The 131,904-nt window shown below is 38.7% G+C and overlaps 11 protein-coding genes across 16 annotated transcripts; 5 read left to right on the top strand and 6 right to left on the bottom strand.

Annotated features, from left to right (window-relative positions):
• Positions 1-21,872: 21,872 nt before the first annotated feature.
• LOC114136630 (uncharacterized) lies at positions 21,873-26,973 on the bottom strand. The gene is made up of 5 exons (XM_028004749.1): positions 26,856-26,973; positions 26,549-26,788; positions 23,087-25,084; positions 22,778-22,888; positions 21,873-22,056 (listed from the first exon to the last, which is right to left on the bottom strand). Exons 2-5 carry the CDS (start codon positions 26,784-26,786, stop codon positions 22,028-22,030), a joined length of 2,376 nt encoding a protein of 791 aa, XP_027860550.1. The 5' UTR covers positions 26,787-26,788; positions 26,856-26,973; the 3' UTR covers positions 21,873-22,027.
• A 2,428-nt stretch (positions 26,974-29,401) lies between these two features.
• Positions 29,402-32,363, bottom strand: LOC114136633 (uncharacterized). Its single transcript, XM_028004753.1, has 7 exons — positions 32,157-32,363; positions 31,926-32,078; positions 30,430-31,848; positions 30,246-30,347; positions 29,824-29,916; positions 29,682-29,753; positions 29,402-29,607 (listed from the first exon to the last, which is right to left on the bottom strand). Exons 1-6 carry the CDS (start codon positions 32,161-32,163, stop codon positions 29,722-29,724), a joined length of 1,806 nt encoding a protein of 601 aa, XP_027860554.1. The 5' UTR covers positions 32,164-32,363; the 3' UTR covers positions 29,402-29,607; positions 29,682-29,721.
• Positions 32,364-32,978: 615 nt separating this feature from the next.
• On the top strand, positions 32,979-44,492 carry kbtbd2 (kelch repeat and BTB (POZ) domain containing 2). Its single transcript, XM_028004750.1, has 4 exons — positions 32,979-33,199; positions 35,237-35,733; positions 39,461-39,626; positions 40,359-44,492. The coding sequence occupies exons 2-4, from the start codon at positions 35,561-35,563 to the stop codon at positions 41,916-41,918; spliced, it is 1,899 nt and encodes a 632-aa protein (XP_027860551.1). The 5' UTR covers positions 32,979-33,199; positions 35,237-35,560; the 3' UTR covers positions 41,919-44,492.
• A 3,902-nt stretch (positions 44,493-48,394) lies between these two features.
• avl9 (AVL9 homolog (S. cerevisiase)) lies at positions 48,395-65,937 on the bottom strand. Its single transcript, XM_028004751.1, has 16 exons — positions 65,691-65,937; positions 61,075-61,195; positions 57,806-57,891; positions 57,582-57,653; positions 56,609-56,698; positions 56,472-56,538; positions 56,353-56,393; positions 56,246-56,284; positions 56,092-56,161; positions 55,120-55,586; positions 54,114-54,248; positions 53,816-54,035; positions 53,628-53,745; positions 52,719-52,772; positions 48,923-49,011; positions 48,395-48,843 (listed from the first exon to the last, which is right to left on the bottom strand). The coding sequence occupies exons 1-16, from the start codon at positions 65,772-65,774 to the stop codon at positions 48,716-48,718; spliced, it is 1,881 nt and encodes a 626-aa protein (XP_027860552.1). The 5' UTR covers positions 65,775-65,937; the 3' UTR covers positions 48,395-48,715.
• A 1,036-nt stretch (positions 65,938-66,973) lies between these two features.
• lsm5 (LSM5 homolog, U6 small nuclear RNA and mRNA degradation associated) lies at positions 66,974-68,892 on the top strand. Its single transcript, XM_028004773.1, has 5 exons — positions 66,974-67,111; positions 67,701-67,796; positions 67,952-67,979; positions 68,551-68,623; positions 68,706-68,892. The coding sequence occupies exons 1-5, from the start codon at positions 67,066-67,068 to the stop codon at positions 68,736-68,738; spliced, it is 276 nt and encodes a 91-aa protein (XP_027860574.1). The 5' UTR covers positions 66,974-67,065; the 3' UTR covers positions 68,739-68,892.
• Positions 68,893-68,894: 2 nt separating this feature from the next.
• psme2 (proteasome activator subunit 2) lies at positions 68,895-74,603 on the bottom strand. The gene is made up of 11 exons (XM_028004768.1): positions 74,339-74,603; positions 74,061-74,093; positions 73,922-73,984; positions 73,748-73,834; positions 72,868-72,916; positions 72,686-72,783; positions 71,740-71,808; positions 71,579-71,646; positions 71,440-71,494; positions 71,261-71,347; positions 68,895-69,172 (listed from the first exon to the last, which is right to left on the bottom strand). Exons 1-11 carry the CDS (start codon positions 74,384-74,386, stop codon positions 69,092-69,094), a joined length of 738 nt encoding a protein of 245 aa, XP_027860569.1. The 5' UTR covers positions 74,387-74,603; the 3' UTR covers positions 68,895-69,091.
• A 397-nt stretch (positions 74,604-75,000) lies between these two features.
• rnf31 (ring finger protein 31) lies at positions 75,001-91,410 on the top strand. Its single transcript, XM_028004745.1, has 24 exons — positions 75,001-75,187; positions 76,126-76,331; positions 76,924-77,070; positions 78,226-78,381; positions 78,476-78,532; positions 78,605-78,725; positions 79,318-79,479; positions 79,561-79,714; positions 79,786-79,931; positions 81,074-81,195; positions 81,442-81,708; positions 81,827-82,153; positions 82,685-82,870; positions 82,965-83,171; positions 83,898-84,071; positions 84,763-84,861; positions 87,488-87,577; positions 87,684-87,798; positions 88,500-88,612; positions 89,328-89,441; positions 89,842-89,890; positions 89,974-90,070; positions 90,461-90,626; positions 90,710-91,410. Exons 2-24 carry the CDS (start codon positions 76,128-76,130, stop codon positions 90,755-90,757), a joined length of 3,321 nt encoding a protein of 1,106 aa, XP_027860546.1. The 5' UTR covers positions 75,001-75,187; positions 76,126-76,127; the 3' UTR covers positions 90,758-91,410.
• Positions 91,411-92,332: 922 nt separating this feature from the next.
• irf9 (interferon regulatory factor 9) lies at positions 92,333-102,998 on the top strand. Its single transcript, XM_028004761.1, has 10 exons — positions 92,333-92,434; positions 92,758-92,832; positions 94,393-94,515; positions 95,029-95,206; positions 97,374-97,492; positions 97,577-97,640; positions 97,960-98,019; positions 98,122-98,508; positions 99,886-100,001; positions 100,672-102,998. Exons 2-10 carry the CDS (start codon positions 92,776-92,778, stop codon positions 100,837-100,839), a joined length of 1,272 nt encoding a protein of 423 aa, XP_027860562.1. The 5' UTR covers positions 92,333-92,434; positions 92,758-92,775; the 3' UTR covers positions 100,840-102,998.
• On the bottom strand, positions 102,781-106,157 carry emc9 (ER membrane protein complex subunit 9). Its single transcript, XM_028004771.1, has 6 exons — positions 105,885-106,157; positions 105,593-105,795; positions 104,775-104,851; positions 104,624-104,693; positions 104,415-104,509; positions 102,781-103,437 (listed from the first exon to the last, which is right to left on the bottom strand). The coding sequence occupies exons 2-6, from the start codon at positions 105,785-105,787 to the stop codon at positions 103,257-103,259; spliced, it is 618 nt and encodes a 205-aa protein (XP_027860572.1). The 5' UTR covers positions 105,788-105,795; positions 105,885-106,157; the 3' UTR covers positions 102,781-103,256.
• A 2,122-nt stretch (positions 106,158-108,279) lies between these two features.
• On the bottom strand, positions 108,280-110,193 carry LOC114136636 (proline-rich extensin-like protein EPR1). 5 transcript variants are annotated; one of them, XM_028004759.1, is made up of 6 exons: positions 110,061-110,193; positions 109,940-109,986; positions 109,093-109,869; positions 108,973-109,032; positions 108,406-108,912; positions 108,280-108,337 (listed from the first exon to the last, which is right to left on the bottom strand). In XM_028004759.1, exons 1-5 carry the CDS (start codon positions 110,075-110,077, stop codon positions 108,419-108,421), a joined length of 1,395 nt encoding a protein of 464 aa, XP_027860560.1. In that variant the 5' UTR covers positions 110,078-110,193; the 3' UTR covers positions 108,280-108,337; positions 108,406-108,418. The 5 variants fall into 5 exon arrangements, with proteins under 5 accessions (XP_027860560.1, XP_027860559.1, XP_027860561.1 ...); XM_028004758.1 differs by having other exon boundaries at positions 108,406-109,032; positions 110,061-110,192; XM_028004760.1 differs by lacking the exon at positions 108,973-109,032 and having other exon boundaries at positions 110,061-110,191.
• A 1,328-nt stretch (positions 110,194-111,521) lies between these two features.
• On the top strand, positions 111,522-120,238 carry LOC114136638 (neutral cholesterol ester hydrolase 1-like). 2 transcript variants are annotated; one of them, XM_028004762.1, is made up of 5 exons: positions 111,522-112,018; positions 113,954-114,176; positions 115,152-115,221; positions 115,503-115,674; positions 116,975-120,238. In XM_028004762.1, exons 1-5 carry the CDS (start codon positions 111,884-111,886, stop codon positions 117,593-117,595), a joined length of 1,221 nt encoding a protein of 406 aa, XP_027860563.1. In that variant the 5' UTR covers positions 111,522-111,883; the 3' UTR covers positions 117,596-120,238. The 2 variants fall into 2 exon arrangements, with proteins under 2 accessions (XP_027860563.1, XP_027860564.1); XM_028004763.1 differs by having other exon boundaries at positions 111,959-112,066.
• The last annotated feature ends 11,666 nt before the right edge of the window (positions 120,239-131,904 follow it).

The following is a 131,904-nucleotide window of genomic DNA, read 5'->3' as shown; positions in this document are numbered from 1 at the left end:
GCTCCATTTCACCATCATCACATTAAACAATAGAATTACATGTTGTGATTGAAAAGTAATTAAAAACAGAAGCAATTCTGTTTAATAGCAACAACACATGCAGGAACTAGTGAGTACAAATCGATGCGCTTTAATGTTTTAGAGGCTACCTGAGTTCACCGACTATATCGTAGCAACGAAAGCACTCTTTGAAATATTAGCTTTAATTAAGGAGGATAATGGATTTAAATTTCTCATGCATCAAGCTTCAAATATGGCAACCCTTCCCAGGAGTCGACAAATGTCTGATATTGCTTCAGGCTGCAGGACACTTTGGGAAATCTTCTCCAAGAGTGAGTTAATGAAAATAGATAAGCCTCTGAAATGCTAATGTTGACTTTTGGTGCCTAAATGTGGCGGCAGCTCCTGGGAACCTGCTTCAGAGAACGTCACGCTGTTTGTTAGAAAGATTTATCGCCTCTACCTTACAGACGATTTTTCTGAATCATTCAGAGACAAATTGATTTACAGGAGCCAACAAGTTGCATCTAGAGGTCATTTTCAAGTTTCTCTCTGTCCTTCATCGATTTTTTTTGTGTTTAAGCTGAGCGTGATCAAACCCTACATGTTCGAAAACAGATTAGTGCTACTTAAAAAAATCTGATATTTCTTCTCAAAATTCTGACATTTTATACAAATTATTGCTTTTTTCAGAATTCTGACTTTTCTCAATTTTTTTTAAAAATTTTTCCAGAATTATGATGCTTTTCTTGAGAATTCTGACATTAATCTCAAAATTCTGACATTTTATTTCAGAAATCTGTTTTTGTTCTAAGAATTCTGCCATTTTTTCAGAAATCTGGTTAACCTTAATTTTTGACTTCTTTCAGATTTTTTTCTCAGAATTTTGTTTCTGACTTTTGACGTCATCACCGCCTTCTGAATTTTTTTCCTCCTGAAATCTGAATTTTTCTTTCAGAATTAGGAGTTTAATCTCAGAATTTGATTTCTTTTTTCTGAATTTGTTTTCCTGACATTTTTGCAGAATTCCGATTAAACTCAATTTTGACTTTTTTTTTTTCAGAATTCTGACTTTTTTCCTAAATTCTGATTCTAAATTCTAACTTTTTTCTCAGAATTCTGACATTTTTCGGAATGCAGATTCTAATCTCAGAATTTTGATTTCAATCTCAGAACTTAGTTTTTTTTTTTTTAGAAACAGAATTGTTTACATTGTGTATTCCCCATCAAGCAGATCTAGCCTTAAGACGTTAAATTCACTAAATAAATTTGGGACAAGCTAAATGCAGGTTTACAAATCATACAACAAGGAAAAAAACTTGATTATTTTCATACTAACAACATAATTGGCGTACACCTCCGAATGTTTGGTTATTGATTAGAATTTTGACATAGATTCACACAGAATTAGAATTCAGAGTTTAAAGTCGGAATTTATTGTAATCTTTTTTTCTTGTTGGCCCTAATCCTCCTCCGTATCCACGTGTGGCCGCGCCGCTGGCAATTAATTAAGGAGAAAACATGCAGAGCCTGTCAGTCATCAGCACAGCATGTCAATGATCTGACCATCAACGACTTAATTGGCGTTTGGAGGACAGACTGCTTCTCCCTGATCACTGAATCAGCAGACAGAATGCAAACTTCTGACTTCATCTGTCTCAGTCAATAACTCTGTTAAAGTTCATCTGATGATTATTTGTCTCTAATCTGTGTTGTTGAGGCGACAGGACGTTTTAGCTTAAATAACTGAAATAAATGGCTTAACTAATGCAGACGTTGTCAGGGGATAAAGGAGGTCATTCTTGAGTGCAGGTTTTTTTTAGCGTTATTGTAGATTTTAGATCATTTTTTATAACACCACCAATCAGAGGGCGACACCGGTCACAGCTTGTTTAATTTAAATGAATCCACGGTTAGCTGTACCAATAGACTTAGACACATAGTAAAAAAATACTGTTGGCTGTTTAGTTTTTCTAAATTTAAATAAAATATTGTGCCAAGGACATTACAATGTTGTTGACGATGCAATGCATTCTGGGTAACTCTGTCCAGCCAGAACAGTAATTTTTGTGCAATCAGTAATATTTAGCCCTTTCAAAGAGTTGGTGAGATTTGGGGACCAAAATTGCAACATTGGTTACATGTTTAGCTGCTGCGGTTCTCTTTCACACTGCACTCTGTCAAATGATCCAAACAAATTTGAGAAACCTGCTCCCCTCCTCACCTGTGGGGGCGCTGCACCAAGAACCACCGAAGGAAACAACATGAAAGTTTCTGAAGAAGACACTGAGCTCAATTTCCTGAACAAAATGGAGTGGCGCCAGATTTTTAGTGGTTGTAGGATTACTCTTTTGTCTTTGGTAAAAGATCACAAGTTATTTCTCCCGCTAGTGCTAGCTTAGCACGTTTGTTTTGGGTGTATTTACCCAGAATGCCCTGCTTTTTGGTGCAATTCCTGCTTTTGAGAGGTCTCTGGTCCACTTGGCGTTCACATATGTATTTGAACTGCACCAGAGTTCACCTTAATCAAACTGAGACCGAGGTTTGTAGGCTTCATTCCGACCAGCCCGGTTCTCTCCAACTCAGGTCCGTTTGTTTAGAAAGTCCAGTTCGTTTGGGGAGGTGTGAACTCTGGTCTGCCTACAAGCCTCAGTCTTGGTTCAGTTGAAGCAAACTCTGGTGCAATTCAAATGCATATGTGAATGCCAACCATACAGAAGAATGCTTCAAAAGCAGGAAGTGCACCCAGAAAGAATTCTGGGTAAATACAATCAAAACAAACTCACAAGCCTAGCGCCAGTGGGAGAAATGGCTCACGGTTTTTTGCTAAAGAGAAATCCTACAGCCACTAAAATCTGATGCCACTCCACTTTTTTAACATTTGTGAAGAAGGAAGTTGAGCTCAGTGTCTTCTTCAGAGTTTTTGTGTCGTTTCCTTCAGTGGTTCTTGGTGCAGCGCCCCCACAGGCCAGGAGAGGAACAGATTTCTCAAAAGTAAAATGTGACCAATGTTTCAATTCTGTCCTGATTCAAATAGAATCCATCGGACTATCAGGAGGGAAAACAGCCTTAGATGCTCATTCACATTCTCCAAACAAACCAAACTTTGAACTAGAGTTTAATTAAAGCAAATCAAAGATGGCTGGTGTTAATGCACCTTAAATCTAGTCAGTTTCCTCTCTTTCTTTGCTCGTTTAACTGAGTGATCACAACACCTTTTCTTTGCACAGATCCCAGAAATCAGGTCAGCCTCAGTGGAAATGGGACGAGGGCTGAGATCAAAGCTGGCACACTTCTGCAGCTCTCCTCTTTCCAGATTTTTACATCATGAAGCGTCAGCCACCTGCCACCATTTCAGGTGAAACAAAGCGACTGAATGAGGGTGAAGTGGGAGTTTCTCCTCGACACAGTTTGAGTTATCAGAGTCGGAGCGTGCCTGATAATTACATTCACAAGTCGGCTTCAGTAGCTTCAAAGGCTGCTCCTCTTCCTCCATAAACTTCAAATTGCCTATTGTGCTTTCAGCTCGATGATCCGAGTGATTTGTTGTGACAATTTCCAGAATAGTGAGCTTTGGGTTGGTTTTGCTCCCACTCAGACCCACCCACCGCCACCTTCCTTATTCCTTCTTGTTATGTAAAGTGCGTGTCAAGTGTTAGTCTCATGTACGTCAAGTGGGAAGTGTGTGTGCACGTCTCGTTCCCAAGACAACTTCAGGAGCAAGAAAAGTTGCTGTTCTGCCATTCAGGGAAGTTTGTTTAAAGCTTTTTTTCCCCCTTTTCAGAGACGGTGAGTCATCCTCTCGTTTCCTTGGGAAGGAAAAATCAGGTGGGAGGCGCCGTTTTATTCTCGGAGAAACGATTCAGCAATAATTCAGACCGACTGTAAAATAGATAATAGGAGCTGCAGTTTCTTGATTCACTAATCTTTGAATGTGATTATTTTCTGTTTGAGGCTACAACGCAAGTTATTTCTGCAGGCTGGATGGTTTAATAAATCGCTTGTATCCAAGCATTTATCACTCAAAGTTGGATTTTTTGTGGTATTTCTCTAACCCAGAGGTTTAAAATTACACACAGCATAAATTATACACAAGTTAGGCTTGTGTATAATTTATGCACAAGCTGTACTTGTGCATAAAGTACAAAAGTGATTTGTGCACAAAAAGTACTTGCATACTTTATGCACAAGCTCAATGTTATGCATAAAATGTAATCTTTTTTAAATTCATGTTGAGTAAATAAAGATGAGAATATTTAAATTTAGACGGTGAGAAAGAAATGTGTTTGTCTTTTTATTAAGTGTAAGAAAATATCTGGTTTCAACTGTAAATAAAGTTTTCCAAATGATTTTTATGACGGCATATAACGGCCATTTTAGACAGCAAAAATTATACATATATTTCCACCAAAAAATATCAGATTTTTTTCTTGGAAAAAAGAAAAAAGAAAATTTCTGAGTTTGAAAAGTTGAAAATTTGCTGGGGAAAAAATAAAATTTTCAAACTCAGACATTTTTTTTATATTCCCATGTTTTTTCTAAAAAGGATATCAGAGGGTTTTTTTTCTAAATTTCAGAAAGTTTGAGATTTATCTCAGACATTTTCTAGAAAAAACTTGTAAATTTCCAAGTCTGAAAATAAACTTTTCAAACTCGGAAATTCCCAAGATTTTTCTAATAAACTTCTGAGATCAATTTCAGAGTTTGTTTTCTAGCAAATGTTTTAACTTTTCAAGTTCAGAAATTTTCTTGTTTTTTTATTTTGAGATTAATCTAAAAATAGTTTTTTCTAGCAAATTGTTGACGTTTCAAACAATTTGTTTTCTTGTTTTTACTTGAAAATTTCTTAGATTAATCTCAAAATGTATGTTTTTGGCAGACTTTTACTTTATTTGTTTTTTTTTATCTGCAAAATCCCTAATAGGTAGTTGTAGATTTTATGGGATGTCATTAAATCTCCTCTGGTTCTCTGCCGCTCTTCGTCTTCCAAATGGTGCGCGGCTTTATTAAGTAGTCTCATTATATTCAGGTCCGAAGCGCAGCAGAAATGAAATGGCACAGAGGAATCAGGCCGTGTTTATAAACCGGGTCGAGCTTTTCCTTCACAGTCCATGTGGATAATTTCCTGGCCACTGGTTTCACATGATGACCTCTTGTTTGGTGACCTTATCATGTTTTCTCGCAGAGTCTTAAAGAAACAAGGGATCATTGCTGCTGCTACCTGGAAATTACATGGCATGAACTCACATAATGCACCATGCAAAAGTATTCACACTCTTTGACCCTTTTTCACATTTTGTTCAGGTAAAATCGCAAACTTCAACACATTTCATTAGGATTTTATGTTATATCTGAACATAATCTAGTAATAAATTGTGAAAATTAACATTAATTTTGATATTTTTGAATAAATATCGTAATATTCTTAAATAAAATCCACTTATTTAGCAAACGGAGTCTGGCTTGGTAAATTTAATTCAAAAACAAGTATTTCTGGCAGCAGTCAATCTTGCAACCAATCTGAAAATCCCTCTGACTGAAGACGGTCATGATTTGCTAGCATCTCAAAATCAAGCCAACAGAAAGAATATTTCACATCAACATGTCCTGGATGACACAATCAGTTGCTAGCTAGCGCTGCTAATCCAGGTCCTTTGCTTTTGCCGCAACTCTTTAAATCTCTGTCTGACTGTAAGGTTAGAAAGATGTTGGAGTAGGGGATACAAGCCTTTATGATGGATGGAACAGATGCTTCTCTCTTCTTCTCAACTCCTCTGGGATTTGAGGGTCAAAGTTCAGGTATTACCTGAGCTTTTGAGGCGATAATTAGCTGCTCCTGGTCGTAAACTCAACGCCTCGTTATAATTATAATAACTGTCCAGATGTAAACTCTGCAAAAACACAAACTCTCACCAACTACTTTTGATCTAGCTTCTAGTTTCTAGACTTCAAATAAGACAAAACTAACTTTCAAGATACAGAAGATTATTTTAAATCAATAATTTCTTAAAATTGATGGAGAAACTATTTGTTCTACTGGCAGATTATTTCACATATAACAAAACATTTTTCCCATGTTAGAAGTGAAATAATCTGTCAGTAGAATTAAAACTTTTTCCATCAATTTTAAGGATTTAATAACTTCAAAAAAAAGTTCTGATATTTTCCCAAAAAGTTACTTGAAAGTTAATTTTGTCCTATTTCAAGTATAATATAACATTTGCATGAGAAACATTGGTTATTTTTTGTGTTTTTGCAGTGAATGAAGTGAAAGCAAAAATCTTTCCAGCTGCACAAACTACCAAAAATTATGATTAAATGTCAAATCAAAACTAAAGTAACAGAGCTGCTCCAACATGTTGCTACTATGAGCATGTGTTGTTTCAATGCAGCTGATAAAAAGTTAACTCAACTAAATGTTTAATTTTATTTTTCATTTTTAAAAAGAAGCCGTTTTTACTGTGGCTCTGATGAGAAGTTCAGCGGTAAAAACCTAAATATAAAAAACTCAAGACTGATTTATTTCACTCTGGAAGCTCAGCTTTCCCGCTAAGCTAATAGAAAACTCATCTGTTATATTTGTGTAACCAGTAAAACTCTGTGAGTGTCTCATCCGCGGGATCCGTTTCGTCCCTGCAGACCTGCCGCCATAATGACGACGCTTGATTGCAAACATTTGTCTGGCACTTTCAGTGATTTATGGTTAGCAGGGCAGCGTGTGGAGGCCGACCTTGTCCTCTTTGTTTCACCGTTCCTTCTGGGAACATTCATGCTGTGTTCTCTTATCAGGAACCAGGAGAGGCAAACAGGGGTTTTTTTGTTGCAACATGCATTTCCTACAGTTTGCATCAGCCCTGGAGCAAAGTGCTAACACAATGGAATATGTTGCTGAGTCTACTGAACACACTAACTAGCTTATTGTTCAAAGTGATGCTGTTATCATCAGATTTATGGAAGATTAGAGATAAAAAAGTGGCTTCCTTCTGCAAATTTAAGATGTATTTTAACACAATGCCAATCTGGAAAAACATCAGAAAATAACCTTAAAGAAACAAAATATCTAAACTCTTTCAATAGACAGAAAGATGATTTACTGATAAATATTTAAGATGGCTGCCCAGAAAATTCATTAATTCATTCAGGTGATAGAAGGCCGACTTTGTAACTGTCTTTATGTGTCTCTGAAGGTTCAGGTCTGAGTCTGTTATTACCCAGATTTCAGCCTGATCTCTAGTTTCCAGCTGAAATAATCTCTCGTTAGCACACAGCTCATTCCTCTTTAGGTTCTGTGAGACCATCTTAATTTTTCATCAATATTAAAGTATTATTCACTTAAAACAAGCTGGAAAGTTACTTTTACATATCACATATTTTGCTTTGTTTCTAGAACAAATATTTTATTACACTTAAAATAAGACAAAACTAACTTACAAATAACTTTTCAGCAAGATACAGGAACTTGTTTTAGGGCAATAATTCCTTAAAATAATTTTCTTTAAAAAAGAAGTCTGGAAGATTATTTAACTTAAAACATGGGGAAATGTGTTGTTATGTGTAAAATAACAACCAGTGGAACTAGTCCCTTTTATAAAATCAGTATTAAGAAATTATTTACTGTAAACAAACTCATATTTCTTACTAAAAGTTTCTTGTAAACTAGTTTAGTTTTTGTATTTGTACTAGAAACTAAACCAAAGATTCTTGGTAAGATTTTGTGAAGTGTTGGAAAGTAGAGTTGGACTTTTTGGCTTCAGGTTCAATTTAAATAATGTATTTTTCTTCATCTGAAGAAAAACGTTAACAATTTTACAACCTAATGAAGACTAAATTATCTTAGTTTGAAAGAGGGCGTGCACAGGGATACAAATAAACCAGTTTTATGTTTTGCATAATATGAAAAATGCTTGCAAATATTGTCCCAAAGTGAGTGAAAAGTGGCAGAACATCTGCTGCCTTTGACTTCACCTTGTGACTGGGGTTTCTCCTCCGGCCTTTTCCTCCTCCACCCACCTTAAAACGAAATCTTCCAATCAAATTCCCCTTTCAGTCGCCCCTCGATGAGGAGGAGATAGGAGTTAAGGTGACCTGGTTCTGAATGAGCCTGCCAGGGCTGTATAATTGGATACACTCGGATGCGAGATTGAGTTTATCCCAGGTTAGAAAAAAAGAGAAAAAGCATCGGAGAGATCCGTTCTGCTCGGAGACGGATGGTTGTGAATGAGGGTAATCACTTTACAGAGGCAGAGACGGGCCCGCTGCTCCTCTTGCCTCTAAAATAACAATCAGTTTAACCTGCAGCTGCGGTGGCTAACCCACTGAGGGGTAAACACGCAGCAGAGGTCCACTTCATCTAACCTTCGCCCCTGTGAACAAATTGTTTACAGGTAAAACTGCTCTGTTTCAGCGTGAAACACCAAAATAATGGCAGTAAGACATTTTTGGAAGATTCTACGGAATGCCAAAACGCTCGAAATTAATTGAATACAAAAATAATAAGTATGTACACAAATAAACCACAGGTAAATACATAATTGTGAAATAACTGAATGAATAGCTACAAGAGTTTGGAAATAAAAACAGCTGGAATTATATAAAAATGGATATAATATTTGATATTATTGCATGGGGAAAAAATTCACAATAAAATTATGTTTTATTTTTTAAAAGAGAATGAAAAATATTTCACAATAATGAGATGATTCATTCAGTCATTAGATAAAGACCACAGTAGAGTAGGACGTTTTATGCAAAATTCATATTGTGCATAATTTTGTACTTTCATTTAAGTTTCAACTACTTCTAAAATCATCTTAGAAACAAAAACAAAACACCCTGCCGGTTTTTGACAATAACTTGATTTTTCTGGTGTCTGCAAAATGAGTCGTTTCAATAACTTCCTGATTGTTAAATCACAGAGGGCAGCGCGGTGTTACCTAGCAACCCAAGCAGAACTCCAGCATGTTTGATCAGCTGCATGCGCTGCAAAATGGCTACTGGAAAAAACAAGTGCTTTGTTGCTAACTTGCTATTCAGAGACCACTTCCTGCATTCTTGTTGAATGTGCAGGAAGCTCCACTTCTGCTTTTCAAAGATGTACAGTTGTATAATTGCGCATCTATTTGCAGCCATTTTCATGTGAAAATGTAAACGTTGAATTGGGGGGGGGGCAGCAGCAGCTTATTTGGATTTAAAGCAGTTTGTTCTCAAACTTATTCAGGCTGGAGACTATTTAACCCATTTAACAAACATCTAACATAACACAAAATCTTAATATGTACAACCTGAAATTAAAATATTAGTCTCTTGCTATCATAATAGAAACAAAGCTCCGCAATTCACTCTGAGAAAATGAAAAATATTCCTACAGACACGAATTTCTCCGATCATATTCAGTTTTTCTTTTGGTAAGCATGAACTTTGACCTCATATTACCACAAATAAATAGTTGTTTACATGCAGTATCTTGTGAACCACCAGTCTGATAAATCATCTAAGAATGGTTTTGTGTAAAAAAACATTAACAAACATGCTTTGCATTGAATATAGACATAACCTAATGAAGCACAAGGTCACCGTTCATAAAATCCACATTCTGCCCTTTACATGTTACACAACTTTAAATAAAAGACAAGTTCTGATTAAACTCTCCAGACAGCAGATCACCAGTGGCTGATCTCAGTCGGCTCCTCTGGCAGCAGGAGCGACGCGACGAAGAGCCCGACTGTTGGCGTCTTTTAAAAAGCTGCGGGTCCTCAGCCAAAATATTTCTCGCATTTTTCTTTCCTCACTCTCTGATCGGTCCAATTAATTCTCTCCTCTTTCTCAGGCTGTGGGTGATCAATGATCTCTCACTAATTTACTTGGAGGATCGTACAGCTCCCCTTGGACGCGGCGTGTGACCCTGGGCGGCGGTTACATGTCAGCGGTCGCGGTGTGTAAAACGAACAGACTCTATTAACATCTGTGTTGCGGCCTGGAAATGAGGCATAAATTAAATTTTGAGCTCGACCGCTTCGTATTTCAGAGCGCTGACCTTCACTTCCAATCCTAAGTGGAGATGGATGAATGCGCAGAAGGCAGGAAGCTAAACTGCGTCCAGTCCTGCAGGGGACTTTAGAGGTTACTGCACCAACTCCATAAGTCGTTAGGAAAGACTCAACACTTTACAGCTCAGAGTTAATGAAATAAGAAAAACCAACAAAAATGTTAAGAACAAAAGCACAAATAAAAAATAGTTTTCAGGAAGCTAAAGCTGTTATTTTTCTTCCTTTTCCATTTTAGGTCAAATGAAAATCATGTTCTTAAAGGGCCGGTTGTGCCAGAATGTATCACTAAAACCCATTAACACACTGCTAATAAAATATTAATAAGCATCTGTCTCTGCATACAATACGTTCTTGCTAACAATAAACAATATTGATCACTCCATCTAGAATGTCATGGCTGTTTTTGCGATTGTTTTTTGTGCACAGATTTAGAGCAATATTTATGCTCATGTGTGACGTTAAACATGACTTTTTGTTAATAGCCACATCCATCATGGACTGTACTTTGAAATCAAGTAAAGCTGAGGCAGAAGTGTCGTAAAAGTACAAAATAATACCAGTTAGCATCACTTAAACCCGACGTTTTTGACTGGAAAATATCCAATAAACTCATAATCAAGTATTACAACAAATAAATGCGGGTATCTGTAGATTTTATGTGAATTTTCACAATAGTGAAAAACTGGAGGGTCTGATTGATGTAATTTGGAGTCTGGAGTTTAAAGGGCCACAGAAAGAGCCACAGCGGGCCACATTTTGCCTCCGAGCCTTGAATTTGACACCAGTGATTTACACTGGATTTTAACAGGGTTTTGATATATTCAGTTGTGATTTGTAATTGTCGGCGTTTTGATCACCAATATACGCTGTACAATGGCTGCTGGAAAAGACAATTGCTTTGTTGTTAACTTGCTATTCAGAAACCACTTCCTGCATTCTTGTTGATTGTGCAGGAAGCTCCACGTCTGCTTTTCAAAGATGTACGGTTGTATAATCACATAAAAATGTGAAAATGGCTCCAATAACTTCACTTTGCCAAAATTGTGCTGCTAATCTTGGCAAAGTGAAATGAGAATGAGTCAAAAAATATGAATAATTCTTCAAAATGAACAAAACGAAGCGTTAGTTTCGTTTTGTTCATGTTAAGTTTCATGAACACATATGAAACTAAGACTTGCAAAACAACGAGAGTCAGAATGACTTTGTCCACAAAGACGCTGAAAAAGCCTTTAAAAACGTTGCTACGGTCTTTATTGGTTCCACATCAGGGGCTGCTGGTGTGCAGAATAAATCGGAGGCTGTATTAATGTCTGTGACGCAGCCTGGAAATGAAGCAGAAATTGAATTTTGAGGCCGAGTGCTTCTTATTTCAGAAAGCTGACCTTCAGGTCTGATTCTAAGAGCAGATGGGTGGATATATTATTTATATTTTAGATTTTGTGTACAGAAGCGGTCACTTTTTCTGCGCCAGCTGCATCCGCGGATCTAAGGACCTCATTAGGACGAAATACCTGGGGATGACATTTCATGCATTTTGAGATGAACCAAACCATTAAAGGAGACGTGCTTGGCTTCACACCTGGTCGGTTCCTCCACACATCGGCTGCATCTTTTCTCCCCACCTTTGATTTCAATTCAGCGCCTCTAATTCATGATGGAGGCACAGCAGGGTCTCCGGAAATCATTGGCTGGGTCAGATATTTCCCTCTACAAGAGGGATTATCCCAGCCTGCCTCCAGAAAGTTAAACATTCAAATAAAAATTCTGTATCTTGTCTTCACAGGCCCAGAGAAGCAGGCGGGGGATCAAATCTCAAGGTTTATTCATCACAGTTAAAGGGATAAACTAGTTTGTGTGCTTCGTAAATCATTCAGGATTTCTGTATCACAGATTTAATTAGGTCAAGAAAAGCGACTATGTTGTTCTGCTCCGATTGTTTCCAGTTTTTAGCTGTCAGTTCACAGAAGAAACTTCAGCTCGGTTAGCAAACCGCGTGGTCCTCGCTTTCATCCCGTCTGTGCCTCAGTTTCTGGAGGAAAAAGCAACACGGCTTATCGCTGGAGACACACAAACGCAGCGCAGCTAGAAGAGGCGTTTGGGTGTCTGTCAGAACTCTGTGATTTAAGCTGCTGTTTGGGTCGGAACAGATTCCAGAGTCTTTGCTCATTTTCTGTCTGACGGGCTCCAATTCAGTTCAAAGATACTCATTAATGATTATCAGTTAATCTGAATACCGATAAGGATGTTATAGATAGTTGTTGGTGGGCAGGAAGGAAGTCTGGTAGCAGTCAGTGCTGCAACAAGTCTGAAGATCCCTCTGACTGAAGGCTGTCACTGTCTCATCTTTGTCTTGACATGCTAACAACTCAATATCAAGGCAGCAGAGATGATATTTCATAAAAACATGCTCTAAACTAAATATTTAGCTTGCAAGCAATATTTAGTTTGGTGCAAAAATATTTAGCTTACAAACAAAATATGAAATGAAATGTTCAGCTCTAGATACTTATTTAGTTAGCAACTTAAATATTTAGCCTTCAAACTAAATATTTAGTAAACAAGGTGAATGTTTAGTTTGAAAACTAAATGTGTAGTTAGCAAGCAAAATACCTAGCTTGCAAACTAAATATTTAATTAGCAAGTTAAACACTTATCTCCAACCAAATATTTTGGGGTTAACTAAATATTTAATCTTTAAAGTAAATAGTTGGTTTACAAACTAAACATTTAGTTACCAAACTAAATATTTCTCCCCACATAAATATTTAGTTATCAAGCTAAATACTTAGTATGAGGCTAAATATTTAGCTAGAGATCAATTTAGCTTGCTAACTAAATATTTAATTGGACAAAAATAGTTAGCTTGTAAGCTAAATATTTAGCACTACCCAAATATTTACTTATAGTATATATACTTACTTATAGTTAATAAGCTAAATATTTAGCTTACAAGTTAATATTTAGCTCTAATATTTGTTTGCTAAGCTAAATATTACTAAGTATTTAGTTAGCTTGCTAACCCAGCTAGCTGATTGTGCTGCTGAGTTTCTGACAGCAGTTTCTGCTTCGTCTCTGGTGGATTCTGTATCTACTAAGAGTAAAGCTGCGGCGGTTCCTCTTTGGGCCCCATTCAGTTACATAACGAGAATTAGCTCATTCCTCCATCCTGCCCGTTTTTGTTTACTTCCTGCAATCATCTCTTGCAAACACTCTCTGGTCGCCACATCTGCTACGTGTTTCTGTGAATTAGATTGTTCTGGAAGAGGAACAAGTCATTGCTCTGAGGTCTCTGCAGACTGCTTGCTACACATGTTTGCAATCTCCCTCTTCCTGAATTGGCATTCCCCCCTGCTGAGTTTGTTTGGGTAAAACGTTCGCCCAGAACGCGGCGCTGATTACCTCTGGGTGTGGCAGCAGCAACCGCCAGGAACTGAGCGCGCTTATTTGCAGCGTTTGAATCTGATCTGATGTGTTGAACGAGTAAATATTATGATGGTAATCATGTGGATAATTATTCCCACGGCAAAGCCAGGCTGAATCTGCTGAGCACCTTTTCAGCAGCTGAACTGTCACTTCATCCAATTACTGCTGCTGAATATTCATGTCTGGAGGCAGGTACAGTTCGCACTGCAGCTCCTACTACACGCAAAACGAGCCCAAGGCTTCAAGAAGAAGAGTAATGTTTGGAAAACATGCACAGTATCGACACACACAAAAAAAAATAATATTTTTTTAGGCCGCCCCAAAACTCACGGCCCTGGGCTACTGCCAATGTCCAATGTTCATGTCATTTTAGCAGTTAGCTAAAACTGAAAATAGAGAAAACATTTTTGTTAACTGAAATACATAATTAATTGGGAAAAACTACAACTCTTTCTAAAACTGAAACATAATGAAATTAAAGATGTAGTAGTTTTTGTTTTTGTGTTTATGAATCTATTCATTAGCTAATGAATAATTTGAAAAGTTATTCAAGTTATTTACTTGAATAACTTTTTGGAAAAAGTTACTTTCAGGCATATTTTTACTTTTACTTGAGATTTGTTGTATGAAGTTAATATCTCGTTTGTGATATCTGAAATTTTACTTATTTTTGACTTTAGGATCAAATGCACCACAAACCTGTGTGAAAAGGAAAACAGGTCAAAAATCAGCTTCCCATCTCTTTCCATCCCTCCTAATAATCAAACACTTTTTGTAAAAAGAAACAAAACTATTTGGATTATTTTAGAGTTCTTTTCCTGGTGTAATAAACTCATCTGATTGTGTCTTTTTCAGTAGTGTGAATGGTTAATAAAGGGCCGTTTTCAAGCGCAGTCCCATAACCTAACATAAACATAAACACGCAGTTATAGATCGATTTTCAGTCAGTTTTCTTCCAGAATGTAGAAACACGTTTTCACTGAGACTCTTTAAATGTGTATAAATATGCAAATTTAAATTGATCTGCTCTATGCTTACAAAAAAAGACCATTTATTGTGATTTAATGCAAAAGAACATTTTCCCCTCATATCCTCTAGGGGGCTCCGTAGAGCTCAAATTAGCTGATTGGTTAAAATATTTGGAGCCAATTGATGCTTCTCATTGCAGTCTGACCTTCTCGTTTGCCAAAAAAAAACCTGAACCCAGTCCGACGAGGCGCACTTCATAAGCACAGGTCATTTTTCAGCTGAGGGGCGTTAAAGTGCACCAGCCCCAGATGTTAACATGGCGGCTGATCTATCTGCCGTCAGCTCAGAAATCTGAGGCGCCGCGGCGGCGTGATGAACCTGTTCCTCCGTGCAGAAAACAAGCGGAATCCGCTGAAATCTGCTGCTCCCCTCCGGCCTTATGACCTTACAGCATGTCCATTTTCACTCTGCGCTGACTCAGTACGCAGCCAGGCAGCACTTTATCGCTCTTGTTGTCTGCAACTAGCGATTAATCGATTAATCAGTTTTTAAAAAACGAGCAGATTCTGCAGATTTTTTTATACAATAGTAGAAATACATTAAAAGATGCAAATATTTCTTATTCTTACACTGAATTATTTTTCCTTTTAAGATATACTCCTTCTTATTGGTTAAATAAACTGTCACACAACAAAACAAACTCACATTTAATCATGTTTGCCTTCCGTAAATGTTGTGTGGAAGCAATAAGCCAGTCGGTGTTTTGTTTCACTGCTACATTTCCTCTCTGCTGCCAACATCAACGACCTTCACGGCGTTCCTGCTCAACCGAGCAGAATGTCGGAAACCCCGGCGGAAATCAAACCCTCAAACAAGGAGGCGATGATGGAGCCACGGCTACACTGTAAAAAATACCCAGCACACACACAAAAACAACACACTCATACAGAAGCCACTGCAAGTAGAAAAGGAAATGTCTTCCAAAAAACTCAGAGAAAATTTCTAGAAAAACGTGGAAATGTCTGAGTTGAAAATTTGTTTAAAAATATATTAACTTTGAGATAAATCTCAGAGGGTTAGGGTTAGGTAAAAAATGTTTTACTTTTTAAACTCAGAAATGTCCAGAAAACTGAAATTTTCTAGAATCTTCATCACACACACATTTTTTTTTAATTTTTCTGGAAAATTCAAATCATTTTTCAAACTTTGGACATTTGCTAGAAAAAAAATCAGAATATTTTAGATCAATCTAAAAATAAAACAATATCTCTGATCTCCAAAAGCCAAACATTTGCACAAAAAACTCTGAGAATAATCTCAGAGGTTTTTTTGGAAAAAAGTTTAAGAAAATTTCCATGTTTTTTTCTAAAACCATTTTTAGATTACTCTCAAAGTTTCTGAGTTTGTTCTGTGTGTGCAAATGTTTGACCCTGAGCTCAGAAACGTCCTTGTTTTTATGCTGAGAAAATTCCTTATAACATCTGCGGTGTTGGCGTCATTACAGTACTCATTTTTTCACTATAATGGCCATAATATGCGGTCTCACACTCAGGGTTCAGTTGGGTGGGAGTGTTTAACTTCCAGCTCTCCAAAAAGCTCAGAGAAGAGGAAATGTTTCAGTCTGTCTCGGCGCGTCTCACCTGAGAGGTCGGCATCCTGCACCAGCCGCGTCAGATGACTGATGGATCAAACCACCAGAAAAGTCACAGCGGTCTGCCGAGTGACTGATGCCGGCCTCCTGCCTCTGGGTGTGGACCGGCCAGCCGTAGCAAGGCGCCCTAATTGGGAGTCTGGATGACAGAAGGGATCTTTCAACGAGGGATCCATCATGTCGGTTAGGGACCAGAAGGCTTTGTCTTCAGTGGAGGAGGCAGCCAGGATGGACTCCAGTGTTTCTCTTCATTTAAAAGAAAAATTCAGCTTTTTATTTAGTTTGATTAATTAAGTTTTTGTTTCATTGTTTTTTAAAAATTAAATTAGTATTTGCACTTTAACTTGTTAATTTTGATTACTTATTTACATATATTTCAACTCCTTAAACGTTTTAACGCAATTAATTGCGACCGGAACCTTTGTATTCGCGCGTTTCCGGTACGCACGTAAATCTGACGCACATCCACAAACAACAGCGATGGTCGACAAAAGCTGCTTCTCTCGGCCCACTGGGAATTAATTTCTGCTTTAAAAAACGATCTGGATGCTGGAAAATACTGTTATTGTTTGGTGCTAAAAGGAGTTAGTTTTATTTCAAGATATCGGCTCTAGAAATCAGACAATAGCCTACCTGATGGTGTTTTCCATTTTTGCAGTGCAGAGCCAATCATTGTTGCCCAAAAGTTTTAATTTTACTGTCTTTCTACACTACGGGAAGTTTTTCCAGTTTTGTGATGTTATGTTAAACTTTAAATAAAATATCTTGATTCTATAAGTGACCAGGAAGGAATCAGGGAAATTAAAACGTTCAGCAAATATTTCATGGTTTATTTTTTCACATTAAATGTACATGAAGCTTTCAGCAGCCAGTGGTCAGGCTGCGTTTACCAAAGTGATAATAATCCCTCAGGGTTACATCGTTTTCTATTTAACTGTAAAAGACGGCAGAGCCCTTGAAGTGAAACTGTCCTCGGAGTAAGCGCGTGTTCTGTGCAGCATTAGTGATGAGGATTTCAAAACGCCTGAACCGTGGAACCGACTTGACAGCTTGACAGAATCCTGCAAACAGTTAAGGAGAAACGATGGATGCTCTTAACCTCCCGCAGCTCCGACAGGCATCTGAGGCACGACCTTACGCCGAGCTGAACACCGGCGTCGTGTTCGCCTGATGCCTACACCAAGCAGTAGCTGCGTTTCCTCAGTACAGTTTAACTTTCAGCTTATAGAGCTTGACGTGGTAGAACAAGATTTGGATTTTCAGATTCAATAAATGCAATTCTCTGCAGAGGATATCAGTTTTGAGGTATTTTTTAATGTTAAAAACATTAAATGATGTTGGATATTCATTGATTTAAGCACCTCAAGTGATTTTGTTCAGTTGTAAGCTGAACATAATTAGACACCTCGAGTTCCAGCTCTGCTAATCCACCTCATTTGCTGCTGCTGCATTCACATCAGCCTTGATTAGTGCTCTTTAAAGCTGCAGTACGTAACTTCTATAAAAACATGTTTTTATATATTTGTTAACCCTCACCATGTCATGACAGTTTATTATGAGACAGATAACCTGTAAAAAGATCGATTTCCTCCACCTTCTCCCTGAGCTACTGTTGCCGTCTGAAGAAATGCACCAAAAATAACCAATCAGAGCCAGGAGGCGGGTCTTAGCGCTGTCAATCAGCACAAGACCCGCTGATTGACAGCGGGTCTTGTGCTGAATGTGCTGCAAAATGTGCTAATCGAGAAGAAACACAGAAATCCGTTTTTCCATCATCATTGGTGGCCATGCTAAGTAGCTTTAGCATTCAAGACAGGCTATGCTGACAGGGAGAAGCTAAACTCCGCTTCCTGGCTCTAGCTGGTCGTCACAAAATAAAAACAATTTGAACAAATATGTTAAAAAATATATATTTTTATAATAGTTACATACTGCAGCTCTAATCAAACGAGTCTGTTGACCCAGAAAGTCGGGTTTGTTTGAGGAGGTGTGAACGCTAACTGAACCAAAAAACGTGAACTCTGGGCCTCCTACAAACCTCTGACTGGATTAAAATCAACTCTGGTGTTTGAATGAATATGTGAATGCCAAGTGGACCGCATAACACTCCAAATACAGGAAGTGGACTACAGGACAGGGCATTCTGGGTAAATACAAACAAAACAAACACAAAAGTCTAGCGCTAACGGGAGAAATGATTCTTCAGGCTCACAGAATTGAGCTAAACTAATCAGTCTGATCAATTTCAACGTTCGGGTTGATGGTGCTGCAGAAATATTTGAAAGCATTTTAACTGGATTTTAAATTGAGATGTGTAAAGAATAAACATTAGAAGCAAAGTTTTTTAGATGCGCTTGAGATATTTATTTTGCTAACTTAGGTTGTTAGCCATTTTGTAATTATCCATCCATCCATCTTCTAACACCTTGTCCCCAGTGGGGTCAGGAGGAGCTGCTGCCTCTCCAGCTAACGTTCTGGGCGAGAGGCGGGGTCACCTGGACAGGTCACCTGGACAGGTCGCCAGTCTGTCGCAGGGCAACACAGAGACAGACAAGACACACAACCATGCACACACACACCTAGGGAGAATTTAGAGAGACCAATTAACCTAACAGTCATGTTTTTGGACCAGAGAACCCGGATGGATCCCACCATGCACAGGGCGAACATGCAGAAAGACCCCGGGCCGGGAATCGAACCCAGAACCTTCTTGCTGCAAGGCAACAGTGCTACCAACTGCGCCACTGTGAATTAATTACGTATGTTTTGAATGAATCAAATATTTTGGAGTATTTGCGTTTTTAATCTGCATTTTTATAGTACAAAATGTGAATCCTGGGCCTTTTTAAGCTTTATAACACAACCTCACCAGCCGCCATCACATCCTACTGTAAATCCCCTGAGAGCCAATCAGTCCGTCACATTTACCCATAATGCAGACGTCATAAAGATGGAGCAGCGGAATGAAACAAGTCTGAGATATGAGCTGTGAGACCAACCACTCTGGGCTTTAGATCCGATCCCTGAAACGGGCAGATCTGGTGGGAAATCATGCGATGCGCTCCACCGATCCAGCTTTTCTAATCCCGTCTGGCTTCCAAGAACCATTCCTCGCTGATAACCGCAAACCACTAAAGAGCAGCTTTCTGTAAAATCCAAAACCTCTCCACTGTCTCTGCTTCAAACAAAGCACACCGAGAAGAAAGTAAAGTAGAGATGGGCGAAGTAGCCAAAGATTGTACTCAAGTAAGTGTAGCACTACTTCAAGGTACTTTTACTCAAGTAGAAATAAAAAGACATCTAAGAAATTACTCAAGAATAAAGAAGTGTTTGATAAAAAGTCTACTCAAGTTCAGAGTGACTGATTAAATAACCAACCATTTAATATTAAAAAAATACATCATAAGATATCAAATTAAGTGGAAATTTTAGTATTTTAAGGACAAAAATGACAATAATTCAAATAACAAAATAGGAAAAGAAAAGATTTTTTTTAAAATTTTCAATAAAAATAACATCTGAAACTTTAACAGAAACTGCAGGTGTGTGTGTCTGGTGAATTTTTGGTTAAAACATTTTTGTTTTTCTTTCAGTGGGCAGAAAATCCCCAAATTTCTACTCAAGAGTAGAAATACTTCATAATAAAATTACTCAAGTAAAAGTAACAAGTACAGCGCAGTAAAAATACTCCTAAACGTACGTTTTCTCAAAAAAAGATACTCAAGTAAATGTAACTAGTTACTACTGAACTCTGGAGGTTAAATACAGAAAATGCCAACTAGAAATAATTTTTTCTGCCATCAAAATTTTATGATAAAATTACTCAAATATTAGATATCCAAGAAATTACTCCTGAGTGAAAGAGTATTTGTCTCAAGTTCTGAGTGACTGAACAATATTTAAAAATTAGATAATTGCAAGGACATTTTGATATTTTAAGGATGAAAATGATCATAATATAAAAAATAAATAAAATCAGGCAAAAGAAAAATGTTTCCAAATCAGATTCTTTCAGGAATGTTTGGTTAAAACATGTTTGTTTTTCATTCAGTGGGTAGAGAATCCAGAAATGTTACTCAAAAGTAGAAATACTTCATAATAAAATTACTGAACAGTAAAAAGAGCAAATACTTGTAAAAATCAAATAAAAAAAGTTACTCAGGTAAACGTAACTAGTTACTACCCACTCTGGATGTATTGAGTGAGCCGAGTAAGTGGTGGCCTAGTCCAAGGCCCTGAAAGTCACATCAACTCCCAACACAAGCCAACAGACAGAAACATGCTTCTGGTTTCACCTCCCCTGCAGAAGGAAGCCATTATAACACATTACATGCTTCATCCAGAACAACGTCTCGCAGCGTTGTGCAGCGCTGCACGACCTCCAATGTTCTGCTCCGGAGAGATTTACTGTTTATTTAATAAATGTGTATTTAAGCTCACGGGGAGAAGCGCTTTGTGCTTTATCAATAACATGCACCACAGCCACTTTAGCAGCTTCATAAGAAAAATTGCTGGTATAATTATTTCTTTAACTGATTCAGCCCAGAGGCAAAAAGACTTTGCCCCAAACATTAAAAACTTGTGTTCTCGTCATTTTTGCTGATCTAATCATTAAAAGGGCAACAATATGTTTATTTTAGCAACTTGTCATTTGTTAAGGTCTGAGTAAAGGTGGGACCACATCTGTCTAATATTAGTCTCATTTTAGGTAAGAGGTTTGAAAAGGTTATAGTACTGTAAAATCAAATTAGAAAGCTGATTGAGTAAAAAATGTGGTGATAAAGATGGACCAACAACCAGTGGGAGTATCGGAAGTACAGACTTTTACCCAAATTTACTCTAAAACAGAAAAACAAAACTGGTTTCTAAACTTTTACTTTGGACAGAATTTGTAAGACATCTCCAAAATCAAGATGGACGATTCGATCAGTCACAACGGCATTTCTTCTGAACAAATTGTCCCAGAAGTTACTGCGATAAATATAAACTGTTATATTGCATTGAGACCATTTTCAAGTAAGTTGCATAATAATGAAAAATCAATAAACTTAAAACAATTTCAAAAAATTTTCCTTTTAATTTGGCACTTAATGTGAACAATTAAATTAAAAAATGAAAATCCACAAGAAAAACAAGCAGGCCCAACCAACATCTGGGTGTGATCGACTCAAACCTGAACCTTCACAGCCACATAGAGATAGTTCTAAAGTCGGCCTTGCATCGCCTGCAGGATTAAAAGGACTAATGCTTTAGTAAGATCTAGAGAAACTCATCCATGCTTTTATATTTAGTTGCATTGAACACTGCAACTGTCTTCACAGCTTCTGCCTTTAGGGCAAAACAGAAAAACCATTGCAGTTGATCCAGAATGCTAAAGTTGTCAAAATGTTGTAGGTTTGACCACAAGAGAACATCAGGAATTCACAGAATGGCATCGACAGAAGACCTTTCATTTAAACATCTGGAGTAAATGCGTCAGAGGTGGGTAGTAATTACTTACTTAACTATTTAAGTAATATGCTTGTACTTTCACTACACCAAACTTTGTTTAAAGCACTTCTCTTCCTCAAATGCAATTTCTGTCAACTCTGCCCACTTCTGCAGAGGTTTAAACTAAAAAGAAATTCACAGCTGACAAATTATGCTTTCTAGTTTTAGTTTTCCTAGTTCTTCTAAAAATCAGTGAAATAGAGACGTTTATTCATCCGATTAAGGGATTCGTGGTTTTCTGAACGGGAACAGCTCCCTCTGGTGGACAAATTCAGGAACAAAAACTCAAGATGTTTGCAAAAACTATTAAATTTGTGTTTATTTCAATATGAATAAATAGTGAACATTGTGATCATTTACATATCCAAATAAAGTGTAAAAGACTTAATTTAAGTGCTGATCATTAAAACAAACAGTGGCTGTACTTTAAGTTGTGCTCTGGTGCAAATCAGCATCTCGTTTCTTTGGTGCAGATTCCTGAAGAAAAGACGGGAGAAAATGTTAAAATTGAGACAATAAAACTTAGACCATATGCTTCTCACAAATAAGGAAATAAATTAGCTGGACTACATTACTTGAACAAGTGTCCTTTTTCAAAGTAAATGCTTTAAATAGAGTAAAATATACTTTATGGAAGTTGAAAAGCTACCACAACCATTAATGTGTAGACATTAATACAAATATAACATGTATTATATATATGCATAAGAACGTTATTGCAAATAATTTAAATATGACTAGATATAAAATACATATATAAAAGAATAATCTATAAATGAGTCTGGAGATGCATCTAATCCAAGTTAAATCCATTTTTAGCTGCTTTTTCCCTCCTATTCTTAGATGAAAAGTAATGCAACAGCTCATTTTTCTTTTATGCCAAGTTTACAAAGATATACAACTAAAAGAACATGGCTTCAAGTTTTGACAATCAGCTTTTAAATCTTGACCTGATCAAGAAGCTTTTTGTTGCCAGTTCAGATTTTTACCAATTAGCTTCATATAGATATTGATCAAACTAGACAGTGGAAAAACCAATTGTGACAACTGCTTGATTTTAGCCTTTACACCTTTTCCATTAACATCTGTGTTTGTTTTAGTTCGGTACAGCTTTCCAAGTCTAATACGCCTGACTTTAAGGGTATAGAGACTATGGTTTGTTTTTTTTAAACGGTAAAGTGAAACATCAAAAGCAAACCTTGTGATTGTGGTTGTGTTTTCTTGTGATTAATAAAGTGTTGTGAGGTGGCTTCCTTCAAGACGCGGCCATTGTAAGTGTTGAGCGTTGCATCTCTCCACGACCCCTTTTCTGGAAAACAGTGAGGTCAGACGTTAGCCGCTGCTGTTCTTCTTAAAACTGCTTTAAACACTGAACTGAAACAAATGGCTCCATGAAAGGAGATAGCAAAATCTTCAACTGATGCTAGTTTAAGACTCTTTGAGTCTCCATGACCAATGACACTCATGAAATAAATGTAGCCCTATGATTTGTTAGTTGTTGGCTTACCAGTTTGCCGTCTGTGCATCAGGTACATCTGGTCCAGGTTACTCCATTTTTCCTTGTGGGAAACTGGTGCGTCACAGTTCTCGTCAATCTCTTGGATCGTGTTCCCATGCGGACATCGGTGGAGTCTTTCCCAGCCGACCGACTGATCCTGCAGATCGTCATGCAAGCAGTTGCTCTGTCTCAGCCTTGTGTGGATTGTCATAGGACTTTCAGTTGCCATCTGCCTCGGTGCCAGCGGCCTCTTGAAGTCCTGTCCCGTCCGACATGAACTGTTCCCAGAAGAGTCACACTCTGTGTCGTGACCATAATGGGGAGAACAAAGATCCGGACTGGAATCTTTTCTCATGAGTTGCCTCTTTGTGTGAGATTTGCAGGCTTCACATGTCGGTAAAAGGACATCGTTCCATTGCTGGAAAGGAACCGCTTTCCTTTTCAAGCTTCGGCCTTCACACACTGAACTTGGAGATGTTGTGATCCTACGTTTTGCCGTACATCTGGTACAGAGTCGCTCATTGTTGGACCAGCGAGAGCTCAACATGTTCTCGTTGAAATTTCTGCCGAGGCAACATTCATGGTCAGAAAGACTTTGTCGATCCACCTTGCCTTTGGGTTTGTACCTCTCTTTTGGTTTCCGAACATTAGGTTGTTCTTTGTAATCCATGTTAAGCTTTCTTCTCCTTTTAGACACATCCAGACTATGGAGATTCCTTGGTTTGTTCTGCTTCATAGGAGCTAGTGGGATATTATTGCAGTGATGGCTATGATTAAAGTCTGAAATCCAGCTGGTAGAGGGAAGGTACGCAGGCAAAGATTCAAAGGAGGTGTCCTGATGATCCTGGTCAATTGTAGTTTCAAGCTGGTGATGTTCTCTGTCCGATTCCAGAGGGGAATTATCTGGTAGAAGGATATTGGTTGAAAGAGGTTCCTCTGCTGTGTTTGTTAGCTCAGGCAGTGGAGAAGCATCTGTAACAGGGTGGATATTTGCTTCAGACATCTCTACAGTGGGGACAGTTTCCTCTAGTTCAACCTTTGCTAGTACAGGCATCTCTGTTTCAGGGATTTCCTCAGTAGGAACCTCCTGTGTCGACATTACCAACTCCTCAGTTGAAGCATTCAGTGTTTTATTGGAAGCCTTCATGAAGGCGTTTTGGACAGGGGAAGTCATGAACGATTCCTCAGCTGACCAGACTGTGGACTCAATCTTCCTCAGTTCATCCAAATACGTTGAATCAAATGGCACCTGAACAACTTTGAGGTGAAAGCTTTTTGAGGTCACACTCAAGTCTTCATCAGTTGAAGTCTCTTCAGATTCGTTTACAGACACAGGATCTATTTGGTTCATGGGATCCCCTAGAGAAAGGCTCTTGTCCCCAGTGTTTGGCTTTCCAACTAACAGGCTGTCTGGACAAACATTGAGCTCCTGCTCAGACTGGTCTGCTTGAAGGTCGAGACCCTCATCCTGCAGGATAGCACTCTGGGTAGGAGAGCTACACTGAACCAGATCCTGGGGAAAGCTGTGGGACATTTCCGCAGCCTCTTGAGCGTGGAGCAGTTGGAGTCCCACTGGTGTGGCGCAACATTCAATAGTCACCTCCTCAGTCTGAATCACAAAGGTGCTGTTTGATGGTATCCCCGTGGTGGAAGAGGGCGCCTTCTCTTGGTGCTCTGAAGGGGATTCCTCTGTTTGTACGGTGAAAGACGGTGACTGGAGCTGATCAGTAGTGGCGTTGTCAGTGGAGTCGCCGCTGGACCTTGGGGTGCTGGTCCTATGAACTGAGAGAAGCGGCTCAGTTTGAACCTCAGAGCTGGTCATTTGTTTCGACGCAGAGTTGTGTTGGTAGCGAAACCTGCGGGCGTGATAGGCCATGGTGTGGTAGTACTGGGGGTTCAGCATGCGTCTGTAGTCCATCAGATGGAGGTGGGTGTGGGGAACAACAAAGCCAGGCGGCTCCATGTAGGGGTTTGGCTGATAGTGGGGCATCATTGGCAGGCCAAGCCCTTGACCACAACAAAACAGAGATATTCAACTTAGGTAAAAAGGAAAATATATCATCCTGCTAGTCACATTTGTAGAGAATAATGACAGATTATAATACATGTGGTACTCTGGGCATCTAAACACAAGACCAAGGCTGGGGAGGGAAGACTAGAAAGCTATAGTACCAACAGTAGTACAACTGTACATTTGAAACGACGCAATGGTGCAAAACCTAAGTTTTACAGCTTTATCTGAGATTTTTTATTCACATTTTCAACCATGAAGTCTTTAATTTGACATCTCTGAAGATGGAAAAGAAAACTTTTGAAGAGAACAATTTCCAAGTAACGCCAGTACCTGCCCAGCACCTCAAACCAGACACCAGTATTTCCTGACCTGCACTACATATTTTGGCCACCAGAGGGTAGTGACATGGTGACAAACATGGAAAATTTCCATAGAAGTTGAGAAAATCTTGCAATACTGGACTAAAGTTAACATTTTGAGCTAGTTTTATCCCAAGTCTCTCAAAATGTCAATTCATTTATGCATTGTTTGTTATTTAAATTAAACTATTTAATTTGATACATTTGTTTTTACCTACCTTTCCTTGTTTTCTATTAAGGTAAATGGACCTCGAACAAACAATCAGCGAAAGCAGGTCGACATATGAAAACTGGGTAGCGACTAGTTACTTTCTGAGGTGAATACGGACAAATTATGGGCACAGGTGTTGACAGAGGTGGGCAGAGGGCTCAAAAATTGCACTACTTCAACATATTTTTACTCAAGTGAAAGTAAAATGTAGCCATCCAAGAAGTTACTCAAGTACGAGTAAAAATGTTAAAAGTCTACTCGGGTACTGACTAACTGATCAAATGATCAATTATTTAATATTTAACAATTACACCAGACTAACCAAAATATAAAGTCAAGTGGAAATTTTGGTATTTTAAAGGACAAAAATGACAATTCACATTTGTAACAAAAATAAAATCAGGGGAAAGCATTTTTTCCAAATCAGTTTATTTATTTCTTTTTTTTTTTTAACTTAGCAAACTTTAACAAAAGCTGTTTTTGTTAACACTTGCAGGTGTTTAACTCCAGAAACTCACCGTTTCTGCCGAGTTTTTGGTTAAAACACGTTTTTTTTTTTCATTCAGTGGGTAGAAAAATCTGTAAATTTTACTCAAGTGAAGAAATATTTCATAATAAAATTAGTCTCAAGTAAAAATAAAAAGTAAATCATAGTAAAGATACACCTAAAAGTACTTTCTCAAAAAGGTTACTCAAGAAAACGTAACTAGTTACTACCCAACTCTGAATGCTGAATACAGAAAACGCCGACTAGAATTTATTTTTTCTGCCATCTCTTTGGCGCCCCCTTTACCGGAGCGCCCCTAGGTGTCTCTGAAAGTACAAACCCACTTTTTGCGACAAAAATGTTAATAATCCATTAGCCCGAGTCAGAGAATCTCACTCACCTAAGCCAGGGTAGCCGTAGTACGGGTTGTAGGGCATAGGCATGGCTACCGGCCACTGCAGACTCTGCATCGGCAGGTACTGCTGCGAAGGCTGGATGTAGAAGAACGGCTTATGGTGCTGCTCCTCCGGACGAGGCGGAACAGGAGCGGCCGGGTCTGGGCCCAGCTTCGGGTTCAAGTTTGGACCTCTAGGGCCCAGCCCGAAGGAATGCTGCAAGTTAGGCGTGGCTGCTTCCATATCTGAACAAAGAGAGACACGTATCACTTAGGAGTTAAGATTATTTCCTGGGGATAAAGTTGCACCTACATGCAAAGGAGAAGAAAACATCCACAGAGAAACCGGGTGAGCTTTCCTTTATGCTATCAAGTGGAAACCAAACACACAAGCTGCAAAGAAGCTTCCGCTCCAGGTGATGTTCGTCCAATTAGAGCTTAATGAGCTGCTGTGTGAACCAATCACAGAGCCTTATTCCGAACAGGTGGGTGTGGAACCGGAAAACAGCTGTGATCCAAATTAAGAATCCGATTGAGTCTAATGACACACAAAGGCTTACAAAGTGAAATCCTTTTGATTTTTAAACATCTCTGATAGAATCTGTTTCTCTTTGGACAATCAGAGGTGAGTAAAATACCCAAAAAATGTACACAAATAAAAGTAGCACTACTTAACATTATTCAGGTAAAAGTTAAAAGCAGCCATACAATAAATTACTCATGTAAGTGATGAAATTATCAATTATTTAATATTTTAAAATTACATCATCAGACAGACTAAAATATAAAGTTAAGTGGAAATGTTGGTATTTTGAGGAGCAAAATGACAATATATATTAGTAACAGAAATAAATAAAATGAGGCAAGACAAATTTTGTTCCTAAACAGTTTCTTTCAATAAAAAAAACGTATAAAACTTTAACAAAAACTGCAGGTGTGTCTGTGTCTGGTGAGTTTTTTAGTTAAAACGTGATTATTTGTCATTCAGTGGGAAGAAAATCCCAAAATTTTACTTAAGATTAGCAATGCAACATAACAAAAATACTCCAAAAAGTAAATAAAAAAGGTAACTAGTTACTACCCAACTCTGCATATAATTATTTTTAAAAAACAGTTTGTAATGTTATATGGAATCTTTCTGTTTAATCCTAAACTTTGTAGAATAAAACAACTTGTTCTAAAACTCAACTGCAGATTAGAAACCTTTTTCCAAAAACTTGAATTGTTCTTTAAGAATCAACATATTCAATTCTTTAATTTTCTGTGAAAACTCTTGGTTACTCTTCTAGATGATGAAAATCCTCCTAATGATGCTATTCTTCTTCTGTGGTATGACTAAAAACTTGTCAAATCAATCAAAATGGGATCTGTATCATTATGACAACCTTTTCCTCTGCCTCTGTTAGCTCAAAGATTCAGATTTAAACAGGGGAAGATGTTCAAACTGTTGGTTTTAGTAATACAACTTTCAAAACTCAGATATTTTCTCTGACTAGAAGATCTAAAATAACACATTTAACCACAAATATACTCAGCATCTCAAATGTTGGAAGATGTAAATAAATCGTGTTCTATATTTAGAATATGTTGGCGAGTGTCCAGTTAAAGAATTTTTAATTACTTCAGAAAGAGAAACCCATATATTGTATAGATTTCCTGTACTTTTGGTTATGACTTACAGATAATGAAAACCTCAAATTCAGGATTTCTCTGAAGCGTAACATATTGTAGACGTCCTGAAGAAGTTGGATGTTCACAGGCATAGTCATAGAAAGTTGATTGGAAGGAAAACGTATGCTAGAAAATGGTGCAACAACAACAGAGAATCACTTCAGAGTAGACGGAGGCATAAGAGCCACTGTGCTACAGGAGAACCAGAACTGGACTATTACTCTATGGTCCAAAGTTTTCAGCTAAAGGTAAAATTAGTGTTTTATTTGGAAGTAAAGGTCTCAGAGTCTAGTGGAAGAGTGGAGAAATACAGAATCCATGTTGCTTGAAGTCCAGAGTGTAGTCTCCAATGATTGGTTTCTCCATGTCATCTGCTGGTTCTGGTCCACTGGGTTTTCTGAAGTCCAGTCAATGCAAACATCTACCAGGACATTTAGAGTATTTCTGTGTTACTTCTGCCCACAAGCTTTATGGAAATGCCGATTCATTTGCCAGGAGAACTTGGTACCAACCCACAGAGCCAAAGGTACCAAAAGCTGGTCCAGTTACCACCGTGGTACTGTGGGTGATTCACCAGCATGCTGGTCTGACCAGAACCAGAGAATCAATGGAGTATTGTCAAGAGGAAGATGACACCACAACCAATAAGGTGACCTGAAGGCAGCTATCAAAGCAACCTGGATTTCCTCAAGCCCTCAACAGAACCACAGGTTGATAAACCCCCTGCTGTGCTGATGCCCAAACTAAGAACCGGGTACATAAAAATTACTGTTTTCAGGAGCAGAACTTCAAATAGTCAAAACTGTCTTAGCTTGAAGAACAAATATTTTCATCTATATATTTGCAAAGATGAGTTTTGGAGTTGCTGCTAGCATAGCATAGCTGCTAGCATAGACACTGTCAGGATAGCTAGTAATAGAAAAATCCCACTTGATCAAATTATACTAAAAAATAGCCTGTTTATTAGAAGTTTTCCTTACTGCATCCATTGGGCAACTGAGTACTTTTGGAAATGAGGTAATCAGTTCACACCAATAACACTTTTTCACATTATAACTACAAAATTCAAGCTACCCATGTGGAGAAACAAATCCATTTCAGGCCATTAATAGTTCTACTCCTTCAGGATTTCACATTTAAAAAGAGCAAGCCATGGTGGCTGGTTTAGAACAAAAGCCCCACAACAAGTTTAAATATTTATATTTTATTGGACTGACCCCAAACAGTGGCATCTTCAACAACCTTTTAGCCCATTTGTGAGATCATGTTATCTTTGGTGAAAGGCAGCATCACTGCAGATTTTTTTTTTGTCCTTTTTTACAACTATGCTTGTTGTGCAGTGCATTACACCTGGTGCTCCATTATCCCTCAACCTTTACACCTTTAGGGGGGACCTGTAAAAACAAAAAGTGGTAAACATGTAAATAGATGTTAAGACTATTGTTCATTTGGAATGATTGCCACCTACAGTTCAATGCGTTTTGTTCAAAACTCAGTCAAGGAAAACGTCAACATCTTGGTTCTCCTCTCACTGTGGAGTCTGAAAGACAAATTAACATTTTACATTCACATAATGACCAAAAGATAAACCCCTGCTCAAATAAAAATACCTCTTTGCCAACTTAATGGAAGCACCTCTTCTTCACCTTCATGATCATCATCTCTAGGCCTGTGATACATCACTTTCCACTGAGGGCTCATTTCTACATAGTTCGGTTAAGAGAAAATTCAACAGAGAATTAAGAAGGTCCTTATTACCGCTAAAAAAACACTGACTAGAATACCTACAAAATACAAAGTAAAACAGCACATCCTATCAAACTGAGTAAATCAGTCCCTCAGGAATGTGTGCTCAGTCCCATGCATCTTACTTTTAAACATCTTTCAGATTCAACATAAACCTCAAGTTCTCTAATGAAACCAGCATGAAGGACGTCAACATGAAAAAGGAAATTAAACCATTGGTCAGGCAAAGATTGTTTAGTTGAAAAAAAACTAAAGAAACTGTCAACTTGGATGAGCTAAACGTTACCTTGTCGTTGCAGAGGGGTGGCATGTCTTCTACGAGGAATTGCTTCTCCAGCTGGCCATCGGCCTTGGCCTGCTGTGGTCACATCTGCTCTGCAGAGTCCATCTGTGAACAGATTTATGGGTCACAGCCGTTTCTCCTGAATGTTTAAAAAAAAAAAAAAAAAAACACACAATTCAGGACTTACCCAGACATGTTCTACACTGCAGTTCCCTGCTGTCCAACTCCTCGGTTTCTGCTTCAGCAACCTCCTGCTGACAGGCCTCATGACTCTCCACCTGTTTCATGGCATCTGGCAGCTCTTTGTACTGGCCTTTGTTATACCAAGGTTTAGCTGAATGTCTCTGGACAGTTTGGGTTTTCCTTGGTGCAGAATGCTTCCTCACAACCACTCTAATTGGCTGCTCGCACCCTCTCCTGTATGCACCCTCCTCTTCAGAGTCTCCAGCTTCATCATGATAACCTTTGGAGCTATGGATTTTGCTCCTGCTTGTTCCCTTTTCCAAGTTTTTCCCACAACAAGCACACACAACCCTCTTCGACTTTGGCGACCATGAGTCCTCTTCATCGTCTGCCGCTGGAGGAGATCCTCCAATGACTGCCGAAAGTCTCCTCCCGGTGTACATGTGCTTTGGGAAGAGATCCGTGTCATCCAGATCTGTAGAGAACATTTCATCTCTGGAAGACAGTTCATCCAAAGATGGACTGAGGACACTCATGCGCTCGTGTGTAGTCTGCATGGGGAGGTAGTTGTAATAGTAAGGCGCAGCTGGGGATGAGAGCTGCACAGCTCCAGGAGCAAAAACACCATCAAACGGTAGCTTGATGATCTGGTAGCCTTCATCGGGTTTGGTTTGATCGCAGGAAGTCATTGAATCTTCTACCTTTGAGACTTTAGCCTCTGTTAAGACCAGCGAACTGGAGGGAAGTGAAGATTTGTGGTCCTTCTCAGCATCACAAATTGGAACACTTGAGTCAGTCACCGAGATATTTGATTGAATATCTGGGACCTCCATCTCATGTGAGACAAAATGTTTGTCTGGTGCCAACTGATGGAGACATTCTTCATGAACTGAAGAGCTGTCAATAGGCAACTCTTCCTCCAGTCTTCCTGTCCAGCCTCCCTCCGGGCTCAAATGGTCCAAAATAACTTGACTGGACTCGCCATCATAAACAGTGGAATCACTTGAAGTCACACCGGGAGACTCCAAAGAGCCATGATTTGGCTCTGACAGCAGTGGGTGACCCTGCTTTTCAGCTTTTTCTTCTACAGGAGAAAAGATACCTGAGGATTGAGAACCAACGCCAGAGTCCAGCTCTCGGTTGGTGCTCTGAAGCTCTGTGGCTCGGAGTTTATCCAAGCACTCGATTATCTTGTTTATGGCATCGCTAGGGTCGGTTTGAGCCCCAGAACAAGCGGTCTCACGACGCCCCGGAGGTTGTGGATGGTACTGTTGACGAGGTATATCTCCCCAAGCTGGTGCTTGGAATCTAGGTTCAAACATCCGCTTGTAATCTACAGGATATAATGGGGCATGTGGTAAAACAAAGCCAGGGTAAGGCATATAGGGGTAAGGATGCAGGCTGGGGCGGCCATAGTTAAAACCTATAAACAGATTTAGAGAAAATGCTCTGAGATTTACCATGTAAATGCATGAGCTACATGTGTGAATGGCTGAATACCTGCAGGCAGTCCGAAGTGACTGTATGGGTTGGTAAGCTGCCAGGGAGGGTAGAGATAATACTGCTGAGAAGGTGGCTGGACGAAGAAGTAAGGTCTGGGATGGGAACTTCTCTGAGCTCCACTGCCAAAGGGGGGAGGCTGTTTGCTTGGATCTACAGGACGGAGTCAAATAGCTTCAAACCACACATTAGTTGAACTTAATTTTAAAGTTGAAAATAAAAACGACTTACCTTCCATTTTCGTTCACGATCTCGCTGACTGTCGGAAATAAAACACCCAGGGATGAAAAATAAACATCCCCAAGTTTCAGAAAAATAAATAAGTTACTTTAACGATTTCTGTTTGAACAGAAGTAGAAAAGTGTCGCTCTATGAAGCCCAAACGTCATTTCTACTGAGTAAAAGCCGAACTGCTGCAGCCAATTAGTTATATAGCAAACAGCTTGCGACCCGTCAGGAACGTTGCCTTCGGGGTCAACCGGGAGCCTTATGTTAAAATAAGTAAGTTAAAATATGAAATTGTTGCGTAAATATATAATAAAAACACTAAATTTAAATTCGTTTAATGTAGATACTTGGTTTGTTTAACTTTGGAAGGCTATTCAAGATATTTTAATGTATCTTCTTCTATTTTTCTATTTTTTCTTTAAAATTTCCACCACCTTAAAACATTATGTTACTTTTTAATTGTCAATAATAATACTTTTTTGTGTGTACTTGATCTACCTTAAATTTGATGAATTTTTAATAGATGTTAATGCTTCGTTTTTTGAGTCAATTTTAACACAGGCAAATAGATTTTCAATATTTATCTACTTAAATTATTTTCTATGCGTATAATTATGACGCATTGTGTATTTTTGTACACTTAAGATTTATTTTTAAAATTCAAATTGTTTGTTGTAGAAGAAGTCCAGCTTAAAAAAACTATTTCTTATCATGAAGAGCTTTTGACTCTTTCACTACTGTGGTATCACAATCTATCCAGCAGAGGGCGCTATGTCTCCTTCTACCGTTGTTATGTTATTGTCTGTCCAGCAGAGGGCGCTATTTCTCCTTCCAACAGGGCAGGTCACTGGGTTTGAGTGCAGTATCCTCAGTTGGCCTCTGCTCTGTAGAGGCGCCTTTGATGCACTAAGAGGTTTGTCCGCTGCTCGGCGCCGACTCATAACAGTCTTTATCGTCTCCTTTCGGCCTCAGGGTTCCAGTTTACTCTTCATACTGACGGAAAAACATCAGGACGGTTCAGTGAGTGGCGCTCGCCGACGATCAAAGTAAGGCATGCAGTATTCTTTTCCTTGTCGGAGATGTATTACGGAAGAGGCGATGTGTAGCTCTGGCCGTTATTAGCTTAGCTGATGCGGTCTGATTTCCCTTTCGTGTTTTTTGACACCAGAATCTTCTGTCACAACAGCAGAGCTGAATGGTGGCATCTGACTCCTTCCTCGCTAACAGCGTGCCCCAGCGGGTGCCCCGTTAGTTAAACTGGGCCGGAACTGTGCAGAGTGGGGAAAGCTAAAGCTACCATGCTAAAGCTAACATGCTGTGAATCAGGCTAGAGCCGCTGGTTCAGTTCTGATTGTTTTATTTTCCTCTCAGACAACCAGAAACTCCGCTATAAAGCGAGGGCCAATCTGATCACGTCTCTTTGTTTTGTTCAGGCCAGAATGAAGCCTCTCAAACGGGTTGTTCCTATGGCGATAACGTGCTAATGTAACTAATTAGCTTTGGGCTAACAGAACATGTTAACGAGACAGATTCGCAAAATGTCAGCCTCTAGATCAAAATAAACCGGCTAGTTAGCTGGGAGTGACGCTGACCTTGGCAGCTGCATCATTTCGAACAATTTTAATGAAGATTATAATATGAAATCTTGATTTTGCTTAGGAATGGTATTAGAGCATGATGTTTTGTTTGAAATAAACTTGGATAGGATTGCTTAAAAACCTGTAATAATTAGATGAGCAAAACCTGCACTAAGTTGTGTAATATTAAAGCCAGATTCTTGAAAACACTCTTTGTAATTTGTGAGAACAATATCCTTTATGTGATTCCATATTAGAGATTAGGATGAAAACCAGAATAGTTAGAAATTTGTTCAAATTTGGGCAGAATTCATTTGTATTAAATATAAAATGTTTATGCTGCTTTTGACATCATTTTATGTTTGATTTATGAACTGCAATTTTCAAACTGAAGCCCAACAATAGTTTTTAAAACCGCAAAAAAGAATATAAACTATGGAAAACACATGGAGTTGCACCATCATGCTTTTTCTGGCCAATACCAATTTCACAGTTTTCTGGGATTTATTAACTTATTTTCTTTATTAGGTCATTTTATGAGAACTCAACACAAAAAATACTTATCCAAGACTTTTCCCTCATAATTTTAAGACATTTTTTCTGGTAAAATTGTTTTTATTTTGCTATTATTGTGACTATATTCTTGTAATTAAACAAATAATTTTGTAGCCTGGCTCTAATACTCACAAAAGGGATGATTGAGATAAGTCACGTTTAGAAACTATTTTCTGTCATTTGTAATTTCTGTCTAGAAAAGAAAGTGGAGGAGAAATAGGATCTGGTATGAATTTATTTTATTTTTTTAAACCAAGAAATCAAAGGAATAAAATAATGTCAGAGATTTTATTTAGAAGCAATATCGCCAGGACAAAATGTTTGGTATTGGACGACTCCATCTTCCCACCTGGTGTAAAAAAACCTGCTAACTTCCTCTTTAAGAACTTTGAATTGCCTTTACTGAAAATGTGCTACATAAATAAAATTACCTTACCTTTTATTTCAGTGTACAAGCGGAAGTTGTATATTTTTGCTTGCATGCCTCCTTTTTATTCATTTTTTTTATTGTGATATAAATAAATCAAATGCAAGTGTTAGGATTAGGTGAACATAAACAAAACAAAATGTGGAAAGGAAGAAAAGAGTCCAGTGTAGTCCAAGACAAAGGAGCTGGTTTTAAGTCAGTAGGTCCTTAAAATTGTACTTGTTCCATTGGCAGATTATTTTAATTTATAATCAGTCATTTTTCCCATGTTATGAATGAAATGTAAATGAAACCAGTGGAACAAGCAGTTTTTCATAAATTTTAAGAAATTATTGACTTGCAATGAGCTTCTATATCTTGCTGAAAAGTTACTTATAAGTTACTTTGTCTTATTTTAAATGTAGTGGGATATTTGCACTAGAAAATAGACCAAGCGTACTTGGTAAGATTTTGTGTTTTTACACTGTATTAATTTTAATAATAAAAATTCCTGATCAAAATTAAAAAACACTGTTGTTTTCCAGTTGCCCTTGATGTGACAGCGCCACGGCGGAGTTGCCCTCTCTACCTCCGATCGCCCTCCGTGCCTCTCCGCATGACGTCCGATGACCGCTGACCCTCAGAGGGGAAACCCCATCCTCACCCTGCATCCCCCACTTCCTGTGGACTCCTGATACCGCCCCACCCCGCACCGCCGCCACCGTCTGACACCTCCACCTGTTCCCAGTGGAGGTGTGGAGGACCAGAGAATAAATTTCCCCTTTTCAAATTTCTCCTGGTTGGTTTGAGTCCGGTTCTGCCGGCCACGCGAGTTTTCAAAGCTGGGGCGCGATTCCTGGGATGCAACCATGTCGGGTCTGAGTGAGCGCAGGCCGGTCAACACGGACTACGCCATCTCGCTGCTGGAGCAGCTCAAGTTCTTCTATGAGCAGAAGCTTCTGACGGATGTGGTGTTGCTGGTGGAGGACGCGGAGTTCCCGTGTCACAAGATGGTTCTGGCCACGTGTAGCTCCTATTTCAGGTGAGCAGGCTGCTTTGTTTAGCTGTTACCAGGGTTTCCTCCAGAGTATTATCAGCCTGGTGGGCCACCAGGCTTTACTTGCTCCTGCCAGGCTAAGCGTTTTGAAACTGTCTTTTTTTTCCTGTTGTTTTCTTTATTTATTTTTAATATTTAAAATGTCTTCCAGATCCAGTGTTACATATTCTTTGTAATTTAAAGTCTGTTGATCTTTCAGAATGCGATTTTGTGTTATTATGCCATTACCATATTACTTGAAAAGAAAAATATTTATCATTTATCGCAATAAGTTCTGGGACAATTTATCATGCAGAAAAGTTTGTTTCTGTGACAGGCCTACAGAAACAGTAGTTTTATTTTGTCCACTTCTGTATTTTCCTTGTTGTTGATGTTTTATTTACAAAATTTTCTGTCAACTTAACATTTTTTAACACTAAAACACAGTGGGGCAAATGATGAACTTCCCCACTGCCCTACCACAGCGCTTAGCCAGATTTCTGGGGGAAATCACAATATTTTTATGGAGATTATCCACTTTGAAAATCAATCTGAAAAAGTTTATTCGTAATTTTTACATGACTGTAACATAAAACTATAAGCTCAGTTTAGGGGCTACAACTGTTCAAAGTTGGAGAAATGAAAAACAAACAAAAGAGTTGAATAAACCAAAATAACAACAAAAAACAGTTTCTCAAAACAACAGAGGTGATTGAGCATTATCATACAGATTGGATACTTTAATACAGGAATGTCACAATATGGCATCCATGCAGCTGTGCAAAACACCTGGGTGGACCTAGCTCCACCTTCCAGCCGCAGCTCCTCCTCTAAGCTGGAGTTTCCAAGCTGACAAATTTCCACCTCACACAGCAGCCCTCCCCCACTCAGCTCCTTCAGACTAGCCAGCTGCAATTAGCAAACACCTGGTAGAACTGCTGAGCTCATTGTAAAAGCTTTGTTAAAAGGTTAATAATGGATCCATGTTGTGATGACTTGCTGAAGCGTGAGTTTTAGAAAGAGCAAGAGTTTTTAAAGAGACAGATGCCCAATTTCAAGGCGCTAAATCAGCTGAACAACTGAATGTCACAGTTACTTTATGCAATAAAATGGCGCTTTGTGCCTGGAAAACACAAAATACTGGCACTTTAATGGAAAGACGGCAGTTTCTAAATTGTGGGGCGGTTTTCAACTTTATATGAATATCAACAAAGTTCTGGGTAAATTGGAAACACAGCTACTGTCGACTTGAGCTCCTGGGCCGAACAAAATCATGTCAAGGTCCACCAATGAGCCCCCAGGCCGCGCTTTGGCTGCAGAACCAGAGTTCCAGCTCTTGTTCTCCAACCAGTTCCTGGTAGATTCAGGGAAAAAAATTAAGTAATTGCTACCAGACGTTTCCCTCTTTCATGCGCTTAGCGTTGCATAATGCAATGCTGCTGCATAATGAGATGCAGCAGTCTGTACGTTTCGTCTGGAAATCTGCTGCATCATGTCCCCTCCACCACGCGTTGCCTGTCTGGTGCGAACAGAGTGTTTCCCCCTCGGGGTGCGGAGGTGTCGCTGCGTTTCCGCCGAACTCCTCCTGCTTCCTCTCCATCCTCCACGCCTGGCTTCAGGGGGAGCAGCCGGACCGCAGAGCGGAGGCGGAGGGAGGGAGAGTCTGGTCACGTAGCTCTTGTTAAGAGATGGAGGGAGTAAAAGGGGTAATTCCGCAGGGTTGCGTAATACAGCCTGGCAGGTTTAGCCCCTGCTGAGGCCAACACGCCCAAAAAAAAACTCCACTGTATTGTTCAAAAAGCACATTTCTTCTTCTTCTTTTTACATTTTGGTAACAAAAAGCGATGACATCCCTGATAATTTGAGTTGTGTGTTGATGTTTTTCTGGATTATTATTTAATCTGTTGGTAAAGGTGAACCTTAAATGTTCAGTTTGGAGGCAGAAATGTTTTCCAGATGAGTCTGTTCTCTGAATGAAATGAACAATCATTCAGCAGCTGGTTGACATCATGCTTCCCACCAGAAAGCGGATGGTTTTAACCCAACAGCAGGTCTATCTGCTCTTCATCCTGAGGAGGACGAGGAGCAGCGGGAGCCTTTTGATTGGCTGCTGGGGTTTCAATATGGCGGCATTCTGGTCAGGAAGTCTGGAAAATGATTTTTGATTCAGGATCTACAGCTGGATTCACTTTCAACATGGAGGAAATGCTTCATCCTGCTGTTCATCCATTCATTCATCATTTTATCCAACTGTCCGTCCATCCATCCGTTGAAGTTCAACCATCAATCCATCTGTCCATCCGTCCATTTGTCATCCAGTCTGTTCGTCCTTCCATCTGTCCCTCAGTCTGTCCATTCTTTTGTCCTTTAATCTCTCACATCGTCAGCTGTCTCTATGGCAACCAGTCCATCCCTCATTCTGGGTTTTAATCTGGCTTCTGACGGATTCCTTTGGTAAAAGCAACTTGTGAAATCAACAAAAAATAAAAATGAAGAAGCTAACTTGCTAATTTATAGGTTTCAGACATGCTAAAGTTGCCAGATTACATCACAGCTGAGGTAAAAATAGCTGATCAGGAATAGATTTTCTTCTTTGACCTGATCACAGATGCTTTGGTTAGTGCACCAGTTGCATCAGGAATCCCCTAAAATCAGAAAATGCTTCTGTTTTCTGAGAAATGTTAAAGGAGATGGTGAATCCCGACATTTCTTTATAATTCTAAATAATTATTTCAGTGGTTATAGAGCTGAATCTTTCGCTTCAAAAACATCCCAGTAGTTGGGAAAGGTGCTGTTTTTCTTTAAACTGTCGAGGCTCAGTAGTTTCCTGGTTGTTAGGGTTACGTAACTCGCCGTGTGGACGCTGGTGTAGAATAACACGGGCAGCGCGGCGGTGTTTGGACTCCAGCAGCGGCCACTTCCAGGTACCCAGGCTCCGGCTGGGAGCGTTGGCGAGCTTCCAGACGTCATTAAGAGGCTCTGTGTGTTTTTAAAAGAACAACGCTGGGTTGTGAAACAGCCAAATGACCCAGTTTGTAGACCCAAACAGAAACATCTGTTCTGACTTGGTCCAGTCTCTCATTTTCTTGCACTTTATTGTGACTTAATTTGACATGTATGAGAAAAATGACCAAGAGAGGGCAGTAAAGATTAGAAAAATCTTCAGGTAAAATTTGATGCAGTTATGTAGAAATGTGGCTGATTCTAGTCCTTCTATTATTAAAATTCCTAGAGGTGAATTACCTGCCTTGAAGCTTTGTTAAATTGTGCTGCACTATTTAGCGCACTAGGTACCAGACGGATAATTATTTGAGTTGCGCTACACTCTCAATTCCACCAATGAGTCTCGACGAATGCTAAGTGCTATTAGCACAACTTATTGTTTCATCGAAAGAGGTGCATCCTCAACCACCTGTCTACCCAGGTCTTATGTTTTTTGTTCTTTTGGACAGGCTGTATTTTTTTTCCTGGGTTTTTAGTGATTTTGTGCAGTTCAGTAAAACAAATCACACTTTTTCGGTGACTTGTGTCCTGAAGAAATGTATTGCAAATGAGAATGTTTTTCAAGAGCAGCATTTGTGTGCCTTGCACTCAGTTACACAGTTACCTGAAAAAGAAGAAAGAAATGGTTCTTACTGTCACTTTTATTGTTATTTTATCACAATATTTTGTGATGCTATTATAATAAGTCCATGTTGCCCACCACTGCTCACTGCTGGTGTTTCCACTGCAGAGCGATGTTCATGAGCGGCCTCAGCGAGAGCAAGCAGACCCACGTCCACCTGAGGAACGTGGACCCCGCCACGCTGAAGATCATCATCGCCTACGCCTACACGGGCCACCTGGCCATCAGCGACAGCACGGTGGAGCCGCTCTACGAGACCGCCTGCTTCCTACAGGTACGTCTCACAGTCCCTCGTTGAAGTATCTTAGTATTTTGTTGAGGTACAAACACAAACTTGAACACTCCATAATTTGGCTGTCATGTAACAAAATAATCAACGAAGGACTGATTACTCAACCTTGAGGAACCCCAGAGGGAATTATTCATAAATGTTACCAATAAAGAGAAAATCCAGAGCTAAATCCAGTTTAGTTCTGGATGTTAATGTTCATCAATGTTCTACATTAAGTCTTATGGCGCTTGAGGAAGACGAATTAAGAAGAAACTGTCCAGATTTCGAGCTATAAAAAGTCTTGTGTCGTTTTACTTTTACCTGGTTTGTAGACTGAACGATATGGCTGAAAAAAAACTTACCACGTTTCAGTGTTTCATATAGTGATAATTATTGTTTTTTGTATTAAATATCTTGCACTGCAAAAAACAGTATCTTACCAATATTAATGAAGTACTAGTTCCATTGGCAAATGATTTCACTTTAACAAGACATTTTCCCATGTTTTAAGTGAAATAATCTGTCAATGGTACTAGTTCTTTCTCATCAATGTTAAGGAATTACTGACATAAAACAAGCTCCTGCTGAAAGGTTATCTGTATGTTAGTTTTATCTTATTTCAAAATATTTACACAAGAAACTAAACCAACAATACTCAGTAAGATTTTGTGTTTTTGCAGTGGGTGTGTAATGTAATCTTATTGAACGGATTTGTGATGCGTTTGTCTCGTTCAGGTGGAAGACGTCTTGCTGCAGTGCAGAGACTACCTGGTGAAGAAGATCAACGCTGAGAACTGCGTCCGCATGCTGAGCATCGGCGACCTCTTCAGCTGCAGCGAGCTAAAGCAGAGCGCCAAGCGCATGGTGGAGCACAAGTTCCCCAGAGTTTACCGACAGGAGGCCTTCCTGCAGCTCTCCCATGAGCTGCTCATCGACATCCTGAGCAGTGACAACCTCAACGTGGAGAAAGAGGAGACGGTGCGTGAGGCGGCCATGTTGTGGTTAGAGTTCAACATGGAGGCACGCTCGCAACACCTGTCCTCCGTGCTGAGCCAGATCCGCATCGACGCGCTGTCGGAGGTGACCCAGCGCGCCTGGTTCCAGGGTCTGCCGCCCAACGATAAGTCGGTGGTGGTGCAGGGCCTCTACAAGTCCATGCCCAAGTTCTTCAAGCCTCGTCTGGGCATGACCAAGGAGGAGATGCTGATCTTCATGGAGGCCATGTCGGAGACGCAAGGCGAGAGCTACGTCACGTCGACGTCCGCGCCTACGACGATAGTGTGTTACAGCCCGCAGGCGGAGAAGGTGTACAAGCTGTGTAACCCGCCGGGAGACCTGCAGAAAGTCGGGACCCTTGTTACCCCCGACAATGACGTCTACATCGCCGGCGGTCAGATCCCCCTCAAAAACTCAATAGCCAACCATGGCAGGAGCGGGAAGCTACAGGCCGTGTTCCGCTCGGTCGACAGCTTCTTCTGGTTGGATGCGCAGCAGAACGCCTGGGTGCCAAAGACCCCCATGCTGTGCGCCCGCATCAAGCCGTCGCTGGTCTACTGTGACGGCTACATTTATGCAATCGGCGGCGACAACGTGGGCGGGGAGCTGAACAAGCGCACGGTGGAGCGCTACGACTGCGAGAAGGACGAGTGGACTATGATGAGCCCGCTGCCCTTCGCCTGGAACTGGAGCACCTCGGTGGTGGCTCACGACTGCATCTATGTGATGACGCACGACCTGATGTACTGCTACTTCCCCCGCGCCGACGCCTGGGTGGAGATGGCCATGCGCAAAACCAGCCGCTGCTTCGCCTCTGCCGCTGCCTTCGGCGACCTCATCTTTTACATCGGCGGCCTCCACGTGGTCAGCAACTCCGGCATCCGCATGCCGACCAGCACCATCGACGGCTCCTCGGTCACCGTGGAGATCTACGACGTCAACAAGAACGAGTGGCGCCTGGCCGCCAACATCCCGGCCAAGCGCTACTCGGACCCGTGCGTGCGCGCCGTGGTGCTGCTTAACTCGCTCTGCATCTTCATGAGGGAGACCCACATGAACGAGCGCGCCAAGTACGCCATCTACCAGTACGACACGGAGCTGGACCGCTGGTACCTGCGGCAGCCTGTGTCTGAACGCGTCCTCTGGGATCTGGGGAAGGACTTCCGCTGCGCCGTAGGGAAACTTTACCCTTCCTGTTTGGAGGAGTCTCCATGGAAACCGCCGACGTACCTCTTCTCCCCCGACGGCGGTGAGGAGTTCGAGGTGGACGGAGAGCTGGTGACCCTCCCCCACGTATAGCTTTTACCTCCCCCCCCTCCATGACATAGTGGAGGAACATTGAGGAAGGGGGGGCTCTGTAGCGTTAGCGTGAAAAGTGCGAAGGGTCCACCGGACTCGATTCCCCTCGAATATAAACCCATTCTCCTTTTGGTTCTGTTTTATTTTGTCAGTGGTGACATCTGTTAGATATTATGTCGGTCATACTGTTTCTACAATGTGATAATCTCAAACTAATTTTGTGATGATGATGATGATGATGCACTTAACTGGTAAACCTTCTGGTTAACGAAAACTGTACCAAAATCTCTTCTTTCTGCTAAAGAAATACTCCACAGAAAATCAAAGATCACTGCAAATGGACGTTGAATTTGAAGATATTTCAGCGCCTTCTTGTTGGAAGACTTGAGTTTTGATAAATATTTATGCAGCTGTAATAAAATAAAGTTCGGAAAGCGATAAAAGTGAAGCATCTGGGCTCAAAGTGAATAAACTGGGTGGTATTTCAGCTCTGGGCCGGATCGTGTCCTCGTGTTGCCTTCTCATTTGTTTAATTTTTTCCCCCCTAAGAACTGGAACACATAAAGGAGGAAAATGTGCTGCAGGGTTTTCTATAAACATAGTTTATGATCCATCTTTAAAGGAAGGAATTAACAGATATTCCCCATTTATGCATCAAACCTCCGGCTTTCATTTCGTGCTCATAAAGAAACAATTTCACACGTCTACCTTTTCATTTCAGTTATTCCCTTTTTTGCAATTCATGTTTTAAACATTATATAAAGATGGAAACTTTATTCATCCCCAGAAGGAAGCCGAAATATACCGAATTGCAAAAAACTGCTTTCATGCAATATTGGATAGACTTTCACTGCCGTTTGTTTCCACATTTGATGATTATTTTGTATTATAAAAGTAGCTGGTGCTAATAAAAGGTGATATCATCAACGCAGTTTTCACCAACCGGGCTGCAATTTCAGTTTTTCTAACCTCTAAACACGTAAAATCTAAAATATCCCAACAAAATGCGGTTTGAAATGTGAAGAAAAGTCAGCAGAATACTCAAATCTGATGTAAAATTTAATTTAGTTTATGTTTTGCAGACTGTATTTAATTTGTTTCATTTTGGTGACGTCAGTTTGAACCCTTTGGCTAATATTAGCTTAAGTTAACCAGTAAACCGTCGTTGTTGGGTTATTTGACAACAGGTCAAAGCAAAAATAGAGCAAACTAGGATTTAAAAGAAATACTTTAAACCGTCAGCTTTCATATAGCGGCGAACTGAACCGAAGTCGAAACAAAACCCCTGAAAAATGAACAACCGCCACCATTTTGTCCATTCATGCTTCTGTTTTCAACTATTTCATACCCACTTAATCTTAAACCATTGCATATTAGTTTATATATGAGGGTTTGTTTTTTATTAATTATATTCATAAACATGCTCAGATCCCAAAATTTCATTTATTCATAGATGCATTTTTCACTTATTTTGGTTTGGTGTCATGAATAAACCCCGATTAAACCATATTGACTACATACTGTATGTAAACATGCCTGAATTCGCTAAAATAAGCTAATTCAGTAACCAATACTTTGGTAGTATTGGTTACTGGAGTCATAAAACCACATTTCCCTACAGTAGACTAACATTAAAATCGTAGACTAAAACTCATGGATAGTCATAAATCATCCTCCTTTTTTTATTATTTATTTGGCCGGAAACAGCGCAGAATAACAAAAATTAGTAAAGAAAATGTATGTAGAAAACTCACTTTTTTGGAAGCTTCCCTCAATGTTTGAACTTTGATTTTTAGCGGAGTATTCCTTTAAAAATAAATGGGATCATGCATTTTCTTAAAAGGCCTCGCAGACGCAGCGGGTCGTTTCCGGAGGACCGAGCGGGAAAACCGAGCGGCAGGTGGAAGAAGTTTGATTAAAGGCGGGGTGGCTGCAGGTCCAGCCACTCGTAGCCCCGCCTCCGCCGCTTGAGGCTCCGCCCTCTCCCTCCAACTGACCCCGCCCCCTTATTGCGTCACGTCTGCTGCACACAGGTCTTCCACACAACCAGCAGTTCACACCTCAGTCTCTGTTTCTTTCTCTGCAACAAACAAAACTCCACTCGCAGTAAAAAAACAAACAGGTTCTGGGCTCATGCATTTTTTTATTTCTAAGTTGCTGAATTATATAAATGTATAAAAACTATATTTTTCATATGTTTAAAACGGCTGTTTTAGTGTGAAAGGGACGGGTGGGCATAACCAGGTCTATTTTGTATTAGTGTCTTTCTTTTTTATTATTATTATTTAATACCCGACATTACTGTAGTGTGATTGTCTGTAGATCTTCATCTTCTTATCAGATTACATTTTTTCTGGATGAGTACTGAGAAATCTTGCTGCTGATTGGCTGAGAGAGGAGAGAGCTCGGTAAAATGGTGGGTGGGGGTCTTCCTTCTAAAACATCTTTACAACATGAGCACAGGTGCTTCATGACAAACCTTACTAGCATGTTTGGCTGCATCATTTTTCCTTTGGCACTGTATTTTGGATGAACGTTAATTTATTAAAAAATATACCAAAAACGTTCTGCAAATGGCCTCTGGTGTTTGGTTTGTTCATGCTTCAATTTTTAACATTTTAACCATTTCAGACCCACATATTTAAACTCGTATACCTTACATACATATTTTCATAAATTATAGTGATTAAAATGCTCACATTTGAATTTAATTATAGATTATTTTTAAAAAATGAATCTACAAATAGATTAATTTAAAAAATAAATTAAAAAAATAATTTAATTAATAAAAATAATTTTCTAAAAAATATCTGCCAGCAGGATTATATAGTGCTGTAATTTGCTGATAGCTGACAAACTGCTTGTGTGTGAAAACAAAATAAAACGAGATCAGTTCAAAAGGCTAAAAAATAGATTTATAAACACAAAAACAAAGGATATTAAATCTAGAATTTCAGTATGTTTTAGTTTTATAAACTCACCTTGCAGTTCCAGTTAATTATAGTTTTTTCCCATTAATTACAGATTTTAATCATGTTTTCTCAATTTAAGTTTTAATTATTTTGTTGGGTTTAGTTAACTATATGAACCAGGTTATTGACTAATATTTAAGACCAAAAGGCCAGGGAAATAAAAATGCAACTTTTATTTATTTTTAATACAGCAACATGGTTCGTCACTTCCTTCTCTTCCAGAAAAATATTTCAGCTTACAATACATTCATTCAGTTTAAATACAAAATGAAAAGATATCAGATTAAAAAAAGAAAAACAGCACAAATAATCGAAAACATTTAAAATCAAACAACTATGTGGAAAAACAACGTACTGGTCGATCATGCTCACTGGACGACAGTTTGCAGCATGGAGGGAAACGATCCTGAACGCACCTCAAAACCTACAGTTACAAGGTAAAGATCCACAGACAGAATAATGGCTGCTTTGTGCAAATAAACACAGTGGTCCACTTGTTCCAGTGTTATAATGACACAAAATGGATATATTTCTTTTTGATATAACACGCTACACATCAATAAATAAGTCTTCAGGCTATTTTAGGTCTTAGTAAATATAGTTCTCCAAATGTATATTCATTTAAAAGTAGAAAAAGGTCTGGGAAATGTTACCAACAGAGGATGTTTTGTTCTCAATGATTTCTGTAGCAGCACTGCGGTTGTTTCAGCATCAATGTTCACTGTAAATAAGTCTATTTAACTTATTAACGCAGCTTAATTTATAAAAATAATCCCTTTAATCCGCTTGTGATGCCAAGAAACACTCAAAAAATGCTGAGGTTTAATTTTAGCATGGTTTTAAACTATGTTTTTGTTTTATTGAGTGTTAATATGGTTTAAATTATTGACCTGCTGACTGGTTAAACTTTGTAAACTGCAAAATATTTTAGTTTCAAAAATACATAAATGCAACTTTAAATACAAGAGTCTGGCAAAATATATATATATAAAGGAATTGTAGGTAAAAAATAACAACAAAAAAACAGAAAATATAAAAATCTACAAAATAATAATTAGCAAATTTATCATAAGGCTTCCCTAAAACATAAATGGTAGCTATTTTCAACCACTTCCTTATTAGTAGTGCTGGTAACAGTGTAGTGTGTATAAAGTCTACCAAAAGCCAAACAAATCGTCATCAACACAAACTTTGTGTTTAAAATAAAATAAAATAAGATCCTCTGGCTGTAGGACCAGTTTCTGAGTTAGACTGACTGTAATTAAAGTTTTTAGGCTCTAATTATGTGGAAAGTTTGAAAGTTACTTACCACATGTTTCAAATGTTTTGTTAAGGTAGCTAAGACATTTAGCATTTTAGCTGGCAGACTAATACTAACTGAATTAGCTTAAATTGCTAAAAAGTATCAACTTTTACATTTTTGCATATTTTTTATACTTTGAGATAATTTTTGTTTTGAATCAAATGTTTGTTCAGTTAGAATCTATAAAGCTACTTATCCTACCAAAACTGTTAGCTCTGCTGCCAGCTTTTACTACCTACAAACAAATGTGTAGCTAATAATTTTATTAATGAAACAAATACACTTATAAATGTATTTGATGTGCAATTTTTTTCATAATTGATTTCAAAGTTTAAAAAATAAAGAGCTGAAATTTGGTAGAAATTTACCGCAAGTTAGCAAAAAAAGACCCTTTTAAGAAGTTTATAATGAGAATCTATTACATAAAAAATATATAATAAAATACTAAAGCAGTTAGCAGTTTAGCTAGCATCTAATGCTAACAAAATCTACGACCTAATGATTTTAGGAACATCAACATCATTGAATTTATCAGTTAAGTTCTGATTAGAACTGGTTTCGGAGTAAATTGAGGTAATTCTTTTGTAAATATGTGCATTTATGTATAAATCTAAACACACCATATCAGCTAAAAATAGTTTAATCCCTTCGTTAATTATGATATACAAACGATCAAACAAAAAAAATAAACCCTGATCTTAGTGTTCAAATAAGCATTTTATTTTTCGAATTTACTGACATACCATTGATAAACCTGAATTTTTGTCCTTTTTCTTCCAATTCAGTAAAAATAATCAATTTATTGTAAACACACAAGTTTCTGTTGCACTTCAATGACTGAAAGTTGATTAAATTTCACATAATTAAAACAACCACAGTGTCACAACAAAGTCATTGATGAAACAAAAATAAATTTCAAATTGAATTTTTCCAATTTTGTAAGAGTTGCTCAAGCTACTGAGTAAAATCCCAAGACCAAGGCATTTTAAATAACTTTTCCAGCAAAATGTTGACAAACTGTGAAGTACGAAGAGTGAACACAGCAACACGGACTGCAGCACTGAGACTGTTAAACTCCAAAAAGCCTCTTAGATGATCAGGTTTTTATGAAAGCAGGTTCCACCTCACAGTGATTTTGGGCTGCAGAGTAAATTTACCGCCTGCAGGCGCATCCAAGTGACGCCTGGGCTGCAGGAAGCCCAGAATCCAGGTTTATCCTTTAGATTCCCATTCGAATTTGAGGAAAAGTGATTGTTTTTATGCTCACATCCGTAATCCGTCCACTGATGCCAAGTCTTCACAGACGGCGCATCAGGGCCATTGCAGGAAGAAAAAAGGAGTGAATTTTCACCCAAAAAAACCCTGAAATTCTTTTGATTAATCTCAGAAAATTTCTAGAAAAAACGATTAATTTCCTGAGCTCCAAAAGTTAAACATTTTTTACTTTTGAAATTTTCAAGAAACCTTTGTGATTAATCTAAAAATTGTGATTTTCTCTTGGAAATTTTAGATTTTCCAAACTCATAAATATCAAAGTTTTTCCCCCCAAAATTTCTAATAATGTGAAAATGTAAATTTTTTCTAGAACATTTTTAACTTTTGAAATGCAGAAATGTAATTCTTTTTCTACAGAATTTCTCAGAAGTAGCTAAAAATTGGATCTTTCCTAGCAATTTTTTTACTTTTGAAGCTCAGAAATTTTCAAGACTAATCTCAAAATTTTAATTTTTTCTTGAAAATGTTTTTCTTTTGAAAGCCAGAAATTTGAAACGTTTCTCTAGGAAATTTGTGAAACTAATGTCAATTTTTTTAGAAGATTTTTGACTTTATAAACAAAGAAATATCCTGGGTTTTTTTTAGGAAAAGATAGTAGAAAGGAAAACAATTTCCTTGTTTTTGAACATTTCTGGGATTAGTATCAAAATGTCATATTTTTCTTGGAAATTTTCTACTTTTTAAACTCAAACTTCCAAGTTTTTTCTAGGACATTTCTGAAATTAATCTCAAAATTTGAGTTTTCTCTAGGAAATGCTTTTCTTTTCAAACCCATAAATTTTTCTAGAAAATTTCTGAAAGTTGTGAATTTTTTTTCTAAAAGATTTTTGACTTTTTAAACAAAGACATTTTCAAGTTCTTTCCAGAAAAATTCTGAGATTAATCTCAAAATTTGTGATTTTTTCCCCCCAGCAATTTCCTTTTGCTTTTGGAGCTCAGAAATATTCTTGTTTTTTTCTAGAACTTTTCAGAAATTAATTTCAAATTTTAAGTTTTCTAAAAAAGCTTAAACTTTTCAAACTTTTTACTAGATATTTCTGATATCAATCTAAAAATTTCACATTTATTTCTAGTAAATTTCTGACCATTGAAAGTCACTTCTCTTTCTACAGAATTTCTGAGATTAATCTCAAAATTTCTGAAAAATTTGGCGGAGATTTACTCGTTTTTTCTATCTATGGCGGCCTTGTCCGCTGTCGTTGCTAGGAGACGGAAAGAGTCGCTGCGGGACGTTTGGATGCTAACTGTCATGGCTTCACCTCGGAGGCCGGTTCTGGACCTGAGGATGGGGTCAAAGGTGAAGGCTGAGCCAGCGTGGAGAACCAGGACGACATCGCAGACTTGGCGCTCGTTAAGGCTCCGCCCACCGACTGACCTGATAAAAAATAATAATTCCATCAGAAACGCTTTTCTTTCAATGGAGCTTCTTGTGGGACGTTTGGAGGTTTTCCTACCCACTGCCTTCCCGGTTTGGACGACGCTGCGGCTGGTCGTCATCATGGCGTTTCCGATTTTTTTCCCTCGCTCGCTGTTCTGCACCGAACTGCAGAAAGAAAAACACAGAAGCAGAAATTAGAAAACAAAAAACTTTGTCGTCTTCAGGATGACGAAATGTTTACATGTTTCCCAACCAAACTAGACAGAAATGCAGCTACTGAATACTGCTTTATTCTGTTGAAGATTTGGAACAGCGCGTACTTTTTCCTTCCGCTTAACTTTACATTAGTAAATAAAAGAATTTATGGTTTTGTGGAATATTCAGAGTTTCTGAATAACAAAATCTTCTGCTGTCATTAGCTGTAAGCCATAATTAAAATGAACCAAAGCAAATACATCAAACACACTTTTTCCTTCCACTAAGCTTTTATTGGTGTTGTGAAATATTCTAATTTTCTGAAAAACAGAATTGTGTGCTTTTATTAGCTATAACCTACCAGCACACTTTTTCCTTCCACTCAACTTTATATTAATATGCTTATTTTACAAAAAAAAATTTTTTTTGCTTTTCTCATTTTCAGAGAAGTAGAATTTTGACTTTTCATTAACCGTAAGCATCATTAAAATTAACAAGTGCAATGCATCTGCCATACTTTTTCCTTCCACTAAACCTTCCATTAAAATGCTTATTCTAAAAAAAAAAAAAGTTTTTTTATCTTGATTATTACAATTGTTATGAGTAATTGAATTTTGTGCTTTTGTTAACAGTACGTGAATTAAAATGAACAGGAACACGCTTCTTCCTTCCACTCAACTTTCCATTAATATGCTTGAACTCGGAAAAGGCAGCATTGACATTTTCTGCTTAACCTTTCACTCTGACTGAAATAATGTCTCATCAGTTTGACTTTTTGAATTAAATCAATGAAACAGATTCACTTTTGAAAATGTGAGCTGACCTCAGCCAAACCTTCGGCTAAACGCGGCACCTCAACTCCTTTACTGCAGGATGATGTCATAATTCCGACCTTTAGCCCTAAAGTGTGTTTCTGGAGAAAAATAGGTTGCTTCTGTGTCCACTTTCTGTCTCCTGGGCTGACCCAGACAAACATCCTATGTGCTGCAATAAAGAAAGATGCGATTGGCCGGCAGCACTTTGGCTCGTCACGTGACTCGCCTCCTAAAACGTCTCTGCCACCAGCTGCTCTTTGTCCAGGAACAAGCTTTGTTTTTGCCCCCAGGGCTTCCACACCATCATCAAGTCAACCGTAGCTTCCCACTGTCTGCCTCCTTTTTATTTTTTATTTTTTAGATCCAGCGACGAGCCGGGCGTTTTTTACTTTCCTGACAGTGGGATTCATCACCCCGACCCCGATACCCCCCTTTGTCTGTCATCCAGGTCCAGGTATCAGGAAAATAACTCTGCGTTTACTGAGGCAGGGAAAAAGGACGAGTGTGGAAAATAATAAACAGGAACTGGAAATTAATAATGTTTGATGGAAGCAGAGAATGAAATATTCATTTAGATACAAAAAGAACAAATGAATCACTTTACATCATGGAGTATTACCATATTGCATATAAACCATGCTGTGGCGTCCCTCAGGGATGTGTTCTCCAGCCCTTTTTCGTTTCAGTGCAACGTCTTGCAAATGTATTCACACTTTAAATTAGTTTTTTCCCATAAATGAAATCATGCAACAACATCAAACTTCGGTCTACTTTATCAGGATTTTGATCGACCGACACAAAGCAGAAGGAAGTGGAAATGTGTTTGTTTTTTTTAAAATAGAAAATCTGAAAAGTGTCACCATTTATTTTCAGATAATAAAATCTACTGATCCCACTACTTTGGTCTATCACATTAAACTCAAGTGAAACACACTACAGTGCAAAAACACAAAGTCTCACCAAGTATTTTTATATAGTTTCTAGTGAAAATATCTTAGGACACTTGAAATAAGACAAAATAAATTAGCAATATGTTAGTAATATTGTAAGTATACATGTAAGTAAATATTTACTTATTTATTTTAAGTAAATAATTTTAACTTGTTTTAAGTAAATAACTTCTTAATATAAAAAAAACATTAATTAAACTAAAGCTCCACTAATAGGTGAAATATTCTGCAAGTGAAATCAGTAATTTTTCTTCAATATTAAGGAATTATTGACTTAAAACAAGCTCCTACATTTGAGGACTTTTTATTACTTCAAGTGAACTAAGATGTTTGCACTAGAAACCAGACAGTTGGTAAGATTTTGTGTTTTTGTATTTCTGACTGTATGCACCTAAACATGGTTTTATTTTACTTGATGCTTTAACTGGACGCTGTGAGCCGAGCCGACCCTCTGCAGCTTGTTTGTTTACTGAAGCTTTACGAGAGATTTCACAGCCGCTGTGACACCGAACACCTGCAGGTAAGGCGAGAGCCGCGGTCAGCGAGTCGAGTCCGACTTGCTCCTCCTCGTTTGGAGGGTAACTCTACCTGCGGCGTGCCACGCTTCCTGGAATGAAAGCAGAGCCGAGGGCCGAAGGAGTCGGAGGCTCCGGCTCGTTTTTTCAGAATGAAGCTGGCTCATTATTAATGACTCCGGCCCTCGACCTGCACAGACATTAGGCTGCATGAAGTATTCATCAGGCGTTCACAGTGTCAGGCTCACTGTTTCTGATTTATTCTGTTTTTAACTCCTTATACGATCACATAAAACTAAAAGAGCTTCACAGAGTTGGATCTCCATTTCCAAATGGGCAGAAATGGTTGAAGGAAAATCAAACTGGGAGGTGGGAGAGACTGGAGACTTTTGGTTTTGTTTTGCTTTTATCTACTGACATGCTTTACACATTTTAAGTTTAATAATTGTTGTAGCCAACAATTATTTTAGTACTGGATTATTCTGTCGATTAATTGATTAGTCAAATAAAAAAAGTGTTACATTCTGCAGATTTTTTGTTTAACCACTTAAGCCTTAATTATGCTATATTGAAAACAACAACTGAAATGTTGCAATAATAAATTGTTTGCAGGCCTATCTATACAGCATAGAGATGATAACAATCAAAAATTATTATATTTGATTGAGCGATTAATAATTGTACAGGAAAAAGTGCTAAATGTTTTTTATTACAGAATTTGAACCAGATGAAGCTAAAACTGCCAGATGAGGAGTTCTGGGTGGAATATTTTTACAGAAATATTTCTGTATATATATTTTAAACACTTTGAGTCTGTGTGCTCCAGTTAATGATTAATCAATTACTAAATTAATCTAATTGATCATTTCAGACCTAATTTGGAGATATCTTAGCTACTAAGAAAGTTGGTCAAAAGCGATCGCAAAGTGAATGCAGCAAGTTATCAGAAAATACAGAAAATAAAATCCAATCATCCGTCTTCTGATCTCGTCATTACTGAGCCTCTTTGGGGAAATGTTAAATGTACAGTTCATGCAGGATGGACCAAGAATTAACAGAAACTAAAGGCTTTCTGTCAATAAAAATGATAGTGCTTCCCTCTCAGATGAAATAAAGAGCCTCATCCACCAAAGATATCACCTCAAGTTGTCACTGATGTTAAAAGAAGCAGCAAAAGTTACAGAGAAACTTCTGAAAATGATCCGTGATGTAAAACTTCCTCTTGATGTGAGGGATCAGTGAATTGTTTCTACTTTTGGCCACTAGAGGGCAGCAGATTCCTAGTTTTGAGTTAATGTTTGAAGATTAGAGACAGATCTACAGCTGGGTTTGTAAACGTCTAATTTAAAGATTTGCCACATCAGACGCTGAAAGCAGGAGAATAAAATTAAACTCACTGTGAGAGCCGCAGTTTCACGTCTCCTACGCTGTACTGGCCCTGGAACGGGTGGCTGCAACAGAACGACATCCAGTTAACTTCACCCTGCCTCATCCTTACCGCAACACATTGAGAGTAACTTTAGAAATACTATATTTATCTGATATACGTACTTTATTTAAGTTCCCGTATCCTAGATTTCCTACAAAGTTGTTCCTTGTTTTTTGTTGCTGCTACTGCAGGTGAACTGAATTTACCAGAGAAACGTTCCTGAGGGATTAATAATCTAATCTAATAAAAATCATTTTAATGCAAGAAGCAATATTCTAAATATTCTAAAAATTTACATTTTAAAATTTTTAATCAAACTAGTATTAAAAATAACAGCAAGTCAATGTTTTTTTCCTAATAATTCTAATAAAAACACCAAAAGATTTTTCTTGTTTTCCAGGATTCCAGTTCAGTTTCTTTGAATGTCTCTAGTAGTGGACACACTACTGCTAATTGGCTAATAGCATATCCAACTTTTCATTTAGTGCTTTTGCTAACACTGATGTTAGCGCACTTAGCTTCCATTGAGGTTTTTTGTTTCGTTTGGATAAATAAAGGCTGAGTTTTAAACTTTTAGTTTAATAAAATTCAGCATCTGTGCTGAAGTTTCAATATTGATAAAGTAGTTAGATGTTTATATTCATGCTCTTATTTTGAAATGATTGTTTACACAACACTTCCTTTAGTATTAGCTTCTGCTAAATATTCATTCTGCTAACTTTAGTGTTAGCCAAACAAATATTTACCGATAGTGCTATAGCATTAGCAGAAACTATGTATGTTATTAGCACTTTAGCATTAGCAGAACTAGTGTTTATTGCACATGCTTTAGGGTTAGCACAAATAACATCTTAGTTAGCAATTCGGGTCCACCTACCCTGGAGTGATCGCCGTCATGCTGGGATGTTTGTTACTGAACCAAACCCGGAAGTTGTGGGTGTTTTTCCACGCTCCAATGAACGGCACCCCATAATCGGCCAGCAGCCTCTCATTATCTGACAGAAAGAGGAGGAGTCAGGCTGGGACGAAATCATGACATCACAGGATGTTCTGCAGATTTCCCACCTTGCTGTAGCGCAGAGGAGAGTAAGGAGTGCAGGTAGAGGGTGAACTGGGCTCTGATCCACTCGTCTCCTCCCTCCCAGCCCGTCCCGTCCAGGAACACGTCGTCTCTGTTCTCCGTCACGTGTTTCACCAGGTAATCTGCGAAGCGCAGGTCAGCTGTCGTCAGGCTCAGGATCTTTCGTAGTTCTGGGTCCTGGATCTGGATCCGAGCTTCCTCCACCTGCAGAAGCAAAGACGTTCAGATTAATGCGCCTGCTTTTCTGATTAAACAGAGGCAGCGTAAATGAGCAGGATTCACTTCAACGATGGCGTCACTGAGGTGCCTCTGCTGGCGGAAAAGGATGTTGGTCGCCCCGGCAACGAAGCCTCGAACTGTGACGTCCGACAAGAGGTGATGCTGCTGCAGAGCCATATAAGGCAGGCACAGGTAACCCTGGCAACGACACAAGCAAAAAGAAAATAAACCGCAAAGCAAGGAACCTATTATTAAAAATTCCCATTTTGTTTGTTTTTGAACTTCCATTTTGCTCTCAACTGCTTCTATAACCCACCCAAGGGTGTTTTGGCAACAAGTTAATGTTTTTTCGTGTCTGAAAAGTCGCATTCGGTTACCTAGCAACCCAAGCAGAGCCCCACCCCGTTCGGTCAGCTGGTTTTACCGCCGTAAAAAGTGTTTTGTTGTTGAATTACCCTCCAGAAACCACACGCTGCATTCTTGTTGGTTGTGCGGGAGGCTCCACTTCTGCTTATCAGAGATAAACGGTTGTATAACTGCGCATCTGTTTGCAGCCATTTTTACGTGTGAGTGTAAACGTTGAGTTTGGTGGGCTTATTTGGATTTAAAGTGACAAAAAACAGCTCATTCTGAAATGAACCGACCCAACTGAAATCTCATTATCTATGAATAATTTTATGCAAAAAGCTGTAATTGACATGTTTTGTAGCCCGTAAACCAGGGCTCATCAAAATGTGGCCCGAGGGATTATGTTGTTCAGCCCCAAATCACGAGTCAAGAACGCTAGAAAGTTGGACAACAAAATAGAAAAAATTGGAAATTATCTGTTTTTCTGTAATGAGGCTGAAGTCTGAACCAACTTTTATGTTTTGGATCTATAAAGACATTGAATAAAAATGCTTTTTTTTGTTTAGCAGGTTAATCTCAAACCAAAAATATTTTATTTTTTAATTTTTAATTGAATAAATTTTGTGGCCTGCCATTGGCTTAAATTTGCTGGTTTTTGATACTCCTGCCATACGGAACCACAATATGTCCCTCTAGAACCAGGACAGGTGGTTTTATTTACCTTAGTGAAGATGGGGAGCGGCAGGCCGTACTGATCCTCCTCCAGACCCGACACCAAACCCTGGATGACCCCTCCCTGACCGCTGACCCCCAGCGGCTGCACCGTGATCGGAGTTCCTGGTTTGGAGTCGAAGGCGTCCAGCATATCCGACCCGCTGCTGCCAGCTGCAGGTTCTTTGGGTTCCCCCAACACGCTGGGGTCCAGCGTCTCCCAGTCGCTCTCTGAAGACTCTGGAGAGGTGCGTGACGGCGGTTTGAGGTGGTTGCTTTCGCCCTCCGCTCTGTTCCCCGACGACAGGGACTCTGCAGCCGGCTGGGTGGCCTCCATGTTGGCGTGGGCGATGTCGGTGACGGACACGGAGACGAACTCCTCGGCTCCCAAGCCGCACTCTACCAGACTCAGGTCGTCTGACACGCTGCTCTTTGGTTTGTAGTGCGACGAATCCACCAGGCCGTGTTCGATCATACCTGCAGAAACATCGACGGAGAGACAGTAAGCTCACATCGTGGGAGGGATCAGCTGCCACACCTGCCAGGAACTGCTACAGCTTAGTAGCAGCAGCTTCCGGCTTCGGTGGGAACTGGCTTTTGCGACAAATGCTGCACCTTTTGTTAAAGACGCAGCAGCTTTTCTGGCAGGTGCCACAACTTCTGAGACATCTGACACAGGTCTCGCGGCATACGCCATGACTTTTGTGACTGATGCTCTTTCATAAAAATAAAGTAGATTTTTATGAAAATGTATAATTTTTGTTTTTTAAGGTTCCATAAAAGAAAACGTGTTTTCTTCTGTTTTACATCCTATAAATAGGAATAAAATGATGGCTCTTTAAACATTAGAACAAATTTCCTTCAGTAGATATTCACCAATATGAATAATTTGTGTTTTTTAACATTAATAGTTCTAAACGAGTTTTATTTATCTGGACTGAAGGAGTGAAAATGGCTTGGATGTCCTCTGGGAGTTACTGACCCGGAAAAAGTGACAGAACCGTCATCAGCGCTCCAACCAGCCTGTTTACAGGAGAAACATAGAATAGGACCTGCAGACAGACAGACAGACAGACAGTTCTGTTTGATCACAAGTGGAGAACCAAAACAACAGAATAAGATTTTACTTTTCTCACCTTCTTCTCCAACAGAACGAGTTTGAAGAGGATGAGAACCTGCAAAATGATGAAAAATGTTAGAAAAAGTTTAGATTTTAGCATCTTGTGAATGTTTTTGTTACAACCTTGTGTTGAAAGTGCAGGATGAGATCTCTTGGTGATAAACCTGAGGAGAAAAAAAACAAATGAATGAGGAGTTTTCCAGGATAATCTGAAGCGTTTCTGGAGGTCGGAGTCTGCGTACCGAGATAAACCTGTGACCCCTCCAGAGCGGAGCCCCTCAGGGAGCCGTTCATGTGCTCATACAGATCCTAAACAGGAAGCCAGGGGTGGTTACAACAGGAAACAGGAAGTGAATCTCATATAGTATCTTAAATTCACCTTCAGGATGGAGATCTGGGAGAAATCTTTCTCCTCAAAGTAGGCGTGTGTGATGAGCTGCAGCTTAGCTTGGAGCAAACCGTAGAGAGGCTGGAGAGAGAGAGGCAGCAGTGATTCAGAAACATCATGACCCAAACATGGAGGAGGATTTTCCCCCGACCCGGACAAAGATCCATAAATCACTGAGGTTCCTGCTGACTAATGAGATCTACTGATTGTAATCAGCTGATCAGCAGCAGCTGCCAGTAAACCGTCGCTAAACTGTGAATAACCAGAGAGAAAAAAAATGACTTTATTCAAACCAGATTTATTGCTGAACAGCAAAGGAGTTAAAATAAACGCAATAAAATTCCCACAGGTTCAGGGTAAAACTAAAAAGTCTGACAAAGGATTGTTGCTTTTTTTGTTTTATTTTAAAAAATTAATTAAAGGTCCACAAAAAATAACTAAGGAATAAATGAATGAATGAATGAATGAATGAATGAATGGATGAGGAGGATAGATGTTTAAATGAAAGGTTGGATGTTTAAATGAACGGTTGGATGTTTAAATGGATGGATGTATGTTTAAATGAACAGTTGGATGTTTAAATGAAAGGTTGGATGTTTAAATGGATGGATGGATGTTTAAATGAACGGTTGGATGCTTAAATGGATGGATGTTTAAATGAACAGCTGGATGTTTAAATGGATGGATGTATCTTTAAAGTAAAACTCTTCCTAGTTGGTCCAACTTGTTGTTTTAGAAATGCAGTTTTTAACTCATTTATTAATTTAGACAAGTCGGAAAAATAAATCCCGTTAATCTTATTAATTTATCTTTTTCTGTTCCAAACCTGGTATGACCTCTGACCCCTGTTTTCCTCTGTCCATTCCCCCAGATCAGGTTTGCTGAACAGATTGATTTAAGTTCAGTCTGATTCGATGCGAAGTCGCGGTTTGTTGAGCTGAACCTGAAGCTGACGGCGACTCACCACTCGACTGAGGACACAGACGCTCTTCTGGACCGTCTCCCTGGTAACGTCCGCCTGTCGGACCTTCAGGGCCTGAAATCACATCCACATCGAAGAACGGCATGAAGAAGAAAACAAGCAGGTAACCCAACAGTTTCCATCAACATGCAACATTTAGATAAATGAGGTCAAAGTTCAGCCTGAAGAATCCTCTACAGTATTTTATTTAAATGAGTTTCACTAACCTTTGCTTCTATTTGGCGATAACAGGACACTCCATAGACGCACTTCATGTCTCCACTGAGAGGCGGCAGGTGAAAATACACAGTGTCTGCAAAACAGGAAGAAAATAAATCAAGCTGTGTTTTCACACCTGATGGTCAGGTAAACACGGTTCGATTGGGGACAAAAACTAAAACAGAGTTGCATTTTCAGCTCCCGCACTAAGTCAAACAAACCAAAAGCTTTGAAAAACCTGTTCCCCTCCTTGCCTGTGGGGGCGCTGCACCAAGAACCACTGAAGGAAAAGACACAAAAACCTCTGAAGAAAGCACTGAGCAGAACTTTCTATTTCACAAAGTGTAGACAAAAATGAGGCAGTGTCAAATTTTAGAGGTTGTAGGATTTGTATTTTGACGATTAGCCATTTCTCCCACTAGTGCTAAACTAGCGCGTTTGTTTGGCTTGTATTTACCCAGAATTCTTTAGTCCACTTCCTGCTTTTAGGAAACCAATAACATAAGTAAAGACTGACTTTAGTCTTTTTTTAACTATATCAGCTCAATAAGCAAAACTGGTTCGATATTAATAACCACAGTTTATTTTCATCTTGTTGTATTTTATGAGGGAAGTGGGTTGGTAATGTGGTATTTATTTGGTCACATGACAGTCAAAGCGACACAGCGCAGTCTTGAATAGCATCAGTAAATATTGCTTATCGACCATAACAGCAATATTCACTTTTTTTTAAACCACTTAACCTAGTTTTAAAAAAAAAGTTAAAAATTTGACAACCAATAATAGTAAGAAGATATAAAATCATGTTTGAGAGTAAAAGCAGCAAACAGCAGCTAAGGTGGACTCCTTCAAACGATGAACACAGCTCAGTCTGCCAAAAAAAAAAAAGTAATTTACTAAATATTTTGATATTTTTCATATTTGGTCTTTTTTTTTGACGAGACAAGATGAGTAAATGGACGTTTAAATTAACACTGGAGAATCATTCACTCCCCATTCATTGGACATGCAAACAAGTAATAGAGAAATTATTCATGGTGAAAACAAAACTGTATATTTCCCCCGACCTCAAACGCCTGTGCTGCCCCAAGACCATACTGTCCTGGTGTAGAGCCATAATAGGACTGGACAATAAATCAATAACAGTATATATCACGATAGACACAAGATCATAATCAATAAATACAACATTTAATAAAATGTTCAATACACAGATTATTCAGTGAACTGCACAGCATTCTGGGAGATGTAGGCTAGGTTGGTGGAATCAACACTAACTCACTCACTCACTCACTCTTTGGTTACCTAGCAACAAACTGCTGGAAGGAGTTTGAAAGTTCCGCCCAACTTTGGTTACCTAGCAACGACCTGCCGAGTAACTGACACAGCAGCAGTTTAAGGTTTCGCCACTGTGCTTCATAACTGATTAAAAATAATAATAACAAAACAATACAGTTTGATACTATTTCAGATATTTAAAACAAAAAACTAATCAACAATTACTAATATCGACTGATATGAAACTCTTATGTTGTGGTATGTTTTTCAGCCATATAGTCTTTATTCAACCTTGAATCTAATAAAATTACACAGTTTATGTTTTTTATAACATTTTCTCCTTATAAACTAAGAACAAATCTGGTTTTTACTGTAAATCAATAATGAGTAAACATTAATTAAACTGGTTTTGGAGTCCTGTTCTGCCTGAAGACATTTTCATTAGATCTTCTCTGGTAAACAAAACGTCACAAAGTTCAGCCTCATTTCCATCTGAGCGTTTCTGAACTCTGTGGAGATTTTCTGTGGCTCAGAGCGACAGCAGAGCGTCTTAAAGGTTGATCAACACAGATTAAAGATTTCAGAGAAGAGGCGCCAGCGGCAACATCGCTGCTCTTACAGAAAACAGGATTCTGCAAAATGACGAATAATCCTCAGGAGAAGAAGAAGAAAAACTCAGAAACACAAGATTTAACCAACAGGAAGATCTGCAGCAAAAGGAGAGAAAAAATCTCTGAATTTCTTATAAAATGTACATTTTCACCTGTCCGTCCAGACGGACGGATGGATGGATAAACTGGATCACCTGGGATCTTGAAGCAGGAACTAAACTTTCAGACCTTAAAACCTTTGGAAAACAAGATGGAGGATTCCAATGTTGCCATGGCGATCACTGGTTGACCAGCGTCAGTTTTCTGTCTCTTCACAGCAGCCATTGTCCTGTGTAACCAAAAACCAGCAGCCTCCCTGAGACGCGGCTGGTTTATGAGCGGCTCAAGCATAAAAGATTTATTATGCTGTGAAAAACCAGCTGATAAGAATCCAGAAAGATGTCAAGATAAGAGTTAAATATTAGACAGGAAGTTTGGTTTCGGGTAGATGAAGCCATGACGTTTTCCAGCCTGAATATTAACTTTGGCTCAGATCCTGCTGTTTGCCTTCACAGGCAGGAAAAGCTGGAAGTGACAGCCACTCTGACAGCTTTGACAAAGCTTTAAAAATAAAAGGTTTTCAAGAAAAATTAATATTTTCCCAGACATTATTGCTATAAACGATAATATTGTTGCTTGACGCCATTTTCAAGTAATATAATGACGTAATAATACAAGAACACATTCTCAAAAATCAATAAACTTGGTTTTTGTCACATCTAGTTGTAAAGTAATCAAATTAATTTTGACTGCTCTTTTTATTAAGCAGAGAAGCCAAACCTTTTCTAGCTCAGTCCCACCCAATCTCCCAGTTAAGAACCATTCCAGAGAATCTCTTAAAAAAAGCAGTCAGCAGGATAAAATACATTCCTAAAAATGCTAAGTGTTTATGTTGATCGGTGTGAAGTTTTTGCACAAAACTCCACTTTAAAGTGTAAATAAAAGCAATTTAAACTCATCGAAAATGAGCACACACGCCTCCAAATCGCACCCTGCCTTTGTTGTGGCCCATCACAATAAATTTTGCTGGATGATAAATTGTCCCAGAAATTATTGCGATAAATGATAATATTGTTGTTTTGATACCATTTTCAAGTAATATAATGGCAATAATGGCACAATGATGCAGTATTCTCAAAGATCAATAAACTTTAAATTCAGATGAAGATTTAACACAAACAAAAAACAAAACAACACAAATAACATCAAATAAAATTAATTATGAAGTATCCGTAAACTAAATTCTCCACTAAAAACAACCATAAATACTGAGAATGATTCAGAAAGCCAATATTAGAATGCTTTTTCACTGCCTGAGTGAGATCTCTGTGGATCTGGCGGCGCCGTACCTTCCTGGTAGTTGTGGGCTCCATCTGGCAGAGCCAGGAAAGGGAGGTACTTCCACTCCTCTGGCAGCAAGCTGCTGTCATGACCCTCGTTTGGCATCAGCGGGGGGTACGAGAACTCAACCTGGGGACGCACAGGAAGCAAAAGCTTGGTTACTTCCAGTCATTCAAGAAGAAAGTTTTAATTTCTTCAGTTTTCAGATCATTTTGTTGAATCCAGCCAGATGATATTGGTTTGTACGAGAGCAAATATGGACATCATCTTTCTGACCTTTTAACCCTTCCCAGATTGATGGGCAGCAACAATTGCTCCGCTCTCTGCTGATTACTTACGACTATTCTGACAATTAATCGATTATTTTGACGATTAGTCAATTATTTTGATGATTAATTGGTTTTTTAAATCACCATTTGACATTCTACAGATTTTCTATTTAACCAAATATATTAAGAGATACAAATAAATTCATTATTTAAATAAGAAAACAAACATTTTATTACCTAAAATGCAATAATACAACATTCCTTTAGTAAACTAAAACTTTCAAAGTTTGGCTCAAACATATTTGGATAAAGCATGAGTGCAAAATGTATATAATTTTTGTATAGTCTTGGCTTAATTACAACTGTGAGCAGTTTTTTTTTTCCAGCAAATGCCCTTTTTGAGTCTGCATACTTCAGTTAACGATTAATCAACTACCAAGTTAGTTAACGATTATTTAAATAATCGATTAATCGTTTCAGTCCTACCAGTATGCTAAAGTCCTGCTACAGAGATGATTTAGCTGCTTAAACCTCTTCTTTAAAACGTCTCGTGTTTCACAAAACTTGTTTGGTTTCCATTGAGCTCAAAGAAAACTCTCATTCTGCAGCTGCAGTGCTGAATTAAAACCTGTTGCTCCTGAACACAGCACACACCCACAAACAATGACTCAGTTCTGCAGGAAAAACAGGGAGCGACTCTTCCAGGCCGAGGTGTCACGAGCCTGACCGATACGCAATAAATCAATTAATCACTTGATAATAAATTAAAAAGAGCTGGGCAATTTTCATTTGGACAACAATCTGTAAAGAAATGCTTTCCTATAATATTGTTGAAAAGCCGCCATTTTGAAAAATGCTGCAAACATTTGACTCCCAGTAAGAAGTAGTTAGTTTCTGCATTTAATGTTTTTTTTTACTCAAGTCTTTCCTGCCCCTTTCGCATGTTTTTCCTGTCTAAAGAAGAATGATTAATCATTTTTTAAATTCTGTTTCCAGAGATTTCATAATCCATTATAATTATTGTTGTTCTGTTCATTTATTTTAGCTTTTTAAAATATTTTCCAGTTACAGTGTTAAATGTCTTTTTTGAGCCTTGAGAGGCTATTCTTGCATTAATGCCATTATTCAAATGTTGGTTGAAAATGGTCTCAAAATGACAAAATTATCATTCATCGCAATAATTTCAGAGACAATGTATCAAGTAAATTGCAAATAAATTAATTTGATCGATTAATCAAATTAATTGTGATTAATCATCAACTAATTTAGTAGTTGATTAATCGTTAACTGAGTATACCGGCTCTAAAAATTAATATTTGCTGGAAGAACCAAGAAATTCAGAGCAGCAATTAAGCCAAAACTGTACAAAGTATACACAAATTTTGCATTTAAAAGGAAAAATCTTATTTATCTGTAAATCTGTTATATTCTGAACTCATCAAGTGGCATTGTTAGCTTCACCTGGTTGACATTCTGTAAAAGAAATTTCCTTTAAGCACCTTTAGCTGTCAAATTATTAATTTTTTTAAAAAATCAACAAATGTTTATTGCAGATAAATCCTTTGCTACAAATAATCAAGTGTTCACTAAATTAATGCTATGTTATTGCATTTTAGGCAAAAAAAAGAAAAGTAACTATATTATTTGTTCATTTATATTTTTTTATGTTTTAAAAAAATATTGTAAAAATGCGTATGTAGTAAAATTAAAAATATGCATAACGTGCCTGTTTTTTTCTATCCAATTAATTGATTAATCACCAGACTAATCGATTACTAAAATAATCACTAGCTGCAAACCCAGTGAGAGAGAAGGCCACAAACCCAAATGTCTGGTGCCCAGCAGGAGGCCGCTGACCCTGATCAGATAACCCCAGAGCAGTTTGTCCTCGCTCTCAACTTTACGTGAGAAATAAAAACTCTCTCTCTCTCTTTTTTTTAATCTTTCAAGGTGAAGAGCAGCTGCTTCTGAGGCTGCAGAGCGACATGATGCAGACAGATGGAGAGCGGCGACAACACAGAGGCAAACTGTTTGGTTTATGGCCGTCCGTTCACCATGTCATGCATTTTAAATAGGGAACTAGAGGACGGATACCTCATGTTCAGCATGTCCACTTTCACTGATTAGCAGACGGAGGAGACACAACATGTCTCTACACACAACGTCTGGGCTGAGAAATTAATTTAATCTGAAAATGTGGCTCAAAAACATGATGTTAGTTGTTTCATTCATTGAATTTATTTTTAAAAGGCTGGTTGTGTTGCACTTTATGCTAAAAACCATCCAGGAAGTAGTTTTTGTCATGTTTAGTTTCAGAAATATTTGACTTTTTGATTGCTCTTTTTTGGATTACTAAGAAATATGTTAAGCAGAGAAGCCAAAAGTTTTCTAGCTCATTCCCAAACCAATCTCCCAGTTGAGAAACATTCAAGAAAATACTCTTAATTCTCTATAAAAGTAGCCAACATGATCAAATCAATCCCATTCCTGTCGTTTAGAACCATGAAAAGTGTTGCCTTACGTCACAGAATTTGGCACAAAACTACAATTTAACGGGTAGATAAAAGCAACGTAAACCCATCTAAAAATGGGTGCACACACCTCCAAATTGCACCCCGCCTTGACCTGTCACAATGACAAATTTTCTGGTTGATAAATTTTCCCAGACGTTATTGTGATAAATGATAGTATTGTTGTTTTGACACAATTTTTCAAGTAATATAATGGTAATGGCCTTAGAACACAAACTCTAAATTTTAATGAACATTTAGCTCTGGAACTGGAAGAGATTTTAAATATCCAAAACAAACAAACAAAAACAACAGAAACAAAAAATAAGATGAATTATGAAAACTGTCCTAGTTGAGACCAATGAGCCAGACTGAAGACTTTGTCATCCAGTTTTTGGTAGAAAGAGAAAAACAATAAACTATGCAAATAGACATTATTGACCTTGTTTTAATTTCCACCCATGTGCAAACTCTGTGCAGCTTGTGCTGCTAAAGTTGGCAACAACTAATGCAACATGGTGGTTGACCTACAGAGACTTCACCAGCACAAGGAAGAAAGTCAGGTAGGAAATACCGTAACTTCCACCATCAGAAAGCGCTCTGGAGCAGCGCTTTCCGAAGTTTTCAGCTTCTGACCCACAAAATTAAAAAGCAAGAGGACATTTATATAATACACATGCTTTATAACTGTGAATTTGGTAATTTGGTTAGTTTCTGATCTCAACTTTGCAAACTGTGCATACGCCTCCAAATTGCACCTAATCTCACATGGGGTGCTTACTAAAGGGAGTTAGGTGTTTTTAGAAAGAGCTATAAACACACTGTGTAACAACAACATTAACGCAGTAGCTATAAGGATATTATATTTCTGGTCCCAAACATTCAAACTTCTTGAATCCATAATAAAACATTAGTCGCAGTGTCTTTCAGTGACTTTTACCTGATAAAGATCTTAGTCACAAAGGTGATAATGCTCAAGGAGAATGACCATGATGAGAGTAAAGAAGTGAGAAATGTGGCTTTTTTGCGGTTTATATTGTTTTCTCAAAATTAAATAATAAAATGTTTATTTGTCCTATAATCCTGGAACTCTACAACATATATTATTTGCATGCAATGCAATAGTTTGTGACTCCTGGAATTTAACAATTAATATTGCACGCACACACTGATATTTCAGTTACAAAATATCTGCAATTTATTACTGTTTCTTAAATGCAGTGAATAAATTGCATCAAATTATGCATTTATCTTTGTTAAAAACATTGATAATGAGGTGTTTTTATTCAGTTATTATGCTGTGGAAGTCCAAGTCTGAACACAACAAAGCAACAAACCATTAGGAGAATTTCATTAAGATTGTGTGATTGCTACAATGTTCTTAAATTAAACGTGCAGATATGTGTGTTTCAGTAGACATAAAATCAAAAAGGAACTAATCTTGTTTTTCAGGAAGTATTTCACAGTCACAGTTTTGATAAACATGCAACTTAAACCACTGCAACAAAAACAGACTGGGCAGCCAATCACCTTGCTAACCAATCAATTAATCTTAAAATGATTAAAGTAAAGCGGATGGGGGAATCAGGTGGAGACACTGAACTGTAAAAATATTTCAGTTGGAAATAGAAAGTAAGTGTATCCAAGAGCAAACAGCTGATTATTCATCTCCATACCAATGAAAGACTCCAAAATCATGCTTATTATTTACAATATATTATCTAGATGTATCCACAGCGAGAGTATTATTCCTACACACGTCGGGGGTAATCTTAGTAGGAGAGCGACTTTAAATGACAGATAGTTAGCCGGAGTTAGCATGAAGCAGGAGGTTTGAGTAGCTACCTGACAGCCCTTCTTATGGTGAAATCCAACCACCACGATGTGCAGCACTGGCCCCTTCATTTCGTCTCTGCCCTGAGACTCCATTTCTACCGTTAGTGTTCAGTTCTGGCAGTCCAGGTTCGGTTTCCCCTCGGGAGTCCGGTGTAAACAGCAGACAGAGCCGAGTTTTAGCCCCGAATCTATCACACACAAGCCGCAACAACAGCCACAAACCTGAGCTGGCTCGGGAATCAACGAGAGGGTTCCCTGCAGCGTACTTCCGCCCTCGCTTTGCCGCTAAAAGCCTTTTAAGAGCGTTAGCACGAAGTTAGCTTTAGCTTTTAAGACACATTTATTTGAAATTGTTTTTAAAATATATCGATTAATGTAACTATATCTTGATAAACTTTAAGATTGTTTTCATTTGAAGTCTTGTAGCTAAATAAAAATGTATAATAATGATAAATACTTCTAAATTGTTTTAAGATTCCCATATGCTAATTGGGGCTACCAAGCTACATAGGTTTATTTCAAGTCAATTCATTTGTTATTATTATTGCTTGATGAACGTTCTAGAGAAATTAGAGAAAATCTCAAGCGACAAAGTTTTAAATCTCTCAACTGGACTGAAAGTATCCAACTGGAATTTCTCTCAGTTCAAAAATGTTCTTTGAACTTTGTTAAAGTGTGATATTGTTTGTGTGTAGATGTCGATGAACTTAACTCGGGTTAAGTTTTTTTGTTTGTTTGTTCTTTAAATTAGGGGTGAACAAATTTATCTGCCAGAAATCAGTGCATCCCTAGAGTAAATATACCCTTTGTTATTGTTGTTTATAATAGTGTAGCATTGCAGGTGTAGGATATCTAATCTATTTTACTTTTGTTTATGTTTTATTTTTGCAAAGAGTAAAATGCAGGGATTCAAACCACTTGTTCACCAATATATTCGTGTAAATGCAAATGAAGTTCATTCTCTTCGACTCTATTTGAATTGAGACATTTTATTTTTTCTACATGGGCCTTTCTCCTCAAACTAAATAAATGCTAGAAACTAAATAAACGCAAATGCTACGAAGATAAAATGCTACATTTTGTTTTCCTGACTCGGTAGAGAACTATCTTGACTTTCTGATACATTCTCTTTGAAAATGTCGTCATACATAAACTGTGTCAACCAGCGCCATCATGTGGAGTCTGGTATCATCTCCCAATGAAAATGTTTTTATATATTAAAAAACTATACGAGTTTTGTTTCCCTTTTTTTAATTAAGCGCACAATATTTGATAGACAAAAATATATAAGCCACTATACAATTGATTGTGGCATGTCCGATTGCTTTTGCCTGATTCAAATTTAAATCTTCGGTCGATTGTTTTTGACTGCTTTCGATTCAAGATGGCGGCTACACCAGCAACGAATCCTTCACAGTTGCTCCCACTCGGTTCGTAATAATCTTAATTTCTGTATTTTTCTGATTCAGGTAGCAGAACCTCCGGATGTAGGTCAGAAACAGTGAAATAGTAAAGTCTGCGATGTGTTTATTTTAAATTTAATGTGGCGCAGCCACGACCAGCTTCATGTTGGAGGGACAAATGTGATGAAACAGAGCAAAGCTGCCATTTATCAAACACACGTTTTGAAAATAAGACGAAATTAGACAATACAAGGTTTTGGGCTGCATTACATTTCTAAAAGTACATTCATAGAAGTAGAAATTTTCTAAGATGAACGTCGCTTTAACTAATTAGACACCTGTGTTTCTGTCAAAATGGTTGCTCCAGTAGCAGTCAGTCCTACAACGAATCAGAAGAGGCCTCTGACTAAAGACTGTTGCTAAATGACTTTCATGATATGCTAGCAGCTCAGTATCCAGGCAGTTGAGATAATATTTCACAGTAATATGGTGCTGGATGACACTATCAGGTGTTAGCTAGCACTGCTAATCCACTTCCTGCACTTTTGCTGCTCCTCCTTAAATTTGGTTTAAAAAAATGCAAATGGCATTCCAACAGATGTAACGTGTTTTACAGAGCTTGTGGATAAATGTATCGGCTCCAGGATACACATAGTGATGAAAACAGACAAAGAAATCGTCGGCACGCTGCTCGGCTTCGACGATTTCGTCAGTATCCTTTCTGAGACTTGCGCATGGGTTCTGGTCGTCTGAAACCACCAGGTGTTTGGTAGGTGAGGGCTGGATGACAGGACTGTGCAGCTACACCTGTAGCTATGCCCCTTACCTGGGAACCCTCAGTTCTGCTCCTTAACTCTTGACTTTCAGACATGGTGCTGGAGGATGTCACAGAATTGTAAGTTATGTTTACACATCCATCCATCCATCTGTTCATCCATCCTATTTATCCGTTTGTACATCCATTTAATTATCATCCATCCTCTATTGACATCTAACCATTTATCCATTGATATTCATCATCCATCTATTCAACCATCCATCCATTTATTCATTCATGTATCCATATATATGGATAGATTCATTCAATCATCCACCCATCCATTTATCCATTCATCCAACCACCCAGCTCCATATAAATGGATTCACTCATCCATCCATCCATTTATCCATCATGCATCCAAAAATAAGGATGAATATGAATGGATGATGGATTAATTCATCCATCCATTTTTCCATCCTTCCATTCATCCAACCACCCAAATCCGTATGAATGTATTTATTCATACATTCATCATTCATCCATCCATAAAATGCATGGATTCATTCAACTATTTATCCATTCATCCATCCAATCTGTATTCATCCATCCATCCATTTATCCATAATCCATCCACCCAGATTCCTATTCATCCATTCTTCACTTTATATGGATGTTCTGCTCATGGTTTGGTTCTGGTCCGTTGCAGTGAGATTACTCCAGAGGGAAGGAGGATAACCAAACTGGATCAGATCCTCCTGAATGGGAACAACATCACCATGGTAACAAACATGGCCGCTGCTTGCCTTCCGTCGGGCTGCGTTCCATTTCTCTGAGTGATTCACTCTGTTTCCCCCTCTGCAGCTCATCCCCGGAGGAGAAGGACCCGAGGTGTGACCGCCCAGCTGCCTGCGTTCGCTCCTCACTTTCTAATACTCTGATTTTGTAAAAGGAAAATGCTTTTTGCTAAGAGTCTTTTTTTTGTGTTTGGTAAATAAAAGATGCATCATGTCAGATTGTTTTCGTTTCAAATAAAAGAGAATTTCCAACAGCTTGGAATAAAAAAAAGTTCTTTATTTATTGACAAGTTCAATTTAGTGCAAATGTTGGATCAGAAATGAAGTGTTGCAGCAAAGTAATGAAGTAATGAAACCAACATCCAGGTAATTATTTTAGGACTGTAGAGGGAAAATTAGGAAACTCCGGTCAGACTGGATTCAGTCGCACAGCATGGATTGATTTGTTGACAATCAGTACATCGACGACTTCTCCTCTCCCTTCGGATTGGTCACCTTCTCCAGGTTCTTGGTGATGATGTCATAGAGCTCAGCCTGAGGAAAACGGATGAGAGAAATCATGATTCACTTTTTAGGCTTTTCAATGGATTTAAGCTGCTTTTTTACTCTTATTTAGAGGAATATTTAAGCTGGATGATAAATTTATTTTCAGTTAATAAAATGTTTGGATTTTGAAGGTTTAAATTTAGGAGAATCTGGATCGTTTTCCCCATAAATCAGTGATGTCAGCATGCCCAGGGCGGCCATCTTGTTTTACAACTTCTCTGTATTTGGACTTTGAATTCAGGTCAACTCCACGACAGAATATTAATATTAAGTCACAATATTACAATAAAAAAGTTAATAAAAGTCATTACTTGAAAAATTTAAAATTAGGAAAATAAAGTCATTAACAGAATTAATTTGTAATATTAGGAAAGTAAAGTCATAATATAGCCAGAATAATAAAGTTGTAATATCAGAATAAATTTATATTACCACAAAGTTATAATGTTAGGTGAAAAAAGTCCTAATATTACCAGATTGAGTTAGTAAAATTAGGAAAATAAAGTGGCAAAATTAATAAAACAAAGTTGTAGTATTAAAAAAATATAAGTATTAATAGTTTAAGGAATGTTGAGCATCTTAAGTTATACTTTGGTATAAATTTTACGGATTATATTTAGTAGAAATACTTTATCTTTTAAAACATCAACATCAATTTATTATCCGTATCAGGACTTTGAAACAATTGTATATTTTGAAAAAACACTCTATACACTCACATCAGATCTTGATGAATTAGCTGTTTTTTAATTAAAATATATATATTTTCTGGTAATATTCTGGTAAAATTGCATCTTCATTCTGATAACTAAACAAAAATCCTAGTAGCTTGGCCTTACTCCGGTATGCAACTCTCAGAAGGTTTGACTGAAATAAAAGCCCCTTTTTCAAAATATTAAAATCAGAAATTCAATTTGGTGTAATTTAATATGAGGTCCAACAAACCGTTTCTCTCTAAACCAGGATCAGCAGTGAAGGAAAAACTGCTGTGAATTGGTTTTGTGAGTTTCCTGACAGGCAGCATAAACAGGGAGAACAGGTTAGGCTGGGAGGGTTTCTGTATCATTTTAAACACGTCTGCTATATTTTGTGTTATTAATGTAGCATGGAGCTTCCATACATTTTTTAATCATCATGTTTTGTGGGATTTGTTGCCATGATGACAGAAATAAGGGTAAGAAAAAAGTATAAACAAATCCTTTGTATAATTTTGCCAAGTAAACCCAAACACTGCTGTTAAAATTTAAATACATTATGAAACCGACGACTTCAGGACATCATTTGCATTTAAGAAATACAATCTTTACTGCTAAACAGCATAAAACAACATATTTATAATAATAGTTTTAGATGTGTCAATATAACAGTAACAATTGCAACAATATTCTAAGTTTTTGGGAATTCTTAAACATTGTTATTGTTGATGCAATAAATCACAAATAAATCCACAATTAAATAAGAATTTTTGACATTATGCTTCATGCTGTAAGTGTTTTTTGTATATATTTTTAAAAATTAACATAATTTGGACACCAGCTTAGCCAGGTTGCCACAGATTTTCTGGACACGTTGCAAAATTCTGCCATATCGACCTTCTATTTAGAGTCAAAACTCAGAAAGTCCGACTTCCAAGTTGAAAAAAAAAAATAAACTCAACTGGAACACCCACCCACACGTTTTATTTATTGCCATAATAGTGTTGGCCATCTGTAGCAGGGAAGAGTTGGAAGCATAACTGGAACGCGGAAAAGTGGGAAATTACGTCCCTCCAACTTCCCAGTTACGATTTCCCATGTAAATGGAATGCATCATGTGGGTACTGCTGCTTTATATTTGACGCAACTGCGCCCAAGTGTCAAAGCAATGATGCAACAACAACATTTAATCTCAAGCTACTTCATGCCTTTGCGCTGAAAAGAATTCACTCACATCGGCATGCTGGATGCTTGAAACAATCATTAGGACATTTAGATGTTTAGTTCTCATGTGTGTTTCACAGCTAAGCAAAGAAACTACAACATTACAACTTATTTATGAGTTTCCTTATATTCTAATAAGTTTTTTCTATTTACTTACGTAAAATCCACGGATGTCCAGGACGATCACTCTGATCTCGGAGAAGATTGCTTCGTCCTTCTCATGAACAAGTGAGCGGTAGTCCATCTGACGGCAGAAAGAAGCTAATATTTTAGCACACTGACGAAAACATTTTACATAAATTCCCATATGTTTATCCAAATTAAACAGTTTCGTACCACATGAGTATCTTTGGAGGCTTTAGCAATGGCGTCCCCCCTCTCTGAAAAGTACCTGTTCAAACCGAAACAACCACAGCTGAGCGCTAATACATAAGCTACCAGCATGCTTTACAGAAAAACCTCATCCTCGTCTTACTTGTTGATGTTGGTCTGAAAACCATCAACTTTGGTCTTAACTGCAGCGATTCTCTCCAAGATCTTTTCCTGTGGTTCAATTAGAGATTTCAAGTTAAGATGGAAGATTGCAGGAACAGCCCAACCTCGTAAAATCAACGCGACGCAGAAGAACTGACTTACCTGGATGGCGACGCCAAAGTCATTTCCATCCTCTATTTTTGGAATGAGGTGCTGGATCCAGCAGGAAACCTGCAGACATCAAATGGAAACATCAATGGGTTTTCATCCATTCATCTATCAGAGGACTTTTCTTTTTCTTTTTACATTTTAGGAAACATTTTAATAATCTTCTTTGTTGTTTTTTATTTTAACTATTGATATTAAATACAAATTTATTCAAGTATGGTAGAAATACTTTTAAACTTTACTGAGATAAAATTTAGGTTTGCAGAGACGAAGCCGACTTTTTCATCATCCAGGTCAAGGGTCAGGAAAAGGGCAGCTAACATCTATGCAGACCACACATATGCTGGACATGAACTGTTCAGACTTGTTGCTGCTGCCAGTAGATGTACGTACTGTTCCTTTATTTTTCTTTTTTAAGTATGATTTATTTCTGATTTTTTAACAAGAAACACAATATAGAGACATTCAAGTAAAGACTTGAAACAGTAATTAGAAAAATAAACCAAAAAACTGCAAATGACAAAAAACAAAACAAAGATAAATCAAAGCAACTACTATTGCAATAAAATGGATAAAAAGTAAATAAATAAACAGAAAAGGACAAACAGAGGTTACAGAAAATAAAACATAAATTAGTTTAACAGAAAGCAAATAAAACAGGGCATCTAAAGGGCTTAATGTATTCTGTACTATTATAATTGTTATAAGAGTTAGATATTATTATAAATTTATATGCTGTTAGAACTAGATATTTTGATTATTTATTCTAAACCTTATATGTTTATGCCTAAAGTAAAAAACTAAAAAGAAATTCCTTGGTTTTGCCCACAATTTTGAGCAATAATTTCTTTGCAGAAGTAAGACAGATAGATAAATATTAGCGTTAACAGTAATTACAGTAAAATCCAAACCACTGATAATCTTTTGGCTATTTATTTACCGCCAGGATGGTTTCTCTGAGATCCATGATCTCCGGCTTCACTCTGTCCAGAAGCAACATGATTTTCTCGTTTCCTTTGATGAAGCCACATTTTGGAGCTGAGGGACACAGAAACAACAGCTGAGGGGATTTTTCTTACAGAAATATTACCTTCACAAACAGAATCATCCAGGACGCTTTACCTTTCTTCTTCTTCTTCTCTTCCTCCTCGTTCTTGTCTGTTTCCATTTCCTGGAAGATAAACGTCAGAAATTTCAGACTTTTGGGTTTATGTGAAACCGGGTCGTCCTTTTGCACAGCTGTTGCTTGGGAATGTATCACTAATAAAACACAGATCAGCTTATGAAGAAAAGCAGAACATCTAGTACATATTTATTGCACAGTAATTATAGAGGGTGCCAATAATTCAGGCACCTGTTCTTTTGGAATAAAGTATTTCTCACCACTGGATTATTAGTTCCTACCGAATAAATATACAAATTACAGGTTAAATGTTTTTATAATGATGCCAATGAACGAAGCTTGGAAGGAAAAATAGAAACTAAACAAACCAGTTGGAAAATATGCAATAATAGAGAAGTGAGGAAGTTGTTATTAACTCTTTATGTCAGCAATTTTTCTACGCCCTTTTTGCACAATATCACAGTTCTGTCCACATTGGACATAAAGTAGCTTATATTTTAATTTGGACATGAATTTAAAGACGCTGTTGGGTTGGAATCAACATTTTTTTCTTTAGCTAAAATGCTTGAAATTGTGTTTTCAACCAGCATACCAATTCATGCCATAACTGCAAGAATCAAAATATACTTAGTTTTTACTAAAGAAGCAAAGAACATGTGACAATTATTGATTTAATTGCCATTTATACCTCAGTAATTCATGATTAGAGCTGGATGAAGTTTAATTTTGCTGTAAAGAAACAAATTAGACTACTAGAAAACTACAAATATGAAGGCTGAAGCACATGAATGTGTGACTGCTGTCCACAAGGAAGCATGCATAAATAACAGAAATTAATTCAAAGTGTTTATGACTAGAACAAAGGAATGAAGGGATCACCTCGTCTTCTGGAGCAGGAGGATCTGGGACGGGGATATCCAGAGGAGCCTGGAGTGAGGACATGTCTGTGATGCTGAGAGCATCATCCTGGGAAAACAAAAAGACACATTTTATTAAAATAGTCACCACGGGGGGGATGGATTAAAAAAATAAGAAATAGTTTGTATACTGAACCCTGAGGAGAGCATCCAGCTTAATTATCTTCACAGGAATAAAACTGGAAAACAGATTTTCAGCCTAGAATCACAAAACAAACCCAGGAGGATTAAAATGGGAATTATTTCAATTTTCTGGACAATCGAGGGACACAAACCTCATGATAGATGGACTGGCGGAAGTTTTCCACCTGTGTTAAGAGAGAAAAGGGAAAATAGACCTGCTGAGTCACGTTTGCAGAAAGCTTTTTGGGTTTACTTTCGCTTTCCTCTGAGCAACGGGAATTTCCGCTGCTTTTACGCTCAAAAACAACTTCCTTGTACATTTAATTACAGCCGACATTTACAAAACCTGCACAAAAACCGAGTTTCATTTAAAAAATAAGTTTCAGTCCAACTCTTTAAGTCCTGCCCCGATCGGAGCAGATCGACTCACCTTGACTGCGTAGTCTCTGCTAATTTTCAGGGTTGCTGCCTTTGACATGATGAAACTTTACCGCTCTTAAAACAATAAGATGTAAAATAAATAAACCCACAGAATGGATTTTAAATATATATTTTCTACGCGGCAGCAGCTCAGGACTTCTTGTCTCGTCCGTGTGTGAGGTATTTTATTTCCTCATTCAGTTTACTTTCGATTAAACCTCGCACCTCCCACCGACTGTGTCCCTCCTCTGCTGAAAGTAGTCCCCAAAAGACCTGCACTGAGAAGGCTATTATTGAGCATGCGCAGTAGAAACAGGAAGTCAATATGCCTCCATTAGCGTAACAAAAATGATCTGAAACTAAACTACAAGCATATGAGATGCGTTTATTTCGTGTTGGAAATATTTCACATTTCCAACACGAAGGCAATTCAAAGTGCTTAAACGCAGTGCCTAAAGGTGATTTAAAGGAAAGAAAATCAACAAACACTACGTAGCAAACTAAAGGGAAACGTATTTATGCCATTTTAAATGTAGTTGTCGTGAATAGAAACACAACATTTTCCCGTTTTTACTTTAAAACCGACTTAAATTGGCTTTTGGGAGGTGGAAACAAGGCAAGACGGATAATCCGCTTTTACTTTGAAAAACAAAATAAAACCCAAACCGGAAGTATATTTTAGTCTGCAGTCCTCAAATTTGTATTTCCGCATGAACAGTTGGTCACACACGGACAGACGTGTCCGAGTAAGATGGGGTGTGTTAAAGACATTTTTGGGACAAAATAAAGAATTAAAAACTCTACATTTAAGCGGAAGCGGGAAAAAAACCTGTCAGAATCAGTAGAAAGAGCGACAGCGGTGAGTAAACGAGCAAAACAGCTAGCTTGTTGTTGACTTTGATTTCAGGTTTCACTTTCAGCTGAACTGACATTGCTTTCTTAACTTGTAATCTGTCTAACAGCGTTATAACACAGTTACAGAATGTCTCATTTAGTTTAAATAAGCATAACTGAAACTGATCCTTTCGCTTTTCTCAGCTGTTTATTTCTGTAACTAATGTTAGCCCGGGTTGGAGTTTCCCATTATGTCATGTACAGAGTTAAACAAAAATTAATTTAAATTAAAGGTTGTAGTAGAATTGTAATCACTAATAATGCTTGAGTAATTCAGGACGGAAAGTTTGTAAAAATGACCATAATTCATGTCAGTATGAATTAATATGAAGACAAAGAACAAACTTTCATTTTTTTAGCAAATAAAACTGCAGCTATAGTTTCTGCAAACATGGAGTTAGAGGAAAGCAGCAACATTAGCTGCGTTTCCATCACAGATGTGTGCAAAACTTTGTTGATATTATGCGAAAAATGTAATAAATAAAAATTTGCAATTAGTGTTTCCTTTAAATAAGAAAAAATTTAAATCATACGTCAATAAGTTTGTTTACGCAATAAGTCAGTAAAAAACATGCTGCGCCATGATTCTCCAGCTACTTCTTCATCGTCTTCTTTGTAGTTTTTGCCAGTGGCTAACATCCGTTGTTGATCATGTGACTAGTCAGATGTGAGAAAAGTGTTTACTTTTGATTTTTGTGAAATAAACCAAATTCGATACGGCTAAATCATCCTAGCAGCGAAACATTTAATCAAAAAACAAGTTTTTTTAAATTGGAATGTTTCCAGTAGGACATTTTTTTTCGAAATGTGAAATCGTGCAATTATGTTCAGCAAAAAACAGCTTATCTGTGCCTTTAGAAAGCTGTAACAGTTTATCAAACTGGTATCTTTTTTCCCCGGCAGCGATGAGCAGCAGCGCCGAGTCGGTCCAGATGGAGGAGGTCCGGCAGAGAGCCCAGTCCCTGCTGTCGTCGTCGGGTTTAGCCCAGGATGTGAAGGCCGAAGTCCTGACGCTGGCCAGCATCTCTCTGCCTGTTTCAGAAAAGTACCGCCATCTGACAGCAGAGGAGATGCTGAAGGAAAACACGGCCGGTCGCAACAACCTCGAGGTTTCTCTTCTGTTCCTACTTCTTCCTGCAACGCGGCTGATGATTTCTGTTGTTCCTTATGCAGCAGTGCATTTGTCTTGTTAATTTTTAGCTTTGTGATCCACAATATTAGGAAAAATGTGTGTCATTTAAGTAGTTCTTATCAGTTTACAGCACAGGTGGGTGGAGAACCCAGAAATTATACTCAAGTAAGAATAGCACTACATCAGCATAGTTTTACTGAAGTAAAACCTCAAGTAAGAGAAAAAAACTTATGAAACTTTAACAGAAACTACAGTTGTGTTTCTGAGTCTGGTGGAGTTTTGGTTAAAACATGTTTGTTTTTCATTCAGTGGGTAGAAAATTCAGTAATTTTACTCAAGTAAGAGTAGAAATACGTCATAATAAAATTACTCAAGTAAAAGTACAAAATACAACATTGTAAAAATACTCGTAAAAGTAAATTTAAAAAAAAAAGTTTCCCAAGTAAATGTAATTGAGTAAATGTAACTAGTTACTACCCACCTCTGGTTTGCAGTTGAACGTCAACAGAATGAATGTAAACGGATTGTCATGTTAATATTTTTTCCTTTGGTTCTTTTCTCCTCGCCAGGCGTCGGAGTCGTTGAGTCGACTCGTCAAAGCTTTGAGCATCCTGGAGAAATACGGCTGCAACCTGACGAGTCCCACCAGGCCCAGATACTGGAGGAGCGTCAAACACAACAACCCCGTCTTCAGGACCACCGTGGACGCCATCAAGGTGAGAAAAATCCACAGACGTTTCCCCCAGACTAACACAATGATGCTGCGCTGCCAGGCGTTTGTTTATTTATTCTAAATAGTTTTTTTATAGTAACAGTGATGGCGAGTTCGGGTTGATCTAATAGTTGATACTCTGAACTCTATAAAGGCTGAATTATAGTTTCACTTTTAGAGGTTTGCAGTGAGACTTGTGTGTGTGTGCATATATATTTGTGCGTTTATATGTCACATTCACTCATTACGTGTTCTGGCAGTGCTGCAACTCAATAAAGTAGAAGAGAAATATATTTTGATGTCTGAGATAAAAATATAATACATATAAAAACTGAATTAAGAGCAACAAACTGTACAGTAAGGGCAAAATTACAACATAAAATACTGTACAATTATTAAAAATTGTGTCCTTTAATCCAAAATAATATGTAACTGAGTAGAATAATTAAAAACATTTACATGTGCATCAAAAACACCAGACTACTTGCAACAAGTGTGTGTAAATAATCTATGAAAAATAATAAAGACCTGAGGAGGGTTGTATTGATTAATTGTAATAAATCGATGATTGAAATAATCGTAAACTACTTTAGTAATCCATTAATAATTAACTGGAGTCATGAAAGGCAATTTGCTGAAAGAAGAACATATTCAGAGCAGTAATTAAGCAAAAACTTTACAAAAATAAAAACATTTTGCATTCAAGATGGGGAAAAAAACCTTATTACTCTTTAAATATGTTGTACCCAGAACTCCTCAAGTTGCTGGTTTAGCTTCACCCAGTTCAAATTCTGCAAAAATGAAATCTCCTATTAAGAACCTTTTTTATATCAAATTATTAATTGGTGAATCCAATAACTAATCAGCAGATTAACCCGACACTGTATTGATGCTAAGTCAAGCAGAAAGGACTAAGTGCAGATGCACCTGTTTTTGCATTTTATGAAGGAATAGGACCATTTATTTGCATTTTAATCTATTTCTAACATTTTATAAAATAAGCTTAAGTTGTCACATGAAAATTCTGCAGAATGCGCCTGTTTTTTTGTTTTTTTAAAATCAGATTAATTATTAAAATAATTGTTAGTTGCCTGGACTTTAGTTTCTACCAACATCAGAGAAATGTTTCCTCTGCGTCGTATTTGGTTTTGCTCAACAGGGCGGCCGGAGAGTCCTGTTTCTGTACGGATACACCAACCAGCAGATCGACGGCCTCAGCTTCCCCGACGAAGTCACCGAGCCGGACTGTGACGTCGTTGCCGCGGTGACGCTGGAGGTGATGACGCTGCGCACCGAAGTGGACATGCTTCTGAAAGTCAGTGCCGGCTCCTGGGGAAACCCGCTCTTTGTTTCTCTTTCTGTTCTGGATGAGAAACCCAACAACTTTGTTTTGTTGTTTGAACCTGCAGGGCGTCCATCCTCACCCAGAATGCTTCAAAGACATCATCCCGGGTCTCACCCTGCAGGTCAGGAGAAAAACACAACCCAGTCAGCTAGACTTCAGGAAACATCCTAAATGTTCTGCATTTCCTCTGCAGAAGGAGCAGACTGACGACTCAAGGAGAGACGACGGACAAGGAGAAAAACCTCAAGCTCCGCCCCTTTTAGTTAAACCGACTCCTTTACCCAGGCAGACTCAAGTTCCAAAACCACCAGCAGGTGAGTCTGTGTTGCACAATGAATAAAATGAAAGGAGGCTTCTTCTGGAGAGTATCAACAACTATAATAGAAAATATTCACGTCTCAGTTGAAGTTTTGCAGCTTCAAAAGCCTGAAATGAGCTTTTATCATCTGCAAAGTCAAAAATAAGCGTGAAAAAACATTTGTTTACAGGTTTTAATTCCCTGGAATTCTCATTTTTCATTATCTTCTGATAAAACTGTCGTTATGTGTTTTTATCTGCCTGCAGTTACTGCAACAACACCAGGAGATACTGACAGCTGTTAACAACACAGATTCAGCTTAAAATTTAGATCATTTTTAACATTATTTTCAAATGATACACGCTTAGAATAACATAAAATAGTGACAATTAACATTATTGTAGCAAAATAAACTCAAGAAATTGAGATTTAAAAAAAAGCTATTGCAATTTAAAAGCCTTATATCTTGGTGTCTTGGTCAAATTAAATTTAGAAGAGTAAAACAACCTTAATCTCTTTACAAAAAAGTTTGGTACAATAAAAAGTTTCTCATTCATTGTCCAGGTTTTTGTCCTGCTCTATTCTTATTCTGTCTCTGCTGTCTTCAGCGCCCCCTGCAGTCGGTCAGTGTAATCTCTGCGGCGGAGCGTCCACACTCGTCTGTCCGTCCTGTGAAGACAAGCCTTTCTGCGACGCATGTGACGACCTGTATCACCGCCACCCCTCCAGAGCCAATCACAAGCGAGACAAAATACAGAAAACCCAACTGGGTGCGTCACGCTGCTCCACAGAACTGATGCAGAATTGCTTCTTTTGGATTTTAGATTTCTGAATTTTGTCTTGTTTTGCAGAGAATTGCAGCATCTGCGGCATTTCTTCTGTAAGCATCCAGTGCTCCACCTGCATCCAGAGGCTGTGTTTGAACTGCGACCGGCTCTTCCACTCCCATCCGGACCGCAGAGGTCACAGCAGGACCAACCTGGCCGCCGCCACCAGCACCTCAAGGTGAGCAGAACGCTCCTCGACGCCATCGCTGGAAGGGAAACCAGTGCTAAGTGTTGCTCTCGTTCTCCCAGTCCGTCTCTGTCTACCTGGGAGTGCGCTCACTGCACCACTGTGAACGAGATGCGAGCCGTCCTCTGCACGACCTGCGACCGCCCTCGACTCGCCACTCCTGCGATCGCTGGCCCGGAGGGTTCCGGTCCGACCTCACAGAACACCGGTGGGCCTCGGACACACGAACCTCCAATGCACCAAAACAATAGGTGTCACGAACTGGACAGAGGCTTTCTGTGGTGTCCAAACGTTTTGTCCTCAAAAAAAGTTAAAAGCACCTGTACACTGCAAAAACACAAAGTCTTACCAACAAGCAAATGTCTTAGCACACTTCAAAACAAGACAAAACTAATTTACAAGTAACTTTTCTGCAAGAAATAGGACCTTGTTTTAAGTCAATAATTCCTTAATATTGTTGAAAAAGTTCTAGTTCCACTGGCAGATTATTATAAGACATTTTTCTCATGTTATAGGTGAAGTAATTTGATATTCAAGACGTTTTTACTTAAACTTATTTATCTGGCTGAAAAGCCACTTTTGAATTAGTTTTGTCTTTCAAGTTTTACAAAGATATTTACACTAGAAACTAGACAAAAATACTTGGTAAGATTTTGTGTTTTTACAGTGCAGGCCTCTTTTTTTACTTTCTATTAAATGTAAAAAATCTGACATTATTTAATCTTAATAAACTAAGACATGTCAGATTTAAAAAAAATTTAAATGCAAAACATAAAAATGGTTGTTTTATTTCTATTTTTTCTGACCCAAAGTCCGAATAAGTGTTGCTGGATGTTTGTGGTTCTACAAAATTACAAGTTCAAAAACCTGGACAATGAATAAGAAACTTTTTTTTTTTCTTGTAATTTTAAGATTTTGTCTGTAAAGTTTGTCGATCTAAAGGAAATGGGGAAAAAAATTGTTCACCTGTGTTCACAGCTAAAACTCTCGTCATTCTAGAACTGTGGGCCGCACAAAATCATCCAGAGGGCCACAAATGGCCCTCGTGCCTTATTTTGAACACCTCTGGTATAGACACACTACTTACATAAATATTGAGACGTTTATCCAATTTGATTGAACATAAACAGAAAATGTTGGAAGAAAATTATTTAAAAAAATTATGTAAGCATTTTTTTAGTTTATCAGCCAGACTCTTTATTTTTTATTTTTCTGACTGTTTTCTGTCCCACTAAACAGATTTAATTGGTTTCCAGTTGAATTGCATATATTTGAGCATTCCTCCAAGAGAAGATCTGTTCTCATTATGGAGTTTGTCGTTTTTATTTATTTTTGTTTGTTTTCCCTCAGAGTGGCAGTGCAAGAGCTGCACGGTGGTGAACCAAGGCAGCAGCATCCTCTGTGAAGTGTGTGAGCGCCCCCGCCTGGCCACTCGCCCGCCTGTCCCTCCAGCTCCAGAGTCTGGGTCAAAGGTCTCTGCTGACGATGTCATATTTCTGTGTTTAAAGGTTTTATGGATAATTTGAGACCTGGTGCTGTTTAAATGTCACTTTCCTGTGGGAAATGTAATGTTTATAGCATGGAAGTTTACAAAATTATGGGATTCAATTTTTTTATTTTTGCTTTTTTTCCCCCCCTCATTTTGTGTCTAACTTCCTGTTGGAGCGCCCCCTGGTGGTTTAGTTCCTCTTATATTTTATATATTTGTGTTTTTTCAGTGGACCTGCCAGTTCTGCACCTTTGTGAACTCCAAGCCCTTGGCGGTGTGTGAGATGTGCAGTCTGCCGTCCAAAGACGCGTCTGGCGTTTCTGCGCCGCAGCCGCTGCAGCAACCGTTGCAGCAACCGTTGCAGCAGCCGCCCTCCTTCACCAAGGAGCAGCCCGACTTGGGCACGAAGCCGCAGCCGAGGCCCCGAGTCAACCTGGATCTGAAGAGGCAGAAAACGATGAGGGAGGATGGACTTGTACTCATCCACCAGATCAGAGTAAGAAACACACTTCTTCCTTCCTTCCTTCCTTCCTTCCTTCCTTCCTTCCTTCCTTCCTTCCTTCCTTCACTCCCTCTTTTCGTCCTTCTGAACTCTGATCCTGTTTGGTCTTCAGGAAGCGGAGAAGCGCGGCGTCAGCCCCGAGGAGGTCTACGCTGCTCTGAGCATGTGCGGCGGCAGCAGCATCAACCCCTGTGATTGGCTGACCTCTGAGCTGCCGCACCTGCTGGACGAGATCTGTGCCATGGCGGCCTCCGTCCAGCTCACCTGCAGGCCGGGCAACGGCGGCTCGGCGCTTCTGATGGAGAGGGACGGGCCGGAGCAGAACGCCGCGCCCGGCGGCGTGAAGCTGTCCAGAGCCGAGGCCAAGCTGGCCTGGCTGGCAGCCGGCGGAAACAAGGACAAGGCTGTGAGACAGCTGCTGAGGGACAGACAGGTCAAGGTAGGACCCTGACAACGGTTGCTATGGAGATGACCTGCAGGAACCACTGGGCAGATCTTGTTTAGCTCAGTTTAGGAAAAGTCGATTCTAGGGCTGAAACGATTAATTGGATTAAATTCAATTAATCGATTAGGGAAATAATCGTCAACTAATTTAATCATCGATTAATCGCTAACTAGAGGCAACATGCTGAGAGAAAACATACTCAGAGCCGTAATTAATCCAAAACGTTGGAAAATATATACAGATTTTGCAATTAAGATAAAAACACATTTGTCTGTAAATATGTACAACTGTTGTAGATTGATCCGGTTCACATTCACTGAAGGAATTTTATATTATTGCTTTGAGAGAATAAAATGTTTATTTGCATCTTTTAATGTATTTCTAATATTTTATTTAAAACAAAAGCTTGAGGTTAAATGAAACAACTGTAGAATGTGCCATTTTCTATCTGATTAATCGTAAGAAAAATTGATTACTGAAATAATGATTAGCTGTGTTTGAGATCTCTTCCTGTTTCGTGTGCAGATGAGGGAACTTCACTCCCTGGGCTTCCAGGACATGTCGCAGTGCGAAGAGGCTCTACGGCAGAGCGGAGGGGACATCAAGGGCGCTCTGTCTCTGCTGCAGCGCCCCCTAATGGAGCCGTTCCACCAGCGCATCTGGCTGGACCAGCCCGAGCCGCCGATCAACCCCAAACACCCGGACAAGCAGGTCAGGCGACTGTCTGTCTCCTGGGACGTTTGTTGCTCTGGAAGGTTTGCGTTCCTCCCTCACATCGCGCCGGATGTCTGCTGCTGCTTTTCAGAGGATGTGCAGGCGCCTGCTGGCGCTGTACGACCTGCCCAGCTGGGGGCGCTGCGAGCTCGCGCTGTCGCTGCTCCAGGAGCCGGACGTGAACTACTCCCTGGAGGACGTGGTGCAGGCCGTGAAGGAGTCTCAGGACCGGGAGTTCATCCGGCGTCTGCTGAACACCGAGTGTCCCGTCTGTCTGAGCATCTTCCCCCGCAGCAAGGTCAGGGAGTCGGAACGGCAATAACTGGTCCTTCACATAGATATATGCGCTGAGATCAGTCTCACTATGCGCTCAGATATAACGCCACCCTAGTGGGGCTCAAAACAAATTTTTAGAACAACATTAATGTTTTTCTTTTGCCCAATTTTGTTATTTAAAAGAAATATTTTCATTTTGGTCCTTAAAAGTCCTAAATTTCTTCAGTAGACTTTTTACTAAATACTTTTTTTACTTTCTTGGACAGCTACTATTGATCTTTACTTGAGGGAAAATATGTTCACATAGTTCAACTCTTGGGTAATTTTTTTAATTGTACTTTTTGTACTTTTTATTCTTTTGTTGTCTTTGTTTTCTTTTTTATGAATTTGGACTCTGAGTCTGTAATAAAATCTATCTATCTATCTACTGGGTATTTTACCACCTCTAACTGGGTGTCTGTGTGAGAGACATTTCAAAACAAAATGTTATATTTTAGTTTAACTTGTCTCTGCTGTAAAATGTAGAATACAGTCACAAGGCTTTATTAATAACAGTAATAAATTTTACAATCATAAATTGAAACTATCTTTTTTTAGTTTCTTTGTATTTTTTTTAATCTCTAAAGTGTGACGCTGGAAAAGTTTGAGAACTTACCGTGAAAGGTGCTTGAATTTCACTGTGGGATTAGTGTGCTACAGCAGCATTTAAAGCTCGTTTATTTTTTGTGTTTCCATGTCGCTGCTGCAGATGCAGTCTCTGACGTCCTGCCAGTGCTCCGTCTGCCACGAGTGTTTCCGGCAGCACTTCACCATCGCCGTCAGAGACAAACACATCCGGGACATGGTGTGTCCCGCCTGCAGCGAGCCGGACATCAACGACCCCGAGCAACTGGACAGCTACTTCTCCACCCTGGACATCCAGGTAAACTGGGAACGAGAGGAAAATTTGTTTATAATCAATCTGTGTCTTAATGGTTTCACTTTTTCAATAAAATTACTAAAATAAAATCTGAAGAAAAGGAAGCATAACGAGACACAATCACACTAAAAACCTGTGGTTTAGTTTCACCTTTTAAGGTGGTTTTTACCTGAGTAAGATTCAAAGTAAGTAGTAACTGTTAATTTACACAGATTTACAGACAATATGATCATTACAGCAGCTTAATTATGGCCAACAAAGAAAAACAAATCCAACAGAAAAACATTGCAAAAGAAAAATGCTTCAATCAGGGTCAAAATGCTGCAGAACATCAAACAAAATGCTGCAGAACTGCAGACGAAATGCTATTGACATACAGTTTGTGATTAATTAATTACAGACCCTTTAATTAACTCGATGAAAAACTTTAATCTGGCTCCACCACTAGGTTTTGTGTTGGTGTGTTTTGGAGTTTGCATCATTCACGTGTTTGTATCACATCTTGCTGTTTTCTGCACCTGTATGCCGACATAATTATGTCTAAAGAAAACACAATGTTTCTGAAAATGTTCTGGAAGGAAAACCTGGAGATCTCCAGGTCAACAGGTCAGAGGTTAACGAACCAGGGTTGAGTGTAACTGAGTCTTATTTAACCGAAACATGGGAACTGAATTGTTTTGGTTTTGTTCTGCAGCTGCGCGACTGCCTGGAGCATGAAGTGTACGAGCTGTTCCACAAGAAGCTGACGGAGCACGCGCTCATGAAGGACCCAAAATTCCTCTGGTGCTGTCATGTGAGTCGTTCAGAAACATTCAGAGCTCAAATCTTTCCTCTCTGTGTTTATCGGTCTGAGATCTGCTCCTCCCCCTGCAGATTATTGATGTTCATGAACATTGTTCTGCTGCAGTTTGTTTAAAGTTATTTTAAATTATTTTCCAAAATACAAAAAAAATCATTATGTCTGGCAAGAACAAAAAATCTTACCACATATTTTTGGTCTAGTTCACTGTGCAAATATCTTAGCCCTCTTGAAATAAGGAGAAACAAACTCATATATAGCATGAGAAAAATGTCTATCATTAATAATCTGTCAATACATTTTTACCAATATTAAGAAATTACTGATTAAAACAAGCTCCTATCTCTTCATTAGTTTCGTCTCATTTCAGGTGAACGAGGATATTTTCTCTAGAAACAAATTATTTTATTTATTACGTTGGTTTGTGTAGCTTTCTTTATTTACTCGTGTCATATTTGTTGACACGCGTAAATAAAGTTGCACATTCCTTCCCGTTTACTAAACAACAGTGAGATTATAGTTTAGCTTAATTTAGCTTAACTGTCACACAGTCTTGGTGCTAAAAGTGAAAACCAGGGGGCGCTGTGGTACTGTGTGGCTAGAGCAGGTCCATCTTGCCCCGAGGAGGTGAAAAAGTACAAATATTTTATAAAAATCTACTTGGATCCTCCTGTTACGAAACAAGTTCATGTTCAATTGCATATTTTGTCCATTTTTAATAAGATTGCTGATTGAAATGCATTGAATAACTTCCTACTGTTCACATTTGTTTTTATACTTTCATTTTTGCATAATTTCTGTATGTTGACATGACGTTTCACAATGTGCACAAAATTAACCATTTTATAAAACGTTAGACTTTAAAATACCAGTTAATCAGTATTTTATGGTTTTTACACAATCACATTTTCAATATCTTTATCAATCAGGGGGAAGATCAGGTTGAAACTTTATGCAGAGCCGCCTGCAAACAGTTTATATCCATGACGAATCCAAAATGCTCATAGCTGATCATTTTAATAGTTCAGACACCAAATATTCTGTAATATGCTGAATAATGACCTTTAACCTTACTGAGATCAAAACCATTATCAGAAGTAATTAAAATGAATAAAACTCACAGCCTTTCGTAAGCATAATTAAATTACCCTGACCTGATGTAACTCTGGGAACAAACATATAGAAAACGGTATGGGAAGAAATCCAACCAGGTGTGGGGCTGAAGTGTTCAGGTCAGAGGTTAATTATTTCCAGTTTACATTTACATACTCAGAAGTAGCATATATATGACCTTCTATGAAGAGAAAGGGGAAAAACACAAAATCTTACTAGTTCTAGTTCCATTGGCAGATTATTTAACTTTTAATAAGACATTTTTCCCGTGTAATAATTTATCTGCCAATGAAACTAGAACTTTTTCATCAATATTAAGAAATTATTTACTTAAAACAGGCCTCTATATCATGCTGAAAAGTTACTAGTTAGTCTTATTTCAAGTGTACTCAGATATTTGCACTAAAAACTAGACCAAAATTACTTAGTAAGATTTTGTTTTTTGTTTTTGAAGTGAGGTAATTAGATCCACTATCAGTATTTGGGACTAAAACTGCAACATTTATTACATTTCCGGCTGCTGCAGTTCCCTTTCTGACTGCACTGAGTGAAACCAAACAAATCCTTTGAGCAAATTGTTCCCCTCCTCACCTAAGGGGGCGCTGCACTAAGGGAAACAACACAAAAACCTCTGAAGAAGACACCGAGCACAACTTCCTGTTTCATGAAATGTAAACAAAAATGGAGAGGCAACATATTTTAGTGGTTGGAGGATTTCACTTTAGTCTTTAGTAGTAGACCACAAGACATTTCTCCCGTTAGCTCTAGGGCAGCACGTCGTTTGATTGTATTTACCCAGAATTCCTTTGCGCCGCAATCCGCTTCCTTTGTTACAGTCTGCGCTTAAAAAAAACAAACCACCCAGCGGTTATTTTGATAGTAAGTTAATGTTTTTAGTGTCTGGACAATGAGCCGATTAAAAAGCCTCTGGAACGTAACATCACAAATCAGCAGGCACTGCCGTTACCTAGCAACCCCAGCGGAATTCCACCCGTTACCTAGCAACCAAGATGAGCTTCAGCACGTTTGGTCAGCTGATTTTACTGCTGTATGTGCTGTACAATGGCTGCTGGAAAAGACAAGAGTTTTGTTGTTGACTTACCATCCAGGAACCACTTGCTGCATTGTTGTTGGTTGCACATGAGGCTCCACTTCTGCTTTTCAAAGATGTACGGTTGTGTAGTTGCGCATCCATTTTCAAGTGCGAGTGTAAACGATGAGTTGGGAGATGTGGTCAGCAGCAGTTTATTTGGATTTAAAGTGATAAGATGCCATAAAAACAAAATAGGCAGAACTGAACAGACTAAAAACTCATCATTTTGTGCAAAATCTGTGTTGAGCATGTTTTGTATAGGCCATAGACCTTTCCTAACCTGTTCAAGGACGTTTTCTGTTACTAAAACTAAATGAAATAGCAAACAGGATGCAGTTTTAACAAACTTACAATAAAATCAAAGAAAAACTAGAAGACAGACCGAACATTTCACTCCCTTTTTCTCCCCCTCAGTGCACCTCCGGCTTCATCAACGATGGGAACCAGCTGAAGGTCACCTGCCCGTCCTGCCGCAAGAGTTTCTGCGCTCAGTGCAAGAAACCGGTGAGTCTGACCTCTGCAGGAATGTGTGTGGGAGTCGCTCGTCTTCCTTCAGCCAGATAAATATCTGAGGAAGCGCCCCCGCTCAGCTGCTGTGCCTCCGTTCCAGTGGGAGCCTCAGCACCAGGACGTTTCCTGTGAGCAGTTCCAGCTGTGGAAGCGGGAGAACGACCCGGAGTACCAGAGGCAGGGCCTGGCCGGCTACCTGAGGGACAACGGCATCAGTAAGCAAGAAAGTAGCAATTATCTCTGAGAAAAACATTCATTCAGTCTACAGGTACAACTTAAAAACTTCAAATATCACGAAACTCACATATAACATAGATTTACAGAAATGTAATTTTTTTCCTTCCACTCAATTTTCTGGGAATATACATAGATACTGTACTCTGTGAATAGCTAGCTTCTTTAGCAATTATTTTTTGTGTCTTCCCCATGATGCTGTCACAAGAAAATCACCAACTCAATCTAAAGGTGCAGCTCAAAAATCTTAAATATCACAAAACTCATATTTTAGAGATTTATTTCATCTGGAGGGAAATATTTTCTTTCTTTCTAATTATTTGTACCTCGGAAAATTTGAGTATTGCATAAGATCAATAAAAAAGTATTTTAAACAGAAATGCCAGGATTTAAAAAGTGTAAATTTTCCTCCAATACTTTTTTCTTCCACTCAACTTTCTGGGAGTATACTTGGTTACATTACTCTGAATAACCAGCTTCTTTAGCAGAGGAGCTGGGAATAACATTTCCCCATGTCTCCTAGGGGCTCCATAAAAACAAGTTAGTTTTGTCTTATTTAAAGTTAACTAAGATATTTAAACTAGCAGCTAAACCAGAACTAGTGGGTGATATTTTATTTTTCCAGTGTTCCCAGTTAAAGCCTTTCTCCTTCTGATCTGACCAGTGTGTGTTTTTCTTGCAGCCTGCCCGGAGTGTAAGTTCCAGTATGCGCTGACCAAAGGCGGCTGCATGCACTTTACCTGCTCCCAGTGCCGCCACCAGTTCTGCAGCGGCTGCAACAACCCATACTACAAGGTGGGTTCCCATGACGACGCAGCAGCCTGGGTGGAGTTAGCAACGCGGCGTGGCGCTCGTCTGACCCCTTCCTTCCTCCCTCCCTCTTTCCCTCTCTCCCTCCCATCTCTCTTCCTTCCTTCTTTCCTCCCTCCCTCCTCTCCTTCCTACCTTCCTATCTCTCTTCCTTCCTTCCTTTTTTCTTTCTTACCTTCCTTCCTTCCTCCATCCTTCTCTCTCTCTCCCTCCCTCCTTTCCTTCCTACCTTCCTATCTCTCTTCCTTCCTTCTTTCTTTCTTTCCTTCCTTCCTTCCTCCATCCTTCTCTCTCTCTTCCTTCCTTCTTTCCTCCCTTTCTCCCTCCCTCCTTTCCTCCCTCCCTCCCTTCCTTCCTTCCTTCCTATCTCTCTTCCTTCCTGCCTCCCTCTCTTCCTTCCTTCCTTCTTTCTTTCTTTCCTTCCTTCCTCCATCCTTCTCTCTCTCTTCCTTCCTTCCTTCCTCCATTCCTTCCTTCCTTCCTTCCTTCCTTCCTTCCTATCTCTCTTCCTTCCTGCCTCCCTCTCTTCCTTCCTTCCAGGATGTTTTGAGTAGGACCTTTCCTCCTTGTTTATAATTTTCAGTTGTTTCCTTTGTTTAGTTTTCGTCCTTCCAGAAAACTTTCTGCTCCCTGCTGAGCTGCGTCTGGTCCCAGTGTTCCCAGTAGATGTTTCTTATGCTGGTGTTTGTTCCTCCTGCAGATGGAGTGTAAGATTCCTCAGTGTAAATTCCCTGGCCTGCACGCCCACCACCCCAGAGACTGCCTGTTCTACCTTCGGGACTGGGACGCAGACCGACTGCAGGCTCTGCTGCAGGTAACTGGTTCTCCAGCTCTGAACTGGGAGGAAAGGGGAACCAGAACCCTTTCCTCCAGAACACGTCTAGACTGTTCATGTGAGATTGAACATTTGAAGCAGAGTTCCTCTCTGAGTTCATGGAGATGCTAAACTGGGAGATGCTAATCCCAGTTTAGCATCTCTTTTTATACCGTCGTCGTCTTTCCTTTCATATTTTATCTTTTTACTTTTCCTGTTCTCCTTTTCATCTTTGTTTTCTTTTCATTTCCATTTTATTTTAACTTTTCTTATTTTCTTTATTTCTCTGCTGTTTTATTTTTTAGCCGAAACAGAAACATTTTTCACATCAGGAGTTGATTTAAAAGCAGTTCAGTTTAATTTAAGGCGTAAATTAATTTCCTGTCTTGTTTCCCACCAGAGGAGCGGTGTGGCCTTCAACACGGATCCTTCCAATGAAACCCAAACCGGTGAGTGCCGGCCGGTTCTGCTGTGGAAATAATTGGGACCTTCTGGACTTTCCCGTCTTAACGGTCCGGTCTCTGTGCCGCAGATTCCTGCGGCGTGATGGAGCAGAAGGACGAAGGCGGCCAGCCGGCCGACTCGCCGTGCGGCCTCCAGACCCAGCCGGGCCAGGCGGGGCTCTGCATGTGAGTCAGCAGAACCGGACAGAACCTCCGGACGGTTCCTGCTTGTCGGGTCGAGCCCAGAGGTTCTGCAGCGAAGTGAAGCTGCTCTTCCTCCTAACACTGATTTTGTTTTTTAGTTATTTACTAAAAATGTTTAGGAAAAAGAAAACGGAGAAATCCGAAAAAAGAACAACTGACGGTCCGAAGGGGCCCGGTTTGTTTAAAACATCCCTCCCTCCCTCCCATAATCAGAGACCTGCAGTGTTTTAAAGGTTTAAATTAATGTCATCTTTTTTTTCCCATTCTCATTGATTATGTTTTTATTTTCACGTAAATCTTCTCCAGGTGTCACTAAAGCGCTGAAGCAGCTCTGACAGAAACCCTCTGAGTCTCAGGTTGTTTTTTCTGCAGGAAACACTACAGGGAGTACCTGGTGAGCCTGATAAACGACCACTCTCTGGACCCGGCGGTTCTCTACGAGGCCCAGGAGCTGGTTGTGGCCTGCCAGAGATACCTGGGGGACCTCAAGCAGGGAGACGGAGAGGACGACAACGCTTTCAGCGCCCGCCTGCTGAAGGTGAGGACAGGCAGGATTAAACTCATCTGCTCTAATAAACCCGGAGACGCTGCTAATCCAACTGTTCTGGTTCCGCTTTGCAGAAACTGATGGAGGTTCCTCTTGGAGAAAAAGTTCCTCGAAGCAAATAATCTGAAGAAATGCTTACCCTGCAAAAACTCTTACCAAGAATCTTTATCTGGTTTCTGTGGCAGAGAAAATTAACATGTAGGAGCCTGTTTTCAGTCAGGAATTCATTAATATTGATGAAAAGGTTAAATTCACCTATAACAAAATATTTTCCTATAACTTATATAGAACTAGAATTTGTTTTTATCAGTATTAAGGAATTATGAACTTAAAACAAGCTGCTGCATTTTGCTGATTAGTTATCTATAAGTCAGTTTTGTCTTATTACTCAGATATTTGCTCTGGAAACTAGAATAAAAATACTTGGTAGGATTTTGTATTTTTGCAGTGTTGAAATCTGATTGATTATTCCATAGAAATCACTGAACCATTTTTTTTTTTTTGTTGAAGCACAATCTATTTTAAAAATTTCTGCACATTTTCTCTTGCTTTGTGCTTTTTAATTGGATTTTATGAAAAAGTTGAAGTAATTCACTGTGTTTTGCAGGAATCTGACAGTTTTATTTCTTACACTCGAATAACGAAGCTAAATGTGGGGAAACAAATGAAAACATTGTTATATTGATTAGATTTTGGTGCAGATGTTAAATTTTTCTTCTGCTTTGGTGTTCACATGATGACATCAGATTTTAATAAATGGTTCAAAATGGAAAAGTTGAAGAAATTCTCATTTTTATTTCCTGCTCCTTTCTTTGCTATTGGGGGGCAGAAATGTGAAGAAAAATGGAACATGTCATTTTATGCTGGGCTCTGTAAAGGCGTATTTAACTCAATAAAGCTGTAAAGTAACTGAGGCTTAATGCTGTGCAGCCAGACCACAGTACAGTCATGAGTAAACAGGCTCCCCACCCCCTGCATTTCTGCCAGATGATGCAGCACTTCTGGTGAAGAGCTGTGCATGTTGCAAACATTTGGGCGTTCTCCATCAAAGGAAGTGACCAAAACGACCCAGAACACAAATCTTACAGCTACTATAGGATAAAATTATTTCAGATTAGTGTGGATTATTGGAAAGAGAATGAGATAACTTCATTTAGGTGGAGTCACATGAGCTCAAGTGAAGCTGAAATCATTTTAAACAGTTTATTCAATAGATTATTTACATACAAACTGATGTTTTCAAGCTTCTATTGCTGCTTATTATGATTATTTTTCATTTTTACAATTAGAGAATTACAGCAGACTAATAAAATAAACCTTTTTAACACAGAAATGTTTAGATTTTATGACAACGAAGTCTCATTGGGGGGCATATTTGAATTTACTGAACATGTAAATATTCATGTCGGATAAAAACAGCAGGATCAAGCATGGAGATGTACAGTATACTACTCAAATAACGGTATTAGCTAACAAAAAGTCTCAGAAATGTAGAATAAAGTGTTGCAGTGTGGATAATTAGATCTAATTATTTAGTCATAACTTGAACTAAAGCACGAATATATGTTAAAACAAGCTGCAGTTTCATTTAGGATTAAAAAAATCAAAGGTTTGGCTCCGTTTTTGTTACGTAATCTGCAGACTGAGCGGTGTTTTCTGTCGCCCCCTGGCGGCGGAGACGCGGCGCGTTTCTGCAAAGTCACGTGATTTCGAGGAAACGGGCAGCTGGGCTGAGAGCAGCGCTGCTCCGCTGCGCCGTCACTCAGTCTGCAAGGCGCCGCTGAGGAAACACAACCGAGGTAAACGAAACTTAAACCTACTTCCTTCATTTTGACACTTTAGCTTCTATTTCTGACTTTATAAAGTCCTCAGAACCGCAGCGGAGTTCTCGCTTCTGATATTTTATATCAGCAAAACTCGGCTCTGTTTGAAAGTTATCCGATTTTTAAAAAGAAAAACAACTATCAGTTGTTAACACGGCTAATTTCTGTGTCATAAATCAAATGTATTCGTCTTTTATTTATTTTTTCAGTCAGTTATTTATTAAAATGCGCCTGTAGAGCGATATTAGCTCATGTCATGAATGTGTCACTTATTATTTTATGTTGTTTATGTATTTCAGTCGCTTTAAAAGGGAATCATGGCAGCAGGAAGGATGAGATCCACCCGCAGACTTCGCTCCTGGATAGTGGACCAGGTGTGTGTGTGTGTGTGTGTGTGTGTGTGAGAGAGAGATAAAGAGGGCAAAAAGGGAGGGGGGGCAAATAGAGTCCTAATAACTGTCCCGGTTTTGAGGTCATATAAATATCAACCGGAAGTCTAATTTTCAGAAGTTGGTTCTCTTAAGTTATTAAAACTGATTTAAACTAAAATACCACCTGCTGAAACTTTAATGAGATTCTTTTATGTGACCTAAATCTGTTTTTTAGAACCAGAAATCTGTCTCAGAAACTAGGTTTGAGGTATAGTCGGTTTATTTGTTATTGTAAACAAGTTGTGTGACACAGATTAGACAGATTAGACATCTATGAATACCTGTGGATTGTTTTAACAAGTCTAGACGATTTTTCTCTTGCAGGAGACAAAAAAAAAACAAAAAAAAACTTGGTCACACTTGTGCGACTTCATTGTAACTTTCCACCCAAAAACTCATAGATTCCAGATTATTTCCACACATTTATGAGAAAAAGCTCAGACTCTATGCTGCTGTCAAAAAGTCATAAATTTACAAGAAAAACATTATAATTTGCCATAATAGTTACAATCTTTCCTTTAGAAAAACATCCAGATGCTCCTAATTCACCACCTCAATGTTAGAGGTTTTCTGGTAAAACTAAAAAATATTTTAAAAACATTTAATTATGAGAATAAAATCATAACATTAGAAAAGTCGAAATAAGATGACAATAAAGTCATAAGAAAATAAAATTGAAATAATAAGAGGATAAAGTTGATATTACAAGAATGAAGTCGTAATATTGTGACTTCAATCTTGTAATACTGCAATTTTATTCTTGTGATTTTATTGATCTCATAATTTTATTTATTTTTTTAAATGTCCTTAGCGCAGCTATAATACTCTTGTGTTCTGGCATTTTTTAATTTATTTTGTTTTATGCAAATTTGTGACTTTCAATGTCAGAGAAAATCTTTGTTCCGATATCGTAAATTTATTCTCTTAATAATTTTTTCTTGTTGGATTTTTTTCCATAAACTTGAAATGAATTTAAAAATTTCCAAGTTTTTGACAGAAATTTATTCCAGTTTAACAAACTTCCTGCTACTTTTTTTTTTTGGTTTTGTCAAACTGCAAGATAAAAATCGGATAAATTTGTAAAATAATTGCATTAAAAAAGCCCAGAGAAATGAAATTGGTTGAAGCAACTGAAAGTGTTGGGCAGTTCCAACAGGATAATGATCTGAAACACATTTCAAATCTGGTCTAACGGATAAACTAGCTAACTGGAAGCTCATTCCAGTTCAAACATTAACAGACTTCCTTCCAAATCTTAGTCTAATCCTGGAAATATTTAGTTATTATATTAAAAAACCATATTGCAGTGATGGAGTAACTCCAGCTCTGTTTATTGTGACGCTCAGATTCTGTTTGGTCCGGACTGAGCTGGAGATCTGCCGTCTGTCGAACCGTTAGCAGGGGTTAGCGCTGGGCAGCAGTTTGGTTTCGCCAAATGGAGGAACTTCCTGTTGGTGTTTAATTGTTGCTGGAAACCAAACGTTGGTGTTTGTCGTGTGACAGGTGAGCAGCGGGAAGTATCCGGGCGTGATGTGGGATGACGAGGCCAAAACGATGTTCAGGATCCCATGGAAACACGCAGGGAAACACGACTTCCGTGAGGATGAGGACGCAGCGCTCTTCAAGGTCAGAGGTCGCCTGATGCTTTGTGACTTTGGGTTTTAGTTTACAGGATGAGCAGGACCGGATCAGAACCCGGTGACCGGACTGGACCAAGTCTGGAAAATATTTCGTTCAGATTGAATTTAAAGTCTGACATCCGTCCATCCATCCATCCATCCATCCATCCAACATCATTCAACATTCGTCCACTCATCCATCCATCTATCTGTTCATTAATCTGTTCATCCATCCGTCTATCCGTTCATCCACTCGGATAGACAATCGATCTGTTCATTTATCCAGTTATCTATCCATCCACCCAACATCCATTCATTCATCCATCCATACACACATTCATCCACCTGTTCATTCATCCAGCATCCATCCATCATTTGTCTGTTCATCCATCCATCGTCTGTCAGCTTTTTCATCCATCTGTCCGTCCATCCATCCAACATGTATCAATTTTTTAATGCATCTATTTTTCGTCCATCCATCCCTCTGTCCATGGTAACGTTGGTTCCTCTGGTTCTGCAGGCCTGGGCCGAGTTCAAAGGGAAGCTGGCGAACGGAGAGAAGAATCCTGCGGCGTGGAAGACGCGTCTTCGCTGCGCTCTCAACAAGAGCCCCGAGTTCAAGGAGGTGATGGAGCGCGCCCAGCTGGACATCTCAGAGCCGTACAAGGTGTACCGCCTCGTCCCCATCAGCGAGCAGGGTAAGACCCGCACGCCGGTTCTGACCCGGTCCAGGTTTTCTGTCTGTCTCGGTTTGGTGAAAACATTGAGCAACACGTTGCACAAACCAATCTATTTTTAGAGCGGAAGCGTTTCTGCACCGGTTCATCTCTGACAGGAACGATTGGTGTTTGTCCAGCAGCTGGTTCTGGTTCTGGTCCAGATAAAACTCCAGCTGCTGATTCTTCAGATGACACTGGTGAACCTTCACACACATTCAGCAGACAGAGCGCAGGTTTTATTTAGAGCAGGAACCAGGAAACTGAGCGTGATTGCTCTGAGGTTTTCACTGCGATTTGTTGGCGGACGAAGTGGCTTCGGGTGTTTAGACGACGGCTGGCATGAAGATTCAAGAGGAAACGGAGCTGATGCTCCACGTTACCCTGATTTCAATATCTGGAAACTTTTAATTTCAATCTTACTTCCTATTTTCCCGACAGGAAGCCACTGTTCATTCAAATATCAGTCAGGAGTCACAATAAAAAAGTTACAAACATAAACATTCAACAACAGAATCATAGTGATGCTTTGTGTAGGAAGGATCTCCAGTAGCAGTCAGTATTCCAATCTGTAGAAGCCTCTGACTGAAGACTGTTGCTTTATCGCCGTCATGGCACCATCAGTTATTAACTAACTCTGCTAATCCACCTCATTTACTTTTGCCGCTCCTCTTTAATGCTGCGTTCCATTTTGCAACTCGGAAACTCCAGTTTCTGAGTCGAGAAAAATCAACATCCAATATGGCCGCTCATCGCAGCAGTAGAAGTGCGTCTAAAATCAATTTTACATGAAGCCCCTGCAACTCTAAGCTGAAAAGATTAGGTCATGGTTCAGGTGTTGTTTGAGCTTTCGAGAAGATTTGTTCTGCACAGAGAACTAGTCAAAGGCCGCCTTAGAAAGAGGAAGTATGAAGCAGTTAAACATGATGATGACAGCAGCGGTGTAAAACGAAGAGCTTAACTGGGATCTAACCTCAGGAGTCGCATCCAACGTTAATATTTCATCAGTAATAAAGTTATGATGTTTATCATGTCGGCTGTAAAGCAGGAAAACAACATCAAACCATATTTACAGAAACGTTTACCTCTCCTCTATAAAACTGCTCTGTCTGGGATCATTCATGCTAATGAGTTTCCAGTTTGTTTATGTTTTATTATGGGAACCAGAACGTGAATATTTACATGTCAGCTGCTTTCTGATTCACTTCTGACCAGGAAGGTCAGACTTTGAAGGATCGTGTGATTACATTTTTGTTCTTAACTTTGAGGTATTCTTTGATTCTATGCAGATTTTTAAATGTTTTTTTTTTATTTTAAATTAGAAAAAGTGACGATATCCAGGGTTGCTATGCACTCTGGGAAAGTCTGACTTTTGATTCAAGTAATTTCAGGTCTGGATGAAATGAAAAGTGGAAAAATATTTCCTTTATTTTACTTCTTATCATCTAAAACTTAATTTCCAGAGTTATTTTTTCTTTGTGCCTTTTCTAGTTCCTTTTTTTCTCGTTGTCCTTCCTAGAGTCCTTCTTCCCTTCCTTATTTCCTAGAGTCCTTCTTCCCTTCCTTATTTCCTAGTGTCCTTCTTCCCTTCTCCTCTTGTTTCTTCCCAGTGTCGTTTTTCCTGTTTCCTTCTTATGTCTCCTTTTTCCTTCCTTCCTAGTGTCCTCTGCCTTACGTTCCTTTTTACGTCTCTCCTTCCTAGTTACCTTTACCTTCCTTTAGTGTCCTTCTTTCTCAATTTCCTCCTGATGTCTTTGCTTTACTTTTCCTTCCTTCCTAGTGTCCTTTTTCCCTCCCTTTCCTTCTTGTGTTTCATTCCTTCATTATCTGTATCATTTTTTCTCTTTATCCTTTCTGCCTCCTTCTTTTCCTTCCTTCCTTCCTTCCTAGCTACCTACAGGTGAAACGGAGCTGTGTGTTGTGTCGTCTTGTGCAAAAGTCTTGAATCGTTCTTCCTTTTTGTTCTTTAGCCTTCCTGAAGGTTTTTCTGTCGTTTGCTTCAACCACCTGATCATGACAGCATGTTGTGTAGTTTGCGCTTAATAAAAGATGACATCTCTCAGAAGTTTCGGTTGCTGGCAGTCGGAATATAATCCCTTGGATTAGCGCTGTTGGACGTCAGATTAATCTTCCTCCTCCGCGTTTCCAGGTGTGCTGCTACCTGAGCCGAAGGTCAAAGAGAGGAGCAGCAAGAAGCTGAAGAGAAAGAGCAGCAGCTCGGACTGCCAGGTCAAAAAGATCAAAACTGAAGAGGTCACCTCTCAGCTGGTGAGGCCGACGCTCAGGTCAAAGGTCAAGGTTCCGTCCTGCTGATGTCAGGTGGACAACTAACCTTCTGTCTTTGATACACAGCATGAAGAGGACCAGCAGCAGGACAGCCAGCCGGTCCAGTCAGACGAACCCGTCCAGTGCACCAGTGAGTCCAGAGGGTTTATTATCAGACCCACAGCATGATGCTGCCACCGCCATGCTCAATAACTAGCACAGGGCTTTATAGAGGAAGGTCTAATTTCTTCTAAACTCTGATGCCAGAGATTCATTTACTAAATATTTTTGTTGTTTTGATGCATTTTTTAAGTAATATTATCCAGAAGGAACATTTTTTTGTTAAAACCACAGTAAGGTTGTTATCAAGCTGTTGCTTTGTCTCTGCAGTATTTCAGAATAACCTTTTAGCCTCATTATGAGTTTTTTCTGCTTAGCAACTGGTTTGTTTCTCATCTTCCTCTCTGCAGCGCTGGATGAGATCAGGCTGGACGTTCGGATCGAGGAGAGCGTCCCCGCCAACACAGGAGGTAACAAACATTTACAGCAGGAGAAAAGCTGCTGTCTCCATCATAACCCTGCAGCTTTAGCTCCGCCCCCTCGGTTAACTCCGCCCCCTCTGTTTCCAACAGACCAAGACTCCTTCAGCGTGACGGTTCATTATCTTGGCCAGGAGGTTCTCAAACGTCAGATCAGCGGCCCCGATGTCCGCATCGTGTACCTGCCCTCCTCGTCCGTCCCCCCGACTCCTGCCGCCCTGAGCCGCTTCCCTCGCATCCTGCTACCGGAGCCGCCGTCCGCGTTGCCGGCAAGTGAGGAGCTGCAGGCGCTGTTCACCCTGCTGCCCTTTATGGCGAAGGGCATCGCGCTGACGTCCACGGCACAGGGGGTGTACGGCAGGAGGTTCTGCCAGGGCCGGATCTTCTGGACGGGACCGCACACGACCACACCGGGCCTCCACCGGATGGAGAGGAACATGGAGTCGGTGCTGCTGTTCAGCAAAGACATCTTCAAGCAACGTGAGTCTAAACGTCTGGCTTTTATTTCCAGTCCATTGAGCCGCCGGGTACGACGAGTTGTAGCTAGCTTCATCCTTAAAAAGTCTTAAATTCATTTAAAAAACAACAACTGTAAATTGGTTTTAAATTCATTAATGTCATGTTGTAAAGGCAACCAATTTGCTTACTTGAACAGGTTGGGATAAGTCTGTTAGCTATTTAAAAAAATTACACTTTTTGCACAAGATAATGAGAATTCATTCTGATCAATGCAAACTCCTTTCAGAATGAAATGTTTTAGGGCCTCTGTCACTTTAAATCCCTATGAGCTGCTGCTGGCCACGCCCCCAAACGTCAAACACTCAAACGTCAAACTGGCTGACAATATAACAACCACACCTGTTTGAAAAGCACGGCAGCTAGAGAGCGCCAAGTGGTTTCTGGACGTTAAGTCAACAACAAAACACTTGTCTTTTCCAGCAGCCGTTGTACAGCACATACAGAGGTAAAACCAGCTGACTAAGCGTGCTGGAAACTTGGGTTGCTAGGTAACGGGCAGGGGGAATTCCGCTGGGGTTGCTAGGTAACGGGCTCAGTGCCTGCTGATTTGAGGCGTTACATTCCAGAGGCTCATTTTCCAGACACCAAAAAATATTAACTTATTGCCAAAAAACGACTGCAGTCTTTTTAAGAGCTAGGTCTGTTTTTAGAAGCAGCAGAAACACAAATGGAAGTACAAAAAGAAAAATGTTCAAAATATGAATTTTGCATAGCAGGTCCCCTTTAAATTTTGTGGAGAAAAAAAAATTCTATGTAGTCTTTTTTCTGTCAAGCTTCTTCATTACGTTCTGTGACTTGATGCAGTTGAAGCTACTGCTAACTAGCTGCTAACATATCCTTGCTAGCTAGCACAAGTATATTAACAGGTATATTAGCAGGAATCATTGGTTCTGGTACCTGCAGTGGAAACAGAGGGAGGAGAAAAACTAGCTAGCTAAAAGAAAAACTAACTAGCTAAAAGGAAAACTAGCTAGCTAAAAGAAAAACTAGCTAGCTCCCTTTTTTGCATCTATCATGGTTTAAGTGGAAATTTATCGCCATTTGGTTGGACAGCGTTTGTCTCTGCCATTGAATAGCTTTTGCTGCAACCCATATGATAATAAATTAATTCTGTTCTAAATTAATTCTAAAAGAAATTAATCCATTATAGTCTTAAAAAGTCTTAAATTTGAGTTGGTGAAACCTGGAGAAGCTCTGGTGATATCAAACATGAGATGGAGCCTCGTTTAAAGAATATTTCAGGCTCTGTTTTTACCCAGTTCCTGAAACTGACCTGGAAAACTTCATTAGTAGGTAAAAGTGAAAACTCAACCCGGTTCTGGTCTGGTGTTTCCTCAGAACTGGACCTTTTCCGAACCAACGGCGGCGAGCCTCCTCAGTGCAGCTTTACTCTGTGTTTTGGAGAAGAGTTCAGCAACACCGAAGATCCGTCTCGAAAACTGATCATCGCTCAGGTAAACCCTCCGAACCGTCAGCGTAGATACAATAATCGGACATGGAGGTACATTTTGGTTTTAATGCTACATATTTTCAAGAAAACAATTTGGAAAATTGATAATTTGCAGAAGAAAATATAGATTTCAAATATTAAATATACAATATCAAGTTGGAAATTAGTGAGAAAAAAGTGCCAGAAATCATCTAAGATGAAGGTAAATTTAATTATTTTCTCACAAATTTCCAGTTTCTCTATATCAGAGAAACTCTATTTCCTAAATATGTCAAATTAATCTCAAAGTATTAGTGATGTTGTAGGAAATTTACTGTTCTGACACCATTTCTAACATCTGGAATGACCCCTGTATTGCCCAAATGCAGCATCATATTTAAGGAATAAATTTTAAGTTATTCCTTGAAGTTTCAAAGAATAAAGTTGAAATCTAAAGAATCACTTTTGTAAAATCTGTATTTAAAACTACATTTTGTGTTTCTGATTCATACTTCCTGCTGTGTTTGCTCCAGTAATCTAATATTAAGTTCAGTTCTGATGGTTTAGCATCAGATTTAATAAAATAAAGCAACTACAATCTAAAAAAAATACATTTTTATGTCCAGTTTTTCTGCTGTGAAGCATAAAAGTTGAGATTGTTCCTTTGTAAGGTGGCCTGTACCTCCTGTCTGCAGGTTTCCCTCCCGTGGGCGGAGCAGCAGGTGGAGAACGCTCTCTCCGTCTTCAACACCCTGTCGGTCTTCCGGACCTTGGCCAGCCAGTCTCCGCTGGGAGAAATCACGCTGAACCTCGTCACGGTGCCGTCGCCGTCCTCCGAGCTGGACGCCTGTCAGACCAACTGAGCAAACTCTGAAACATTCCCAGCTTTCAAAATAAGAGCCTCCACTTTCTCTGCACACCAAATATAAGACTTTGGAGCACTTAAAAGAAAAATCTGTTGAACCCTGGAGCTAAAACGGCGACGTTTGGGGTTAAAGAAATGGATTTTCTTCATTTCCTGCGGGGATCGGTGCGTTGGAAACACTACAGGAAAAACCAACAAAGAGAGGTTGTGTGTTTTAGAGAAATCAGTTTTTATTGTTCTGTTGGTGCTTAGAACCCAGACACTCTTTTAAAGGGGCCATAAAGTTAAAAGCAGACCTGTTTGTCGTACTGTACTCCAATCATAGCATAGATTAATAGTTTTAGCTACATGTTATCTTCCAGACTGATTATGAAACAGTCTTAAAGCTGAGTTTTAGTTTAAAACACTCGTTTTATTAAATAATAAAAGACTTTTCACTGTGAACTTTATTATTACAGCAGAGATCACATCCAACAGATTTTCCTTTTCACCATTCCTAAATCTTCCCTCATTCACTGGATTAAATTATCCGTCGCTAAGGAGTAAAGCAAAATAACAACCATTTTTCTCCCTCTTGTTTTCTTAGGTAAAACTACTGTTTCAGCCTTAAACATACAGATTTTTATTTCATTTTAAGGAAGTTCTAACTTTAGTAGATTATTATTTAAAGGCTGGTTTAAGAAGCTCCACTCAGATTTTATTTTATTTGATTATTTTTGGCTGGAGGTTGTGTTATGATGCCACATTCAGGGCATCTGTTAAAGAAAAAAATAGTCTTAAAAGTTTTTATTTTAATAATTTCTCAAAAAAGGATTGCAGTATCAAGTTAGTTTTTGTTCAGTTTAGATGATAAAAGTTTAAAAATAGCTGTAATGATTAAAAAAATAAATAAAAATGAGGCCATGGAGGAGAAAGTTTCAGCGGAAAAACTCAAAGATTTTGAGTAATTTCACATTTTTACAAGAAGAAAGCTTGGATATTTTCTGCTGTTGAAATTTTTCTAAATATGATTAAAGGCTTAAATTTACAGTATTAAAACAAATTTATTATAATGTCAGGAATTTGTAAGAAAATGCTCAAATGTATCGATTTTTAAAAATAAATTGGACATTTGTAACAGAAAATGACAGAAGTCATCTAAGATTGAGGCGGTAAATTTAGGAGACGAACATCTGGATGTTTTCTAGAGTTAAAGGGAAGATCCGGGTTGTTTTCCTGGATCAGAACGACCCGGTTCTGGTCCAGAAAAAAGCTCAGACCTCATCCTTAAAGTCCGGGAAACATCCAGGTGTGAATCTCGTAGACGTAGCGCCTCAACCCTGGAGCGTTTCTGTCTCATTTTGTCACAAATGTACAACTTTTTAGAAAATTCCTGACAAATTTGAGTTTTCTTACAAATTTCTGGCTTTATACATCAAATAATAGTTTTAATATTGTAAATTTATGCCTTTTATTTTGGAAAGTTGTCATTTTACAGCTTTTCAACATCAGAGAAGTTTTTTTCTTGTAAATGAGTGAAAATAATTCATAAATTTCTGAGGTTTTTGGTGACGATCAACTCCTCTGTGACATCATTATTTTTATTTTTTTCATCTATAATAGCCCTGATACTCTGTCATATTTATACCAACTATTTATGTTTATTTATATTTTTTTAAGACTTAAACTGACAGAAAAACAAAGGAATTATATAACTGGAATGTGGGGAAAAAATCCAGAATTGTGAAACGGAAAATAGCAAACACTGAAATGTAAATAATATTCAAAAAATTCTCAGAATTTTTTTTTAAATCTGAGAATTTCTTGAATTTGAAACTGAAATTTTCTCATCTGATGTTGGTGTAAAATATAAATATGGGAATACTGTACTGAAGTTTAGAGCATTTAGTCGATTTTAAGTTGATTTTATTTAATTCAAGGAAAGAAAACACTGCAGAACTAAAGGAGGAAATTTATTCTTGGACCACAACGAGCTTTGAGCTCAGTTTATATCCAATATTTGAAACTGGAACATTTAAGGTTTGTAGATGTTGAAAACTTGTTACCAATGTAATTAATCAGTATAATAATAATAATAAAGTACATCCTTTCAAATTAAACATTTCTATGCAGCAATTATGAGGAAATCAACCAAATAAAACATATTTTTTAAACAAACTACCATCATCCCAACTTGGATGAACACTTTGTGACACAAGAAAAAGAAAAAAAGCGTTTAGAAATAAAACCAGGAAGTTGATTGTTGGAGTTAAATCATATTTTAAGGTGGATTAGTTGTTAAAAAATTATCCGTTTTTTGGGGGTTGGCACGAGATGTAAATCTGTCATTTAAGCGCGTTTGTCTTTGTTCTGTCGATAAAACTTTTCCGAGGACTCTGCTGGGTGTGTGTTTGTGTCGGGGGAACCGGGTCGCCGTCAGATGTTTCCGTTGGCCGGCGAGGAAAGCTCGGCGATCTTGGAGTTGAGCGTCTGATTGGTCCAGTCCTTGGTGATGTCATCCAGGTGGCCGTCGAAGTCCACCAGGAGGGCGTGGTCGCCCGACTCCAGCATCTGGCTGGCGATGGCCTGCGTCTCCTCCCACTGCCGCAGCATGATCCTGGACAGGAAGTGACACGAGTCCATTAGGCTGACGAACAGGAAGCTGCTGCTACTCAAAACAATGGAGTCTAAATCCAAACTAAATCAGCCATTTTATACATTTATTAATGGAAACTTGATAAATTGTTTCAGATGAGATTCTTATTTGTCATACAAAATCCCTTTTAAGTTTCAGATCTGCCATAAATAACATCCATGTCTGCCTCTGCTGACCTTGACCTGACCTTTCTACCTGAGGAATCCCTGACAGGCTGCACAGTGGTGTAGTTGGTTTCACTGCTGCCTTGCAGCAAGAAGGTCCTCCTGGGTTCGATTCCCGGCCCGGGGTCTTTCTGCATGGAGTTTGCATGTTCTCCCTGCGAATGGTGGGTTCTCTCCGGGTTCTCCGGGTTCCTCCCACAGTCCAAAAACACGACTGTCAGGTTAAATTCTCCCTAGGTGTGAGTGTGCATGGTTGCCCTGAGACAGACTGGTGACCTGTCCAGACCTCTCGCCCAAAACGTTCGCAGGAGATAACCCTAACCCAGCACCCCTGGTGACCCCACTAGGAAAATGGATGGATGGAATCCCTGACCTCACCTGCGCCCTCTGCTGGCCATTCTAGGTGTTTCAGTTCTTTGCAAGCTGGATTATTTTCTCTCCCTTCACTGGTTTTCATGTGAACCAATCATGTGAACTAAATTGGAACAATGAGTTAATGTAATTTAAAACATCCTGCAGCTTCCTGGAGATTCAAGCCACTTAAAATGATTTTTATTTTACATTTCAGTTTCTCCAAAATCCTCCAGATATGATTGAAAGGAATCTGCATCTTTTTCTTGATAGATAAAGGATGAACTGGCTGGACGGATGTCTGGGCTCAAAGCTGTGTTGATTGAAACTCTTCCCACAGGACTTCCTAAGTTAAAAAGTTGGTATTTAAACCAAACTGACTCGTTTTATCCTTTATAACTTCCCATCCCCCTCGGTTCTTACGTGTGTTTGTCCTTCAGAACCCATTTGGAGTCTCTGCGTTCGTACATGACGATCGGAGGAACCCGATCATCTGGAGACATCTTGCTGCCGTCGAGCTTCAGGAAGAAACAGAAACAAACCGACTGTATTAAACCCACAAACTCTCCCGTCCCATAAACATAGAAAACATTTAATCTCTTCATTAAACCTTTGTTTTCTGTCATCCTCACCATTAATAAGACGGCACTCTCAAACTGCTCTGCGATCTTGTCGGCTATCTTCAGAGCGCACGGCGTCGGGCTGCAAACAGACACCAGACCACTGAAACCGTTTCTGGATCGGCTTCGGTCCCGGAGAAGTTTCTCCCTTCAGGAAACTCACCTGCAGTCTGATGCGCAGGCGTTGGCCTGGTAATATCCAACTATCCTCTGCTGAGTCTGAGCGCACCAAACATCCACCTGGGAGGAGAGAAGAGAGAAAACTGCTGGTTTAGTCCTTTTAGACAACATGTCTGAACAACTTCTGAGTAAATTAGCTGATTTAAGTTCAGCTTCAGGAGGATTTTAAAGCTGAAAACGCCTCATGAACGTGTTGCAGGACATATTTAACTATTTAAATCAGCAGATTGTTTACAAAAATAAACACTTTATTGAAACCTTCAGTGGGTTTTGTAAGCATGCAACTATTATTTTAGTTATTATTTTGATGATAAATCGATTCATCAGATAAAAATACATTCTGCAGATTTTTCATTTAACCACAAGCTATGTCTTTATGGGGAATTTGATTTATTTTTCTAATATGACTTTTAACCTCAGAGAACATCCAAGTTTTTTCTTATAAACAAGTGAAATTAATTCATAAGTTTTTGGTGGAATCTACTCCTTCCTAACCACATTACTATTATTTTCATCTTCAAATACTCTGTCGTGTACATATAGCAGATATTTTTTTAATACTCCAAACTAAAATAAATAGAGAATTATAAAATTTGAAAGTGGGGATTGAGGGGAAAAAATCAGGAAATGTAGCAACGTAAATCCAAATTTATGTCCATCTGAATTTGGAGTTTTTATATTGCTGAAAGAAATTAAATTTTGAACTTTATTCTCATTTTTACTGAAAAACTTCTCTTAGTTTGGATCTACATCACAATCTGGACCTTTTTGAGAACCGGGCCACGACAGCAAACTCCACACCTGCGTGAGGGCCAGTTGCGTGATGGGAGCCAGGGGCAGGTGAGAGTGAAGCAGCGGCACGCAGTCCGTCACGCAAACAGCGCCACCTGCCGAGCTTGAGGACAGCAGCAGTCCATTGATGCTGCAGCGGGGGAACAGGCAGGAGTGCAGGTACATCTTCACATAAGCCCGACAGGAGAGCTCCACCTCGCCCATGGTGACCGCTACGGAGGTGCAGGGCGGACAGAGAGACGTTGAAACACCGGAGGAGAACAGCAACAAACACTTTCCTTATGAACGGCGCCGTATTTACCTAGAAACAGACCCAGAAACGTCCCGGTTCGGCTGCGTTTGACAGCCGGATAATTGCCCTGTTAGGGCCTGTGGTTAGCATACAAGCTAAACCGATCCGCTGAACTAGTCTACCTCCAAGTTAGTCTCACTAGAGCTGCGGGACACACGATCAACACCTTAAACAGTTTAAAACCAGTTAAATTACTTACAAAACCCAGAGGTCTGTCTATTCGCTAACAAACTGGCGAATGAATGACGTCCAACGGCAGTCACTGGTCCCGCCCACTGGAGTCATGTGCATTGTTCCGATTGGTTTAGAGCCGAGATTCTGTAATATGATTGGTGTAGAACCGTGCTTCTCCGTTCTCCTTTTTAAGAGCATGTTTACGCATCACAGCAGCGTGCGCCCCCTAACGGAGCGGAGGAAGCACTTTAACAAAAGTGAAATGTAGCTACATTTTATAATATATTGTGTTCTGTTTATCTGTACTTGTAAACAAAAATGCTCATTAAGAAAAAATTACATTTGAGCATCTAGAAAAACGTTTTGCTGAAATAAAGAGCATTACACTCCAGTAAAATCTCTGGATACTCAACCTACTAATTTTTAACCAAAAATGACACCTACAAGTCATGAAACTTATCACTGGATGTACTCCATTTTCTAGCATGTACTGCAAGTGATAGTTTTAAAACAGTTTCTACTTAATTTTGAAACATGAATTGCAGGTAGATTGAATACATGCACAGGGTTAATCCAAATACTACTGCCATTTGTAAAACTACCCTTATGTGAACCTCTTTGTTTATATTAAAATAAATAAAACTCAATGCATAGTTAACTAGTTTTATTGTGCAACTCATCTGCAGGACTGGTTCTGCTTTAGTGGTGCTTCTGGGACAGCTTTGGTCGGTTGATTGGGATATAAAGTTTCTGTGCCCATTTGACCAAATCACCACGCTGCCTAGCCAAGTAGAGCTTCTGTGAGGGTTTTGGTACATTGTGACCCTGGGGAGGCTTCGGCACGCCTGGACCCTGCAGAGGGCAGCCATAGTAGGGATACTGCCCCGTTGTCTTCTTAGGATCCTGGGGAAGGAGGCCATATTATTGTGGCATCTTGGTTGGGTAACCACGATGCTTCAGGACAGTTGGGACCTGCTGCAGGCAGCCAGGATGATGCCAAGGCCCTTCAGGTCCCTGGGGTTGATTGCTGCCTAGCTGATGTGGATGCTGAGATACAGAAGGCTAAAAGCTGATTCTTTCTGATTCTCAAGTCACTCACAAAATAATAATTAAGACACAAATAAGAGTAACAAGAAAGTTCTATGAGGAATAAAAGTAATTTCAAATTAAAAACTCACTTTGTAAACATTCCTTGTGTGGTGGTGGTTAGTTTCACCACCACAGCTGTGTTTGTTAGACCAAATCAGCAAAGTAAAATGTTTCATTTATAGGTTCAGAGGTTTATAAAAAAAATTGACTCCATTGTTTTAATTAATTAGTTAATTCAGTTCAATTAATAAACATTTGGAAGAGCTGTAGACTATCTGGTTATAATTCCAATGTTTAGATGTTCCAGTTGACATTCTAGACAATTTTCAAATGGCCAAATCTATTTACAACTTGCCTCATAAAACCTAAGTTTGGGGAATGAAAATGTTCTAATGTCTCCATTAGAATATTGACTTTCTGTAATGTGAAACCAACTGTTTCAAGTAGTGCACTCATCCTTTCACCAGCAAGTTGGATTTCAACAAGCCATTTTTCCATGAACTTGGGACAGGAAGTAAAGTTTATTTCACAGGGCTGTTCTTGGGATTAAAAAAAATTCTCCACAAAAAATTTGGCATCTTAAAACACCCTCCAAATGTTTACATTTGCATCAATAATACAATCTTGTTTAGTTGTGAACTTGGTCAACTGATGGAACTAGTGTTTCTGGAGCCAATTTATTTTCCCCTCACTTCTTGCCTCAGTAGCCAGTCTGCTGGGGATTCTTTGATCTTGTTTTGATATACTGGGCTGCCATGTTGGGTAGCTAGAATATGAGGCTGTTTGGGCACCTCAGGTTCTTGGGCCACAGACAACATACTTCGGTACATTTCACTCCTTGGGTAAAATCAAAGTGTTTGGACTGCATTGCATGAACTTGCAAGTATAGCCAGTTTCAAACTCAAGTTTACAACCAACTCCATAGTCTTATTAAGTTGACGTTGTGTAGTCTCCATTTTACCCTTAACATTGTAGAAACACCTGGAACATGCAAAGTTCCAGCCAAGTTGTTAAAACCAGTTCAGCACAGTAAAGCTTAGTTAAAAATGAGTTTAGAGTTTTGCAGGCAGGTTTCCTTTTATTAAATTAAAGTAAAAAAAAAGAAAAGATTAGAGCCACTTTATGAAAAAACATACACAAATGTTGTAATGAGTTCTTTATTGCAAGAGGTGAATGATTTAGTCTCATTGCTTCTGGACCTAGAAGGAAAAATATAGATAAGTTAAGACTGTAGAAAGTCAAAGTTTCTCTTCATAAAATTACTAACCTTCTGAAGCTCTCTAGTAGCAGGGCTTTGATTGCAGAAACGGCCATTTGCTATAGCATCCTGGATATCCATGATTCAAGCGCTCTGTAGGAACCTTGCCAGACTCCAAAGTTTGGAAAAGAGGCATTAGGCCATGGCTGACTGGAACCTCTAGAGGGTGCTTGGGCTTAACAGGGAATGTTTGTGGCCTACAAACACTAAAGGGACTTGCCACTGAACAAGGAGGCTTACTAGGAAGCTGTGGTGGTTGGACCTGAGGTACTGGACCTCCTATTGGATACATTGGTTCACCAGGAAGTACTGGTGGGTTAAACAGAGGGACTGGCCCTCCAAATGGGTACTTGGGTTCAACGGGAAGCACTGGTGGGTTGAAGGAAGGGATTGGAAATCCTATTGGGTATTCTGGGGCTATAGGAAGCAGTAATGGATTGAACAGCAGGCCTGGATGGCCTATTGAGTACTCTGGCACAATAGGAAGCATTAGTGGGTTGGATGGAGGGACTGGAGCTCCTATTGGGTACTTGGGTCCAATAGGACGTGCTGGTGGGTGGTTCGGAAGAACTAGACCTCCTATTGGGTACTTTGGTTCAACAGGAAGCGCTGGTGGGTGGGACGGAAGGACTGGACCTCCTATTGGGTACTTTGGTTCAACAGGATGCTCTGGTGGGTGGTTCGGAAGAACTGGACCTCTTATTGGGTACTTTGGTTCAACAGGAAGCTCTGGTGGGTGGTTCGGAAGAACTGGACCTCTTATTGGGTACTTTGGTTCAACAGGATGCTCTGGTGGGTGGTTCGGAAGAACTGGACCTCTTATTGGGTACTTTGGTTCAACAGGAAGCGCTGGTGGGTGGGACGGAAGGACTGGACCTCCTATTGGGTACTTTGGTTCAATGGGGAAAGCTGGTGGCCAGCAAGAACCTGATTGTCTTCCACTTGAACAAAGAGGCTTTCTAGGAAACTGTGGTGGCTTGACTGAAGGGACTGTACCTCCTAATGGGTACTTGGGCTCAACAGGAAGTACTGGTGGGTTGGATGGAGGGACTGGACTGCCAATTGGGTACTTGGACTCAACAGGAAGAATTGGTGGGTTAAAGGGAGGGTTTGGAAGTCCTGTTGGGTACACTGGGGCTATAGGAAGCAATAATGGGTTGAATAGCAGGCCTGGATGGCCTATTGGGTACTTTGGCTCAACAGGGAATATTGGCAACCTGCAAGAACCTGCTGGACAAAGAGGCTTTCTAGGAAACTGTGGTGGGTTAAACAGAGGGACTGGACCTCCTATTGGGAACTTCGACTCAGTAGGTAACTGAGGTTTACTACTGCCTGGTTCCTGCTGAGGGGCAAAGAAACCATGGAAACTCCTTGGAAACCATGGGGCATAGCGTTGCACATCTGGCAATTTGTGTGGTTTGTTTGGACCCGAAGTTAGAATGCCAGACACAGGCATTGAAGGAACATATGAAGCTGTTAAAAAGCAGATTCAAGTTAAATCTTTGTTTTAATATATACTGAAAGTTACACAAGTCAACCTTACCTTTTACTTTACATGTCTCCAATGCCAGTAAGGAGACCACCACCAGCCTAGGAATGAATAATAATAAAAAACTGTTTAATGAGGAACAAAAACATTCAACTTACTCTACAGTTTGACATACCTGAACAGAAAAGCCATAATGTCAACCTAAGTTGACAGGAAGCAGTAACTTGTGTACTGCTGCTGCTTAATTTTTATACCTCTCCCTCCAATTCTGTTTTGGTAAATGGAAACAGGTGTCAGTAGTTGAAGGCTGGTGTGGCCAATTATCTTACAAGCCTTGTGTTTCCTGCATGGGGAAACCATACAGGGACTTTTTTGGTGGAAAAAAGGTTCAGGAAATGTGTCTATTTTTTTCTCCAGAACACTAGAGAGTCACTTTAACATACATAATACATTTATTGTGAAATATAAATGAGAGACTACACAGATTTAAATCAAGATCACCATCTGTGGGGTCAATGGACAGAATCACAGATTTTAATGGCTTATATATATATATATATATATATATATATATATATATATATATATATATATATATATATATAAAGATTTAATACACATCTATAGCTTCAGAAATTGGTAATACACGGGATTACTGATTTCTGGTTTCAATCAAAGCTTATTTGATCAACAGCCAACAATGTGTGAGGATAAGAAAAGGTTGTTCGAAACGGTTGGGCACTACTTGTAGTGTCCACCAGGGGTCAGTATTGAGGAGAAGGACCTCGCTGCAGCGAACAGAAAGGGGCGGGGACGGACAACTGTCAGTCTCATACCTTATTTGGAAATGGGACCATTGCACTCCGGAAGTGAAGGGGGCTCTATTTCCTATATTATCCGCGGCCTCCCGTTTTTATTTTCTTTTGAAATCTGTGATATATCTTCATCTTTAGGAAGGAGTTTCACTCTCAGCATGTATTTGAACTTCTCTCTTTTATTTACTTCAGCGCAGCTCACAGTTTTTAACAAATTCTGTAGCTTTCGGTGTACTTCTAAATCTGCTCCTTAGTCGCGTCTTTTCGGGCCTGCTACTGCCTCTAGTGGCGTGGGGTGGTAACACAACTAATCTGATTACATTACTAAATGTAACTGAATACCACAAAGTCTTTATTATTTACTATTAATTTCGACATTTCTGGCACCGTATAAGATAAATTATCTTATAAAACACCATATTTTTCATTTCCTTATGGATGTAGAGCTAATTAAATGACATAAACAATACTTTTATAAATTAGAAATAATATCTATATATCTTCATCAGTTATAGGAGGAACAAAAGAAATAAGGAGACATAAAAAAACATGATCAACTAGAATAAAAATACCATTTGCAATGTATACATAAGAAATTTAATTGAGCAAAAGTCAATAATAAACAAATGAATTAGGAGAACAACCCAGGTTGTTACAACTGGTTTTTAATTACATACAAGCAGAAATTCACATTTTTGTCTTTACGGTGCCATGTATATTATTCTGAGACTTTTTGTTGGTACAGACATTTTAATTTCTGGTTGCTTAAATCAGTCACAAACGCAGGACTGTTTAAATGATTAAAAACATTCCAATCGGATTGAATTGTGGCTTAGCTTGGTGGTTCGTTTTCGTAGCTAGCTTAGTCACAGACTAAACTAACGGCCGTTTTCCACGAAGAACTACAACTCCCATGAGCAAAAATCCTTACGCAAGGCTTACATGACTTCCGACATGAGCATTTCAAAATAAAACTTAGAGACGTTCTCTCCGTGAAAAATCTCGCTCTCGGTGCCACTTTGTGCTTTTATTTTAAAACCGGGGTCATTCCTCCGGGTTTCGTCGATCCCTGACGAATCTCCCACCCGCTCCGCTCCCTCCTCCCCGACAGTTGGCGACCTGACAGCGGGCAGTGCCGTATGATTCTCCCGGGCAGGTTCACTCCTCCTTCGTCTTCTGCGCGATGAGGCTCCGTTTGGCCGGGGCCGTGCTGCTGGCGGCGGCCGCCTACTACGTGTACCTGCCGCTACCGAGCGGCGTGAGCGAGCCGTGGAAGCTGATGCTGCTGGACGCGCTGTTCCGGAGCTTCATGCGGGCGGTGAGTGGCGGAGAGATGCGCTGAATGCGGCGGAGCACCGGCGGACAGGTAGCGATCCGCCGCAGCCGGGATCAAGTTTTACAGGTTAAAGCCGCGCAGGTCAAGTAAACACCTGCTTGTGGGTTTAAATAATAAATCACTAATGCGATTTTTACTAAGTTGAGCTGTCTAAATCATGTTTTGGAGAGATTAAAATAGAATCGCATCGGAAAATACAAAATAAGAGCAACAAAAAAACCTCAGCTAAAATAGTACATAAATTGGGGGGGGTTGTTTCATATTTGTGCACAAATTTTCCTTATTAAAGCTTATGGGGATTTCTGGTTTTTCTGGCCCGTTTATGTGTTTCAATACTACTTTGGTTGGTGTTTTTTCCGGTGTGGAAAAGTGACTCGTGTATTTTAACACTAAGGTTACCAAACTTAAACACCTGTACGTTTCATTTCCGTTAATTTTACAGTTACAACTGGTGTTGTTGTTAGAGAATTAAGGTATTTGTAGTTTCTCGTGTGAAAAATGTACATTTTTAATTAAGATGATTGAATTGAAATTTTTTAGATCTTGCAAAAATGCTTTTAGTGTTTTAAACACTGAACCATGTGGAAATCTATTTATTAAATGCAACACATGTGGGCTTGTGGATTCTTGAGTCCAACAGAAACATTGTGATCATCTTAATTTTCAATTCTGTCTCTAATCTGAATCCGTTTTTTACTGAGCTGGAAAGAAAGTGCATGAAATGACTGGCTGATTATGCATTTTACAAACTGACAGAGATGCAAATATTTACTTTAAATGCATTTTATGATAATCAAAAAAGCCAAATTTCACACTGTTTAAACTGCTGGTCAAAGAGGAACTGAGTGATGCATCCTAATAAAAATGATAAATAAGAACCTCCAATTCAAATCGTTGTTAATGCATCAGATAATTATTCATTTTTATGTTTGTCGATTTATTGTATTATTGGGGAAAATTGCCAGGAGGTCCAAACAGAAAGCACACAATGCTGCAATAATGTGAAAAACTCCTTTGACCGCATTACTGATGGTAACCTGCCTCCACAGACGGTAATCTAATGGCCTTCAGCAGACGATGCTGCGTCTAGATCTTTGTAAGCAAAGAGCAACAAGGTTTTCCTGTGTTCAGAGGACAGGTTTGGCAGCCTGCTCAGTGATTTCACCCTGTTACTGAACAGAGGGTTGAACGTTTTCACGCAGGTTTCACATCCATTGTGTTTCTATAAATTAAAATGTCGCTGAAAGTTTATTTAGTTTTAATTACGTTATAAATTTGTTTATTTTAGTGATTTAATACAAAAAGTGAAACTTGTTGATTTGTTTCTAACAGGGTGATTATTTTGGATTATCTGGAGCTATATTTCTAACCAATTTTTAAAATGTCGCAAAAAAAAAAAACCCAAACAAATTAGGCGTTTTTTTTTGTTGTTGTTGTTTTTTACCATTTTCTGGTTTGAAGTGAATCCACCAGGCTATTGAAAGCATAATTTTGTCAGATTTTGGCTGTAAAAATAAAAGAATAATTAAAAATGAAGACATTTTTACAAGTTTTGTGCCTCTGGTAAGGCACAGACTAACTAGTGGAATTGGCTACGTCAGAACTTCTTCAGCAAATACCCCGATTTGGGCATCAACTCTTTTTTGGAAAAGCTGAAATTTTTTTTTAAAGAAATTTAGAAATTTTCCCATCAACTTTATCTAATGCCATACTTAAGAATACGCTTTAAAAAGCAACAAAAACGCTGTTTATGGGGTTTAGTCTATTGTCTGCAGTCCGGAGTTTGAAGCTCCTCACTTTTAAATGGGTGTTATTTGTGCCACCGTTTTTCCTTCCACTCAACTTTCAGTATATATAATTGAATCCAGACTCTCTAGCATTGATCTGTGGTGAACACGGGTTGTTTGTGCATTTCAGAGCGACGCGGCCCACACCCTGGGCGTGTGCCACCGTGTTCACCTGCTGAACCGGGTGGTGTCCTGGGTGGAGGTGATCGAGGCTCGCTCCAGTCCCACCGTCAACGTGACCGACTCCACCCTGGGAGGCGTCCCCACCCGCGTGTTTCAGCCAAACGGAGAAAGCAGGCTGAGAAGAGGAGTCATCTATTTCCACGGAGGAGGCTGGGCGCTCGCTAGTGGCAGTAGGTTCAATCCCAGATTTAATGTTTTTGTTATATTTTCACTCTAAATTAGGAATACCTGCAGTTTATATAAGACTTAAAAACAAAACATCTCAAGATTTCATGGTTTATTAAAAGTTTAGACCTAAACATCTTAGATTAGTCTAAAAATATATCTGATTCTATAAAAGAATAAAGGATGCATGACATTTCCAGATGTCAACCTTCTGTTATCTTGCTGACCAATATGTAAATTCATGTTTCCTCACATTATTTTCTTAATTCTGAGGCAAAAAAGAGTTTTATTTTTTATTTTGTTTAAAATAAATTAAAGAGTGCTCATCTTTATGACAACAAATTCTGTTGGACGATAAATGGTCCCAGAAGTTATTGCGATAAATGATAGTATTGTTGTTTTGAGATCATATTCAAGTAATAATGGTGATAATAATGCAAGAACTCATTCTCATAGATCAATAAACGTTAAAGTTTAATGAATATTTTACAAGGGATGGAAGACATTTGAAATATCCAAAATAAATAAACAAAACAACAGATAAATAAAGTGAATAGTCCTTAAAAAAAGGATCCAGTTGAGACCAAAACTTCAAACTGAAGAGTTTTATCATCCAGGTTTTGGTAGAAAGAGAGAAAAGAGAAAAATGATCAATTATGCAAATGGAAATTATTGAGCTTGTTTTAATTTATTATGTGATCAATTGATTTATTGCTATTGGATCAGTCATAGTCATTGTAGGAAACAACATGCTGTAGTTTTTCCATGATTCTTCTGGAACAAAGTAGAGATGTTTATACTCTTATTTTCCATGAAATATTCCCTCAGTGTTGATAAATTACCTCATTTTTCTGTTTTTATTCATCAGCTGTTCCTTTACATGCCAGGAAATGTGAAATTATTATAGAAAGCACTTAGTACATCTGTCATTTACACCACAATGTTCCTTATTTATGAATTTTACCGTCTTTGTTTTGCAGAGATGCGCTCCTATGACCTCCTCTGTCGGAAAATGGCGGAGGATCTGGACGCTGTCATAATGTCTGTGGAGTGAGTGTCGGGAGTTAAATCAGCAAACCCACCCAATTTATTTTCTTTTTCTTGCTAACGGCAGTGCTGCTGTGGCTTTCATGAAACAGGAAGTTTTTTATGTAAACTTCACGGTAGGTTTGTGTCCTGTCCGACAAACAGAGGGTTCGTTCAGTTGTCATGGACACGGTTGAACTGATGAGACCAGTGAGATGATTTCTGCCCAGAAACTGGAATATGAGCAAGAAAAGTTTGATCATTTAGACTTTAAATGCTGCCATGTTGTGTTTTTCCTGTCATAGTTACCGCCTTGCTCCCGAGGCCGTGTTTCCGGATCAGTACCACGACGCCGTGGCAGCGTCGCGGGTCTTCCTGTCCGCTGAACTCTTGCAGCAGTACGGCATCGATCCGGAGCGGCTCTGCGTGTCTGGAGACAGCGCTGGAGGAAACCTGGCTGCTGCTGTGGCGCAGGAGGTAAAAAAACCCACAAATATTGCAAAGAGGCACATCCATGTTTTAATTTATCTCTTTATTAATTCATAATTGAAATAACTGAAGGTCCTACACCCCGTCTTTCCACTAACGCTGCAAATAAACAATGTCTAGACAAATATTTTTGTCTAGTTTCTTGTGAAAATTTCTTAGTACACTTGAAATAATACAAAACTAACTTACAAGTAATGTTTCAGCAAGAAATAGGAGCTTGTTTTAAGTCAATGATTCCTTAATATCGATTTTAAAATTCTTGTTCCATTAGCAGATAAATTCACTGATAACATGACATTTTTACCATGTGATATGTGAATTTAGCTCTCAAAATTAAGGAATTATTTACTTAAAACGAGCTCCTGTGTTTTGCTGAAAAGTTACTTGTGAGTTAGTTTTGTTTTGTTTCAAGTGGGACTCAGCTTAGGTTGCTAGGTAACGGGGCTTGGGTTGCTAGGTAACAGCGCAGTGCCGTGGAATGTGACTTAACTGTCGAGTTAAAAAAAATATTTTTCCTATGTCACGAATAAAATAATTTGCCAAAGGAACTTGTACTTTTTCATTGATGTTAAGGAATTATTTACGTAAAAACAGTTCCTATATTTTACGGAAATGTTATCTATAAATTAGTTTTATTTCAAGTGTACTAAGATATTTTCTCTAGAAATTAAACCAAAAATATTTGGTAAATAAACCTTTTTAGTTTCTTCTGTCAAGTTGAAAACTTTAAAACAAAGCTTGTTGCTAACTATGTTAATTAGCACGTGTAGTCAAACATCAGTATTAGTATGGCTTGAAGATCTATAACTGAAACTCATGTTTAAATTTTAACATTTAAAACTCACTTGCTTGCCTGTGAACAAACTTGACCAATTTAGCAGCAAGCAAAACTAAAGTGGAAGTGCTATGATTTGTCCCATGTGAGGACAAATGTCCTCAGTTTGGTGATTTGGTCTCAACTAGCCCTTTTATTGATGGACAATTTTCTTTAGAGACTCCATTATTCATTTAGCAATTTCTGTTTTGTTTATTTATTTTGATTGTTTAAAATGTCCTCCTGTTCCAGTGTTAAATGTTCGTTATAATTTAAAGTTCATTGATCTTTGAGAATGTGTTGTTGCATTATTATTATTATTATTATTGTACCATTCCCATCATATTACTTGGAAATTGTCTCCAAACAACAATCGCAATAACTTCTGGGTGACATTTGTTACCGCGACCGGCCCGTTTCAGTTTGGGTCAGGAATCTTCCTCTAAACTTGTACATTTAATTTTGTCCCTGCAGCTCAGCCTGGATAACTCTCTGCAGGTGAAATTCAAAGCCCAGGCGCTGATCTACCCAGTGCTGCAGGCTCTCGACTTCCACACGCCGTCGTACCAGCAGAACCAGGCCGTGCCCATCCTCTACAGGCCTTACATGGCCCGCTTCTGGCTGCAGTACCTGGGCGCCGACTCCTCCCTGGAGCCCGTCCTACTGGTGAACAACCACAGCGCTCTGGACGAGCGGGCCATCAGCGCCGCCACCCGCTCCAACCTGAACTGGACCGCTCTGCTGCCAGCCGAGCGCAAGAAGAACTTCAAGCCGGTCGTTAAGGAGAAGGGATCGCCAGGCGTGGTGGGCGCGGTGCCGGGGCTGATAGACGTGAGGGCGGCGCCGCTGCTGGCGGAGCAGGAGGTTCTGGGTAAAACACCCAGAGCATATGTGATGACGTGCGAGTTTGACGTTTTGCGGGACGACGGACTGATGTACGGCAGGCGGCTGCGGGACGCTGGCGTTGAGGTGACGAGTGACCACTACGAGGACGGTTTCCATGGCTGCATGGTGTTTGCGAACCTGCCAATGATGTCGAGTGTTGGACAGAGAAGTATGAGGAACTACATTCGCTGGCTGGACCAGAACCTATGAGCAGGACTCCACACATATGGGAGCTCTTAGTTGAATTTTTAAAAATTGTTGTAAAGAAAACCCAAAAACAAAACAAGCAGTAACCATCTTTACACTGCAAAAAAACTCAATTATCCAGTATTTTTGGTCTAGTTTCTAGTGAAAATTTCTTATTGCACACTAAATAAGATAACACTAACTTGAGAGTAACTTTTCATCAGGAAATAGGAGCTGGTTTAAGTCAATAATTCCTTGAAAAAGTCCTTGTTTCATTGGCAGATAAAGTGAAATTAGAACCTTTTCAACAATATTTATATCTTGCTGGAAGGTTATCTTTAGCTTAATTTTGTCTTATTAAGTGAACTAATGTATTTAACAGAAACGAGACTAAAAATACTTGGTCAGATTTTGTGTTTTTGCAGTGTAAACAGACATGATGATCTGATTTACTGCTTCAGAAATGCTTTAAAAAAACTCACTGGATCTGAATATTTTATTGAAAATAGAGAAAAAAAGATATTTATGAAAAGCAAATATTATTATGGGGGAACATTCTGAAGAGGGGGAAATATATTTATGGCTTATTTATTTCTTGAAATTTCTAAAGAAAAAAAAAAAGAACACTTTTTTTATGTAAGCTAATTTTACACTGGATTAAAAGAAAATGAATTCACACATACTTAATAAAAAAGAAAGTCAGCCACTGGACAAAACGCATAATGGATCAGTGTTTTACTTTAGAGTCTGCACAATTTATAAATTTGTACTTTGGCACATTTTATTTGATATATTTGTTAATTAGGTCATTTATGTTTATGATTTATGTATTTTATTTAAAGGGTTAGTGTTTTTGATTAATTGACATTTTAGTTGGACACAACAAGGTGCTGTACAGGCCACAAAGCTGCTGTTTGCAACACCTGAGCTTATTCAAAGTACTTTTTGCAATTAATTAAATTTGTTACATGTGAGACAAACACATAAATTAATTATATAATTTAATGCAGTAAATATGGCCACTTTTTGGCTCCTCAAATCCATAAACATTGAAGTACAAAACATGTTTATCATGATTTTTTTGTTATTTATTTTTATTTATAACTCAATTGGGAGGTGAGTTATAACCTCACCTCCCAGCTTAGAAGATGGTACAAAGCATCTTCTAAGCTGCCTTGTACCGTTCAGAGTTCACTTCAAACAAAACGTTTTACTTTAAACGTTCGGATTTTACGCATCGTTACTGTTAAACTTGTACCAGACGGTAAAGTAATGAAAGTTCAGAAACAAAATGGTTATGGTAAAACCAAGTAAACACTTATTCAAGCAAAGGCTACTCAAACAAATAGCTAATACCAATTAGCTATTTTAGCTAACTTGTAACCAAGCTAACTCTAATAACTACATGACCTAGCTACTACTAACTAACTGTTCACTTGTGGGAATGTAGGTAAACGCTTCTTGCAGTGTAAAAGTCCCTGAAGTGATCAGCTATGTTAACTAAAGGTTAACATTTATTTTAGCTTGCAGCTAAATAATCCAACAACTACTAAAGCTAATGACAACTCATGGGAGTAACGTATTGGGCTAATGACTACTCAAACTAAATATTATTTTAATTAAAAGCTACACAAACTAATACCTAACTAATTGAATTGCTAGTCAGGGTTATAGATAGGTAAGCTAACAGCTAAACAAACTAAAATGTAGTGAAGCTAATGCTGTGATCCATTTGTGGCTGGAAATTTCAACTTCCGAGTTGGAAAAATAAACTTGAAAGCCCCCCAAAGTTGGACTTTGTTGGACAATCTTTCCATTTTAGCTAGCAGCAATTTAGGCTAATAGCAACTCAAACTAACAGTTGATAAAATAATAGCTACCCAAGCTAATAACTACTCACTCTTGAAAGTATTAATGCTAATGCTTAGTTAAATTTTTAGCTGCTTAAGCTTACAGTGATTCAAGCTAATATCTACTTAAGCTATTCTGCTCAAGCTAACGTCTACTCAGAGCTACTTAAGCTTGGTGCTGTTTAGGCTAGCTACTTCTTAGGCTAACTGCTACTTAGCATCTACTCAAGCTGTCAGATTTTTTAAATTAACAGCTGGAAAACAATTGCTCAAGATAATGACTGATTAAGCTGATTGTGACTCAAGCTAACAGCTATTAATGCTAAAAGCCTAGCAACATTTAAAAGTTCATCATTTGAAAGAACTCAAACTCTACTCCTAGATTAAGATAAGGCTATATTTATTTTTGATTTTTTTACTCTTTACTGATTTTATATGAAACATTTGTTTATGTTTGTCACTGTTTTCTCGTCTGTGTTGCTTTGGAAACTGTATTTTCAGTATATCTTACACTTAAAACCATATTTTTAAATTTAATCAGGCAACAACTCCAAGACTAAAAAGTAATGTTTACATAATAAATTATGACATTCCTTTCATTTTGTTCAATAAGCCAGAAAGCATTTTTTAAAAGAATACATCATGATTTGACTTTTTGCCAAAGCAAAATGTAATAATTCATACTGAAATAAAGGAACATTGCTTTCCTTTTTAATTATTATTCCACTGTTTAAAAATGGTCTGCAGATTGAAGATGATGCACTTTGTAAAAGTAAAGCTTTACATTTTGAATAAAGCTGCTTCCAGTTTGAAGAACTTCGACCTAGTCCTTAACAATGCCCTAAGAGACTGCAGAGGTTTGCTGACACATGTAACTAGAAGTCAGCGTGAGTTATGTCTGTGTGTTGTAGTAAAAGTATGCCAGAGTTCACAGCTGTGTATACTCAGCATTGTGCAATACTGTGTGTGTCCCTCTCACTCCGTAACGTGGAGATCGCTGCACTGCAGCGCCAAGATGATGGCTGTGAAATCTATTAGTAGACTTCTGTACCGCCATGAGAGAGCAGATCCCCGGTGGGCTATCATGTTTCCTTTCTCCTCCACTGCTGTCCTAAAAACGAATAAAATAAATGACGTCGGCTAGTGCCTGACAGACACGGCTCTGGCTGTCGGCCAGAAGCAGAACCGATGACCTGATTGTGGTCGTTACTTCTCCAGTTTTTGAGGAATAAGCAAGATGGGAGTTTCTTTTCTGAGGGAAGAAGTGATTCCAGACAATCAAGTTTATTTGAACAGCACATTTTATACATATTGCAACTTTTATTGTATTTGATGATAATCAAAGACCAATCATTGCAAAAACAAAAAAAGCAATGTCTAACCCAGTATTTTTGTCTGGTTTCTAGTGCAAATTTTGTAGTACACTTGAAATAAGACTAAACTAACTCACAAGCAACTTCTCAGTAAGAAATAGGAGCTGGTTTTATGTAAATAATTCCTTCATATCGTGAGATAACCAGTTTGAACAATGAACTGAAGGAGGAAAAAATAGGAGTGAATTTCTACCAAAAACCTCAGATATCTTGAGATTAATTTCAGACATTTTCTATAAAAAAACCTGGAAATTTCTGATTTGAAAAGTCCAAAATATGCCCCAAATTTTATTTTGAGATTGATCCCCAAAATGTTCTATCAATAATAAGGAATAAGGAACATTTTTGGATTTTTTAAAATCTTTTTTCTGGAAGACTTCTGAGATTAATCATAGTCAGAAAATTTCTAAAGATTTTTTCTCGGGAACTTTACTCCTTTTTTTCTTCTACCAGCAATATTCATATTCCTAGTTTGCTGATATTTTTGAATCATAACATTCTGAATAAAGTAGATTCTGGTTTCAGTTAACAGAAGATGGCGCCAGATCGCTCTCTGGGTGTTATTGAGCAACAGTTACAATTCTGGTTGCGCAGACTTAACTTATCACTCATGTTTCTTTTATTTACACTTTTATTTGGAAATTCATGAACACAGTTGTGTTTTTCATTTGTAAGTTATATTGCCAGAAATATTGGAGGCTAATAAAACCACTGTGCAGATCAGGGGTTTGTTGAAAAGGGACTTTTTGTCCTTTCATTGGTTTCTAAGACGCTCTTCTGCAACTTGTTCTTCAAGTTGAGGCTTGCAGAGAAACAGAAAGCTGTCAGGCGGATGGAAACGGGATTTCAGATCAAGTGACGGAAAGTTGGCAGTGAGGTGAGGCGACCTGCCGGTTAGAACCCGGCTGCTAAAAGGCAGGTCTTCGTCTGAATGCAACCACACCTGCAGTCAAAAAGCTTAACCAGACCCACCCAAGGAGGAGGGCATCTCAGAGTTTGTTTACCTGGATCCCATGAAGTTGGATTGGTGCCCATCAGAAGTCAGATGTCTGAAGCAGGTATGTGCACAGGGAGGTGGAAGGGCTTGAGCCCTTAACCCCATGATGCTCCAAATGCCCTTTTTTGAGTTGCATCTGGAACAAAGCTGAAGTTAGCTTCCGATTGTAGCTTCCTACAAGGCTGAACATGCTATCTGCTATATAAAGTACTGATTGGTAGTTCAAGGGTGTGTACATCTGAAATGTTTTTTTTTAGCTCAGGGTAACTCAGTCCTGATCTTTCAATAGTCCTCCTGATCAGATCCCTGACAAGGATTCTCACGCCCATTTTTCTTCTTCAGTCGCTCCCTGGTTTTCCTCCTGTTTGCTGCCGGACTCTGGAACACGTTCTTCTGATTCAGCCTCAGTGGGAGTCGTCTCTTCAAGTCGTCTTGGCTGACTGGTAGTGATGGTGAGATGAAGCCTCATGAGGCATTGAACCACTTGAGCCAACTGGTTCGAGAAAGGGTTCATTTCTTGAGGCTTCATGTGCACACGAAACCACCTACTGGCCAGGTGTATAATCACAGCCAGCTGTATCTTAACACGTGTGATGCATTGAATTTTTGTCTATTATGGCTCTTGGGAAGGACGTCACAAAAGGTGTAGGACGAAATCATTTGTCTACATAAATTATGTATACACATATGTGTATAATAAAATATTGTTTGAATGTATCCTCTGTGTGTAATTATTCCCAAATATAGTAGTGTCATGTGATATGGCATATTGTGTAATAAAGTTTTTCTGTGACTCTAGAAAAATGGCCTGGGCTTAATCAGGCAGAGGACAGTGAAAGTGCTTGTGGAACTAGGGAGGAGGTCGTGAATAGGCTAATGCTTGTGTAACTTGGATGATTTCATGCATTTTTATTAAGAAACAACAATTTCTCCACAGTTTTTGGTTTCAAACGATTTCTCTTTTTTGACACTACATGGATGAGGTGTTATTATTGTACCCCAACTCCTTGGAGCACAATAAACACCTCACCTTTACAGTAAATAAAAAACAGTGAAAAATACAGTTCCTCATAAGCAAACCTAATGCATCTGCAAATGTTCAGTTCACCTTACCTTGTTAGGGCTTATCAAATCAAAATGTTCCCACATAGGAGAAATCCTCCTCTTTCTCGCCGGCTCCATCCTACTCCTATCCTGTCCTCGCGCTCCTAAATCTCCTATTATCTATCTATCTCTCTCCTAAACTCTCCAAACACCAAACTAACTGTCTCAAACTAAATAACCATTATCCAAACTCTGCTATCCAAACTATCAAAACTCTATCCACTCTCTCAACTGACCGCAACTCGCCTACAACAACCCACATTTTGAATGGAGCCTGTGGGGTTTCTAAAGCTGTCAAACCCCGCGCCAAACTCTGAGCCACTTCCCGAAGCAGTCACGTGGTACAGCCAGGCAGCGAGGCTTCGGACGTCATCGTTTTCGGCTCCTCCCCTAAATGAAGCAAGTCTCGATACGCGCTTTACGGAAACGCCCCCTCCATTACTCGACACACGCCTCGAAGCCTCGGCACATCACGTAACATCACTACGGACTGGACTCTCTACAGATGGGGTGGACTAAGTTTACATATAGTGTAACAGACGTAATTGTGTAGTGTCTCTTTAAGATACTTGAGCATTGCTAATGACGTAACAAGTATGCGCCACGGCTTCTCTGTAGAGAGCGTGGGAGAAACGTGCTAGACGGACATGTTAGCTTTCTTTAGTAATGTTACCGGTTGTTTGGACGCTGCTCATCTTCATGTCTGATAATATAGCAGCCGTTCTACCGGGCTTTGTAAGGTTGGTGAAGAGAGTTTATTAAAGGACAACACTGTGAAATTCCCAGTACCAGAGTGGTTGTGAGTTTTTAATCGCCTTGACGAGGCTGCTCTCTTCCTGTCCTCCCTTAAATACAACCCAAGCGTTACAATAAGGGATAGCAGAATGCTTCACCCAGGAATTTAAAAAAACGCTCAACTATGGATAATTTCTCTCGAGGTCTTCTAAGATATTTTATAACTGATGTCACAACTATTTTGTCCAATGCTGCGTTGTCTGACATCATTAAACTACATACAACCAGGCTGGATCCCCTGAAAGTTTTACAAATAGCTTCAAATATCTTCTGGCTGTGAACTGAGATCGTAATTGGGTCGTCGTCGATTTCTTCCCCCTGAACTTCAGCCCAAACTTTCTCTAGGAGGCGATTATGAGTTGTATGAAAGACCCGAAGAGAGCAGTGAAAGGATGAAGTTTGAATGGCCTGGGCAATCAAAAAGTGAATCAACAAAGACAACAAATCTTTTTGGCCTTGTAAATGTGAAGCGTATTTCAATTTCTCCTCCGAGGAAGATGACATCCTTCCGTCTGACAGAGTTTGTCCCTCAGAAGAATCAGAAGAATGCTTTGTAGAAGTCAGTGGAGATGAGGATTTATTGTATGCTGGATGCACTTTAATCTCCTGTGCCCCTGGATGTGCCACAATATAGAGCCCTTCCTCCAGCTCTAATTCCTCCACCTCCAAATCTGATACCTGCCCTGGAAGGACAAAGCCCACCCCAAACTTTGTCTTCCTTTTGAACACCTGTACCTGTAAATCCCTGGTGGACTGGATCTCAGGTACAGTGGTTTCCAGAGCTTCGATATCAGATTCTTCATCTGGAGGAATGAAGGGCTCCACTGCAGTGGTTTCATCAAACCTTTCCTCCACTTCTGATTCTTCTTCCTGCAGAGCCTCCGTTGACAGGATCTCTGCAGGAATGAAGGTTACCATTGGTATAAATGTTGTTGACTCCAATTCCTGTATCTGAAAATCTCTTGGCCTGATTTCCAGTTCAATGTTTTCCAGATGTATGATGTCCGATACGTCTGGAGAAATGAAAGGCTTCAGAGCAGGAAAGCTCTTCTCCGTGGAAGACGTTTCCTGCTTGTCCGGTGTCTTCATTGGCGTAACCTTGGATGAATGCCTAGAGAACCTGTTGAAAAATCCCCTAATCTTCATCCTCAGGGTACTGAAGGTGGCAGCCTGGGTTTCTTCAGATTTATAAATAATCTTATTTGCCATAATAGCTCTAGATGTATCGAATCTTCAAGTTTTTCGCTAGGAGTGATCCTGGTTCTTCGACAAACAAGTGCAAAGTGACGTTCAGAGAAAAAGAACGAGCAAATACCCAACCTGATGTATGACGTCCGTTCATACGTCATAGGCATCAAACCCTCCCGCACAATATTCTGGTGATCGTTTTTTTTTGTTGTTTTTTTCTTTGATGATCCCACGTAATAAGTCATGTGACGCTGTGACGTCATTCTACGCATGTGGACGATTCGCAGTAAACACCTTAAAGCCTCTTTATGGAACCGGCGGCTTTATGAGGAAGTCCAGCAAATGTGGAGGTTCAGCTACCAAATGTTTTATAATCTAAAAAACAGGATCTAACCAGCCGAACCGTCCTGGTTCTGATCTGAACGGAACCCCGGCGAACCGGTGGATGCCTTAATGTGCATCCACTATGATTACAGGAGGAATGATGAATATTGTACATTCAGGATTATTTTTCTTTAAGAAATTAAAAATGTGGAAATGGTTTATACACATGTACATTATTTTTGTTTCCGTCTTTAATTTGCGCTGATAGCTTTTTTCTATTCATTTTCATATATTAAACCTTCATTTCAGAATGAAAGGTTTTATTTCTTTAAAGTCTGGAAGTGAAAAAAATCCCGATTCAGTCCAACAATGAAACATTTACAGGATTTTAAAATCCCAAATTTAAGATGAAATCCTGGATAAATAAAAAAGTTGAAAATGTTACAGAGATAAACTTTAATATTTTAAATATTTTTTGTTCAACCAAGTAGTTTGTCTTTTTTATGTCACATTTAAGTAAAATTGTCTTGTAACGTTTTATTAATACCCTTCTGATTAATCAGTTTAGAAATGTTAGTCAAAACAAACCGTTCTTATAATGGCTGACCGCTGACTTGTGAGTGAACCTGCAGAAAACCTGCAGAAATGTCCCACCAAGCGAGAGACATATCCGTGGTTTTCGCAATACGACCATAAAGTTATGTAACTTTTATTTATTTAATTATTATTAAAAAAAACAAAAAACATCACATATTTGTTGAAGCTGTCACCATTAGGTTTGTCACAATAATAAATTTTGCTGGTAGATAAATAGTTCCAGAAGTTATTAATGTTGTTTCGAAACCATTTTCAAGTTATCACGGCATAATAATGCAGCAAACACATCAGGAATCAATAAACTTCAAGTTCTAATGGACTTTTAACACTGGAACTGGAAGAAATGTTAAATACCTAAAATAAACAAACAACAGCAACAACAAGTAAAATGAATTATTTAGTTTCTCTGAAAAAGAGCTAAATGATAACAAAACACCAGACTGAAGACTTTTTGGTAGAAAGAAATAAAAGAAAAATGATAAATATATTGAGCACGCTATGATCTATACGATCAATTAATCGTATAATTGATACCTGAATTGTTGCAATGAGGCGACAATAATTGATAATTGTCGCCTCATTGCGACAGGCATGCTCACAATGCGGTGACAGTTTGCTTTAAGACAGATAATCTGCAACAAATCAAGCTCTTCTACCGTTTTCTAGTGTTAAATATAACAACCAATCAGAGCTTGAAGGAGGGTCTTAGTGCTGTCCATCATGGCCATTTGTGTGCTGCTCACCCTCCCATTAAAGCAATACATGTCCCGAATGCTAAGGCTAGTTAGACAGAGGCAGATAAATGGTTTTAATGTAATGATGAGTTGTCTACCTCCTATTAGCACATCTAGCAGCACGTTTATGAGCTTGATTGACAGCTCTAAGACCCTCCTCCTGGTTCTGATTGGTTGTTTTAGGTGGTTTCTTCAGACAGCAACAGCAGCTCAGGGAGGAGATGGAGGAGACTGAAATTTTCACAGATTATCTGTCATGATCTCTCACAACATGGTGACAGTCTTAACAACTATACAAAAAAACTATATATTTTATAAAAGCTACATGTTGCAACTTCAACTGCATTTAGTAAAAAACAATCAAACAATACTTTCCGACTTAACTGACTTAAATTAGTGCGACAATCACTTCATTTTGTTTTTCTCGGCTCTTTTTAATATATATAGCAGCAGTAGTCTCAGTTTGACTTACAATTTCCACACAGTGCAATCAAGGAAATTCAAATTACACCACTTTCGTTTTGTGGACCAAACATTTATTACCAATAAAATACAACATCATAGATAACAAACCCACTGCCAAGGTGTAAAATAATGCAAATATATAAACTCTGGTTACAGTTACCAAATCAATCAACACTTTACATCTTCTTTGTTGGTTTTTAAAATGTTTAAAGAGCAAATCGGTAGGAAAATGGCTCTACTCACTCTTACATAGTTCAAGTTTATTTTTATTGCGCATTTCAGCAACAATGCAGTTCAAAGGGCTTTACATCATAAAAACACAAAAATACAAAGTCATAAAAACCAAATCAGAAAACCAGCAACATAATCATCAAAATCATGAATACACATCAAATGTGTTGGTCTGTGTTCCCCATATTATTGTTCAAAAGCAACTCTACTGATGTGGGTTTTTAGCTTTGAGTTAAAGGAACTCAGTGTTTTGGCTGTTTTGCAGTTTTCTGGAAGTTTGTTGCAGATTTGTGGAGGATAGAAGCTGAATGCTGCTTCTCCATGTTTGGTTCAGTCGACATGCTGCTGATCAGGATTCCTTTTCCTTCTCTGGAGGTTTTCCAGACACACCAGGCAGAGACTCTGGATGCTTAACGGAGCTATGTATGTGTGTGTGATGGAAATGTCAGTTTCTCTGAGGAAACATCTCAGATGATTTAATGTTGTAAGACCCAGCGCTGTAATGTTGCAACATCTTGATTTCAAACAACTAAAAAAAATATAAATGTTGACTTTTCTTCTATTGTTTTTTTTACCCAAACCTAGCGACTAAACCCCATTGTTCAGTATTTGAATGGTACTGGATTGTAAATGTGAGTATAAGTTCCACCAATGAGGTCACGAAATACCACAAATTAAAAAAATAAAAAACAAAGTAAGATCTCTATAAATAATTCACTGGCCCTAGCAGATTTTCACTTGGGGCCCCCCATACCAACATGTCAACACCAGAAGCTGCTCTAATTCATTAACAATAATTAGTTTACATCGTACCAGTGTTATTGATGCCACTGATTTTAAATTTACAAGAGTAGCAAGCTAAAAAATAATGTTTGGATTTTGAAATGCAGTTATTTAAGTGTACCAAAAAAGGTTGCTGAAAAAAGTTTCTTTTTTTTTAGTTTCAAAATAATGTTTCAGTTTCAATTTTTTACTTTTGAACAAATTTTATGGCCCTAACTTAGTTCCATATAAAGCTTTTTGTATACTAGGTTGTGTACGTTGTAGGCTACTCTATATCTTTAACACATATGCTATCGTTAGCATAATTTAGCTTACATCGTACCAGTGTTATGTTTTTTCATTTTCAAATTTCATTTTCAGTTTTTTTTAAAACTTTTGAACAAACTTTATGGCCCCAATTTAGTTCCATACGAAGCTTTTTGTGTGTTTGGTTGTGTTTTTAACATATCTGTTATCATTAACAATAGTTAGCTTACATCATAGAAGTGTTATTTTTTCAGTTTCAAAATAATTTTTCTGTTTCAAATCTTTTTTTCAGTTTCTACATAATTTTACTTCTTCTGAATAAACGTATGGCCCCAGTTTAGCTCCATACAAAGTTTTCTGCGCACTCCGCTGTGTATTCTGTTCTGTAAAATGACCGTCTGAACACTTGGGGGGTCTGGAGGGATGGAGCCTCCAACACGTGATTTACCCAGGGGCCTCATTTTGGCTCTAATTTACCCTCATTTCCGGTTTCAACACATGTGGGCATTGCAAAAAGGGGTTTTAATGAGTTTCATGCAGCTTTCCACTGTTCACACTAATTTAAAAAAGTATCACAAATCAGACCGTGACACGTGAGAGGTGAAAACTTAACAGGAAGTGTATTTTTCACGCATGTGTGTGTTGGACCCTGCAGAGGCCCGACTGCTCGTTAATCACAGGTGCCCAGAAGATCATTTCTAAGGAAAACAGAGCTGCTGCGAGTGAAAACAAACCAAAGAGAATGTGAAAGGAAAGCCGCGGCGGCAGAGAATTCACCAGGGGGAATGTTATCGCTGTGACTAAAGGTCATATTGTTCACCTCTTCCTGACAGGCGGAGGAAAGGAAAGAGGGAGGACAGAGAGAGATTGGAGGGAGGAGGAGAAACGCTCATGTTCAGTTTACAAAGCAAGAAGCATGGTGACACAAAAATACCACCTTTAGTTGGTTTTTACTCTTTTTTTGCTCCCATTTAAATTAAATCAGATTTAGGCTTAAAATGAAAGTTTTCAAAAAGTCTTCTTTGCATTATAAATTAAAGCAAGCTCAGTCATTTCGATTTGCAGGATTAATCGTTTTTCTTCTCTCTTTCTACCAAAAACTTGATGACAAAAGTTCTTAGTCTGGTGTTTCATAGTTCCTTTTATTTGTGGTTTCTGTTGTTTTTATTTTGGATATTTAAAATATCTTCTGGTTCCAGTGTTAAATATTCATTAGAATTTAAAGTTTATTGATCTTTCTTGCATTATTATTGCCATTATGTTACTTGAAAACGGTCTAACGATATTATCGTTTATCGCAAAAAAATTTGTTATTGTGACAAATCGGTGCAATCTGTTTATATTTAAAAGTGATCATTTTCAATTATTTTCACTTCACTATCCACACCCAGACCTGAAACTTAAAGAAACCCAGGCTTACATAAACTTATCGATTATTCTAACGATTAATCGATCGGTCGGTTAAAAAATGGCCCATTCTACAGATTTTGTATTTAACCTCAGGCATTTTTATACATTGAATTATTAAATTTTATACTCAATTCCTCTCTTAAATAATAATATAAACATTTTCTTGTCAAAAATGCAATAACAGAATAAAAACCAAGCGAATACTGTGGCACTGTGGAGTAAAACATATTTACAGGCAAAAAATCTTAAATTCAAAATGTATATAGACTGTACAACTTTAGCTTAATTACTCTGAATGTGTTATTCTTTCAGCATATATTCCTTTTTCTGAGTCTGCAAACTCCAATTAATGATTAAATGATGACTAAACTAGTTGACAATTATTTTAATAATCAATCACGATTAATCGTTTCAGCCGTAAAGAAAACTCTGGAGACAAAATGAAGTAGTATAAAAGATATTTAATAAACAACACTTTTGATTGACATCTAACAGTCTGAAAAGGACCACAAAGATATTTCTGTTTATTTGGAAAAAAAAAATCAAAGACGTTAATCACAATGTGTTTTCAACTTCTAAGACAAAAACTCAACAACTTAAACAAGAACAAAATGTTCTCCCTGAAGCATTTAAGTGCTAAAATATGCAAAATAAAAAGAAATCTGTATTGAGCAATAAGTTTTCTCAGCACTTTATGTTGAGCAATATCGTCTCTTTGTGTTAAGGCTTTTCCTGCTTTTAGCAGTTTTCTTACACTATCTTTCTGACAAAACTATTATAAATCATTCATTTGCTTTTTAAGGAAAATTACTGAAAAACTTTAAACCCTCCAGTTTTTGCTCTGAGTTTTGGCAGAGAAGCTGCTGAATGACGGATGCTTTCTGATTGGACTGAACTGAGCTGCTCTTTTACTTCAGGTTTTTTAGGAAACATGTAAATATGCAAAGCAGAAATAACTTTCTCCCAGATATTTCATGGGAATTTTAGGAGCTGGCTACAGAGATAGTCGCTTTTTTTCTCCCAATTTAAAAGTGAGGAAACAAAGCCAAACATAAATTCACCCTCAGCTGCTGTCGACGTGTTTATTTAACGATAAAAGGAGAAGAAAATAAATCTTGTTATATATTAATCATGTCACTAAAACTCTATTTATACATGTAATCAAATGAGAACTGAAGCTGTCAACGCCGAGTTAAAATATGTCCTCTGGTGCCTCTCAGAAATGATTCGGGTCACAAATCAAACGAAAGGTTATGTCATAATTTATCAGCAGTTCTGAAGAATTAATCACACTTAATAAAAAATAACAGTAAAGTAACTGCTGTCAAGCTTTTCTCCTTTGAGGTTTTAATTAAGTAAGAACTTGCACTTTTGTTTTGTTCCCTCCATTGTGTCAAACATTTTATTTTTATACAATAATTATGAGAAAAACATTATTATTATTATTATTATTATTTGCATCATCTTACTATTTTTCACTCTGAAATTACAACAAATATATAAAAAAACAATAAGCGTTGAATTAACATGCTGAACTAGTAGACAGTTCACCATTGAACTGTCTACTAGCTACTTAAGCTAGTTCACCTAGCTTAAGTAGCAATTAGCCTGAATGTTTGTTAGCTTGTGAAGCAGTTAGCTGCAAGATATTAGACTGAGCAAGAAAATAGTCTAATATCCAAGTTTTTAGCTAAGTTAGCAGGTAACATGAGCAACTTTTAGTTCCAAATAATGTTTAAAAAATTAGTTATCTTTTCTGAATTATTTTTAGCTTGATTAGCTTAAGGTGATCTAACTGCAAGCATGTTTACCTAATTTTTCCAACTAAAATTGTCTACTGTTTATGATAAGATACTGACTGTTCATAAACACTGCATAGCCCCCAGAAATTGCTTGTTTTCTTTCTTCTATGTGTGTTTTTTGTGTTGTTCTTTGTGCTGAATAAACAGCAATAAAACTAATAATATGAACATGAATGTAGAAGTTTATGAGCTGTTATTATTAAGATATGGCTGAAGTTTGTAATAGATTTTTTTATTTGGAGGGAAATGAGGTTGGTTGCCTTCAGATTTTTGACCTGACCTAAAAAAAACCAAAAAATATAGTCAAATTTGACTGTTTTCAATATCCCGCCGTCCTTGAGTTATGACTCCCTGTAATACGTCATCACAACATAAATTTTAAAAACACAAGCAGAAAGAAATGGAGATTCTACGGCCTAAATTACAACACAGAA

This window comes from Xiphophorus couchianus, chromosome 21 (genome assembly GCF_001444195.1).
Source record: "Xiphophorus couchianus chromosome 21, X_couchianus-1.0, whole genome shotgun sequence".
NCBI lineage: Eukaryota > Metazoa > Chordata > Actinopteri > Cyprinodontiformes > Poeciliidae > Xiphophorus > Xiphophorus couchianus.
This window is presented reverse-complemented; position numbering and strand designations above follow the sequence as displayed.

What these genes read in the sequence shown, in the direction of transcription:
- LOC114136630 (XM_028004749.1), bottom strand. Translation starts at nt 26,786, where the DNA reads ATGGAAGCAGCCACGCCTAACTTGCAGCATTCCTTCGGGCTGGGCCCT. An exon ending in CTACGGCTACCCTGGCTTAG is followed by an intron (nt 25,085 to 26,548) that starts GTGAGTGAGATT and finishes GTTGTGGTCAAG; the next exon opens with GGCTTGGCCTGCCAATGATG. An exon ending in AACACAACCACAATCACAAG is followed by an intron (nt 22,057 to 22,777) that starts GTTTGCTTTTGA and finishes TCTTTTCTTCAG; the next exon opens with GAATCTGCACCAAAGAAACG.
- LOC114136633 (XM_028004753.1), bottom strand. An exon ending in CACCCCTCTGCAACGACAAG is followed by an intron (nt 29,917 to 30,245) that starts GTAACGTTTAGC and finishes CGAACTATGTAG; the next exon opens with AAATGAGCCCTCAGTGGAAA. An exon ending in TCCATTAAGTTGGCAAAGAG is followed by an intron (nt 29,754 to 29,823) that starts GTATTTTTATTT and finishes TTTGTCTTTCAG; the next exon opens with ACTCCACAGTGAGAGGAGAA.
- kbtbd2 (XM_028004750.1), top strand. Translation starts at nt 35,561, where the DNA reads ATGTCGGGTCTGAGTGAGCGCAGGCCGGTCAACACGGACTACGCCATC. An exon ending in ACGTGTAGCTCCTATTTCAG is followed by an intron (nt 35,734 to 39,460) that starts GTGAGCAGGCTG and finishes TTTCCACTGCAG; the next exon opens with AGCGATGTTCATGAGCGGCC. An exon ending in AGACCGCCTGCTTCCTACAG is followed by an intron (nt 39,627 to 40,358) that starts GTACGTCTCACA and finishes TGTCTCGTTCAG; the next exon opens with GTGGAAGACGTCTTGCTGCA.
- avl9 (XM_028004751.1), bottom strand. Translation starts at nt 65,774, where the DNA reads ATGGAGTCTCAGGGCAGAGACGAAATGAAGGGGCCAGTGCTGCACATC. An exon ending in CCCAGATCTCCATCCTGAAG is followed by an intron (nt 56,539 to 56,608) that starts GTGAATTTAAGA and finishes CTTCCTGTTTAG; the next exon opens with GATCTGTATGAGCACATGAA. An exon ending in ATGACGGCGATCACTCCAGG is followed by an intron (nt 52,773 to 53,627) that starts GTAGGTGGACCC and finishes GTTCTGTTGCAG; the next exon opens with CCACCCGTTCCAGGGCCAGT.
- lsm5 (XM_028004773.1), top strand. Translation starts at nt 67,066, where the DNA reads ATGGCGGCTACACCAGCAACGAATCCTTCACAGTTGCTCCCACTCG. An exon ending in CGGCTTCGACGATTTCGTCA is followed by an intron (nt 67,797 to 67,951) that starts GTATCCTTTCTG and finishes CTTGACTTTCAG; the next exon opens with ACATGGTGCTGGAGGATGTC. An exon ending in ATGGGAACAACATCACCATG is followed by an intron (nt 68,624 to 68,705) that starts GTAACAAACATG and finishes CCCCCTCTGCAG; the next exon opens with CTCATCCCCGGAGGAGAAGG.
- psme2 (XM_028004768.1), bottom strand. Translation starts at nt 74,386, where the DNA reads ATGTCAAAGGCAGCAACCCTGAAAATTAGCAGAGACTACGCAGTCAAG. An exon ending in GCCAGTCCATCTATCATGAG is followed by an intron (nt 73,985 to 74,060) that starts GTTTGTGTCCCT and finishes TTGTGATTCTAG; the next exon opens with GCTGAAAATCTGTTTTCCAG. An exon ending in CTCCTGCTCCAGAAGACGAG is followed by an intron (nt 72,917 to 73,747) that starts GTGATCCCTTCA and finishes TTTATCTTCCAG; the next exon opens with GAAATGGAAACAGACAAGAA.
- rnf31 (XM_028004745.1), top strand. Translation starts at nt 76,128, where the DNA reads ATGAGCAGCAGCGCCGAGTCGGTCCAGATGGAGGAGGTCCGGCAGAGA. An exon ending in CCGGTCGCAACAACCTCGAG is followed by an intron (nt 76,332 to 76,923) that starts GTTTCTCTTCTG and finishes TCTCCTCGCCAG; the next exon opens with GCGTCGGAGTCGTTGAGTCG. An exon ending in GGCCAGGCGGGGCTCTGCAT is followed by an intron (nt 90,071 to 90,460) that starts GTGAGTCAGCAG and finishes TTTTTTCTGCAG; the next exon opens with GAAACACTACAGGGAGTACC.
- irf9 (XM_028004761.1), top strand. Translation starts at nt 92,776, where the DNA reads ATGGCAGCAGGAAGGATGAGATCCACCCGCAGACTTCGCTCCTGGATA. An exon ending in AAGAGGTCACCTCTCAGCTG is followed by an intron (nt 97,493 to 97,576) that starts GTGAGGCCGACG and finishes TTTGATACACAG; the next exon opens with CATGAAGAGGACCAGCAGCA. An exon ending in CGTCCCCGCCAACACAGGAG is followed by an intron (nt 98,020 to 98,121) that starts GTAACAAACATT and finishes TGTTTCCAACAG; the next exon opens with ACCAAGACTCCTTCAGCGTG.
- emc9 (XM_028004771.1), bottom strand. Translation starts at nt 105,787, where the DNA reads ATGGGCGAGGTGGAGCTCTCCTGTCGGGCTTATGTGAAGATGTACCTG. An exon ending in CGCAACTGGCCCTCACGCAG is followed by an intron (nt 104,852 to 105,592) that starts GTGTGGAGTTTG and finishes CTCTCCTCCCAG; the next exon opens with GTGGATGTTTGGTGCGCTCA. An exon ending in GTTCTGAAGGACAAACACAC is followed by an intron (nt 103,438 to 104,414) that starts GTAAGAACCGAG and finishes CTTCCTGTCCAG; the next exon opens with GATCATGCTGCGGCAGTGGG.
- LOC114136636 (XM_028004755.1), bottom strand. An exon ending in GGAGACATGTAAAGTAAAAG is followed by an intron (nt 109,870 to 109,939) that starts GTAAGGTTGACT and finishes GCTTTTTAACAG; the next exon opens with CTTCATATGTTCCTTCAATG.
- LOC114136638 (XM_028004762.1), top strand. Translation starts at nt 111,884, where the DNA reads ATGAGGCTCCGTTTGGCCGGGGCCGTGCTGCTGGCGGCGGCCGCCTAC. An exon ending in TCCGGAGCTTCATGCGGGCG is followed by an intron (nt 112,019 to 113,953) that starts GTGAGTGGCGGA and finishes TGTGCATTTCAG; the next exon opens with AGCGACGCGGCCCACACCCT. An exon ending in CTGCTGCTGTGGCGCAGGAG is followed by an intron (nt 115,675 to 116,974) that starts GTAAAAAAACCC and finishes TTGTCCCTGCAG; the next exon opens with CTCAGCCTGGATAACTCTCT.